General features: G+C 39.0%; 5 protein-coding genes across 17 annotated transcripts; 4 read left to right on the top strand and 1 right to left on the bottom strand.

Moving 5' to 3' along the window:
* The first annotated feature begins 14,361 nt into the window (after window positions 1–14,361).
* LOC143850608 (Tetratricopeptide repeat (TPR)-like superfamily protein) lies at window positions 14,362–46,655 on the top strand. 2 transcript variants are annotated; one of them, XM_077359840.1, is made up of 22 exons: window positions 14,362–14,439; window positions 14,549–14,626; window positions 14,703–14,906; window positions 15,591–15,713; window positions 15,942–16,025; window positions 16,141–16,191; window positions 16,460–16,552; window positions 17,400–17,540; window positions 17,646–17,726; window positions 20,123–20,370; window positions 21,406–21,577; window positions 22,260–22,375; window positions 22,496–22,553; window positions 24,673–24,738; window positions 25,925–26,137; window positions 26,353–26,404; window positions 26,727–27,100; window positions 27,223–27,317; window positions 32,286–32,528; window positions 33,027–33,670; window positions 45,960–46,163; window positions 46,249–46,655. In XM_077359840.1, the coding sequence occupies exons 1-22, from the start codon at window positions 14,428–14,430 to the stop codon at window positions 46,428–46,430; spliced, it is 3,534 nt and encodes a 1,177-aa protein (XP_077215955.1). In that variant the 5' UTR covers window positions 14,362–14,427; the 3' UTR covers window positions 46,431–46,655. The 2 variants fall into 2 exon arrangements, with proteins under 2 accessions (XP_077215955.1, XP_077215961.1); XM_077359846.1 differs by lacking the exons at window positions 14,362–14,439; window positions 14,549–14,626; window positions 14,703–14,906 and having other exon boundaries at window positions 15,665–15,713; window positions 15,935–16,025.
* A 2,019-nt stretch (window positions 46,656–48,674) lies between these two features.
* LOC143861127 (F-box/LRR-repeat protein At3g26922-like) lies at window positions 48,675–51,824 on the top strand. The gene is made up of 4 exons (XM_077372054.1): window positions 48,675–48,842; window positions 50,020–50,920; window positions 51,019–51,168; window positions 51,272–51,824. Exons 1-4 carry the CDS (start codon window positions 48,781–48,783, stop codon window positions 51,560–51,562), a joined length of 1,404 nt encoding a protein of 467 aa, XP_077228169.1. The 5' UTR covers window positions 48,675–48,780; the 3' UTR covers window positions 51,563–51,824.
* Window positions 51,825–57,869: 6,045 nt separating this feature from the next.
* LOC143850592 (F-box/FBD/LRR-repeat protein At1g13570-like) lies at window positions 57,870–60,216 on the top strand. Of its 4 annotated transcripts, XM_077359828.1 has the most exons (5): window positions 57,870–58,192; window positions 58,533–59,034; window positions 59,158–59,427; window positions 59,526–59,675; window positions 59,769–60,216. In XM_077359828.1, the coding sequence occupies exons 1-5, from the start codon at window positions 58,155–58,157 to the stop codon at window positions 60,057–60,059; spliced, it is 1,251 nt and encodes a 416-aa protein (XP_077215943.1). In that variant the 5' UTR covers window positions 57,870–58,154; the 3' UTR covers window positions 60,060–60,216. The 4 variants fall into 4 exon arrangements, with proteins under 4 accessions (XP_077215943.1, XP_077215952.1, XP_077215939.1 ...); XM_077359837.1 differs by having other exon boundaries at window positions 58,533–59,427; window positions 59,526–59,596; XM_077359824.1 differs by having other exon boundaries at window positions 58,533–59,427.
* A 7,694-nt stretch (window positions 60,217–67,910) lies between these two features.
* Window positions 67,911–70,601, top strand: LOC143861114 (uncharacterized). 4 transcript variants are annotated; one of them, XM_077372034.1, is made up of 5 exons: window positions 67,911–68,096; window positions 69,328–69,711; window positions 69,810–69,880; window positions 70,053–70,139; window positions 70,226–70,601. In XM_077372034.1, exons 1-4 carry the CDS (start codon window positions 68,010–68,012, stop codon window positions 70,120–70,122), a joined length of 612 nt encoding a protein of 203 aa, XP_077228149.1. In that variant the 5' UTR covers window positions 67,911–68,009; the 3' UTR covers window positions 70,123–70,139; window positions 70,226–70,601. The 4 variants fall into 4 exon arrangements, 2 of the variants coding, with proteins under 2 accessions (XP_077228149.1, XP_077228140.1); XM_077372025.1 differs by having other exon boundaries at window positions 67,913–68,096; window positions 69,810–69,959; window positions 70,053–70,601; XR_013239895.1 differs by having other exon boundaries at window positions 67,917–68,096; window positions 68,812–69,711; window positions 69,810–69,959; window positions 70,053–70,601.
* Window positions 70,602–75,896: 5,295 nt separating this feature from the next.
* LOC143850573 (cell division cycle protein 27 homolog B-like) lies at window positions 75,897–107,241 on the bottom strand. Of its 6 annotated transcripts, XR_013236009.1 has the most exons (18): window positions 106,971–107,238; window positions 103,464–103,536; window positions 103,202–103,311; window positions 102,923–102,969; window positions 98,552–98,649; window positions 96,328–96,632; window positions 95,474–95,620; window positions 94,612–94,650; window positions 94,087–94,318; window positions 87,887–88,101; window positions 87,736–87,801; window positions 86,746–86,865; window positions 85,531–85,607; window positions 79,283–79,402; window positions 78,903–79,122; window positions 78,446–78,727; window positions 76,290–76,526; window positions 75,897–76,207 (listed from the first exon to the last, which is right to left on the bottom strand). XR_013236009.1 is itself a non-coding variant. In XM_077359810.1 (17 exons), the coding sequence occupies exons 1-17, from the start codon at window positions 107,073–107,075 to the stop codon at window positions 76,458–76,460; spliced, it is 2,307 nt and encodes a 768-aa protein (XP_077215925.1). In that variant the 5' UTR covers window positions 107,076–107,241; the 3' UTR covers window positions 75,897–76,457. The 6 variants fall into 6 exon arrangements, 5 of the variants coding, with proteins under 5 accessions (XP_077215925.1, XP_077215921.1, XP_077215934.1 ...); XM_077359810.1 differs by having other exon boundaries at window positions 75,897–76,526; window positions 85,549–85,607; window positions 106,971–107,241; XM_077359806.1 differs by having other exon boundaries at window positions 75,897–76,526.
* Between the last annotated feature and the right edge of the window lie 9,270 nt (window positions 107,242–116,511).

The raw sequence follows: 116,511 nt of genomic DNA, 5'->3' as shown, positions 1-116,511 counted from the left end.
AGCACTCCCGTATCAATATTTGTCCTCCACACAGCTACTCCTACACCAGAGTGCTCACCTCTCTTATGAAATAATACTTTTCATGAATGGGCGATGAATTTTCACACACACACCCCACGCTCCCCCCCCCCCCCCCCCTCTCTTGCAGTACGCATTCACACTTTTAACATGATTTGATGTCAAAAAGCTTAAAATTGCCCACTGTTCCCCTTACAAGGGGGGCAAATGTGTACTGCAGAGCGGGTGAAAATATCATCTCCCTTCATGAATACATGACAAATGCATTATGTCCTCCGTTTGTTTTTTTTTTTTTTTTTTTTTTTTTTTTTTCCAGAATCAGTAAGCTGGGGTTGGGCAAGACCCCCACAATGCATTATGTCCTTGCTTGCTAGCGAGGCTGCATCTTGCCTGGCGTGGTTTGTTTACCAACAGGACTTGTCACAGTAAAACTTTAATAAAATAGTTTCCCGAGTAAAACTTTCACGTAACCTTTTTCACCAAGTTCTTCTTTTCCGTTGATCCATTGCACACACAGTAAAATGATATGTAAACCTCGAACTTGTCTAAGTCATCTATTTTAAGGCATTTCGCGGATGGCCTGTTCAGCAGATTTTGTCTTCATTCACGAGGTGGCTGCTCTCACATGCAACAGGCCATCCGCGAAATGCCTTATGCAATGGACGCTAGCAAATCCCTTAAATTAGTGGGCTAGGATCATCTTTTCAGCAGATTTTGTCTTCATTCACGAGGTGGCTGCTCTGACATGCAACAGGCCATCCGTGAAATGCCTTCTGCAATGGACGCTAGCAAATCCCTTAAATCAGTGGGCTAGGATCATCTTTTCGAGAAGTTTTTGGGCCACAGCCTATCAACAGTGGGGACCACTTAATAAATCATCTAGATCACACTTATGGGTGAGCCCCGTGATACTTTGACTATTTGTTATCTTCTATTGTATTCCTCAAAATAGTAAAGCAAAGAACTGGAATAGATTTGATTTTTGCTTCAAAATTAGTTGTGATTGTATTAGAAATAATACTGAGTTTAAGTCATATGAATGGTGCAATTGTGTTGTGCCCATGCTATATCTTGATAACATAAACTGTTTGTGGGTTAAGCTACTTGGTGAAGGGCAGATAGGATATGTCATTTCCAAGTTCCAAGATTTACCAGCCAAGGAGACATGGGCCGTGTTTCTAGCATTAACACACTCACCAACACAGTCCTGGGGCAGAAAAAGAATAAACTTCAAGGTCCATATCCTTCAACATAAGTCATTACCAAATTTCTACTCAAATCAATGAGCCCTAGTCTCTTCCCTTCAGGTCATTAATCGCTAACTGTTGTCTATCTGAGTTTGTCAATACTACTAACATTGAAGCACATGGTCATTCCATTCATATGTATAAACAGGGATCTAACAAGATAAAGAAAGACAAGTAAAAGCCATTACCCTCGATATCTAACCCTAACCCCCATTACCAAAAAAGAAGAAAGATGGTATGCAAATAAACCCTACTGGATAAAGGAATGTTCATTACTCCAAAATCCAAATACCACAACTTACATTTAAGGCACTGATATGAAGATACAAGTAATAAAAAAGAAATGAAAAGACCCACTTTCAGAAATCAAACAAAAAGCCCATTGTCATTTTAATATAGATCTCATCATTTCAAAAAACAAAAACACCCAGTTTCAGAAATCAAACCAAAAGCCCATTGTTATTTTCTTATTATTATTTCATGAGAATGAAAGTAATTGAAAGGGAGATTGTGCTCCTTGATGTAAGCCCAGATGTGCTTGAGGGTTGAGGGTTTGGGTTTGAGGGATCTCGGAGACATCAGAAAGTTCTTGCATTGAGGAAGAGATGAACTCGGGCTTGGTGATTCCAAGAGGCTCTCGCTTTCCAGTCGTGGCCGGCTTTGAAACGGTGGAGGTTGCTGTCAAAGTCAGCAAGTTGGCAGGAGCCCACGAAAATGGAGCAACAATCCAAAGCAATAGCCATGGCAGAGGCTTCAAATCAAAACGGAATCACATTCACATGTATTTCTGTTCAGCTTTTCTTATTTCTTTAGAGAGAGAGGGCGTTGTAGCCAGAGAGATGGAAGAGGGAGAGGAGATGAGGAGAGGGAAGAGACGAGAGATGGGGAGCAGGATGAGTTGCGACCTAATCGACTTTTTGTGAATTAAGACCAGCCCAAAAAGTCGGAATTATGTTTACAGCCCTTCCCCATAAAACATTAGGTGTTTTGAAATACTTTTACAAAGGAAGCTCTGTTTTACGTCGATCGGAACAGACCCAAAAATCCGATGGAGCATAAAAGATTGTTTTACGAATCCTTTACATTAGATTGGAATGGATCCTTAAAGAATTTTTTATCACTTTATTTGAGAGCACGTATTCCATATTTTTCCGATCCCAACAGCAAATGTGATTGCTATGCTGCAGTGTATGTATTCAGTCTCAGAGTATGTCTAGATGTCGATTTTCTGTCTTTCAAATCTTCTGCAAAAGTCATCATCTAAATATATTACAAGGCAACTATTACATTGAAACATAACTTCAATCAACTTGTTCCTTGAATGTATGAAAACCCTACTTAGCTATCAATAAGTTGTCAATATATAGTGATATGATGGTAAATTTGCTCTCAAATGTTGTAGAGGTGTACATAATGGCTTGTGCACATTGTGTGCCCATTGTTAGAAATGTCTACACTTGGTTTGCTCTCATTAACACATGGATATTCTCTATATTTGATTTCTTAAATATTTCTATTTTTCTCAGCTTAACATCTCTATATAAGGTAGTATCTCTATTTTATGCATATTATACAAGAAACATATAATCTCGAGGCTTAAGATCATTGACGGAATTTCGACGTTATTTATTAATGCATGTTGTCGCAGAATTTATCCCTTCTAAATGTCGATGAACTTCAATATGTTACTTTTATACAATAAAATGTCCTTTTTTCCAATATTACTAAATTTGTCTGCTATAAATTATTGAAAATACACCATTTGGATGTTTTACACATTGATGCGGATCCAATAGTACTAGTAGTTTTCGGATCTAAGATTGATAGAATGAAAAAACATTATCTTATTTGGAGAGCTCCCACTATTCCAAGGTATGATATGATGATCCAAATCCAATTCCCACAGATGTAGTTATTGTACAACTAATTTTTTTATGAAGGGGCCACACCATCTAAAATAAATGATCAAGATCATATCACGATTTGAATGTTAGATGATATAGATGAAGAGCTCCACTATTGCAGCATAATCTTGATCTGATTTTCATGTTTTTGGATGATACGTAGCTCAATCCTGACAATGAGTCCGATTTGATCTGAACAAAACAACCAAGATCATATGAGGAACAAGTGGTTTACTAAACCTATAAAAAAAAGTTTTTCGAGGAAAGAATTTTTAGGAGAAATTTCATTGGTGCCAAACATTCCCTGATTGATTGGAGGTTCCAATAGAACTACCGAAAATAAGAGCATGATTTTGATGCAGCAAGGGTCAGTGATGTTAAGAGGCACGGCGGTTCACCATCAATCTCTAAACACCCGTAGACGAATTTTCTCCCCATGGATGTGATGCGCAGGCTTAACATCCAAGTCCGGATCTTAGCAAACAATAGCCAAAGAAAGATCTCTCGATTGTGGGCGGCAGCAAAAAAATGATCGAAATGGTAAAATCAATGGCTTGCTGGGAGGGAGCCTTCAGGAATGCAGACACATGTGGAGAATGAATGTCATCAGCTTACGCTGTAAAATGTTGGGTTAAATCCCACACGGAGCACAAATTGATGAACAGCTCTTCAAATTGGATCTCTGATCTTGTTTCCTCAATGGTGTAAGAAAATAAAATTGATTCTACCATTTTTTTCATTTCTTCTTAAATAATCACAATTTTATGAAACCATGTGCTATGGCTCGAATCACTAGGAAGATATGGTATGAGGCGCAAAACAAAGGAATTTGGTAAAATAGCCCTGTGACTTCAAGAGAATGGGTGCCTCTTGAGAAATTGAACCCAAACTAAGTTCTAACCATGTACTACGATATTTGAGAATCAAAGTCTATAACTCTCAACCCATGAAGTGTTGTAGCTAACACATTAAGTATCCTGTCTGGGGAGTACATTCACAAGGCTCGTCTTATCGTTATGTTATCTTGGATTCTCAAGATTTCTCGCTCCATCTCCACGAGGCCAGATAACCCATCGTGTTTCAACTGTGCTATCGAAGGCTCTAGGGAAGTCGGAAAAGGAAAGCACTCATCTTTACGTGTTATGTGTTTCGAAATACTATAGAATCAACCGAATAGAACAAATTCAGCCGATAAATTTTTTATTTTTATTTTTTTTTTAAAAAAAAATTGACAATATATTAAATAAAGGGTGGGACAAGTTGTCCCTTCCAAAATACAAAGAAGGACTGAGTCCGATTACATAATAGATAAAAGTCTATGAAGGCCTTCAGCAGCCTCTAACAAACAATGCAAATCACATCGATGTATGGATCATTATCTCCTCCTTAAACACACCCGCTTTAGCCAAAACATCCGCCTCTTCATTAGCAGATCTCCTTCTATGTTCAATTTTTGGTTGAAGAATTCTCATTAAGTCTAAGACCTCCACTATTATGTGTTGTAGATGCCAGGGTCCAGATGAAGTTTCTGAGGTCCATCCCACCGCATTTGTTGAGTCTCCTTCCACTATCATCTGCCTCAAATTCTTTTCAGAGGCCCATAAAAATATAATAATTTTATCTATAACTATTTTGTATTGTCTTAGGGGCACGGTGGAGCGATAAGGTGGTAGATAGCAAATCCCCAGCTTAAATCAGGGCGTTAGTAGATCAACAAAAGACACAGGATCCCTTATCCCGCTGATATCAATTTTTGTTCCAACTACTCCCCATTTTTTATTTTATTTTTAAAAGTTCAAGAATGAATATATACAAAATAGAGAGATTCCACCTGCCCAAGTAAAGGACTATTACAAATAATGAAGAAACTAATTGATTTAGTTACGAAGTAACGTGTGATATTTGAGAATCATCGACAATAGTTCGATGTAGATCCATGATAATCCTTTGTCATTTTTTTTTAGAAGGAATAATCCTTTGTTATTGTCAAAGTATAAAAGATTAAATAACGCCTTCTCCAACAGCTTAAGCTTTTGGAGTAATTCGTTGTAACACATGGTGTCATAGCAAAGGTCCTGGTTTCAAAACTCCCTGATATTAAAGTCTACATGTAAAGCCAACCCAAAAAGTGGGGCCACATGTGCGACGGGTGGGCCAACCCTAAAAAAGAAGGGCCACATATGAGGGGGAGTGTTAAAGTATAAAAGATTAAAATTAAATAATGCCTTCTCCAACAGCTTAAGCTTTTGGAGTAATTGGTCGTATCACAGTTATACAGCCCTAAGGCTATTTATAACTGGCCTATATAAAATTCCAAGATGATGCACTAGCAGTGCAACAAAGATGCAATCATTGATTCTCCAGAGATGTCATCCATTAGAATAGAGGAAATCGGTAAAAAGGTTCCTCATTGATCATATAAATTTACCTACGATTTGGAGGAACAAGAGGAAAATGAAAAAGAATCGAATGACGATATTGGGATTTGTTAAAAAAAAAACCTGAATGTATGGTAATTCATAATGATCTACATTGAATATAAGGAGCAGATCATGCTAAAGATTCAAAAGCAGTTTTATCCTTCTTCTTTTTTATAATTCTTCATTTCTTTCTACATAAAAATCCAGGACATTGAGGGAAATTTATTTGATTCTATGTTTGTTCAGTCCGTTTGAAGAAAGGAAGGATATCAAAGAATCAGAGGATCTGAAAGAATCGATCTTCCTTTTAGTTCCTGAAACTTTGTTACAATTCATTTTGGATAACGACTGGAAACAGATTTCTCCAATAGATGGAATGTACCTCTTTGATTTTATCCGAATGGTTCTTTTATTCTTTTATTTCCAGCCCTGGCAGCTACAGTACCTCATCCAAGAGGAATAACAATATTTCTTTTAATTGTATGAATATTTCTATTTCTAAAAAGTTCTTTCGTTGAATGTCACTAAAAAAAATTCTAATTGCTTGATATTCCACCAATGAGTGACCCTAGCTTTATTTAACTTGCCATATATCACTGAGAATTGTCACTGCCAATGCAAAGTACCATGGGGGTGGAAGTGACAAAAATTGTTACTAATTCCATTTAATTAGCGCCATTGGCTGAGATTTGAACAGTGGGCAATGCACATCAGACCCTACCTAGGCATCCCAGAAGGCAGCGACGAAGTCTAGAGAAGAGATGAATACCATGGTGTTACATGCCTAATTGGCCATAGCACAAATAAACAAAATAAAATACATAAAAGAGGAGAGAGGTTGATTCAAGGCAACCAGACCTCCTCCAAGTTCAATTCGAAAGGAACCGAGACTCTCCGAAAACATAAGTTTATAATTCGGTTGCTAAATTCTCTACCTTTTCATTAAGATACAACTCCTTCAATACAAACACACGTGTCACATCACCAACCCATTTTTTATTATTTTTTTTATTTTTTTTGGAATGATATCATCAACCCATCTACCCATGTATATGACAGATAATAAATAACTAACACACACAAATCTAAATGCATAATCCTACAATAACTACTCTATAACTACATCATATAGACCATAACATGTACGTATCACATGACCAAGAGAGGCACTTTCGGAATAACATAAGAAAAAGACACATCACACACTATTAACAAGTCATGCTGTTCAACTAAATCATCTTCATCACCATCAATTCTCTGATTTTCTCTACTAAAAGATCAATATTGTCAAGATTCAAATTTTCTTCGTCGTTGCCCACCTCATCAATCATATGCTGATTTCGTTCAAGCTTTCTATAAATTGGCGTTGTCCTGCAATCAATTTGGAAACAAGTGCTTTGATCTTGCAAAAATTGTCACGTGAAGAATCAAAAATCTCCCAAGATGCAACCATGACGCAAGATCAACCGCTCTAATACTACTTTTTACGTGCATAATTGGCCGTAACACAAATAAACAAAGAAAAAAAGATAGAAAAATAAAAGGAGAGAGTTCAATTCGAAGCAAACAGACCTCCTAAAGGTTTAATTTGAGAGGAACCATAACTCTCCAGAATTGGATACTAAATTCTCTACCTTTTTGTTAAGATACAACTCCTTAAATACAAACACACAATGGTTTGCCACATCACCAACCCATTTACATGACACATTATATGTAACTAACATCCACAAATAAAAAAAATGCATAATCGTACAATAACTACTTTGTAACCATGGTTTTAAATTTCGAGACCGAAACCGAAATTTTCCGAAATTCAATTTTTCGCCATTTTTGGATTTCGGTAACTTAGGTCCGAAATTTAGATTTAATGACATTATTTATTAAAAAAAAAAAAGTGTTACGAAATTTCGGCCGAAATTTCGAAATTTTTGTCCGGAATTTGGAACCAATTACCAAATTTCGGACCGAAATTTCGGTTTTTGGTGGGTCCGAAACGGTTACCGAAACCGAAATTTGTAACTACATCATACACACCATAACATGTACATATCACAGAGCGAAAAGAGGCACTTTCGTAATAACATTAAAAAAAAACGACACATCACACACTATTAACATGTCATAACAGCGCAACCACAAACCAAAGTCAATAATCCATAGAAAATTTACAACAGAAACCCTAACAAGTAAAACAACGGACCTTCATAGAATCAACGGCTGAGATCTCTCAGTCTTCATAGATCCGGCACTCGTCCGTCTCTGGATTTTCCTGGCAGAAAGACTCCAAGGGATCTTCTTTCTCCATCTTCTTTCTCAGATCGGCTTTCGCCTGGCTTATCTCTTCCACCTCATCCCAAGCTACCTTACATTCGTCCGATTCTTTGTTACCTTCGCACACTTCCTTTGCTTCTAGAACCTTCTTTTCGATCATTTCGGAGAGATGTTTTTCTCTCTTTTGCGTTCCTTTGAATTTCACCACCGCCATGGCTTTGCACGGGAAAATTACCTTTCTTTTGATGTTGATTTGGTGAGAAAGGGAAAAGTTGCCGGAAAAAAGAGCAGATCTGTGAGAAAAAGAGGATGAAAGTGTGGGATCTAGAGATCTAGGGAGGTTTAAGGGCATGAAAGAGGCCATGAAAGATGATATAGATCGAGGGATTGAAGAAATGAAAGATCGGAGAAATAGAAAGAAACCTGGCTGAGTTGATCTGATGACAGGGGAAATAAGGGGCGTGGAAATATCAATTAAAGAACAGACCATGGAATTGATACCGCCATACCCTTGCTTTTGTAGGTTTGGTTGCCTTTAGGTATCGGTGCAACTTGGGTCGGGTAAACGACCCGAAAATAGCATGGGTCGGGTTTAGAGAAAAAATACCTGAAACCCGACCCGACTTATGTAGGTGTACTATGACACTTTATGACACTTTTAATTATCTCTTGAATAACATAGCAAATTATTTTTTAATATAATGATATGATTGTTTTCATTGAGGTGATCATGTTTGTCATGTGGAAATATAGTTTTCTTCTTAAATTTATACACTTAATTACATAAATTTAGAGATTTTTGGTGTGAAGATTTTTTTTTTTTCCTACAACTGGTCAACGTGAAAGAACCTGACCCGACCCGAGAATTGTCATGGGTAGGGCCGGGTTTGGAAGTAGTGGGTTTTCCGGGGAAAAAACCCGACCCGAGATATTCCTCGAGTAGGATACGGTTCTTCAAAACCCCACCCGCCCGACCCGAGTTGACGCTGACTTTTTGGATATATCTCTTCTCCTGTTTACTTAAATACCCCTGATGGGATGTTATTATATCAAGCAAAGTTTGATTGTGGGCCCGCTTCGATGGACAATCTTCACATCGCACCATGAGGAGGATGCTGACTTGGCTAATAGCATTTTTTTTGGTGAGTAAGTTAGGGTTAGGCGGACCCCTACCAGATTCATTAAAAATCTGGTAGGGGAAATAGCTAATGGGTCTTGCTAGGGAATTTAGCGGAAAGCCAGTTCGCGGACAGTGTTGCAAGAGAGAACAGCCACATGAGATAAGTTGTGAGACAAAATCTGCTATGAAAGTGAACCTACGTGGCTGTTTTCTCCGGAAATAGTGAGCCGCGAAATTGCCTAGCAAATCCTGGGTCTTCCATAGAAAGTAAGACCGAATAGTATGAATTTTTGGAAAAAAAAAATCACACCATAGGATGATCCAAACTGTATATTTAGCAGACCACAAGGTACATTGATTGTGTCCAAAAAATCATTTTAATAGGATGATCCCAACCCTCCAGAGATATCCATAATATGTGGTTCTTCTATAGATCGGAGGGCTAGGACCATCCTATGGAAATGATGGTGCCCAGTCTAGCTTGGTAGAACCTGTGATCTTGCGCTCACAATGAAAGTGTTAGTGGGCCCGGAGGTGTGACTCCGAGCAACCACTTTGACACTCAAGTCAGAAATGGGCAACACAGACAAAAAGGACGAAGGGAAGGGGATGAGAGCCAGAACAGATTACCAGCGAGAGTGTATCAATTCTTGTCCTTCTTTGAGTGTGTGGATGCCCTTTTATTTTTAGGGGAAGCCCATGGCGCCCATCACGCCCTTAACACCGCCATCATGTCGCAAATTGGGCGGGGGTTACAATCGTGGGGGCGTGATCTTAGGGGTGACCAAACAGAGATAGAGGAATGGCGACCGTGACGGGAGCCCTCGTTCCCTCTTTCCAATGTGGGGGCGGGATTCTTATAACGGTCAACCGGATCTCTCGCTTGCATTTTTTTTTTAATTTTACACCCAACATATTGCCCCCCACTTTCTTGAGCTATTTTATGGGTCGAGGAAGTAGTTCGGTCGAGGAGGCCAGATGGGGAAATGAATCATCGTTGGGCGGGAAATCGGAGATTTAAATGGAGGGTAGTGGGAACGTCGTGTCGTTTGGGGACTCGAAACGACGGCTTCTGACACTGATGACAGTGATGGAAAGCGGGCTCATTATGAGGCGTTACATCCGTGGCATTGCCCCATCATAACACGTGTCAGAAAGGCAGCGGGCGGGTCTTTAATTATGACATTTATCCAGCCCAGCTTTCCCGCCTCCAGTCTTCCTACAAAAAGGGGCTAGGGGTTTGTTTTCTTCCCCACCACTTCATCTTCAACCTTTGGTTTTCTTCTTCTTTCCGAGTCTCTGCTTCCCCATTCACTATATCGCAAGAATTAGGTCCTCACAACCAGCCAACGACGATTATTCCCGTCGTGGAAGTCAATTCTTTATCCAAAGGGGATGACAATCGTAGGGAGCATGCCGAAGAACCCGTGGCTAGGAGGACGAGAGGATCGAGCAAAGGAAAGGAAGTGGTGAGGGAGAGATCCGTTTCTCCGGTGGCGATGTCTCCAGTGACCATAAGTGAAGAGGAAGGGCAAAGATCAAGGAAGGAGAAGAAGAGGAAGATCCTGGGTCCGAAGAAGGTCCGAAGCCTAGCCAATGGTCATGGGAGCTTGATTTGGGCATCTCCTTGCCCAAGATCATGAGTTATGCGGGGAACTATAAGCGTTCCCTGAAGCATATCCAGGAGAGGGGTCACGAGGTGGCCAAGCAATTTCTTCAACTGGGGGCGGAGGCTTACCATCTTCAGGAGAGGGTTGGAATGCAGGAGAAAGAGAATGAGGCCCTGAAGGCCCGTCTTCATGGACTGATAGTGCTCGGAGGGTCGGTGAAGTGGAGCGGCTGATGGAAGGAGATCCCTCTGAGGACCTGATGGAAGAAGATCTTTTTATGAGGATCCGGTGGAAGAAGACACTGCTAATGATCTTCGTCTTTCTCTGAAGTTCCATGATCCAGAGAGGGTGAGTTGGTTTTTGAGTTCGGTACTGACCGATTCTACGATCATGAACGAGTATTGCTTAGGTTTTTTCCATTTTTTTGTAACCGGCCTTGAAGACCTTCGATGTTGACATGTTAGCCTTGTTAATGAAAAAATCCTTTTTCCTCCTTTCCGAATATGTGTTATTCGGTAACAAATTTTCCAATTTGGTTTGCTTCGAGGGTCAGTCAGTATTTTGGGTCGGTTGGCATTTGGAGCGTTGGTGTGGGTTAGTGCGATGTTTGGAGTTTTATAAAACTAACACCGTGAAGGGACGCGCCACCTTGGTATTTACACAAATGACGGTTTGGCGCTCAGGTGATGATGGTTTTGCCACACACTAATGACCTCTTTTACTGTGTGAGAGTAAAGGGGCGCCACGTGGCGGGCCCTATCAAAGGGGTGCGCCGGTCGCGTGTGTCCTTTGGTTTCCCATCCAAACGGCTATAAAAGCCCCTTTCCTCTCTCATTCTTCACATTTTTCTCTTTTTCCTTCTCTTCCTTTTTACTCCAGCAATTCCCTTACGCTTTGACCATTTTTCCGGCGTTAGGTTTGCGATTCCCGTGGAGTTCTTTCACATTTCGGAGGGTTTTTCTTTTTCCTGCGGTTTTTCTTACTTTCCGTTGGGATTTTTCCCTTTTCAGGCAATTCCTTCCTCTTTCCGGAGTCTGGTTCGTCTTCTCCGACGAATTCTCTCTTCTTTTCCAGTGCGTCTCTCTTCCCTATTTGCTCTTCATTTCATTTCCCCTTTTGGGTGAAAGATTTTTCAGCTTGCAGATCCATATTCTCCAAATTCTGGGAAATGATATCTACATATGTTAGTAGGGTGCAACTCAGGCGGGCTCAACCCGAACCCGACGGGTTCAGCCAAAAAAAAAGTCGGATCGGGTTGAGTTCAGGTCGGGTTCGGGTCGGGTTCGGGTTGAGGGCTTGGGCAACCCGACCCGAGTGAACTCGACATTTTTAATAAATTTTTTTATTTTTTAAGCTTAAAATCTCGGGTTGGGTCGGGTTCAGGTTGGTAAAAAGGGTCCCTCGGGTCAGGTCGGGTTGAACCTCATCGGGTTGGAACTCAGGTCGGGTGGGGTTCGGGTTAGCCTCAACCCGACCCGAGTCTCACCCCTATCTGTTAGCGTGTGCTAAAAGGCTCCATCAAGCCTAAATAAAAAAACATTCGCTGACAATCTCCATACCTCGGACGACCCGAGTAAGGGAGGGTTGACCATACACCCAAGGGACACCTTGAGGTAAGAGTCGTCGACCCTCTCCGTACCTTGGGACAACTGAGTCAAGGGGAACGCCCATATACTGACCTCTTACGACCTGTAGAGGCTACATTTATCTCCATGGAGCTAAAATCGCGCACATAGGATGAGCTCAGGCCGAACCTTTTAAGGTTGAAGAGCCAAAACACATTTCATGAGAGGAATCCTCGAATCGTGCATCGCCCTAACCAATCAAGCAAGGAATGGGCCATACGAGGTCACCAAAGTTCTCCGACTAGGACCCTATCAACTTGAGACTCAATGGAACCTCAATTCCCAACACATGGAGAATATGAGAAAAATTTATCAAGTAAGATGTCCATTTTAGTTCATTATATTTTTGTCCTTGTTTTTGTTTTGTTTGATGCAATATTTTTCTCCAAGTTGCGTGTATCTCCAATATTTCTCCGAGTATCTTCAAGGGCAGATCGACCATACACCCCAAGAGGTTAAAGGTCACCGACCCTAGTTAACTTCTTAAGGTTAACGCCAGCCGGACAAGCTCTTAAGCCGACCGAGTAGGGTGAGGCACTTGTCCGATATTTGCTCTTGAGCAAGACGGACACGATGTCCTGATCTTCGGATCAACCAGATGATAAGTGAGTACGACCGGGCTTGATCCCTCGGATACCACCACTAAACATCCCTGGATAATAAGTCCTGATCCTCTTCAGGGCAGCCGAGTCAGCCAACTCCGAGCTGATCACTCGAGATGATGACAACTAACGCGCAGGAGAAGAAAGGAAATGCCTAGAAATCGTAGCCTTTTGAAAGGTATGGTAGAGTGCGTTCTCTCTCCATAAAGTGCCAAGTGAGGAAGCTTTATTCTGGCCTTTTAAGGCCATGAATCACAGAGCTTAGCCTCACCTATGGACTCTCCAAATAAGCTCCACTCTTTTCAATCCCTAAATAGGCCGAGGAAGAGAGTTTAAAGATCGCTAAGAGACGAAGCAAGACTCCACCCTCCTGAGGATGAAGCTCGAAAGCTCAAATTTGTTTTCGCATTCTTCAGAAGACATCCACCCTTCTTACTCTTAAGTAAGTCAAGGAAATAGTATATTCAAGAATTCACTAAGCTAAGAAGCTTGGACTTAACCTCTTAAGGTAAATGTCTCGAAGCACGGCTACATCTCCAAGATTCACCGAACGAGTTTCACCCTACCTATGTTTAAGCAAGCAAAGTAAAGAGGTTCGGAAGTAAGTAGTAGAACCTCATATTCAAACTTCACACAAAGGATCTCCGTTGAGCTTCTTAAAGCTCGGACAATGCCAAATAACGACAACGATTCCTCCAAATGTTGAAGCTCGCCCAAGTAACTCTGGAATCTCCAAGAAGCTCGAACACACCAAGGACGGGCTCCACACTTCCGAACTCCTTATTGCCAAACTTCAGTAAGCTTGACCAAGCATCTAAAAGCCGCCTCATTAAAGGTCGGTACCGAAAGATCTTAAAAGATCTCCAAAGCATAGAGCTACTTCCTAGACCCAAAGTTGGCTTAAGGAAATGAGGGGCAATTTGTTGGGGGTAAAATCGGCACCTCCCATTGATGGGCGACACGTGGCACCACCCCATGATAGGAAACCAAACTTGTCTCTTATGAAAAGAGGGCAAGAAAGATTCTCCACCTCTTCGAATTAGTAACATCTCCAAATAAGAAGTCCTATATGGCAACCTTCGTAAAAGCACGGATAAATTTGGAAATCACACGCTCTATAAGGAGACTTAAAATGTCTCCAAGATAAATATTGAAGTCTACCAAAAGGTAAGCTTCCTATACTACCGAGGACTCTAAAATTATAAAAGGGACCCTCACGCTCAAAGGTACGATCGTCTTCCTCTACCCCATAAATGCTCAATCTCTCTTTCTCCACAAATTAGTCTTTTGCTTGGATATTGTCCATGCCGATTTCTGACTTGAGCGTCAGAGGGTGCCCCTGAGTCCCCACTCTGGGCGTTTCTAACATTGTTTTCCATGAGCGTAGGCACCCATATATAAGCCTTACAATAATTTTTGAAAAAGGGTTTGCTAACGAAGGCCCTTAATTACTGTAAGAGGTAATTTTACACCTGCTTTGATTTTCAATAAGGGCTTACACCATATAAAAACTTATTAAAAAATCCCAATTCCAAATTATATATTCGTTTCCTGTATTTCCTTTTCCCTCCATTTCTCGCACTTTCTGCGCTGGTTTCCCTCTCGAGATGGAAAACACAGTCTCTTCGATCAAAAACCCTATTGATTTTAGATATTTGATCATCCTTTTATTGTATAATCATCTAACTTTCTTAATTTCTAACTCGTTCTCTTCTTTCTTCTTTTCAGGAGGAAGATCCCTGCTTAAGTCAATTGCAAGAAACCCTAGATTCCGATCCAAAAAACCCTTCCCACCATTACAATTTGGTAAGCTCTCAAATCCTTAAATCCTCTAGTTCCTAATTTTTTTCGCACGAAATTTCATCGGTCTCCCTTTTTTCAGGGGATTTTCCTGTGGGAAAAGGGGGAAGAATTCAAGGAAAGAGCTGTTGAACATTTCGTCATTTCCGCAAAGCTAAACCCTAGCAATGGCGCTGCGTTCCGATTCTTAGGGCATTATTATAGCCGAGTATCTATTGACATACAGAGAGCTTCAAAGTGTTATCAGAGAGCTGTGACTCTAAATCCCGATGATTCAGAAGCAGGGGTTAGTGCATTATAGGGTTGGATATTCAATTTCTAACTTTCAGGGTTTCATTTATGCGAATTTTGAGACTTTGCTATCTGGTAGGGTTTTGCTTGTGAGGGTTTGGTGGCAAAATTCTACTTTCTAGGGTTTCATTTCATATATTTGCGAGGATTTCTATATTTATGGCTTTGTTTAGGGTTTCATATTAAATTTCTAATTTTCAGGGTTTCATTTATGCGAATTTTGTGAGTTTTCTATCTTGTAGGGTTTCATTGTGAAGGTTTGGTGGCAAATTCTACTTTCTAGGGTTTCATTTAGTATATTTACGAGCATTTCTATATGTGATTTGCTAGCGTCCATCGCAGAAGGTATTTAGCAGATGGTCTGTTGCATCTGACAGTAGCCACAGGGGCTCACTTTTCAGCAGATTTTGTCTTCATTCATGAGGTGGCTGCTGTCAGATGCAACAGACCATCCGCGAAATGACTTCTGCGATGGATGCTAGCAAATACCTTTCTATATTTATGGCTTCATTTGTGATCTTTCTATCTTGTAGGGTTTCATTGTGAAGGTTTGGTGGTAAATTCTACTTTCTAGGGTTTCATTTAGCATATTTGCGAGTGTTTCTATATTTATGGCTTCATTTGTGATCATCACAATAAACTTGGATTTTTTTTCTTTCTTATGATTTTGAAAATTTAGGAAGGGCTATGTGATTTGCTGGATGGGGAAGGAAAGGAGAGTTTGGAGGTTAATGTTTGCCGCGAAGCTTCTGAGAAGTCGCCAAGGGCTTTTTGGGCATTTCGGAGACTAGGCTACATGCAGGTATATCATACTCCTTTTCTTTTCACTTTCATTTTGCATGTTTTCTTAATCTTATTTTATTCTGTCGTGAATTGTATTGCGGTGCATTCTTTAAAAATGTGATTTTGTTCTTTCAATTTGATTTTGTTTCCTCTGTTAGACAGATGGACGCTATGGCTTTTCGATTTTAAGAGGAAACTATGGGCATTTTGCATTGGCATCACTATGCTTTTTACTTTAAGATTTCAGGTACACCAGAGGAAATGGCCAGAAGCAATTCAGAGCCTTCAGCATGCTATTCGAGGCTATCCAACATGTGCAGATTTGTGGGAAGTAAGTTGTTTTGGACCCATCCATTTTATACTATACATATCCACCAATGTACAGTGTATCCTTATCCAATTTATACTATACATGTCCACCAATGTCCATTGATTGCTAATTTCAGGCTCTAGGCCTTGTATACCAGCGGTTGGGCATGTTGACTGCTGCTATAAAGGTAATGCTTTCAGTAATACTTTTGTCATATATTCTGATTACTGGGCAAGGATTATTGCTAAGGCTTAAAAACTTGATTGATTATTAGAAGCTCTTTTAACTCGATTCGAGTAAACTAAAACTCAAGTTAAATCACATTAATTTAGTTCTTGAAAGTGAGCTATATTCTTGAAAGGTAGCCATAAAGGTAGAGCATTTTCTTTCAGTACCTTTATGATACATGTAATTAACTAGGAGAATACTAATTCTAACTAAGATTTCTGCAACAGTCATTCGGACGAGCCATTGAGCTGGAGGACTCAAGAGTCTTTGCATTGGTGGAGAGTGGGAACATTCTGTTGATGCTAGGTTCTTGTAGAAAAGTAAGATACTTTCCCTGATCGTGTTTGTCCCAAGATGTATTCACCTGATTCTTCCAAACAGACAAATTATTTGTTTAATATTGTTCTATATTTTGATGCTCCGCTGATTCTGCTGTGATGCTTTATCCCATTGTCAGCATTTTCTACATTGTGAGTTGCCTGCTTTTAAATTTACCGCAACTTCTGAGTTCTACCTTTCTCAAGAAAAGCTTTTATGCGGAGAATACAAGAATACAACATTGCATTTGTATATGAAATTGTATTTCCCATTATACAAACCATCATAACCCTATTATTTTATAGAGTAGTTATTAAAGTATCTAAGCATACAAATTTTTTTTTTGAATGGTAGTATGTAAGCATAGAATTGAATCTATGAATTCTATCAGATCCCATCATGATACAGTATGCATGTCAGATTATGCACAATACCTCTACCTCTGCCACATAGATTCAGAGTAACAAACTTGATATGTAAGCACTATCAATATTTTTGTTTTTTCATTAAACTTTGCATACTGGGTAGCACAGAGTCATGTATGTTATATTTTCTTGTTATAGTTGTAGTTCCTGCAGAGAAGATTGTGTACTCATATATCACATACTTCCATGACTTCTGTTAGTGGTTTATTGTGGGTATGCATATGTTTATAGTTATGTCCGCATGTGCTCATATGTATGGGTCTGGCACATGTGCATACATTTGTGTGTGTATGTTAACATCGAAGTGCACATATATGAATGTGCTCGTGCACACAGCCGCATGTGCTTGTATGGTCTTGCCTACGCATATTTTGATCCTTCCAGCAAGAGAGTTATTTTGTTCTCAGTTATCATCTGGTTTTAGGGAGTGGAGCAGTTTCGGCATGCTTTGGAGATAGCACCTGATAATGTATCTGCACACTATGGGCTTGCTTTTGGGCTGCTGGGGTTGTCTAAGGATTGTGTGAATTCTGGTGCATTTGGTTGGGGGGCTTCTCTATTGGAGGTTAGTCCACATGGATTCTTGCTGAAAATATAACTTTTTCCTTAATGAGTTTGACACCAAACAATATGCATTTCAAGAATGAAATATTCTCTCCTGAGATTGTAGGAAGCATCTGATATTGCAAAAGCTTGTACCTTCTTAGCTGGAAATGTTTCTGCTTCATGGAAATTACACGGGGACATTCAGGTATATACATATTTTTTGAATGAATTCATGTATATTTTCTTAGGTGTGTGTCTCCTAGCTTTTCAGTCCACCTTTGTTTCTGTTGAAGGTTGTTTAATACTTTATCTGTCACCATGCTTGATGCAGTACTCTGATAACTGCTGTCTTTGGTTTTGCACATTATGATAACTACTGTTTCACGGTGCAATTTGCATTTGGGACCCCCCTTCCCCCTTTTTTTCATGATTATATTTTCTACGAGATCCATTTATTTTTAGTTCATCAATGCTTGGATAAGAAGAACCTCCATTTGAATTTGCTATGTTTAGCAGCATTTTAGTTGGGAATTTAATTCTTTTCATATTCTTCCTACTATTTTTCATAATAACTGTTCGGAAAGTTGCCTTATTTCCCACCCACCGTGGATGCTTGGGTAGGAAGGCAAAATCCAACATAGGAAAGTTATCCAACATAGGAAAGTTTGCTCTTTAGATTTTGGTTTTGGAGGACCTAGGTAATATAATACTCCTTCAACGACAAGAAGAGTTGGTGGGAGGCTTGGAGTGGCAAGAAGAGTTGGGGGAGGCTTGGAGTGTGTCGGCTGCTTCAAGATGAAAGAGAGAAATAGGGAGAAAAAGAGAGAAGGAGAAAGAAGAGGCTTTTCTTCTTGTGGTTTTTCTTAGGTATTCTCTTGTGGGTTTGCTCTTGGGTTTGCTCTCGGTGTATGGTCTTGATTGAGAAGCAAGGAAAGGGTTGCGGGTTTGTGGCTTTGGGTTTAATCCATTGTAATCCTTTTATATTGTTTTCTCATAGTGGGAAATCTTGTTTCTCGCCAGTGGATGTAGGCTTGGCCGAACCACGTAAAATCTCGGTGCCCATCTTGTGGCCTGTTACTTGTTTTACTTTTCTGTTAATTTGTTCACAATCGGATCGGATTTGCCCGGTGGATTTTTTCAACGATAACTTGTACATATTTGAAGTTCATTATCACAATTTCAAGCTATCATTCTCTTTTAGAAGAGAACTTTCTAAGTATATGTCTAATATGTTCCTCTCTCATTCTGGAATGTAAAGATGCACTAATAGATCTTGGTTTTGTGCATATTTTGCCTGTAGGTTTGGGAAAAAAAAGGATGCCTTTGGGTTATTTTCTTGCATTTTGCTTGCTGTCTGAAACATTTATCAATGTAAACCTTGAAACTTATCTTGCATTATCAGTAAGAATTTGAGGACTGTTATATGGACATCCCTCTCAACGAAAGACTAGAAAGATGCCTCATCACTGGGGCCGTTCAACTGGGCTTACCCACCAGTGACCAAATCAACCAACGTCATTTGGGTGGGCCTTTCTATATGGTACCAATGAGTTAGTGTCATTTCTTAGCGGGACAAGTCTTCTGCTCTTTCCATCACATTCTTCTATAACTTACCCAGCACATCTCGAGACTGGATCCTAAAGCCCTGCTCTCGTTGAGCTTATGTAAGATATAAGTGGTGCCTACTGAATTCATGGCCGATACATGCAGTGCTAGTAACTTTTAGTCATTAAGTCTTGGTGCAATTCATATTGGAAAACATGCTTATCATTTATTATTTTTTGAGTTCAGACTTGTGGGCAATTAGCCATCATTAAGAACAAGAACAGGTTCCCTCTTAAACATGTAAAAAATTATACAGACTGTCGTCTATTCAGGAAGATTGTCCTGTTGTCAAAATTTTTTGTTGAACTTATTGAAAACAAAAGTTGATGTGGTTTAAGCTGGGGATTGTTTCCAGTTCGTATAGTTGATCCATGAAATGTGATTACTCCTCTGAGTTGAGGATGGAAACTGGTGCAACTTGCCTTTGCTAGGTGTCTTTATTAACCTTAAGGCAATGGCTGGGATTTGGTGTTCCATTACTATGGATATTGTTTCTGATATTTATAGCTTTTATTGTTTCTTTCAGAAATAGAAAAAATTGCTTATTTGGCATTTGTAAGCAAATGCAATGAAAAACGATAAGTTTTTATCTTTCCCAAGAATATAGCTAGTTTATGTAACATTTTTTTGTTTTCACAGTACATATTAGGATGATGTTTCTGTTCAGATACCTCATTTAGTTTTAGAAAGATGTGTTTTCCATGCTCTCCTGAAGTCCTTCGGAGGTAATAGTTTCTGCTGCTTGAACTTACAAGCAAGGTTTTAAATTTCGGTTTCAGTTTGGCCGGAAACTGAAATTTCGACCGAAATTCAGGAAAAAAAGGCATTACATTATTATGCCGATATTTCTGCCAAAATGAAATTTCGAGGATATTTCCGAAATTTCTGGTTCTTGTGATTTCAGTGTCTGCGTCTCTTACAAGCCATACATTAAGCACTTATCATGACATTTTTGAAACACTAGTTTGAATTAAGATGTGTTCCCCACTATTTCAGATTGCATATTCGAAATGCCTCCCATGGGCAGATGAAGGGCAGAGCTTAGAAGTTGATGAGGATTCTTTCAGAACTTCTGTCGTTTCTTGGAAAAGGAAGTGTCTTTTGGCTGCAGTTAGTGCGAATCGTTCGTACCAGAGAGCATTGCACTTGACCCCTTGGCAACCCAATATCTACACCGACATTGCAATCTCTCTAGACCTAATATGTTCTCTAGAGAAGAAAAATTCAGCTGATCTAGACACTTGGTAAGATCTACTTGGTGTACATTGTCATCAATTCATCTTATTCTTATCATGGTTTTAAATTTCGACCGAAATCCGAAATTTCAGTCTGAAATTTTGGGTTTCGGTCAAGACCGAAACCGAAATTGGGTAAACCCGAAACTAGGGCTGCAACAGGGTCGGGTTGGGTCGGGTTTTTCAGAACCCTAGCCCAACCCTGGATCCCATTATCTCGGCCCTGACCCTGAGTCAGGGCCGGAAAACCTCAACCCATTACCCGCCCTACAGGGTATTGGGCCCTGGCCCGCCCTGATTGGCCCTGATTGGGCAGGGCCGGGCCGGGTCGGCCCTAATTGACCCTAGTGCAAACACCTGTTAAGAGTGCCAAAAATAAAGTAACCACTTATCATATGGAACAAAATGATCAGTAAACAGAGAAAGGGAACAAAATAAGACAATATGAATTCAACAACATGACGGGCAACAGAGACAATTAATAATAATAATCTAAAGAAACATCAATCCAAGATAATAGAAAACATTAGCAAAAGAAACATGCACAGATGGTTCAATTCTATAATAGAAAACTCAGGGTCGGGCTGGGTCAGGGTACCCGAGGCATTAACCCAAAACCCGCCCGACCTGAGTCAGGGTCTAAAAAAATGAACCCTGACCCGCCTTCAGGGTTAGAAAATCCAGCCCTGACCCTGTTCGGGCTCAGGGCGGGTCAGGGCTGACAGTTCCAAACTTGCACCCCTACCCGAAACGTTACAAAATTTCAACCAAAATTTCAAAATTTCTTTTTCACAAAAATTTTGGTACGAAATTTGAGGAATACCACCTAAAAATCTGGATTTTATTCATTATTTAATATTTTCTCGAAATTTCGGCCGAAATTTTGTATGGGATAAAATATCACTTTTTTTTTATTTCGTTAGATTTCGTCCGAAATTTCGGTTTTGGTGAGGACTGAAACACATTCCAAAACCGAAATTTGAAACCATGATTCTTGTAATCTTATCTGCATAGTACAGTTTTATTGACTATATTATTCATCAGGCAGCTACCTGAGAAGATGTCTCTGGGTGCTTTGATGCTTGAGGGTGATAATTATGAGTTCTGGCTAGTTTTGGGCTGTTTGTCCGATCATAATTCATTGAAACAACATGCTCTTATCAGAGGATTGCAATTGGATGTATCACTTGCTGTAGCATGGGCATACCTTGGGAAGGTATTGTTCTGATAGCTTCTCCCATTTCCTGTTTTTCAGATGTCTGAGCATAGTTAGCAAAAACGGCGTTTTTTTAAATGCTGTTTAAAACTCTTTTTAATGGTTTGCCGTTTAAAACTTTTACAATAAAAAAACTCCATTTTTTAGGAAAACGTTTTAAACACATTTGCATTTTAAACATATTAAACACGTTTTTTGGCCAATTTTCCAACTTTGCCCCTACTATATTTTGTAAATTACAAAATTTTAAATGCATTTTTTTTGTGTTTCTGTTTTTTTGACGTTGAACCAAAACCGTATTAAACTTCTGATAGCTTCTCCCATTTCCTGTTTTTCAGATGTCTGGGCATAGTTAGCAAAAACGGCGTTTTTTAAAATGCTGTTTAAAACTCTTTTTAATGGTTTGCCATTTAAAACTTTTACAATAAAAAAAAAACTCCATTTTTTAGGAAAACGTTTTAAACACATTTGCATTTTAAACGCATTAAACACGTTTTTTTGGCCAATTTTCCAACTTTGCCCCTACTATATTTTGTGAATTACAAAATTTTAAATGCATTTTTTTTGTGTTTCCGTTTTTTTTTACGTTGAACCAAAACCGTATTAAACTCGAATTTTTGCCGTCCCATTTTATTGCCGAATCACGTTTTGCTAACTATGTGTCTGAGTGATCCTTTCGCAGCTTTACAGGAAAGAGGGTGACAAACTATTAGCTAGGCAAGCATTTGATCATGCTAGAAGCATAGATCCTTCACTTGCATTACCATGGGCAGGCATGTCTGTTGATATTCATGCTGGGTAAATACTTGTTGCCATGGTTGTAGATAAAGTATTTCAATTCCTTAAGGTTTACGTTGTTTGTTTGTCTTTTATTACTTTTTATCTATTTTTATGTTAATTCTATTTCCAAATTCTCAGAGGTTGCTCGCCAGATGAGGCTTATGAGAGCTGTCTAAGGGCTGTGCAGATTCTGCCTGTAAGGTTTCCTATACTTTTTTAGTCATTTCAAATTTTGAACAAAGATCTATCATTTTCTGATCGAATTTGAACATATGTCTATCATTCTGTGATGGAATTTTGTATGCTGCACACATATATGGGTAAATGTCCTCTATTTAGGAAAATATCCCACATATTTATTCAAGGAGACAGTAATCCCATTAGTTGGCTTATTCGCAGAGTCAGGAATCACGCATTATCTATTTTTAAACGACAACCAGGGGAGAAGTATTCATTCAAAAAAAGAAAAAAGAAAAAAACAGGGGAGAAGTATGTACGTAATTGGGATTGCAGTTTTAAGCAAATTTTGATATATTCGATAAGAGAAAGAAACCATTCAAAATAATCGATAAGAGAGAAATTAGGGAATTTTTCTGGGGAGAGTTTATTTGTAAATTCTGTTTGTGGGGTTTTCTTAGAGAAAAACCTCCCAACTTTCTAAGATCTTTCGTGGATCGAGAGCTGAAGATAAAGTGAAATAGCCAGTTTCGAGTGCTTCCATTGGGGGTGAAGGGAGAACGGGGGAAAGACAAGCTTTTGAGTGCAGGTATCCCGCACATGGGTGAAGGGAGAGGGTCCGAAGGAGGCGCATTGAATAATCATAATTGCACTTGAGGGGGTTGTCCCAATATGAAAAAGGGGGTGAATATATGGCTTCCCTTAATCTATTTTGACTGCAAAATGACCAAACATGGTCTCCATTAAATTAGGTTCTACAGCACAAACGGCTGATTGACTTGATGAAAGGCCGACCGACTAGGTTTTGACGATTGGCATGGAACATAGTTGATCCGATGTGATGCACAAAGCCTGATTCTTCGGTGTGCTCTTTCCCTAATTTTTAGCAATCTTCCAATTGTTTTTTGCATGTTATTTAGAAGAAATTCACATCTTATGCTAAAACTAATAAATTAACATCATCATTAAACCTAATAAATTATCATTATCGATCATCATGATGAAAGTTACAAATGAAAGTAGAGACCAACCTTTGGTCAGGCGAGGTTGATGCCCAACACCGTCCAATGACTCCAACTATTTAACGGAAAAATGAATCCTGTACGAGAATGTAGACATTAGGTTTTACATAATCAACTGTTGGGTCTCATACCACATCCTAGGGGGTAACTTTTCACTTAAGGTTGGTCATCCAACTTGGTGGCAGACTGGGAGCCTACATGAATCCATAATAATAGCAATGGAAGATACGACAAAGAAAGGCTAGTAATGATCTGTTTGAGTGGAAGATGAATGTTGTAACGTGAAAAATATGGCCGAAAGGTGAGATTTTTTATTTTTATTTTTTTTAATGGAGGAAGCTGGACTTTTGCAAGGAAATATGTAGGACATGAAGTTTTCGAGAGGCGACATGAAGTTTTCGAGAGGCAAGGAAGAAAGTATATTTCTAGGGTTTCAAATTGATGGAATAGAGGTTTAGAAATTTTGAAGGGGGGTGAGGAGATTGATGAGAGTAGGAGGAATATTGGTCGAAAGGTTGGATTTTAGAACTAAGGGTTTCGAAACATTGGATTGGAATTACTCAAGGGGTTAAGTTTTGATAGATTGAAAGAAAATGATAGAGAACTAGTGTGTTTTGAAAATTGGGAAAAGTAAATAGGTGAAACCAAGGTTCCAAAATGGGAGAGGAGGAAATAGAAAGAGCAAGGGTTTCGAGATGTGGTAGATGTACCTCTATTGGATCGAACGGTGATGCCCATTGGTTCTCGATCACCTGAGCATGCCATGTTAAACCCGCATCAATCTTATGTAGATCAAGGGAGAGGAGAAGAGGAGAGACATATAATGTTGTGGAACTTGGTTGTATTGAGAATTTGAGATGTTAGGCAAATAACTAATTACCTAAATACCATTAAGGACACATACACTATAACTTTATGTAAATCTATGTGTTTTTTCTACAACAGTTGACACTAGGTAGTTGACTATACATGAACTTTCTGTTTATCTGTAACTTTCATCTTGTAGAATTAGTTTTCCCTTCAATTTATGTTGAAGAAAATTGTATGAGTTGGCTATGTAGTCTGAGTTTGCTGCTAAATCTATTCTATTGTACTTATTATTCTGGTTGCCAACAGGTCGCAGAATTCCAAATTGGTCTTGGAAAGCTTTCTGTTTCTTCAGCTCACCTCCAATCTCCACAGGTATGATCATTTGCTGCTTCATTGTGTGAGATGAGACAATGTATCAATTTAAAATATCTCTCCATATTTTAATGAAACAATGGTTGATTTAGCAAGAGGGCGGGCCTTGGGCCAAGGCCCTTGGCGCAACATTAAGGTCACTCCATTGTGACCTGGTGGTCACGGGTTCGAGTTACCTCTCTGCAAAGCAGAGGTAAGGCTGCATACATCTAGCCCTCCCCAGACCCCGCTACGGCGGGAGCCTCGTGCACTAGGCCGCCCTTTTTAATGGTTGATTTAGCAAGGAGCTTGCTCTTGTAGTGTGTTTCTGAAGTATCAACCTGTCAAAGTTGAATGGTGGCTGTTGATGTATTCCTATTTTGTTTTGAGTCTTTAGAAATGGCATTGTTATTCTTTAATTCTATATGTTGCTTTAATTAATTAATAATAGTTTCATATTTCAATTTATCCTACAAGAAAGATCTAGAATAGGAATGCAGTTTTAGAACCTCTAGGAGTTAAGGAATCAGAAGCTCGAGGGAGGGAGGGTCTCCCCTATATAATGTAAGGCCTATTGGTTTGGAAAAAAACAAAATGGATTTTGAGCTTGTTTGCAGCCCTAATGGACAGAATTTTTCTTCCATGAGTTTCTTAGTGTGATTTGCTTGGAAAGCCCTTATGGTGTGAGGCCTCAAGGATATCTGAGGTGTTATGCCAACAGGTAAGTTGGTGTGACTCCAACTATATCTATCTATTGCTTGTATCTCTTCTCCAATTCTTATTTTTCTTATTCCATCTTCTTAACCACCAAACTCTAAATTTTCTTTTCATAGGCTTGAAGTAAACTTAAAACCCTAAGATTAGATTCTACAAGCCCTAGTTTTGTGATTTTAAATTTGATTCTTTTCCCAATCAAATTTAGGATTTAATCTAGGCTATCCAAAGATGAAACATAGGTTTTGAAACTTTGATATTTCTGAGGAAAAGTTCTACCTCGTCAGGGAAGAGGATTCAGCTTCCTATGTTTATTCCTAACTATTATATAGCTTGTTGAAAAATGTAGTTCTTTGTTCCTAACTATAAAATAGCATATTGAAAGATGTAATTCAACACCTCAATTGATTAATTCAGCAAAATGAACCGCTTTATACTAGTGTACGTGACTAGATGAATAAAAATAAGACATGGTAGGTAATTTCTGTTACAGGTATTTGGAGCGTTATGTCAGGCTGTTCAACGTGCGCCTCAATATCCCGAGTCACATAATTTAAATGGCCTGGTATGCGAGGCACAATCAAATTATGAGTCTGCAATTGCTGCTTATAAGCGGGCACGTTGCGCCATCAGCATTTTTGCAAGGACAGCACCAAAATCCTATATCACTGATGTAACAGTCAATCTAGCCAGATCACTTTGTCAGGTAAATACCTTAAACTAATCAATTTTGTTAAAAAAGGTCTAGGCCACATTCCTCGGATTATCGGTTTTGTGTAATTTATGATCAAATACCAATGGAGGCACATTTTAACTCATATTTCATGTTGCCATAGGCAATGAGGAGCTTCTAATCCTTTTGTATTTATTGCTTTTCTTTTAACAATCTATATTCAACTAAAGGATTGTGTTGGAGTGCAGGCAGGGCACTCACTTGATGCTGTGCGCGAGTGTGAAGATTTGAATAAGGAAGGTGTGGCCTATGGGCCTATAGTTTCACTCATTTTTTCTTTTGCAAATATCTAAGTCTCTAAAAGAAATGCAAGGGTGTGAAAATGAACAATTATGAATATTGTTGGCAGTAATCTTTTAGGAAGCATCCACAAGAGAAAAAGTTATTAGTCACATGATATAGGCATAATTTTAACATTATCCTCAAGTCGTTAGGTTCTATGGGATGGACTTTTCAGTCTGCTTGTAACATAAGTTTATCTTAGTTGTAAAACAAATCGCTTAATTTCTTACTAGTTTGTAGTTCATATGCTAACCAGAACTATATATTGTCTATTTTCTAGGTTTGCTTGATAGCAAGGGCCTTCAAATATATGCTGTTGCATTATGGCAACTTGGCAAGAATGACTTGGCCCTCTCTGTGGTAAGAAATATAGCTGCAAATATTGCAACTATGAACCAGGGATCTGCGGCTGCATCTCTAGGATTGGTTTGCAAATTGCTGTACTGCATTTCAGGTCAGGAGTCTGCGGCAACAACCATTCTTAAAATGCCTAAGGAATTAATGCAAAGGCCAAAAGTTAGTTCTCTTGTCTTTGTGGTTAGTTCCTTAGACCAGAGTAATCGGCTTCAGTCATTTCTTCCAGGAGACTTTCACATTCAAAGATCTCATGATGAGATAACTAGATTGCACTCTTTAATTGCCATTGTTAAACAGGTAGGTTAGTCATTAATTTGAAGTTGAATACCCTTGACTTACCCATCCACAGGTATCCGTGGGTGCTTGCTGCCTTATTAAATGTGAGTATAAGATGGCATACTTTTGCTTCCATTTTGCAGATACAGCATGGATCAAAGCAAAGTCTGGGAATTGATAGTGGTGTTGTTTACCTGAGAAAAGTTCTTCATATGTATCCTGACAGTATTTTAATAAGGTAATTTCAGTTCTAACAGGAACTGATTAATGATGCCCTTCTTTATAGTGACTATTGACTGCCAAAAACCCAAATTGACCTCCTCTTGGGATATTAGGTTTTCTTGCTCATAAAGTATGAATGCAATCTTGCAATTATTCAATTTCAAGCTAGAATTAAAGCTTTATGCGTAGATATAAATATGTCATCATTGATTTTTTTTAATTAGATGAATTGATTTTTTTTTTTTAAAATAGATGAATTGATTGATTTTCGCTTATTTATTTATAGGGTTTATATTGAGGGCTAAATCTTGCTATTTCATTTTCCTTGCAATTACGCTCTACTCAATTATAAGTCCATCTTATTTAATTTAAATTATAATTCAATAGAACACAAATAATGTAACGACCCGATTTCCATGACCGGATCGCTACAAGCAAACACCTGCCAAAATACCCATATATATATATGCATTTTTTTTTTTTGGTTTACAACCATGTATGAAAATTTAATAGCCATCGATCTTATTCCATTTCCAAAGTGTCTCCTTACAATAACTTTAACTTAAAATCAATTTATTCCATTAAGTAAAGTCTCGAACTAGTCAATCTAAAATAAAATCAAGGGTTTGACGAAGGGTATCGTCTTCCTTAATTATTTGCTCCCATCATCCTACGCTCCTAGACATCCTCGTGCGCAAATGCACCCTCATTAGAATTCTCTAGTCCTGGGGAGAAAATAAGGTCAGCAGAATGATAGAAACTGAACCAGTATAAGAATTCAATTTAAAACAACACATCAAGATCCATATTATAGATAAGACAATTGAAATTTTTCAAAATAATGGTTTACCAAAATCTTCTGCAACTGAATAGAAAAATCATTTAAGATGATCAAATGTACTAATAACTGAAAGAGAATAGTTCAATAATCATTAGGAACAATTATAAATCTAAAACATTCTTATCATAACAATTTCATTTATACCCAGGGCACTCCAGCTCCCACTAGCTTGTTGCCCTTGCCAACACGGTCGATTCCGCGGGGACTTATTACGATAGATCATACCGCCTAGGGACTCTTGGTCTCCGTAGGATTCCAACATCAACTAGGAGTTGCGCGGTTCTCCCAAGTTGTATACCTTTTATTACGGGGATAACTCAAGGTTTCACATCACCCTTTCCCATTTCCTCTTTGGATATTTCTTATATTTCCAAACTGCTTCATGTGTTTGACAAATACAATTAAACGGATAAATCTTTATTAGAAATCAGATTCCATTTCCAATATATAATACAAGAGACAAAATTTCATTTATCATAGAATAGTTTCGAAAACATAAAGATTTAGATACTTCACCATTCTTGTTGTATAATTTGAAAGCCATACGAGCAAAGTTTAGCTATCATCTGCCTTAATCTTATAATCGCAGTAGGACGAGATGGCTCCTGTAGGCAAATCAATAAGTGAAATAGGTCAACTTATTTTGGTCTAGGTCCTTTTTAATCATTTTCATATTTTCTTTATCGGGAGGAGCCCCTGGCTTTGGGGTCAGCAGGGTACCTGCAACGATACAACTGCTGCCCTGTCTAAGGTACAAATACCACACAGGCAGCACTATAGCTGTCCAGGTTTAGGTATTAAAAACAGCAAGTATATATCACGCAGGCAGCACTATAGCTGTCCTGGTTTTGGTATTAAAACAGCAAGAGATTTAAATATCACACAGGCAGCACTTGTCCTGGTTTTAGGTATTAAAAACAGCAAGTATATATCACGCAGGCAGCACTATAGCTGTCCTGGTTTTGGTATTAAAACAGCAAGAGATTTAAATATCACACAGGCAGCACTTGTCCTGGTTTTAGGTATTAAAAACAGCAAGTATATATCACGCAGGCAGTACTATAGCTGTCCTGGTTTTGGTATTAAAACAGCAAGAGATTTAAATATCACACAGGCAGCACTTGTCCTGGTTTTAGGTATTAAAAACAGCAAGTATATATCACGCAGGCAGCACTATAGCTGTCCTGGTTTTGGTATTAAAACAGCAAGAGATTTAAATATAAATATGTACACTATACTTACTTGTGATGCTACAAAGCTTGAAGATGACTAGGGTTTTTCCCTTCCCCCTTTTCTCTTCTCCCTTCTTCCTCCTTTTTTTTTTTGTTTTAAAGTGACCCTCTCTCTCTATTCCCACGTTTTTGTGCAAGAATGGGAGGAGTGCATCACTCTTCTTATACTATTTTACTTTCCTTAATTTAAGATTGGAAATTATGGTGAGTGGCGAGAGGCTATGGTAAGTTGCCATCAATCAATTCCTTTGATTTCCCATGACTACCATATAGGTAATATATAAAAGAGAGGGAAAAGAGTTATGGTAGTTGCTCACAATCAAATCCCTTGATTTGGGATTTGATTGCTCATATTCCCAAAAATTTCTAGATTTTATCCTTTAAGAAATCTCCTAAAATTTTGAGATTTGAATTTTACATAAGAGAGTCAATCATACCAAAAGAAGGAGTTCAAGATTCCTTTTCAAGTGGAAATCAAATCTCTAAAAAGAAAAGGAAACTTTCCCCTCCCCAACATTCTTAACTTATCTTTCATATACTCATTGATACTTACCTTAATATTATATATATATATATATATATATATATATATATATATTTAGTAGTTTTGATAATGCTATTTCTAATTAAAGTATAGTATACTATAATGGATTTTTGAAAGGATTTGTAGGTGGACCCACACATATATATGCACGTTTTTCCATACAAGGAAAAACGTGGGTTTCTTCCCTCCACTTTAAAATTCAAAAATTTTCCACCTTTTAAGTGCTATTTTCCACGGAAATTATTTTCTTCTTTTAATTAGAGAATTTAGATCTAACCTTCACTAGCCATAGATTCTAAGATCTACGGATCTAGGCAAATCGAAGGGAAAAGAGTGATTAAATTTTACGATCAAGGGTTGATCAACGATGGATCGTTGATCCCCACCCTTGAAATTTAGATCCATCGATCCAAAGCCTAAATCTTAGGGTTATTAAAGAAAAGTTAATCACAGTCATTACAAATAAGTATTAAACATCTCAAAAGAAATACCTCAAATGATGCATATAAGGTCGTTGCCTTGCATTAATCGATTTTTCTTCTCCGTCTCCATCTTCTTCTTCTCATTTTTGTGATTCGTCAGATCTCCCACCATCATGAGCATTGTTATTTCACTCATCATGTCAGGGGCCTCAGTCAAGCATCCATAATTGTCTCAAAAAGCCAACAAGGTAATCCTTTCTTCTTCAATCATAAACTCGCCTTCTAAAAGGGAGAGGAAAGAAAACCTAACCCGTAATCCCTATCTCTTAGGCTTTATAGAAAGGACTACTATCAGCACTATGATATTTGGACAATGACAACACTCTATTTTACTCCTTTTTTAACTGTCTGTCAAAGGCTACAGAATGAAGAGAGTATTCTCATTATCAAAATGACAAAATGAAAAAAAAAATATTACAGTTGGAAATGTTTATCAAATAGGTGACTGTCTGTAATACGTAAATGAAAAGAAATATTACAGATGGAAATGTTTATCGAATAGGTGATTGTCTGTGATACATATAACCAAATATCTATCAATCCTTTTTTATTAATTATAACTGTCTATTTATGTAGCACTACTGTATTTTGATAAGGCACCATATTGTTCCAAACATAGCGACAACGCATGTCAATAGGTGTTCGGTGTTTTTAAACCATTATGGATAGTTTTCTTACTTATGTGATGGTTTCTGTGTGTATGCTTGCAGTTATTCTAGCATTTCCTGAAGTTTCATCTTAAATTTTGATTATTTCCGTAGCTTTTCCATATGTTTCCACGTTTTTACTGCATTTCCAACCGAAACTGAAATGTTTCTGTTTCCATGATGACCGAAACACGTAAGGAAACCGACACTTGAATTCATAATAAATTAAAAAAAATAAAATCTGACCTGTAATGGGGGCTGCGGGTCCCTCTTGTTTTTTTGAAATGCAGATGCCTCCAACACGATGTGTGCCAAAGCGTGGGTGTGAGCTGTAAGCTTCAGCCACCCCTTATCCAGAGAGGTGTATGTCTCGAAGGCATTATTCCTTTGGGCATATGCCTCAAGGCATGGACTTATACCTCATGCTGAGGTGTGCCTCTAGGTGTATGCACTAGTATCAAAAATTCTGTCGTGATAAACAATTGCTAAATTGTGCACACATAATCTGTGTTTATTTCATGCAATGACTAGTTGTTAGATTGCAGACATATCTTAGTTAAAACGGCTGGCATTTGATTTCTCACACTAATGGATCGCAATCATCCCGACTACCCTGACAAAGCCAGTTAGATCTGACTGCTCTGTCCAGCTATCTTGGATCTTTCATGTTGATGGAAGAGTGTCTTTGTAAGCTTCCAAGCTATCTGTTTTAACTTCAAATGATACCTATCCTTGCCTCTTGTGACAATCTACAGTAGATGGATAATCAACAAGGAGTCAACTCAGGCGAGTCAATGATTGACTTGAGGAGTTTTTAAACAGTGCCCGGCACATCTATTCACTTTTCAAATTCGCCTCCCCACATATTTAGAGAAGTGCATAGTTTTTTATATTTGCTGCAAGGGCCTTTTGCTGAGATCTTCTTTTTGAAGATTGGTTGACCAGCAAATTCCTGCATATATGCAACTGATTATCACTGTCATCATCACCCTTTCATAGTTTCATTGATTATCCAATCCATTTCCTTGCCTTTCATTGTGCATTTCCTAACATGTTAATTGTTTCTTCCATTTTGTCTTTAAAGCTACTACATATCTTTGAATGGAACCACGTGAGTTTGATAATTTAGTTGAGGCTGTCATTAGACTTATTACAGGTTGCATGGCTATTTACTTTTATTTTACTTAGTTGCTATGACATCTTTTTCTTACATTTCTGCTTGGAATCACTTCTGGCAGGAACCAACTTAGTTATAATTTGTTATCTACTAAAGAATGGAAAGCTTCTCATGTTGCAACTAGATGCACCATCATGGACCCTCCTGGACATCCAGTTGTTAAAGGTTCAAAATCAGCATATGAGATCCTTGGCTCTGCAGCAGTTTCATGCTATTCTAGCTGCACCACAAAACTGAAGTTTTCATTCCCGACCTGTCAAGACCCGTGTACTCATGGATCAGCAGCAATACAGCATTTGCAAAGGTATCTTTTTATTTTATGTTAGTAAATTTATTGGGTTTCAATAGTTTAGAAATTGGGGAAGCTGCCATCAACACCCATGGATGACTTTTAACCTCTGTAAAATACTAAAATGGCATAGTAACGATCTGCCTTTCGGCATTTTTTGAACATAGAAGAGTTAAGTAATTTTCATAAAATGGCATAGTAACTAGGGATAGTTTTTCTTTTTTCCATTAAAAAAAACTATCCCCAGAATCAAATCTGACAGATGGTATAAATATTATAAGTCCATATATATTACCAAGAGGGAAAATGCTTTATCAATTTCATAAAATAAACAAAACATCACTGTTGTGCCTAAAACAATTTCATTCATCTACAAATTATGAGTATCACAGTACTGGCACAAGTCTTTGAAGCAATAAGATGGATATTAGCCATTTTGGGGTGCTGTGTATTAATTATAACCACCGCACTTTAGTATTTAAGTTGAAATTCTTGTTTCTATCCTATGAACAGATGGTTGCATCAAGAACCGTGGAATCATAAGGCACAGTACTTGCTTGTACTTACTGTTCTACAAAAGGCTCGGGAAGAGAAGTTTCCTCGACATCTTTGTGTTACACTCAAGCGATTGCTAGTCACTGCTCTCTCCAATGAAGTCTATTCAAAGAAAGATCGGCCTCATCAATACCAAATGTTTCAACTTCTACTTTGTGCCTCTGAGATCAGTTTGCAATGTGGAGACTATTCTGGATGCATCACTCAGGCTACAAATGCATCACTGCTTCCATTCCCTAATGTTGATGCCTTTTTTGCACACTTCCAGTTATGTCGTGCATATGCAGCACAAGGGGATTTGTTAGGCCTGAAAGATGAGTATATGAAATGCTTGCAGCTCAAGACAGATTATCCAATTGGTTGGGTATCTCTCAAGTTTATAGAATCTAGACACAAACTACATATAGATTTGAATCCCTTAGATTTGAACTTTGAGGCATGTTTGAATGAGAGAGGGGGTTCATGGAATCTGTGGATGGCAATATTTCATTTAGTACGTGCTCAGAACTTTTTATGGGATCAGGACTTCCTTCATGCAGAACAGGCTCTAGCACAGTGTTGCTCAATGGGGGATGCTGATAGTTGCCTTTTTCTAACTCATGGTATCTATGTTCTTTCACTCACAGTACTTTTTCATTTATTTAGTTTCTAAAGATTGCAATATTTGATGTTCTGCTAGAAACTTTTTTGTTTTACTTGGATTGGAATGTGGTTTTATGGTATGATATTTTGGTTTCTGTTTTTTTCCACTGCAAACCAGCTCCTAGTGCACCTTCATCTAGAAGTTCAATATTCATGGACTTCAACAGAGAATTATAAAGTTGTTGTGGGAGTTATATTTTTTAGATCAAAGCTACAACCTTGGTTGGAATATAGTTATCTGTCTTATATCTAGTTACATCCATGGTTTTAAATTTCGGTTTCGGCTAAAATTTCGGACTTATCCGAAACCGAAATCCCGAAATTTCGGGCGAAATTTGGTATTGCCGCACAAAATCTCGTTTTTTTAGGACGAAATTTCGATCGAAATTCTTTAACGGAATAAAAAGGTATTATTTTATTCGAAATTTCGACGAAATTACCGAAATTTAGGTACCATTTCGTTTCGTTCCTCACCAAAATAAAAAATGTACCGTGGTTACATCAGAGTAAATTGTTGCTTAGAATGTAAGTCTCAAATAAAAAATGCAATTGCATTTTATATAATTTGGAGCTCCTTGTCAAGATCGTGGAAATCATAGTTGTCAAACTCTTGCGACTCGTACTAGTCAATTCCCGAGTTGAGTCGAGTTAAGTTGTTGGGCTTTCGAAGCGAGTTGTATTGGTGACTCGCATAGTTGTCAAACTCTTACGAGTCGTACGAGTCAACTCCTTGCCTCAAGCTGCTGGGCTTTTGAGGCGAGTCGCATGGGTCACTCGCCTCTGTTGAAGACTCGTCCAGCTCGTGTAGTGACTCGAACGAGTTGCTGGGAGTCAACTCAAAAAAATAAGATTCTTATGAGTCGAGTCGTTGGGCCTAGGCTTTCTTGTTTTGTTTTGTTTTGTTTTTTTTGGTAGGTAAGCTGGAATCGAATTCCCGACCTCAAGATCAAAGACCAAAGCCTTTACCATTGAGCAAGAGGCTTGACCCCTGGGTTTTCTTGTTTTGATGGTTGAAAAGTTGGAACTTAGAACTTAATTATTTTTGTACATGCAAGTTGCAAGCATATAGCTTTTTCTATTTTTGGCTTGGTGCTTTATCTATGTGCTATTTGGTTATATTTTTTACATTCTTCATATTTTGATATATAATTATATATTTTTTCAATTAAATTTCTGCTCTTGTCAAAAACTCTTACGAGTCACGAGTTGAGTTGATTCATGAGTCATGAAATTAAGAATTTGAATCACGAGTCGAGTCATGGGTTGACAACTATGGTGGAAACTTGAATGTAGAGCCAATGATTGGAATTGATGTGTATCCGTGACAGCCAAGATAAAGAAAAAGAATAGATAATCAAGATCAAGAAGGAGATTAATATCAAGAAAATGATCAAGACCTTGCCTTTCTCGACTCCGGCATATCAATCAAACAGGCCAGCGAGGCCGTCCGGAGCCATTTGGAAGGACGACCGCGATTTGAGCACCGAACCTTCCCCCACTGATATCCCCTTCTTCTCGATCTCAATTTCAATTTCAAAATGAATTATGACATTCCCATGCCTGAAACTTATCTTTTTTTTAAGTGTAGAAAGCATCTCCATGCTATAATTGGCAACAATACTCACTTATCTTAAACATAGTTGTGTTATTTAATCATTTATACTTGATTTTCATTTACCCATAGCATCGATCATGGTTTTTCTCCGGTGAGATGGGTTTTTCTCACGTGAGATTCTTCCAGCCGTCTAGTTTTTTCTGCTCCTGGAATCTGGTCTGTCTTCCGAGCTAGTCGATCCAGACGAGAACTCTCTTCTGCGACGATAGCTCCTTGGGAAGGAATCTGTGTCTGCATAATCTTCATCTGAGGTGTTCTCTGCATCTTCTTCTTCGTCTTTGAAATAGTCCTCGTATTCATCTCTCTCTTTTGCTGATTCTGTGTCTTCTTCCTCTTCGAAAAAGTCTGGTTCCTCCTCGTCTCTGCTGTTGCTTTCTATCTCAGAGGAGATATCGGTCTCGGCCCAGTAAATTTCTGGCTCTTCCTCTTCTGATTCTGTATCATCTTCAGGTGAGATTAAGGCTTCGGAATCTCCGAACCCATCGGTGTCGGTGAAATCCAGATTGTCTCTCCCTCTTCACATTTTGATATGCTGGATCAAAGGGTCTGGAATCCCCCCAAATTCGTCAGTGGGGCTAATGTAATCCCCCTGGGATTAGTGACAGCGGCGGATAATGGGCTTGCAGTAGGTGATTATCCTAAAAGGAAGGATGTTTGGGTAAAAGCTAAAGGTAAAAGGGCGAAGAGGGTTGATAGGGTTGCGATTAGAAGAAGGATTGAGGGGTTAGGGGATTGGCGTTGCTGTAGATGTGGCTTCAGAAATTTCAAAAAAAGGATGGAATGCTGGAGATGTAAAAAGGTTTGGTCTGGAAGGGATTTTAACTTTCCAGTTCAGCAAGAGATGGTGGGTGTTAATCCTGTTATTTCAAAAGGTGATAGGGTAGTTGAGAGCAATCTTAGAAGGGTTACTCCGTTGATTTCAGAGGGTGTCGCTTATAACGTTGAAATAATCCCATTACAATCAATTTGTAATGCTGATTTGGGTATTTGGGGAAAAATTAAAAAACCAGGATGGTCTGGAGATCTTCAAGCTATGGAGATGTGGCTCTCAAGACGGCTTGTTTCAAAGGGTGAGGTAGTAGTGTATAAAATATCTAAGCTGGAAATCTTAATTATTCTGGAAGTTGGGGTGGATAGAGCTCAAACAATGGAGGCGTGGAATAGAGCTACCAATTCTCCGTTTTCTGATCTGTGTCTGTGGAGGGAAAAGTTTGGGGAAGAAGACAATTGCCAGTGGTGGAATATTGAAGGGGTGCCTCCTGAGGCATGGTGTGAAGTTAATTTTAGAAGGATTGGAGAAAGGGTTGGCAAAGTAGTGGAGTTGGGGCCTTCTTGTAAAGCTGGGGATGGTTACTCAGATGCAATGGTTCTGATCTCCTCTGCAGGAGTTTTAGGCCAGGAACTCTCCGTGCAGGTGTCTCTAAATGGCTCCTCGAGATGGGTGAGGTTGTTTAAAGAGTTGAAGGAAAGGGTCCTTACAGATGCTGTGAAATCTATAGTTGTTGAAAGTGCAAGGTCAAGAAGAATGGAGGCTTCAAGTAGCTTTCAAGAAGAAGAAGAGCTGGGGTCAGAAAATGGTTTTCTGGAGGTGGAGAATAGTGCTGCCGGGAGATTGGATGAACCAGCGGTCGGCGGAATATCCGAGGATGCACAGGTTAGTAGAGAAGGATATCCAGCTATTTTGGCGCAGGATAGAACTACGGATTCTGGCGGTGATTTTGAAATTCGAAATGATGGGTCGCCTGCACATTTCAGATGGAGGAGTATTATTGGGTGTAGTCCTGTGGAAAGGGCGGCAGAAGACTCTTCGCAAATTTTTAATATTTATCTTGAAGATTTAAATGTCGGTGGGTCCAGCTGTCCTCTGCAGGAAATCTTTTCTCCAGATGGCAATATCCTGGCGTTGAATTTTGTGGACCCCAGTAAGTGACAATAGCCCGTGGATTTTGGATACCCAGGCTAATTTAGAAGCCCATGGGTCGGCGAAAAGCCCAGCGGCTTTCTCGCTTAACTTTAATTCTGGGTCAACTTTGAGTATCCTCAATAATTCAAGTAAGGACTGGAAGATAAACAGTTCTCTCTCTCCTAAAATTAAGCGGCAATCATCTTAGCTGATCTTGAAAAACTGCAGCGGGGAGGGTTCTTTCCGAAAGGAATTTTTTTGGCAAATAGCCTCTCGTCTGGATTTTGCATCCGAAGATGAGTTTGCAGAAAATAGTAATCGGGACGTGCACTTTTTTGCTGAGCAGGAGGGCTATAATTTGCGATCACAAGCTGAAGATATGATATTAGTCGAAGGGGACTCTAGTTGGAAGAAGTATAATCAGGCAATTTTTTCTCTTCATCGGGAAGATTTGGGGTTTCTGTGTAACTCTTGTATTAAGATCAGTCTGGAAGAATTTGACGAGGGTATGCACTTTTCTAATTTCCTTGCTGGCAAGCTGACCTATCCTCTGGAGCTTTCTGGATGTCTTGTAGGTCAGTGCCCTGAACTTAAAGTTAGTAGTAATGGCGGAAAAGAACTGGTTTCATCCAAAAAGGCTATTATCCGTGCATCCGACTTGGGGGTTCGGTCACTAGAGGGCGCTAGTCTGGATCGTCAGGAAATCGCCGATGGTGGAATCTCTTTGAAGACTAGGCAATCAAAAAGGGGTGGTGGAATTGAATCTGCAATCAATCACACCTTAGATCTGAGTAGAAAGTTAGGGGATGTATTTGCAGGAAATGAGGATGAGTTCAGATCCCAGATAAAAGTGGTTGAGATGAGAGAACTGGAGTCCCGGAGCATGGCAAATAGGTCGGAAGATTTGTATAAAAAGACAGAGGGAACTAAAAAGATTAAAATCAAGTATAAATTATATTGGGGGAGCGTTTGAGGAAGAATCTCTATCAGATCAGAAGGGAAGGAAATCTGGGGGGAGAAAGGGGAGGTGCACCATAAAGGGTAGTCCCTTTATGAAGATCATCTCTTGGAATTCAAATGGGTCGGGATCTCAAGGGAAGAAGACTCAATTAAAGGAAATTCTAAAAATTCAAAACTTGATTTATTTTGCATTCAGGAAACATAGTTGGAGGAAATCTCTAGAAAAACAATGAGGAGCTGCAGGGTGAAGGCGGACTGGGATTTTAATTTTATTCCATCGGTGGGGGCTTCAGGAGGTATCGTAGTAGCTTGGGACGCAGTGTGCTGGAAAAACACTGAAGTTTGGAAAGGAAAGTTCTCTATTTCAGTGGCGTTTACGAAGGTAGAGGATGCATCAGTATGGTTATTTTCCGGGGTATATGGCCCGTCTCGAAGGGAAGATAAATTGGCTTTTTGGGCAGAATTGGGTAGTATGAGAAGTTTGTGTCCCTACCCATGGTGTATTGGGGGTGACTTTAACGAAATCAAATCCGTAGGGGAAAGGCTGGGATGTAACAGATCTAATCAACATATGAGAGCCTTTACCAATTTCATCGCAGACTTTGAACTCATTGATTTCCCGATGTCTGGAGCGTATTTTACATGGTCTAGGGGTGAGAGTCGAAGCAGGTTGGACCGTTTTCTAATATCAGCAGAGTGGCAGGCCATGGTTCCGGATGTATCCCAAAAAGCTTTAGTCCATTCTGTTTCCGATCATTGCCCCATTCTGCTCGACCCAAGGCTGGAATCTTGGGGTCCTCCTCCTTTTAGATTTGAAATTGCATGGTTGGATTTTCCTCAAATGGAGGAAAAACTGGGTGAATGGTGGTCATCTAGTCTGGGCAGGCGGATGTAGTTATTGGTAAGAAGTTAAGATTTGTCAAGAAAAATTTAAAATCTTGGGTGGGAGAAAAGAAAAAACAGATGTCTGCTAAAAAACTTGTTTTGGAGAATAGAATGGTGGAGTTGAAAGCCCTAGAAGAGCGTCGGTTAGGTGGGGAAGAGGATCGGGAAGAGTTGGGTAAAATCAATCAAGAACACTAGGCGATTCTTCTGCATGAAGAGATATCGTGGTGGCAAAAGTCTAGAGTCAAATGGTTAAAGGAAGGGGATAAGAATTCAGCCTATTTTCATGCAATGGCTAGCTCCAGAAGGCGAAGGAACAGAGTTGAAGTTATCACTGAAAATGGTATTACGATTTCGAGCAAGGAAGAGATTTCTTCGGCCTTTGTTGATTTCTTCTCTTCTCTCTATACCTCTGAGAATTTGTCTCGTCCACTTCCGGAGGATGTGGAGTTTAGTAGCCTGTCTTTGGAGGAGAGCTCCAATTTGGAAAAGCCTTTTGAAGAGGATGAAATTAAAAACGCTATTTTCTCTATGGATAGGGACAAGGCTCCTGGGCCAGGTGGATTTTGCCTCGTGTTCTTCCAGTCCTGTTGGTCCTATGTTAGAGCTGACATTCTCAGATTCTTTAAGGAATTTCATGAAGGCTGTCAGCTGGATAAAGGAACGGGAGCTACTTTCATTGCCTTAGTTCCCAAAGTGGAGGGAGCTTCAAAAGTATCGGAGTTTAGGCCCATTAGCCTGGTGGGCTGTTTGTACAAAATTCTATCAAAAGTCCTGGCTGACCGTATAAAAGTTGTCCTGCCAAAGGTGGTTTCGGATAGTCAAAGTGCATTTGTTAGGAATAGGCAAATTCTGGATTGCTCCCTCATTGCTAATGAATCAATTGACTACTATTTGAGAAAAGGTGAAAAGAGAGTGGTCTGCAAGTTGGATATGGAGAAGACATATGATCGAGTTGGATGGGATTTCCTGGATTATCTTCTTGGGAGAATGGGGTTTGGATGTGTTTGGAGGGGCTGGATTCGAAGATGTGTGTCCTCGGCATGGTTTTCTATTTTGGTAAATGGATCCTCAAAAGGTTTTTTCAAATCCTCAAGAAGCTTAAGACAAGGAGATCCTTTATCTCCTTTCCTTTTTGTCATTGTTGCGGAAACTCTAAGTAAACTGATTCAAAAAGGGAGTGAGAAGAATTTAATTGAAGGTTTCTCAGTGGAGAAGAATAGAGTGGAAGTATCTATTTTGCAGTTTGCAGATGATACCCTCCTACTTTGTGTTCCGGAATCTTTGAAACTACTAAATCTAAAGGCGATTCTGAGATGCTATGAATTAATAACAGGGCAGAGATCAAAATTTTCTAAATCAAGAATGTTTGCGATAAATGTTCCTTCAGCAGAGATGGGGATCTATGCTAAGATTTTGGGTTGCAAGTTAGATATCTTTCCCTCCTCTTATTTTGGACTTCCCTTGGGAGTGGGTAGGCCTTCTAAATCCCTTTGGGATCCTATTGTTGAAAGAGTAGAAAAGAGACTGGATACTTGGAAGAGAAATTTAGTGTCAAAAGGAGGGAGATTAACTTTGATAAACTCGGTCCTTGCTAACATTCCGGTGTATTTTCTTTCAGTATTCAAGTGCCCTGTAAGTGTAATTCTAAGAATTGAAAGAATTCAGCGCCGGTTCCTTTGGGGAGGAGCTAATCACAAGGGTGATATTCCTTTGATTAAATGGGAAAAGGTGTGCCTTCCTCGAAACTATGGCGGGTTGGGAATCAGGAGAATAAAAAGATTTAATCATGCTCTCTTAAGCAAATGGCTTTGGAGATTTGGAGAGGAGGAATCAGCTTTGTGGGTGAGGGTAATAGGGAGTAAATATGGCTGTCTCTCTGGAAATTGGGAATCAGCGATATTCTTAAAATGAATCAGGAATTCAAAAGAGGTTGCCATTTTAAGGTTTATTCGGGTCATCGGATTAGGTTTTGGCTTGATTCTTGGTGTTCAAAGGATCCATTGGGCCTAATGTTCCCAGATTTACTCCTTGTGTCATCAGTGAAGGAAGTCTTGGTTTGTGACTGTTTTGAAAGAGTAAATCAGAAGGTGGTGTGGTGTCCTCAATTTAGAAGAAACTTCTTCGAAAGAGAACTGACATCTTTGTCCCAATTATTTGATCTAATTGAAAATGCTATATTAAGAGGTCAGGATCGGATAGAAGGATTTGGAAGTGGAGCTCATCTGGAATTTTTTCTGTAAAATCCTTTTATGATCAGGATCCCTCAGAGAATGTGGAATCTTTATCGGCAAGAGTTTGGTCTTTTCATTGCCCTCCGCGAGCCTGTTTCTTTGCTTGGTCTGTTTGCAATGGCCGTATCCAAACTATTGAATTTCTGAGAAAGAGAGGCATGTGGTTAGTTGATCACTGTTCATTTTGTATGGAGGATGGGGAATCCATAGACCATTTATTTATACACTGTATGTAAGAGAAATTTGGGGGTTGCTATTGGGAAGATTTGGCCTCCATTGGGTTTTCCCGAAATCTACTCTTCAACAAATTGAGTGTTGGGACTTTGTTCCATGGAAGAAGAAGGGAAAGATGCTTCGGAGAATATCTCTGTTGGCTCTGTGGTGGTCTATTTGGAAAGAAAGAAACAATAGAGTTTTCGAAGGAAAATCCAAGTCATCCCATGGGCATTATATGTGTATTGTAGCAGTAACCATCCAGTGGGCAAGGAGCTCCCCTCAATTCATATCTGTGTCAGCCTATGATCTGTGGGAAGGGTGGCAGATTATTTGTAATGAGGCATCAATGAGAAGGAAAGTCACTCCAAAATGGGTCCCGCCTCCAATTGGTTTTCTAAAATTAAACTTTGATGGTGCTTGTTTTGGAAATCCAGGCGCGGCGGGGATTGGAGGTTTTCTTAGGAATGAGAAAGGAGAGGTGTCTTGGGCGTTCTCGGGTCCTAATGGTATTAGTGATTCAAATGAGGCGGAAGTTAGAGCAGCTTATTCGGGTATCCTGCACCTAGATGAAGTTATTTGAATACGGTGATAGTGGAAGGAGATTCTTCTAATGTAATTCATTGGCTGTCTGGTATTGCCCTCCCTCCTTGGAGATTTCTTAGTCTTATTGAGGAGATCGCTGATTTTGTATCAGATTCTTCTGTATCTTATGTGCATGTCAGGAGATCGGCAAATGGTGAAGCTGACTCTCTAGCCAAAGCTGGCGTTACCAGATCTAGTTTGGAGTGGTTTGATCATCTCCCTCCATAATTGTATTTGATTTTCTCCTTTTTCTGCTCTGTATCTTTTGAACCATCTCGGTTCTTTTAATGAAATCACTATTTCAATTTTTTTTTTAATTATTAAAATCATGAAGGAAATCAAGATCAAGAATGAACGGAGATAGGGGTAGAAAGAGAAGCGGTTTATGAACCCAACCGGGGTGAACAATTTATGAACCCATCCGAGGGGGATGGCAAGGTTGTAAGAAGGGAGAGGAATAGGTAAGGAACAAGGGGAGCAAGTAGAGATATGAAATGGGAAAGGGGAGAAAGAGATGAATGGGGGATGGGAGAAGAGAAAGGCGGACTAGAAGAAAAAGAGAGGAGAAAAGTGAGAGAGAAGGGAAAGAAAGAAAGAGGATTTTAGGGACAGAAAAGAAAACGAAAGAGGAGTTTAGGGATAGAAAATTGACTTGTTATGAAGCATCACAGAAAAGGCGTCACATCCACAAAAGTGAAAAAAATATCAAATCTTTATTCATTCTATCATTGCATACCATAAAAGAAAAGTGCCCTGAGGCTACGCGTGTGTGTATAAGGAGAACTTGAAATTTCTAAAACCCTAAACAAAAATCTAACACTTCTAGACTAAAATATCATCTAATAAATTAAAGACTTCTTAAAAATTTTGTAATACATGTCGGGCCTATTTATAGCACTCATAATTAGAAGAATGCAAGTGATTTTGATGGGAAAAAGACTATTACCCCCTACAACTTAAAACATCATAAATAACTCTCTGAAGCCTAAATAAAACTCTTCTAACATTAATGATGGGCCTTGTCTTCTTAACTTCTTAATTCTCCGTGGCATCTTGAATGATCTGCCATCATGCTCTCCCCCCCTGAGAAGATTCAACCCCGTCGATTATAATGATTGGTTTGACAGGTAGGAGTTTGTCCGCTCAGATCCTTGTACAATCCGTAAATGGTTGGCTCTTTCAACGGATTAACTAGTACCAACGCACAAGATGCTTTGGGGAATTGTGTTGTTGGTTTGAAGTAATGTGATCTTAAAAATTCGGCAGGGGTCCAAACGCTATGATTGGTGGGTTTTTTGTCGTGATCTGAAGCTCCTGCTGACTATGCAGAACCATTCGTTTCTTCCATGCATCCTTGAGTAAGTAATAAAAATTCAGTAGGGGTTCAAACATTATGTCCTTGTGCATGGTTTGGAAGGAGCGAAACGCTAGGATTTCAAATTTTCTAGTATGAGTCTCTAGAATCTTCAATAGCATATCTTCTTCCATAATTCATTGGGCTACAATTCGTGATTTCAGAGGCATCTCCTAGTCATCGATTCACTTATCCTAGGACATCGTTAGGGAAGACGTTCCTCGTGTTGAGAGACCTACTAGATGGTCTCCTTACCCTAGATTCATGATGCTAAACTTAAATAGTTCTAGCTTAGGAAGCCCTGGCTACTGTTATCAGGGGGCTTCTTTGAGGAGCGGACATAGAGGATAGATGGGACTTTTTTGGTCATATTGGGGTAGCTGATTCCAACAAGGCATGGGTTCTTTCGCTTCTGCGTGATATTCATTTAGTGGACTCATCTCTCCTTCAGAACTTGGTTTTGGAGGTTGATTCTCTCAATGCCATATGTTGGGTTCATGATAGGAAAGGATTCCCTTCACACTTAGCTAACGAAATGGAGATGTTGACTCTATTGCAGGTCGGAAAGCCTCATTTCGGCATGTTTACCATTTGGCCAATAGTGTGGGGACTCTCTTGACCGTAGCGTGGTTGGGAGGAATGAGTTAAGAGGATTTCGATCATTTTCCCCCTTGAGGGATTGTACCTAACTGGTTACTGAGCTTACAAGTATTTTTTCCCCCTCTCTATGTTAATGATGACGGGCCATTCCTGATTCTTCTGTTAATCGCTATCAATGGTTCATCTTTAGAAAATGCTAGTGATATCTTGTCTCTTTTAAAAGGACTTAAAAGAAGTCTTGAGTAGCTTATGTGGAAAGCATACATCAACTTCTATAAACTTCTAGACATACCTAAATTTAGAAAGTAGGTTACTTTTAAAACCTGGCTACGACTTTGGTAAAATTGTAAGTAAGTAAAAGTGTTAATGGTGAGGAGGATGGCAGTTTGTTTATCTTAGTTTATCATATAAATTTCTCTCTTATATATTATTCGTATTCTCTTTTGGTAAACTATTTTGCTTGTGAGAGTTTATTAGATTTCTTCTGCTTAACTGAAAAGTTTATGAAGAAAACAATTTTCAGGAACTTGGTGATTGACTTTGAACTTGGCCAGGTTGAGTCAGCTTGGTTCAAGCTTCAACTTTGTTAAAAGGTGGCAAATTCTTCATTGATTTGGTTATGTCATACGTGGAAGCCCAATGATTTATTTCCAACATGTTTTGGAACATTAGATTGAAGTAGGTGGTTGGGTCAGATTTAAATTGAAATGGCAACATTTCTCTGTCAGCTATATGGTTATAAATGGTTTTTCAGTTTTGTTATTTTCAGTTGCGTGAGTTTTTCTGCCCATCACTTCTGCTTATGTACCTTCAGGTCTTAAAACTAGATTATTTTGTAATTTTTTTGCGCCTCTGCTTCCCATTTTTTCAGTTAGCATCTAAAATTGGTTAGGACCAATTACCAATGAGGGACAAACATTAGGCAGAATTATCAACTGGACCCAGGCTTTTCAGAAATTACCAAAGGGGGACAAAATCTGTCTTGTCAGTAAAAGCTGGACGAAAATACCCTTTGGCATATAAAACACGTTTTGACTTTAGAAGGGGGTTTTCAAGTCTCTACGATTGGGGTTATTAGGTATCAAAATGGGGTTACCAATTTCAGAATGGGCTTATCAAGTCCCTGAAAATTGGCCGAGAATTTTGGAGTTTTGGAAGAGGGTTTTCAAGTCTTTAGGAATGGGGTTATCTAGTATAAAAAATAGGGTTACTAATTTCCGAATGGGGTGATCAAGTTCTTGAAAATTGGCCAAGGATACTAGAGTTTTGGAAGGGGGTTTTCAAGTCTCTGGGATTGGAGTTATCTAGTATAAAAATGGGGTTATCAATTTCTAAATGGGCTTATCAAGTCCTTGAAAATTGGCCGAGGGTATTGGAGTTTTGGAATGGGGTTTTCAAATCTCTAGGATTGGGGTTATCAAGTATCAAAATGGGGTTACCAATTTTCGAATGGGCATATCAAGTCCCTGAAAATTGGCAGAGGGCACTAGAGTTTTGGAAAGGGGTTTTCAAGGGACTTGACAAGCCCATTCTGAAATTGGTAACCCCATTTTGATACCTAATAACCCCAATCGTAGAGACTTGAAAACCCCCTTCCAAAGTCAAAACGTGTTTTATATACCGAAGGGTATTTTCGTCCAGCTTTTACTGACAAGACAGATTTTGTCCCCCATTGGTAATTTCTGAAAAGCCTGGGTCCAGTTGATAATTCTGCCTAATGTTTGTCCCTCATTGGTAATTGGTCCAATTGGTTATAATGCATAGAAATCTTCTGAAGCATACAAAGTGACTTGGAATTGTGAAATTCCGAAAGTGCTGAGTGTCTGCCTAGGTAGAAGATATTCAAACTATATTCTGTACTAACTGTTTTATTCTGTTTATCTGGGGTTTCTTCCAACAGGTGCCATCTGTATGGAGCTTGCTAGACGGCAGGCAGGTTCTCAGTTCTTATCACTTGCAGTAAACAGCCTTACAAAAGCACAGGAGGCCTCTTTTAACCGTTTACCTATTGTCTCGGCACTGCTTGCTCAAGCTGAGGCAAGCCTAGGTGCTAGAACAAAGTGGGAGACGAACCTTCGTCTCGAATGGTTTTCTTGGCCCGCAGGTTTTAAGCCTTTTCCCAAACACGTGCTTACTTTAAAAGGTTTCTCTGTTCATCATTTTGCCTCACTTGTTTCTATTTCATACAGAGTTGAGGCCCGCCGAACTGTATTTTCAAATGCATTTGCTAGCAAGACAGTCGAAGGTCGGCACCAACAAGTTTTCTGGTGTAGAGTTATCTCAAAGCCCAGAGAGATGGATTCTTCGGGCAATTCATTCTAACCCATCTTGTACGAGGTATTGGAAGGTTTTGCAAAAGGTGAAGCAGTGAAAATGGCTAGTTTGCGGATTTGAAACCCTAACAATTATTACTCTAATTATTTGGGCTAATTTAAACTTACGTATCGATTTGAAACTCAACAATTATGGCTGATTAGATGTAAAATCTAGTTGCAAGTCTGTTTATCAATTTGAAACTTAAAACATTTATGGACGATTATTTGTAAAATTGGCTAGGTTTTATCATTAAAAAAAAAATTGGCTAGGTTGCATCTGTTGAACAGACTGTAATAAAATATAAAACTAAGTAACTGTCTAAATACACGACCACAAATCGGAGGGTTAGGATCGTCCAATAGCAAAACCTACAGATGAATGGTTTGGATCATTAGATCAAATGGGGTCACTTGTACTTCTAACCGCTCAGATTTTTCTGTGGCGAGATTAAGAGGGCTGTTTGGAACCTATAATTCTATAAACAAGCGTAACTTCATATTTTCCTTTTCCTTTTCCTTCTACCAGCTCCAAAGCCCGACCCAACCAAAGCAAACAAGACGGGATCCGTCACTGAAATGAAATTCGGACTCTCTCTCTCTCTGTAAAACTAAAATCAGCCAAAGAAGGTCTTCTTCTTTGGCCGGCAGATCCAGGGACAGAGTTTTTGGCCTCAAAGCAACAAACCGGTAACGAAATAGAATCTACACAAGGAAAAACACTCAATCTACACAAGCAAAAGCAGTTGCCATTCGTTGGTTATTAGGGGCATCCCGAAAACTTCCTGTAGACCCAGGTGGATTGGTTCAGCGGGAGACTACCGAGATGGAAATCCAATTTTAGTTCCTCTGCGTCTCCGCCAAGACAATTTCGAAGGAGTGAGGCATGAGACTACAATATAATTATATTTCATAATCAAGACTTACGAAATTCGTCTACATCATGCTTATTGTAAACTTTGCATAGCCATTTCGAATTCAACTAAAACAAATTTTTTTATTTCTACTAAAACAATGAAATAAAATGAACTCCGAAAATTTCTCTAAAATGTTTCTCTACTTCGGACGTCCAACTCAATCTCTAAAATTTGGCCAACTTAAAATATACCAAAAAAAAACTAATAAAGAGAATAAAACTAATTTATGACTCTTGAAGTATGATGATCAACGTGGGCCGCTGATTTGGTCATTGTTGTGATCTCCTTGTCCTTTGATAATCGGCCTTTGGAAGGCATTCCTCTGCATTAATTTCAGCCGGATCGATGATCTGAATCGTTGGATTGTTAATCGGAGGGTCTTGATGATCTGAATCGTTGGATTGTTGATCCGAGGGTCTCGAATAGACCGATCGAAGGTCTTGACACTATGGGTCGTTGATCTACCTAATATTTTGTGATGTAACTGCATCTCCTTTCTCTTTCTCTGACAAAGTTTTTCTGTTTGCTTTTTTTTAAGGAGGAAGACTGGGGGTAAAAGAAGTCTTCTACTTTGCTTTATTTGAAAAGAGAGTCTTCTAGTTTGACAATTTGGAAATAGAATCGTTATTTTGCAAATCAGGTCATGCCATCAAATTCCAATGGTAGATTGTTTTTACACATTCAAAAAGACCAAAATGTCCTTATACATGAAAAGACAAAGATTACCTCGTAAAAAGACCAAAATAACCTTGATTGCCGGTGATAAGTTTTGAATCAACGGTGTGGGAATTTCATTTCAATATATGAGCATTCTCATGCATGGGTCTAAGAAAATGGGCTCACCCCATCAAAACATGATGTGTAAAAATGTGGCCCCACCACATACATGGGCTCGGCCGCTCGGGTCGAGATAGTGGAACTTACCCCATCAAAACATGAGGCAAAATAGTGGGTCCCACCGGTTTGAATTGTGCTGGAGAGATTCACCCTATCAAAACATATCATTGAGCATCAGGGAGGAGACATGGGCTCTGGTCGAGATGGTGGGACTTTCCGGGCAAAACATGAGGCAAAAATGGTGGGCCCCACCGATGCACGGGTTTGAATTGAGTTGGAGAGACTCACCCTATCAAAACATATCATTGGGCATCATGGTCCAAAAAAATAAAAAATAAATAAATAAAGCAGAGGGCATCTAACATCTTTTATAAATCTTCCCTTACCCCCGAACACATGTTACACTTACACACTCACACCTTCTCTTTAACGCGGTCACCCTCAAACACACGCACCCTAGTCTTCAAACGCGGTCTCGTATCGTTTACTACTACCCTTTGCCTCCTATTACATTTCCGGTTCTTTGTTTTATAAAAGGCCAAGACACACACACACACAGCAGTAAAACTGAGGTAGTGCTTGTAGTGCCTCTATCTCTCTCTCTCTCTCTCTGCTTCTTTGCCCCATCAAGAAAAAGAGAAATATAAGATTAGAGATGGTGAAGGGATTGGAGATGGATTCTTCATCACCACCACCTCATAACGATTCAATCGCTGGGTATGTTTCTTCTTCCATTTCTTTTAAAAAAACCAGTTAGAGGAGGGTGTGCCATTATCAGAACAAGTCTGGGCAAATATCATTTCAATTTTGAAGTTTGATGAACTTCCTGTTGTTTTGAAATCAGCAATTAAATTGATAGTTAGTGTATTTGGATGAACACCCCCCACTGTTCATAGCAGTATGTATGCTGATTGCTCTCTGTGATATTAATTTCATCTTCTTTTCTTGATTTTTTGTTCATTTTAAATGGAAAAAATTCTTCTACCTCTTGGGTTTGGCCACATCACAACCTGTTTAACAAAATAAATTGACTATGAACAACATATTTGAGTTGTTCATCTAGATAATATGTTTCATGATTTTATTGAGACTGATTCTTAGCCAACAATTCATCTTAGTTTCTGGAATAATCTACTAGAAGAATTTTGTTTCCCAGAGCTTGGAAGTCGAAACCACTGAAATGGATGCATTGTCTTTGGTTTATTAGCAGCAACAGATTGTAGAACTAAGATATACTGGCACCTGTGATGAGTCCTGCATTTTAATAAAATGCTTTCTACTGCATCATTTTATACCTTTATGAAAAAAAAAAGGTAATTATATTGGAACGATTAGCAAAAAGGATTGATATGCTATTTTTTAAATAGGTATAGAAAAGCTTTTTATGGAAATACTAGACTATGTTTATTGAAGCTTAATATAAAGCTTCATAGATTTTTGGTAAAAGCTCACATAGATTTTTATGTGAGAAAGTTCGAATGTAGCAGTGAGAAAGTTTAATTCAGTTTTTGGGTTGCGGCACACATTATCTATCATGGGATTAGGTGGTCTTCAGAGCAAATGGGGCAGTCCTCCCTATTGCTCCATGCCTTGCCTCGGACTGTTTCTTTATTAATTGAGCTTTTTGTTGAATAATTGTTTGGTTTAAATGTGTAATACATATCAGAAATGCTGATTTAATTGAGGGGTTTTCCTGATCTTTTGGCTTATTTTTATTTGAAAAAAAAATCTGCCAATCAGCAGTGAAGAATGGGTTAGTTTTCATTTATGTTGTTCTTTACACAATTGAATTATTTTAGGAAATTATGGTTTTTGGTAAAATATTTCTATGGTACAGAGTCCATTCTACTAGTTTTATCTGAAAGTGATTTGTGTTGTTGGGGGGTTTTTGTAGCTGGATTTTTAGATTGATTTCAGAACAGTGGATGAGCACTAAAAGCAAACTTAGTAGAAAGATTTTGCAACCAAGAAAGGGGAAAAAGGAAGAGCCAATCAGTAATCTTTCAGATGATATTCTTAGTTTGATTCTCTCTCGAATTCCATTAAGAGAAGCAGTGAGAACCTCTGTTCTATCCAAGAGATGGAGATATCTTTGGTGTTCCATCCCTTACCTGCAATTAGACATGAACCTTATAATCAACCCTCCTACTTTGTCCTGGATTTATAAGGATCAGATGAGAAAATGGGCGTACGCTGTGCAGAACATCCTGGATTCCTGCCGAGATCCCATCCTTGGTTGTAGTATTTGTATCCCAATCCGGAAGGAATTCACAGATAATTTGGATGAATTTGTCCTCTTCCTTTGCAGAAACGGCATCCAAGATCTCTATCTCTGGAATTCGTGCGGTTTCTATCAATTCCCTACTGATGCCTACTTCTGCCAATCTCTAAAGAAGCTGACATTAATCAGGTGTAACGTAGTTCTTCCTCCTGTTTTTGAAGGCATAAGTTGCCTCACGACCCTCGCAGTCACTGATGTTTCTATAACTAATGACGATTTGGAACGCCTCATTTCTTCTTGCCAGTTGCTGGAGAGCCTGTGCTTTTTTGATGATATTTTAGAGGAAAAGAAGTTTAGAAAAGTCAGGGTTAGCGCACTCAATCTCCTATCATTGGAGATCCATTCTTCGATGCCAACACGTGTTTCTTTGAAGACTGCTCCCCGCCTGGAAGAGGTTTTCTATAAACCATTTCGCTATTATAGTTGCAATGAAGCTAAGAGGCTTGTTGAGCTACTGATGAATTTGGGTCATGTTGTGAGTCTCAAGTTAAAGTTATTTGAATCCACCGCCAAGGTTTGCTCTGTAACTTTTGTCCGAGAATGTCACTTTGACTATTGAAACTGCATCATTAGTTTCTTAATTCATGCTGTATATCCCTTGCTTTTCTGAAGTCTTTGAACAGGATGAAACTGCCGAAAAGTTTGTCTGGTCTCAATCTGAAGAAGCTAACTCTAGATGTGAAGTATGACGTTGAACGTTTCTTGTCTTGCTTGCTTAGGAGCTGCTCCAATTTGCAAGAACTCAATATCATTATAACTAAGGTCCCAATGATCACAAATCCCTTTTTTTTTTTTTTTTATAGTTTTTACATATAATTGCAGATTAATTTGCAGACCCTTATTATTATTAGTTATTTACTTTCAGGGTTTCTTTGAGGAGAAAGGGTTCGTTCATGAAACGTATTGGGAGAGACATGAACCTTTTGAGTGTTTGATGTATCACCTAACAACGGTTCGGATCAATATGAGTTATCTAAACAACTGTTGTGGAATTGGATTTATGGAATTTTTACTAAAGAATGCATATGTTCTTAAGAGAATGAGTATTATTTACTACAAGGGTCTAAAGGAACAAATGGAGGCTGAGATAAGTAAGCTCTCTCTCTTGCAAAGGGCTTCTCAACATGCTGTCTTGGAATTCAAGACCTATGGTTAGAGAGAGAGAGAGAGAGCTCTGAGCTCTGAGGAGCTCTGATTCCTTGGAATGACAATCCATTGAACGTTCTGGTTCAATATGCCTCTCTGAAGTGCTTGACTTTGAATTTTGTTTTTGCCTCCACAAAGAGCTTGAATTTGAATTTTGGTTTGTTGCGTATCTTTTAATAACTTCCTTTGTTCATGTAGACTGTTAACAACTCTTTGAATGCCATGAAGCTTTGCACCATTACAGTTCATGATATGCATTTACCCATTTTGAATCGATCTTCTAATACAAAAGGGTTATGTTGAGTACCATAACTGATGGAACCTATGATACTCAGAAGCCATTTGTCTCTTCCAATAAGGAAAAAGAAGGGACGCATATAGCATAAACATGATTTTAGCTTATGATAATGTTGATGACTTCTTTCCATGGAATATTGAGCTTATCAAGTGGCGAGAGACGGGTGGGGGTTGTGTGTGAGAATGGGTGTGCGTGGGTGGGTGGGTGGCTGTGTGTGCGTGCGTGTGTGTGTGTGTTTTTGTTTTTTTTTTTTTTTTTGGGGGGGGGGGGGGGGGGGGGGGCTGGACTTGAGAATACAAGTAGTGGCTAAAACAAAATAAGTCATATTCTGAATGGAGTTTTTTTCCCCCTTGTTGTCAGTCTGTTTCTACTCTCTTCTCACTCAGTTCCCCTCAAGTCTCTCCCTCTCCCGGCTTCACTCACCCTCGGGTATGCTAATATTCCATGGAAATTTTTTTAGTATTGGAAACATTATGAGGACCCAACAAAGCACCCCACTTCCTCTCTTTATGGATCTCAACCCCCACACAAGCAATCTTATCCAAAACTTGGATAAGTTGTTCTTGGGATTGGGTATCGTGCTTGGAAATTTTTAAGTGAATAAACTTTTGAGATTGGCTACCTGGCTAGTATATTATGCCTTACTCATTGGGGTTGTTCTCAGTGTCAATGAATGATAGCAAGCCTATCCGTAGATAAAATAAAACCATGCTTGTTATCTCCATGGAAAATAGCCCCAATTGGCCGACAAATTAAGACAAAAAATACCCCAATTCATCAACCAATGGAAACATGCATTCTAAAACGTAAGACTTTTTTTTTCGATTGTTTTGTTGGCCTTCAAATTGCTCTCCAACTTAATATTATGAACCTTCAAATCAAAGGAAACTCAAAGAATTTGATCATAATCCTCAACAACAATGCTTCGACAACATCGAAAACACATAAGATTTATTAGGATTGTTCTTTGACACTTTCCCGCTTATACCAATGATCAACTACTCAAACTTACCCAGAGTATGACGTAGGGCGAAGAGGCAGAAGTGATTGGAAAATTTTCAGTTCTGATCTAGATTCGGAAATATGAGATCAGATCTGAAATTTGTGACATATGTGCATAAAATTTTATGAAAAGAAGACTGATATGCAAGAAATTCATGGACTGGAGTATCCAAATTAGGGAGCAGGAAATTTATTCTCTCAACAAACTTCAAATGGATTACGAAATCTATGAGCAAAAACGCAATCGTATAAGCTGAAAATCCATAGATCTAAAGAGTAGAAATGGAGGAAAGAAAGATGTTTCAGAGAAAAAAAAGGATAGAATTTTCAAGATAGTGAAACCTTCCTCCCCTAAGTGATTGAGGAAAAAAAAGAGCTTGTCCTCAAGCTCGGACCTTCCTTAACAAAAGGGAGTAGGGAGTTTTTCCTCCGTTCTTCATCTTTTCAAAATAGTGAAACCTTCCTCCCCTATGTGATTGAATCTGCAAATGTTGAAGGTTGAAACCAACTCTAATTGTAGATGGACACCTTTTCTATGCTATATGAAATCTTCCAAACTCTACATAACCCAACAATTTGTAGCCACATGATTTTCTCAAACTCACATTTTCTGTTAAAGCTCAGTAGGAGCTGAATTTAATTTCTGTAGCTCAGGTGCTTCTGGTTGCTGACACTGTAAAAAAACTCATTTCATATTGGCCAAATAACATTCTACACTGGTTTCTGCACAGTGCATAATAAGTATTCTGATCGCAACTTTTGAGCCAATATCATCAGAACTGAGCGTAACATTGTCTCCAGCACACCTTCAGAAACTTGGCCATTTTCATCATCCATGGAAGTAGGAACCTTCAGAACCTCTCTCATATGAGTGTTGGACAGTGCTTGAGAATTTGTTGAAGGAGACCTGTCAATTGAAATCGCCCTGCTGCCCAACATTTGCTCCAAAACACATTATATTGGATTCAAGTTGAAAAGGAATTTTCAGACACAAAAGACATCAGAGGAAAAGGGGTCAATAGGGCCACTCCTCTTAGCTTGAGTATTACTGTCAGTGTTTACAAACGCGGATGTGATGCGGAACGTGGCCAAGAAAAATCCTTGTTGACTCAGCGCGGACGCGGCCAAGAGCGTGGTTGACGCGGTCATAACTCGGGAGAGTCAGAGGAGTTTATTGACTCTATAGGGCAAAACACGGAATGCGGATGTGCTGCAAAGCAGAACGCGGCCAAGGCAAAAAGGAGTCAACTCGGGCGAGTTCCTTGTCGAGTCAAGGAGTTTTTAAACACTGATTACTGTAATAGGGTGATCTGGCCAATACAGGGGAAGCTGTGATTGGTAATGAGCATCCCATGGTGGGAATTTGGGGTCAGAGCTTACAGAATTAGTTCACTTAAAATACTTTGGAGAGTATGGACATTTGACAAGCCTTCAAAACCGAGGGATTCATACAATAGTTTAGCCTTCAAATCATTTGTTTCTCTTTCTTTTTTAAAGAATTTCTGTCTACAAGAATAGGGGTCATCATCCATACAAGTGGCCGGCACCTTGAGAGAAGAAGTCCGATCTGTCTCTAAATTCCAGACCAGCTGTCCTCTAAACACATTCTTGTTAATTTCGTAGGGTGTGGAGGCTCATATTTCAATTGGTTAATACCAGATATAATTGAGTTGGATTTCTCCTTGAAAGTGGTCCGAAGCCAAGCTCTCCTGATCTCAACTACAAGAGCGAAAACATCAGCCCCCACTACTTTATGTCCATCCACATGTTAAGATCCTATTGAATGTTTGATAATGGTCTGTTGCTGCAAAACAGCTATGGTTAATGGTTTGATGAATCTTGGGAAGACAGAGCAACAAGGTTCTAAAAAAACAAAGTTGGGACGGAGCTCTTCCTTCTCTTCTTTTGTATCAAATTCTAATGATGGTGACCATTTAGGAGCTACAAGCAAACCCTTCCATCACACATCAAGATCTTGTCTACTAATGGGGAAGTTTCACTGTGGCTAGAATTTGCTTAGCACACAGTCCCAATAGTACACTAGATGCTGGGTTTTGATGAGGATAAAACCACCAACTTCTCTCCATTCTTTGGTAATAGAATGAAGTCAAGTGGGCTATGGTTCTGCTAGTGGATAAGGGAAGGGAACAGGCTCACATATAGTGGCTTAGACACACCCATTGTAACTGAATATTCGGATTTAACTTCCCCACTTGTAGAGTAATTCAGCACAGTATGTGGCAGTTCTGACTTCCCTCAACAACTGAACCTTCTTTCTACTTGATTCCTACGAGAGATGCCTCTGTTAAGGGAATCAGTGAGATTATGAACCATCTTCAAAACTTTCAGTTCTTTGTTGATGTATTAGAATTCCGCTAGGAGAACTCTGATATTCGACTCTGATATTGATGAGGTTACAAGCTTCCCATGACAGCCTCCATATAATTTCTCACAAGTCTTTTAAAATTTTGGGCAAAACTTCCTTTTCCCAAGGAGATCAATCGCTATATGGTAAAGATCAGAATTTCCCTCAACCTTTACACATGCTCTCGGTCCCCTCGACGAACATAAACAAAATTAGCATGTCTAGATAGTCAACATGCAGAATTCTGTTCATCCACAAACAACAAGCAAGCTCAAAGGTCATTGCTATTCATGAAGTCTTCCAATGCCACACAAAATGCTACTCTATTAGTAAAAAAATGTAACTCAAGTAAATCAATGGCTACATGAAAACACCCTCAAATCTGTTGGATGCCACAGGGAGTAATGAATACTTCAAGAAGAATTAGATTTAAGAAATACCATGTTGAATCCTTAGTTTAGGATCCAATTCCAACTCATCAGTGGAAAGGAATCTCTTTGTCAATTCAATTTAAATGGGAATCATTTGACGGTTCAGATCTTAATTGAACCAAAAGCACATTCTTGAAGTTGCTAAAATGAGAAAGATCGAAGCTGTAGCCTCCAATTGGTACCAAAATTGTTGCAGGTAGGAGATGGGGCACTCACCATTGGTTGTCACGATCTGAAACGAACACGGCCATAGGTTTTTAGGGTTCGAAGGAGAAAAGTGATGAACTGTGTGGTGTTATTTATTTTTTGAATTCCGTCGCACTTCTTGTTTAAGGAGAAGTTTAGTGTATGTACTGGAAGTTTGACTCATTCAATCATAGCTTGTCAATGGAATGGACTGGAAAGCTTGATAAGTTGTTGGTTATGCATTTGTCCTCAATGGGATGCTGATATGATATTATCAGCAACTAACAGATGGAGTTTTCTTTTGTTGGCTTACGATTTTGATTCCCAAACATATCAATTCAAAATATTGGGCCTAAAAAGATGAATTTTGTACTGTATTCCGAAATGGAGCTTTGGTTTCCGGATTTTTTTTTCTAAATTTTCTTTGTAAGTATGTCCTCATTCTTTAATGCATCCAACATTGGGAATAACAGCTGACACAATGAGGCTTTGCATTATTTCAGTCTATGACATTGTTATTTGTCTTGAAAATGACCTCCATTCAGAGTTAAGATTGACTTATGCGTCTTATTACTTAATTTGAACTGATGGGATAGATTCCAATCAATAGGGAGCTGTTATACGAAGGATTATGGTAGCAATGATATTGTTAGGAATATACAGAACATGATACACTTTGAGAATTGATTTGAAGTCTAAAACTGATCATTATTCTAATATACATACACTACTGTCACGCATTGCTTTGGCATGCATCAAAATCTAACCTCATTGGAGGATCCTAACCCTCCATTTTGCATTTGTTGAACGGACTGTAATAAAATATAAAACAAAGTAACTGTCTAAATGAACTACCACAAATCGGATGGTTAGGATCGTCCAATAGCAAAACCTAACAGATGAATGGTTTGGATCATTAGATCAAATGGGATTACTTGTACTTCTATCCGCTCATATTTTTTCTATGCGGTGCGATTAAGAGGGCTGTTTGGAACCTATAAACAAGAGTGACTTCATATTTTCCTTTTACCAGCTCCGAAGCCCGACCCAATCAAAACTATGAAATAAAATGAACTCCGAAAATTTCTCTACAAGTTCTCTAAAATGTTTCTCTACTTTGGGCGTCCAAGTCAATCTCTAAAATTTGGCCTACATAAAAAGAGAAAGTCTAAACTGATGGGGGCCTTGCAAAAGAAAGGTGAAAGGGCTCCCCCATTGGGTGCACATCACCATCACGTTTGACTTTTCAGCCATTATTAATGCATGATGGTGATGTGCAGCCAATAGAAGAGCCCTTTCTCCTCTTTTTTGCAAGGGCTCCCTTCAGTCTAGAATTCCTCACTTAAAAATACCAAAAATAACTAATAAAGAGAATAAAACTAATTATGTGGGCTGCTGATTTGGTCAGCGTTGTGATCTCTGTCTTTTGATAATCGGCCTTCGGAAGGCATTCCTCTGCAATGATCTCAGCCGGATCGATGATCTGAATCGTTGGATTGTTAATCCGAGGGTCTCGATGATCTGAATCGTTGGATTGTTGATCCAGGGGTCTCGAATAGACCGATCGAAGCTTGACACTATTGGCCGTCGATCTACCTAATATGTTGTGATGCAACTGCATCTCCTCTCTCTCTCTCTCTCTCTCTCTCTCTCTCTCAGACCAAGTTCTTCTGTTTACTTTTCTAAGAACTGGGGGGTAAAAGAAGTCTTCTACTTTGCTTTATTTGAAAAAATAGTTTTCTAGTTTGACAATTTGGAAATAGAATGGTCCTTACACATGATAAGGCAAAAACTACAACGTAAAAAGACCAAAATACCCATGATAGCCAGTGACAAGTTTTGAATCAATTGTGTGGGAATATCATTGCTCACCCCCATCAAAACATGATGTGTAAAAGTGTGGCCCCACCATATACATGGCTCCGGTCGAGATAGTGGAACTTACCCATCAAAACTTGAGGCAACATAGTGGGTCCCACCCGATGCATTGGTATGAATTGAGTTGGAGAGACTCATCTATCATGGGTCAAAAAAATAAAAAAAATAAAGCAGACGACTTCTTTTACACCAAGCACACGCGGTCTCGTATCGTTTACCCTTTGCTGATTTATTTATAAATTCTGTGAATTTAACACGTTAAAAAGGACATGAAGAGAAAGAGAAATAGAAGATTGAGGAAAAGGGTTTCCTCTGGTTCTTTGTTTTGTTTCTTTTTACAATTGTATTTTTGTTTAGAACAGTTTTAGCTCATCTATTTACGAAACTGTTAATTTTTTGGGTCTCCCTCTCTCTATCTGCTTAACTCTGCTGCTCCAGATTAATGGGCCGTCGAGGTTCTAATGCCGGATTCGGCAAAGGGTAAGTCTTTTTCATTTCCTTTTTCTTCTTCTTCTTCCATTTTATTTTTCTTGTTTGGAACTTGTTTTCGTTGGATTTTTGTTTTCCTGGGTTGTTTTTTAATGAGAACTAGAAATGCTGATTTAATTGAGGGGTTTTCCTTATCTTTTGGCTTATTTTTATTTGAAAAAATAATAATCTGCCAATCAGCGGTGAAAATGGGTTAGTTTTCATTTCTGTTGTTCTTTATACAATTGAATTATTTTAGGAAATTATGGTTTTTGGTAAAATATTTCTATGGTGCAGAGTCCATTCTACTAGTTTTTTTCTGAAAGTGATTTGGGTTGTTGGGTTTTTGTAGCTGGATTTTGAGGACTAAAAGCAAACTTAGTAGAAAGATTTTGCAACCAAGAAAGGGGAAAAAGGAAGAGCCAATCAGTAATCTTTCAGATGATATTCTTAGTTTGATTCTCTCTCGAATTCCATTAAGAGAAGCAGTGAGAACCTCTGTTCTATCCAAGAGATGGAGATGTCTTTGGTGTTCCATCCCTTACCTGCAATTGGACATGAGCCTTATAATCAACCCTCCTGCTTTGTCCCGGAATTATGAGGATCGGATGAGAAAATGGCTGTACGTTGTGCATCACATCCTGGATTCTTGTCGGGATCCCATCCTCGGTTGTAGTATTTCTATCTCAATCTGGAAGGAATTCACTGATAATTTGGATGAATTTGTCCTCTTCCTTTGCAAAAATGGCATCCAAGATCTCTATCTCTGCAATCCGTCGTCCTATTTCTATCAATTCCCTACTGATGCCTACTTCTGCCAATCTCTAAAGAAGCTGACGTTAATCAGGTGCAAGGTAGTTCTTCCTCGTGTTTTTCTTCCTCTTGTTTTTGAAGGCATAAGTTGCCTCACGACCCTCACAATCATTGATGTTTCTATAACTGATGGCGATTTGGAGCGCCTCATTTCTTCTTCCCAGTTGCTGGAGAGCTTGTGCTTTTATGATGATTTTTTATCAGGAGAGAAGTTGAGAAATGTCAGGATTAGCGCGCCCAATCTCCTATCATTGGAGATCCATTCTTCGATGTCAACACGTGTTTCTTTGAAGACTGCTCCCCGCCTGGAAGATTTTTTCTATAAACCATATCACTATTATAATTGCTATGAAGCTGGGATGCTTGCTGACCTACTGATGAATTTGGGCCATGTTGAGAGTCTCAAGTTACAGTTATTTGAATCCGCTGCCAAGGTTTGCTCTGTAACTTTTGTTCTAGAGTTTCACTTTTACTATTGAAACTGAATCATTAGTTTCTTTATTCATGTTGTATATCCCTTGCTTTTCTGAAGTCTTTGAACATAATGCAACTGCCGAAAAGTTTGCCTGCCCTCAAGCTGAAGAAGCTAACTCTAGATGTGAAGTACGACATTGAACTTTTCTTGTCTTCCTTGCTTAGGATCTGCCCCAATTTGCAAGAACTCAATATCGTTATAACTAAGGTCCCAATGATCACAAATGCCTTTTTTTAAGTTTCTAAATATAATTGCAGATTAATTCGCAGACCCTTATTCTTATCAGTTATTTACTTTCAGGGTGTCTTTGAGGAGAAAGGATTCGTTCATGAAACGTTTTGGGAGAGACATGGACCTTTTGAGTGTTTGATGCATCACCTAACAACGGTTCGGATCAATATGAGTTATCTAAACAACTGTTGTGGGATTGGATTTATGGAATTTTTACTAAAGAATGCATATGTTCTTAAGAGAATGTGTATTATTTACTACAAGAGTCTAAAGAAACAAATGAAGGCTGAGATAAGTAAGCTGTCTCTCTTGCAAAGGGCTTCTCAACATGCTGTCTTGGAATTCAAGACCTATGGTTAGAGAGAGAGAGAGAGAGAGAGAGAGAGAGAGAGAGAGAGAGAGAGAGAGAGTCCTGATTCCTTGGAATGACAATCCATTGAACGTTCTGGTTCAATATGCCTCTCTGAAGTGCTTGATTGAATTTTGTTTTTGCCTCTATAAAGAGCTTGAATTTGAATTTTGGTTTGTTGCGTATCTTTTAATAACTTACTTTGTTCATGTAGACTGTTAACAACTCTTTGAATGCCATGAAGCTTTTCACCATTACAGATCATGATATGCATTTACCCATTTTGAATCGATGTTCTAATACAAATGGGCTATGTTGAGTAGCATAACTGATGGAACCTATGATACTCAGAAGCCATTTGTCTCTTCCACTAAGGAAAAAGAAGGGACACATATAGCATAAACATGATTTTAGCTTATGATAATGTTGAGGAAAAAAATTAATATTCCATGGAAAAAAATTAAGTATTGGAAACATTATGAAGACCCAACAACGAAACTAGCACCCCACTGCCTCTCTTTATGGATCTCAACCCCCACACAGGCAATCTTATCCAATCCTTGGATAAATTGTTCTTGGGATCGGGTATCATGCTTGGAAAATTTTACGTGAATAAACTTTTGAGATTTGCTACCTGGCTTGTGTATTATGCCTAGTCATTGGGGTTGTTCTCAGTGTGAATAAATGATAGCAAGCCTACCCGTGGATATAATAAAACCATGCTTGTTATCTTCATGGAGAATAGCCCCAATTGGTCGACAAATTAAGACAAAAACACCCCAATTCATCAAACAATGGAAACATGCATTCTAAAACCCAAAGACTTTTTTTTTCTATTGTTTTGTTGGCCTTCAAATTGCTCTCCAACTTATTATTATGAAGCTTAAAATTAAAGGAAACTCAAAATATGTGATCATAATCCTCAGCAACAATGCTTCGACAACATTGAAAACACATACGATTTATTAGGATTGTTCTTTGACGCTTTCTCACTTATACCAATGATCATCTACTCTTACTTATCCAGAGTATGACGTAGGGCGCAGAGGCGGAAGTGATTGGAAAAATTTCAGTTCTGATCTAGATTTGAAAATATGAGTTCAGATCTGAAATTTACAAAATATGTGCACGGAATTTCATGAAAAGAAGGCTGATATGCAAGAAATTCATGGACTGGAATATCTTAAAGAGGGATCAGAAAATTTTGCCTCTCAACAAACTTCAAATGAATTATGAAATCTATGAGCAAAAACACAATCGTATAAGCTGAAAATCCATAGATCTAAAGAATAGAAATGAAGAAAAGAAAGATTTTTCTGAGAAAAAAGAGAATAGAATATCCAAGATGGAAAAAGAAAATTACATACTCCATGTGATCTTGCACTCGACGACATTTAGTCACAATGAAAGTGCATGATCTTGCACTCTACAAGATGAACCGATGATCTCAAGAGGAGATGTAGATCACTCCATGATGGCGCTAGTCTCTAACGGATGAAACCTCCTCTTCCCTTCAAACACCTCCAAGATCTCTCGAAAAGTCTCCAAAAATTTTATTTGCAAAACTAACTAAAACTATACTCCAACCCCTATTGTAGAAATTTCATCCCCTTTAAGTGAGTGACAACACATCGTTATGATGATGTGGCCCTCCACTTGAGCACACTCAGTTACACTTTTCACTTGACACAATTGCATCACTTCCAAGCCTTCTTGCTTTTTGTCCATGTCTGATCAAATTTTGGCCATTGATCCACAAACGCATCACACCATAGCTCGGCCTAATCTACATCATAACACCCCCCCCCTAGGGCTGGCAATTTCACCCGAAAAAGCGGGGATCCGCCCCGCCCCGCCCCGTTTGGGGAGGGGATTCCCCGATTTGAAAGGGGAAGGGGAATATAAAAATTCCCCGGTGCGGGGAGGGGAAGGGGAAGGGGATGGAGTTGTCCCCGCCCCGCCCCGCCCCGCTAATCAATGCCATTTTTTTGTAAATTTTTAAGTGTTTTTTTAAGGAAAACTACTAGAAACTCTGTGGATCGGCTACAAGATTCCCCCAAAGATAAACTTAGCTTGTCTTTTCCTTTTAATTAGCTTCTGAGAGCATTTTGGGAACTATAATAACCTTTTCACAGATGTTGAAATAATAAAGACAAGCTGAGAGCCTGAGATGCTGAGTGTATGCAATTATCAAAAAATCGTAGTGTCAACAGAATTTTAGGGTTGGATTGCAGGTTTTAATTTTCAACAAGAAAAATTTAGCTACTAGAAATTTGTTTCATGTCAGCACTAGACTGAATTGCAGTTAAAGAAATAAGTCATTTGTTGATTTTGTTCTCTTCTCCATTGTCATTTCTCATGCTCATCTGGGGGTTAACATGCTATACAGAATGAACTAATGAACATTATTTTGCGTGTGTGAGCGCCCACTTATGGACTTTTAAAGTTCATTGTGACTACTGAAATAGTTACTTTTTGCACATTGGCTGCCTGTTAATGAAGGTAATCCTGGTGCTCATTTCCTATTTATCATTCTATAATTTATGCAGAAAATTGCTGAAAGATGAGGTCCTGTTGTTATTTATGTTTGTTGTCTCATCCATGCATTTCTGATTTTGTCCATCTGTTTGTTGATCACATGAATAGAATCATAGCATTCATCACAATATTGTCTGTAATGGACGTAGAAGAAAGAAGCTCTGTTTGCTGGTTTGGTTGGGTTCCAAAGAGGGGGCGGGGCGGGGATTTTGTCCCCGAAGGATGCGGGGAGGGGAAGGGGAAGGGGATTAGATATTCCCCGCGGGGAGGGGAGGGGGATTCCCCACCATCCCCGCAGAGGGGAAGGGGAAGGGGAGGGGGAAAATTCCCCGCAGAGGGGAAGGGGAAGGGGACCCCAACATCCGGCCCCGACCCGCCCCGTTGCCACCCCTACCCCCCCCCCCCCCCCCCCCCCCCCCAAACACACACACCCATCCACCCTCACCCCCACCCCTCCAAACTAAAAAGAGCTTGTCCTCAAGCTCAGACCTTCCTTAAGAAAAGGGAGTAGGGAGTTTTTCCTCCGTTCTTCATCTTTTCAAAACAGTGAAACCTCCCTCCCCTATGTGATTGAATCTCCAAATGCTGAAGGTTGAACCCAACTCTAATTGTAGATGGAGACCTTTTCTATGCCACATGAAATCTTACAAACTCTACATGTACCCAACAATTTTCAGCCACATGATTTTCTCAAACATATATTTTCTGTTCAAGCTCAGTAGGAGCTGAATTTAAATTCTGTTCTCTCAGGTGCTTCTGGTTGCTGACACTGTAAAAAAACTCATTTCATATTGGCCAAATAACATTCTACACTGGCTTCTGCACAGTGCATAAGTATTCTGATCACAACTTTTGAGCCAATATCATCAGAACTGAGTGTAAAATTGTCTCCAGCACACCTGCAGAAACTTGGCCGTTTGCATCATCCATGGAAGTAGGAACCTTTAGAACCTCTCTCATATGAGTGTTGGATAGTGCTTGAGAATTTTTGGAAGGAGACCTGTCAATTGAAATCACCCTGCTGCCAAACATTTGCTCCAAAACATAAATGTCTCGACCTCTTCATCTTCAGAGCCCTGTCAACATACAGTTGGGACAAAAGATTATATGCACTGTGCAAGTATTATATTGGATTCAAGTTGAAAAGGAATTTTCAGACACAACAGAGGAAAGGTAGTAAACAGGGCCAATCCTCTTGGCTCGACTGGCCAATACAGGGGAAGCTGTGATTGGTAATGAGCAACCCATGGTGGGAATTTGGTGTCAGAGCTAACATAATTAATTCACTTAAAACACTTTGGAGAGTATGGACATTTGACAAGATTTCAAAACCAAGGGATTCCTACAATAGTTTAGCCTTCAAATGATTTGTTTCTCTTTCTTTTTTGAAGAATTTCTGCCTACAATAATAATAAGGGTCATCAACCATACAAGAGGCCGGCACCTTGAGAGAAGAAGTCTGATCTGTCTCTAAATTTCAGACCAGCTGTCCTCTAAACACATTCCTAGAGTTCAGAGGCTCATATTTCAATTGTTTAATACCATGAGTTGGATTTCTTCTTGAAAGTGGTCCGAAGCCAAGCTCTCCTGATCTCAACTACAAGAAGGAAAACATCAGTCCCCACTACTTTATGTCCATCCACATGTTAAGATCCTATTGAATGTTTGATAATGGTCTGTTGCTGCAAAACAGCTATGGTTAATGGTTTACTGAATCTTGGAAAGACAGAGCAACAAAGTTCTACAAAAACAAAGTTGGGACAGAGCTCTTCCTTCTCTTCTTCCATATCAAATTCTAATGATGGTGACCATTTAGCAGCTACAAGCAAACCCTTCCATCACACATCAAGATCTTGTCTACTAATGGGGAAGTTTCACTATGGCTAGAATTTGATTTGATGGGATTGCAATACCACTCAGCCCCAATAGTACACTAGATACTGGGTCTGCTGGGTTTTGATGAGGCTCAAACCACCAACTTCTCTCCACTCTTTGGTAATAGAATGAAGTCAAGTGGGCTATGCCTCTGCTACTGTAGAAGGGAAGGGCAGAGGCTCACATATAGTGGGTTAGACACATCCATTGTAATTGAAATTTCGGATTTAACTTCCCCAGTTATAGAGTAATTCAGCACAGTATGTGGCAGTTTTGACTCCCCTCAACAACTGAACCTTCTTTCTACTTGACTGTCTAGGAGAGATGCCTCTGTTCTTGGAATCTGTGAGATTATGAACCATCTTCATAACTTTCAGTTCTTTGTTGCTGAATTGGAATTCAGCAGGAGAACTCTGATATTCTACTCTGATATCGATGGGGTTACCAGCTTCCCAGGAGGCCAGGACAGCCTCCATATAATTTCTCACAAGACTTAAAATTTTGGGCAAAACTTCCTTTTCCCAAGATCAGTCGCTAAATTGTGAAGAGCAGAATTTCCCTCAACCTTTACACGTGCTCTCGGTCCCCTTGAAGAATAAAAAACAAAATTAGCATGTCCAGATAGTCAACATACAGAATTCTGTTCATCCACAGACAGCAACTCTATTAGTAAAAACTGTTACTTAAGTAAATCGATGGCTACGTGAAAAGACCCTCAAATTTCTAGACTGCCACAGGGAGTAATGAATACTTCAAGAATAATTAGATTAAAGAAATACCATGTTGAATCCTTAGTTTAGGATCCAATCCCAACTCATCAATGGAAAGGACTCTCTGTCAGTTCGATTTAAATGGGAATCATTTGACGGTTTAGATCTCAATTGAACCAAAAGCACATTCTTGAAGTTGTTAAAATGAGAAAGACCCAAGCTGTAGCCTCCAATTGGTACCAAAATTGAAGCAGTTTGGAGACGGGCCCCTCACCATCGGTTGTCACGATCTGAAACAAACCGGGCCTTAAGTTTTTAGGGTTCGAAGGAGAATAGTGATGAACTGTGTGGTCTTATTTATTTTTTGAATTCCGTCGCACTTCTTGCTTAAGGAGAAGTTTAGTGTATGTACTGGAAGTTTGACTCATTCAATCATAGCTTGTCAATGGAATGGACTGGAAAGCTTGATAAGTTGTTGGTTATGCATTTGTCCTCAAAGGGATGCTGATAATCTGATATGATATTATCAGCAACTAACAGATGGAGTTTTCTTTCGTTGGCTTACGATTTTGATTCCCAAACATATCAATTCAAAATATTGGGCCTAAGAAGAAGAATTCTGTACTGTATTCCAAAATGTATGCTATGAACACAAATGGAGCTTTGGTTTTCAGATTTTTTTTTTCGAAATTTTCTTTGTAAGTATGTCCTCATTCTTTAATGCATCTAAAATTGGGAATAACAGCTGACACAATGAGGCTTTGCATTATTTCAGTCTATAACATTGTTATCTGTCTTGTAGATGACCTCCATTCAGAGCTAAACTTATGCGTCTTATACTTAATTTGAAATGATGGGATAGATTCCAATCAAGATTGAGCTGTTACACGAAGGATTATGGTGGCAATGATATTGTTAGGAATAAGCCGAACATGATGCACTTTGAGAATTGATTTGAAGTGTAAAACTGATCATTATTCTATTATCCATACACTACTGTCACGCATTGCTTTGGCATGCATCAAAATCTAACCTCATTGGAGGATCCTAACCCTCCATTATGCATTTGTTGAACAGACTGTAATAAAATATAAAACAAAGTAACTGTCTAAATACACGACCACAAATCGAAGAGTTAGGATCGTCCAATAGCAAAACCCAACAGATGAATGGTTTGGATCATTAGATCAAATGGGATCACTTGTACTTCTAACCGCTCATATTTTTTCTATGCGGCGCGATTAAGAGGGCTGTTTGGAACCTATAAACAAGCGTGACTTCATATTTTCCTTTTCCTTTTACCAGCTCCGAAGCCCAACCCAACCGAAGCAACAAGGCGGGATCCGTCACTGATTTGAAATTCGGACTCTCTCTCTCTCTCTCTCTCTAAAACTAAAATCAGCCAAAGAAGATCTTTGGCCGGCAGATCCAAAGACGGAGTTTTTGGCCTCAAAGCAACAAACCGGTAACGAAATAGAATCTACACAAGGGAAAGCACTTGCCATTCGTTGGTTATTAGGGGCATCCCGAAATCTTCCTGTAGAACCCAGGTGGATTGGTTCAGTGGGAGACTACCAAGATAGAAATCCAATTTTAGATCCTCTGCTGGCTTGCACTTTTCTCCGCCAGAGAATTTCGAAGGATTGAGGGATGAGACTACAATATAATTTTATTTCATAACCAAGGCTTACGAAATTCGTCTACATCATGCTTATTGTAGACTTTGCATATCCATTTCGAATTCAACTAAAACCAATTTTCTTATTTCTACTAAAACTATGAAATACAATGAACTCCGAAATTTTCTAAACAAGTTCTCTAAAATGTTTCTCTACTTTGGACGTCCAACTCAATCTCTAAAATTTGGCCAACTTAAAAAATATAAAAAATAACTAATAAAGAGAATAAAACTAATTTATGACTCTTGAAGTATGATGATCAACGTGGGCCGCTGATTTGGTCAGCGTTGTGAACTCCTTGTCCTTAGATAATCGGCCTTCGGAAGGCATTCCTCTGCATTAATTTCGGCCGGATCGATGATCTGAATCGTTGGATTGTTAATCGGAGGGTCTTGATGATCTGAATAGTTGGATTGTTGATCAGAGGGTCTCGAATAGACCGATCAAAGGTCTTGACACTATTGGTCGTCGATCTACCTAATATGTTGTGATGTAACTGCATCTCCTCTCTCTCTCTCTGACCAAGTTTTTCTGTTTGCTATTTTTAAGGAGGAAGAGTGAGGGTAAAAGAAGTCTTCTACTTTGCTTTATTTGAAAAGATAGTCTTCTAGTTTGACAATTTGGAAATAGAATCATACATTTGAGTAAATTTTGCAAATCAGGTCATGCCATCAATTTGCTACCAAAATACTGATGGGCAGATTGTGAAGACCATAATGTCCTTATGCATGATAAGGCAAAAACTACCATGTAAAAAGACCAAAATACCCATGATAGCCAGTGATAAAGTTTTGAATCAATGGTGTGGGAATATCATTTCTATGTTTTGGCATTCTTATGCATGGGTATAAGAAAATGGGCTCACCCCATCAAAACATGATGTGTAAAAATGTGGGCCCCACCATATACATAGGCTCGGGTCGAGTCGTCGAGATAGTGGAACTTACCCATCAAAACATGAGGCAACATAGTGGGTCCCAACCCGATGCATTGGTTTGAATTGAGTTGGAGAGACTCACCTATCATGGGTCAAAAATTTAAAAATAAAGCAGACGACTTCTTTTACACCAAACACATGCACACTTTCTCTTCAACGCAGTCTCGTATCGTTTACCCTTTGCTGATTTATTTATAAATTCTGTGAATTTAACACGTTAAAATGGACATCAAGAGAAAGAGAAATAGAAGATTGGGGAAAAGGGATTGGAGATGGATACTTCATCACCAGCTCATGGCTCTTCAATCAGTGAGTATGTTTATTCTTCCATTTCTTCTTTTTAGTTTGGGTTTTCTGTGTATTTGGATGAACACCCCCACTATTGATAGCAGTATGCATGATGATTGCTCTCTCTGATATTAATTTCATCTTCTTTTCTTGATTTTTTGTTCATTTTAAATGGAAAAAATTCTTCTACCTCTTGGGTTTGGCGACATGACAACTTGTTTAACAAAATAAATTGACTATGAACAACATATTTGAGTTGTTCATGTAGAGGTAATGTTTCATGATTTTATTGAGACTGATTCTTAGCCAACAATTCATCTTAGTTTATGGAATAATACATGATCATGGCAACTTTTTCTTTTTCCTTTCAAGACCCGAACCAGCTACTTGAAGAATTTTGTTTCCCACAGCTTGGAAGTCAAAACCATTGAAATGGAGGCATTGCCTTTGGAACTTGTTTTCGTTGGATTTTTGTTTTCCTGGGTTGTTTTTAAATGAGAACTAGAAATGCTGATTTAATTGAGGGGTTTTCCTTATCTTTTGGCTTATTTTTATTTGAAAAACAACCTGCCAATCAGCAGCGAAGAATGGGTTAGTTTTCATTTCTGTTGTTCTTTATACAATTGAATTATTTTAGGAAATTATGGTTTTTGGTAAAATATTTCTATCGTACAGACTACAGAGTCCATTCTACTAGTTTTATCTGAAAGTGATTTGGGTTGTTGGGTTTTTGTAGCTGGATTTTGAGATTGATTTCAGAACAGTGGATGAGCACTAAAAGCGAACTTAGTAGAAAGATTTTGCAACCAAAAAAGGGGAAAAAGGAAGAGCCAATCAGTAATCTTTCAGATGATATTCTTAGTTTGATTCTCTCTCGAATTCCATTAAGAGAAACAGTGAGAACCTCTGTTCTATCCAAGAGATGGAGATATCTTTGGTGTTCCATCCCTTACTTGCAATTAGACATGAACCTTATAATCAACCCTCCTACTTTGTCTTGGAATTATGAGGATCAGATGAGAAAATGGGTGTACGTTGTGCATCACATCTTGGATTCCCGCCGAGATCCCATCCTCGGTTGTGGTATTTGTATCTCAATCCGGAAGGAATTCACAGATAATTGGGATGAATTTGTCCTCTTCCTTTGCAAAAACGGCATCCAAGATCTCTATCTCTACAATCTGTGCTATTTCTATCAATTCCCTACTGATGCCTATTTCTACCAATCTCTAAAGAAGCTGACATTAATCAGGTGCAAGGTAGTTCTTCCTCCTGTTTTGAAGGCATAAGTTGTCTCACGACCCTCACAATCATTGATGTTTCTATAACTGAAGACGATTTGGAGCGCCTCATTTCTTCTTGCCAGTTGCTGGAGAGCTTGTCCTTTTATGATGAATTTTTAGCCGAAAAGAAGTTGAGAAATGTCAGCATTAGCATGCTCAATCTCCTATCATTGGAGATCCATTCTTCGATGCCAACACATGTTTCTTTGAAGACTGCTCCCCACCTGGAAGATGTTTTCTATAAACCATATCACTATTATAATTGCAATGAAGCTGAGATGCTTATTGACCTACTGATGAATTTGGGTCAGGTTGAGAATCTCAAGTTACAGTTATTTGAATCCACCGCCAAGGTTTGCTCTGTAACTTTTGTCCAAGAGTTTCACTTTCACTATTGAAACTGCATCGTTAGTTTCTTTATTCATGTTGTATATCCCTTGCTTTTCTGAAGTCTTTGAACAGAATAAAACTGCCGAACAGTTTGCCTACCCTCAAGCTGAAGAAGCTAACTCTAGATGTGAAGTACGACGTTGAACTTTTCTTGTCTTGCTTGCTTAGGATCTGCCCCAATTTGCAAGAACTCAATATCGTTATAACTAAGGTCCCAATGATTACAAATACCTTTTTTTAAGTTTCTACATATAATTGCAGATTAATTTGCAGACCCTTATTCTTATCAGTTATTTACTTTCAGGGTGTCTTTGAGGAGAAAGGGTTTGTTCATGAAACGTATTGGGAGAGACGTGGACCTTTTGAGTGTTTGATGTATCACCTAACAACGGTTCGGATCAATATGAATTATCTAAACAACTGTTGTGGGATTGGATTTATGGAATTTTTACTAAAGAATGCATATGTTCTTAAGAGAATGAGTATTATTTACTCCAAGCAGAACAAATGGAGGCTGAGATAAGTGAGTTGTCTCTCTTACAAAGGGCTTCTCAACATGCTGCATTGGAATTTGAGACCTATGATGAGAGAGAGAGAGAGAGAGAGAGAGAGAGAGAGAGAGAGAGAGAGAGAGAGAGAGAGCTCTGATTCCTTGGAATGACAATCCATTGAAAGTTCTGGTTCAATATGCCTCTCTGAAGTGCTTGACTTTGAATTTTGTTTTTGCCTCTATAAAGAGCTTGAATTTGAATTTTGGTTTGTTGCGTATCTTTTAATAACTCCTTTGTTCATGTAGACTGTTAACAACTCTTTGAATGCCATGAAGCTTTGCACCATTACAGATCATGATATACATTTACCCATTTTGAATCGATCTTCTAATACAAATGGATTTTGTTGAGTAGCATAACTGATGGAACCTATGATACTCAGAAGCACAATGCATTTTGCTATTATTAAATCCGAGATGAACCTCTCAGATTGTATGGTGTCTTGAATCCATTAATTAGTCGATAGATCATTTAATAACTTTTTTCTTTCCTTTTTAATAACAATTTTCTTTCCTTTTTTTTTTTTTTTTTTTTTTTGAAAGATGACATATTTCATTGATACTATGAGAGTTACATTGGGGACCAGGAGTCCCACCCTGTATTACATAGAATCAACCAAAAAGGTCCACACCACGAAGGAACAACGAAAATAACAGAATTCAGGAACCTTTTTCCGTTCCCCAAAAAATGCCTCGACTAGCGGAAGACCATGGTCTCTCAAGCTATGGAGATGCTAAAACTTTTCTCAGCCCATCTAGAATCGGGAATTGCTTAGAACAGAGACCGATCCCTGCGATCTTTCCTACCACTCATTCAAGCAAACCTACAGGACTGAAACCAGCTTCATAGATTCCACCACTTCGGAACTAAATTCTCGACTTCCTTCAACCATCTCCTTCCCAACCTGCCTCTGATAAGTAAAAGAAGCACAAGAATCATGTCTAAGCAAAGTTCCACCAGAAGTAAAGTACTCTGCTCCACAACTACAGAATTCAACTAAAGTAAATCCTTTGGAAATCAATACGCCCTCCCTGATACAGTACAACTCAACAACCTCTCAAGGTAGGGTCTTTTAGTCTCGTAGTCCAGCTTCCATTCCAACCTCCTTAACTCTTTCTATTTTTTCCTCTGTGAGCCTGGCTTGCATTGCAAGGACCATTTCTCTAGTCTTTCCTAGGTCCTCTTGGTAAGAAATCTCAAAAACATCTCCAATTGCTAAGAAGTCATTAAAACTCTCCAACTCTGGGTGCCCAGGTTCCTCTGGAGTCGACAAAATCAATATGCCCTTTCCTTTATCATTTCTACTGAACTCGCTAGACTTCATTGTTCGCTGACCATCTTCCACGTCTGCATTACTTCGCCCCAGACCCAAGCCATTACCCGGGTTCTCGCGCCCATTTTCCAGACTTAATATTGCCAATTGTTTCTCTTCCTCCCACAAACGCCTTCGGGTCCGTCTTTCCTTTTCTAAAATCTTGTTCAAAATGAGCAGATTACGAAGAGGCGTATGAAGTTCTTCCTCACTGTTCATGGTGGTCTGGGAAGGAGACAATCCTGAGCTTCGACTGACTTCTGCTCTTTCTTTCATCCACTGCTTCTTCAGAGAGAGTAACACCTCACCAAGTGTAGGCGATTCCTTCCTCACAAGCTTTTCATTATAGTTAAGGCTTTTTAAGAGGTCGAGGTCTCCATCCACCAAGGTAATTTCACCCTTGAATGCACAAAATTTATCCTCAGATCGATCTTTATCAGACATACTTGAGGTAGGAGAGTTTTGCAGAATTCGTAGGTAATTGTGATTTTCAGACCCAAGCTTATTCTTTCTGACTTCCTTTTTTCGATACATACACTCAATCCTCCTGTTAAGTACTGATAGGCCACCACGGGTGGTTAAGATGCGAGTGTCCTGCCCAAGACCTCTTCTTGATTTACCTTTACCCGTACATGTGCGCTTTTCATCGACGATCTTGCATGCCTTAAGGAACTGATTTTTTAATTTTAAAGCCTTCAACTCCTTCGTCGATTTTAACCTAAAAGAATCCACAACATCTTTTCTAACCGCCTTTCCTTCTGTGCCACGTGGAGCTGCCATTAATGTTTTTGATGCAATCCTTACATTAGGCCAACTCTCAGCCCCCTCAGCATAGCCTCCCTACTTTCTGACGAGACATGTACAACTCAGAGGGGACAGGCTGGTAGGTGGGCAATTCAAAATTTGAACTGGGGTCCACCACCGGCTCCGATCCAAACCCAGTGGCCACTGCCACCTTTTCCGGTGGACAAACCGCCATTGGTGAGCCTCTATCGATGGGAATCTGATCGGATCCCTAAAAAAGGGGCAAATTGTCTTTACTACTGGATTCTTTCACCACCGACATTGCCAGAGAATTTATACTATCCTCAGACACCACCTTAACTCCCACCGAATAAATGGTGGAATCTACCCTTAAATTAATGAATGGAGGGATGGATTTCCACAAAGGGGAAATAACCAGCGCAGAGGCAAAGGCCAAACAATGAGCGTGATTCCCAAATAGCTGGGTCTCAAGGACCTGGCCCAAATGTAGACCAATGATCTCCACCGTGGTAGAAGACCATGCATGAAGTGGAATATCGTAAAATCGCACCCGAATAGTTCTAGCCCCCGTATTATATGCCGGGAGCCAGGGTTGAAGGGAAGAAAGACATCTCCCGAAGGCCTCACCTCCTCGTCGGAGAATAGAGGTAGCCTGGACCTCAGAGTCAAGCCAAAATAGGAGGTCCACTGTGCTAATAGCAAAAGGTTTCTGCAGCTCCAGGAGACCCCAAAAATTTCTGGCCCAATCCCAGACATCTTCTAAGAGCCAGGTGCCAGATTTCAAACTCCCAATAAGACAGCTCTTAAAATTTCTTTTTCTTTCTTCCACTACAGAAGCTGGGACGTCCAAACATCGAACCTCGTCAAGAGTGGCAATTTGGACCCTTTTGGGTCTCCACACTAAGTTCGGATTCTCCCTATTTCTTGGTTCCAAGCATTTTTGCATTTGATGTGAGAGCCAAAATTTTTATAGTTACATTTTAAGCACAACCAGTCATTGCCACTCGAGAATGGCCTACGATTAGACTCCATTGCTGTGCGGCCAGGTGCCTTCCTAGCCCCAAACTCCAACCTCCTTCCCCTGGTGTCCCAGTCTTCCAAACTTCCCAAAGAACCTGCATGTGATCTAGGTGGGGGCCATTGGGGCCTAGCCAAATTAGCTTCTTGCCCAAACGAAAACAGGGATCTTCGGCAGCATGGGTTAAAAATCCCAAGGGATTCAAACACTTCTATAGCAGAGTAGCCTCCATCCAGGCATGACAGAAAAGGCTCTGATAGCCGCTCGACGTTAAGACCACACACACAGAAAAATCCCGACGGTTGCTGAAACTCGGAGACTCCCGGAGGGATATTCCGGCGGCTTCTGAATACGTCCCTGATAGTCATGACTTAATTTTCTTTCCTTTTTTAGTTAATAACTTTATAGTTTTACATAGATGTAACATGTTACCAGTAAACAAGTATTGGTATCTGACTTCAACTGAAAAAAAAGAGGAGGAAATGAGAAATCTATTTATGTTCTTTCGATGGTGGTGAGGTTGTATTCAAGTGTAGTGGATAGATGAGAATGGTGTAGTGTGTCCTTAAAATGATGGAACAATTCAACACAGGAATGTAATTAGGGATCTTATGCTTCCAAATTTAAAGTGATGGATCAAATGTGAAACACATTGAGTTCATTCAAATCCAGAATTTATGTGCATTCAAAGCTCTTATACTCGTTTGAAAGATAGCCAAGTCCTCTGTGTATGGATCTGCAATAAACGTCTAATACCAAAGTTCTGAACTTGTGCCACAACTTTTGTCAAACAATTGACATGCAATAGTATGTCAACTAGATAAGTCATCTCAAAGATAGATCAATGCCCAATGCAAGTGAACTGTTTATAGCCTTCAACCGAGTTTCAATAACAGAGCTGAACCATGTCTTTGAAATGCAATCCAAAATTCCATGATTTACAGAATGTTTGCCAATATGGTGTAAAGCTTTAAAACATGCAAAAATCCCCCCAATTCATGATAAGGTAATGGTGGGCTGATCTTTTTCCAAGCAGTATCAGCCGCCCAATCCAAGAATAGCAATAAGTTTAGTAGATAGAGAACTTCTGTCTTGATAAGGATCCTGCATTTTAGGTTATCAGAGGTTATGAGAGATGTTCTGAATTGGAGTTTGCAGACAACCAGCAAAGCCCATGCAGATACAGATGCTTCTGACTTTTGCTCTTAACAAATTGATAGTGGAAAAGGATGAAGATGCTCATGAATTCCGAGTTCTGAACTATGTCTATAAGAGTCCTCAGTTGAGACTTTGAACACACAACATTCACTTGAATTCTCCACTAGTTTATAACTCTTAGGCAGGTATTGATACATGAGTTTTTATATGATGGCCGACCGGGTAATTTACAAGGGCTAGGTGGCAAACCTTGCTATTTTGACGGTCGGGCATCATATAAATTCTCTACATACATATACACAGCCAAACAATAGGAATAAAAATTTAACTCAGATTCCTGCAAGGAAATCCAATTTCATTCATGCACAGGTGCCTCGATTTGGATGCAATCTGTCAAGGCTTTAATCCTCATTTGAGCACCAACATTATGGGCAAATTGGCTACTTCAGAACTGAACTAAACTTATTAGAGGTCTAATGATGGAGGAATAGTCAAGGAAACTGTCAATAAGTAGGAAACTCAGTTCCAACAGAACTACTCCTTGTTGCCATTAAGAGGGTAAAAGTGTACTGAACCCTAAATCTACTGCATTGAAGGGAGGAATCCTCCCTATAGAACTAAGGCCCCGTTTCGATCTGGATTCTTAGAATTGATTAAGTCCAAAAAATGATTATTGGACTCGAAATTACACCCCGTTTGTTTTTTGTTTTAAGAATTGATTTTGAGCAAAACTCATATCTGGACTCACAAATTTTGAGTCCAATAATCAGTTTTAGACCCAATCAATTCTCAAAATCCAACACAATTAGGGTTAATGCATTTTGAGTTCAACAATCAGTTTTGGACAAAAAATCAATTTTCAAAATCTTAAAAAAAAACAAAAAAACATGGCCTAAGCTCCCATTCCAATCGTATTCAGTGATGTACAAATCTCTTGCACCTACCTTACTGCCTTAACTACTGCATCTGTGTATCGCACGCCTACAGGTTGAAGTTCTTTCTTAATTAACTTAGGCTTCATTTGTTTTGGAATTTGAGAACCGATTGCAAGTCCAAAACTGATTATTTGCCACAAAATTATCCAATAATCAGTTATGGGCTCGCAATTGGTTCTCAAAATCCAAAACAAACAGCAGTGATACTCTCTAAGAAATGCTAAAAATTTTATAACTAAAAGATATCAGTCATGTTCATGTCTCCTCCCACCTGCAGTGTACACGAAGGTCTATTTGAACATACAAAACCCTGTAATTAAAGGACATGTTTCAGCCAATTCCTGCATAAGGCATCAGTACTTTCACCATAAAACTTTCGAAAATGGTTATAAAGTACGACATAAATGAAGATTAGGGAAAATGGATGATAACTTCATATCAATGTGTTAGATACAGTCAATGAACTCGCCCACACTGGGAACAAGGTACACCACGCCTTCCATATAAAGCTCTTTGTGGGAAAGTCTCTAATATCTCGTATACTTGCTATGCTACATCTATGGTTAGAATTTTTCACTTTGATAAGGTCCCAATTGCTGTTGTGGTCAACAAACCACACGGCCAATTCATTCATCGAAAAATTTGGTACTGATGAAAAATGAAGTTACAATGAAGTTCCGATGATCATACAAGCCTTCTTGGCTTGGTGCACCCTTGTTCCTACATACATGTGAAGCAGCTTTAAGTTCTAAAAGCTAATTTTCTCTTGGTATTTTTTGTACTACAAAACTGGGAAGATTACCGTTACAAGTATAGCGTCGCTGAGGAGCCTCATAAGAACAGTAGATCGATCGTTAGTGGAGCCTGTTATGATGTGAACTGGTTGATGCCAAAAGAACCATGATCTCCTTCAAATCAAGGGATTTGTCTAAGATCCTTTACATTGTTACCGCCATTAAAGCAAATAAATCTACAAGCTGTCCTCTGCTTCATCTGACACCTCTGTTTCCTCTGGTACATTCAACTTTTCGATTGTGGACTGCCAAAAATACAAAACATTACATGAGCCAATTATATAGAAATTTCAAATTCCCTTGCTGTTTGCCATATTCATAGAATTCCTGACACTACATAAGATACACAACACTCTTGGTCTTCTATCACACAACTGGCTGCAGATGAATGTTTTTACCACTAATTTCTAGGTAATTTTCATTATATTTTAGGCATTTAATCAGTGCCGTTATTTTTATAATTTTTTTAATGCAGCTGTTATATTTTATATCTCACCCTTTCTCTACGTTTTGTAAGATGCCTCAATATATAACAAGGGCACAAACCGAGGGTCTCGCTTCACCAATCTAAAATGTCAATACGGACAGCATTTCCTGGGATGTTTGGATTCGTAAAACAATAGGGTGATTAAACCACAGTATTAGGCATCCTATAATCATGTCGGACGTATATGTGTGGTCTTAAAAACGTAACATCGAGGCGAGCGCGTGCGCGCCAGGCGGGGGGGGGACGCTTGACAGCATGTTATTATAATAAGTAAACAAGAGACCTTGAGATCATATCAAGGACCAAGTAGGGCATGTCAAAAACTGTCATAACTCGTATAAGACCGATCTGACGATCCGTAACTCAACACACTTCAATCATTTTCCTTTTTTTCCTTCAGAAAGTTACACACTCAAGCATTCAATGTCTGAAATGGTAAACCTAGGAAACCCAACATGTTGACGCATTTGTAAAGTTATATGATCCAATAATTAATAATAAATTTGATTGACGAAGGCCAAGCTATGTCTGCAGATACCATCCAAAACAAATAGAAAGAGACCTGGGTCAATAGTTGGCAACAAAATTGATACTTACGTGCCCCCACCCCACTCGGCTGCAGTCAAACAGATGATGGAGTGGCAAAATCTACCAAGTAGAAGAGAGTGGAAGTCCAACTAACATAGTGTTGCTCAAGAGACGGTGTGTACAGTTATATGATAATGATGGAAGAGATATTATTATATAATTATTAGTTGATAAAAGCATAAATATAGAAAAAAGCATCTAGGACAAATAGGAATACACTAAAACCATATAAACAATACTCAACTCAACTCAACAAAGCCTTTGTCCCAAACTAGTTGGGGTCGGCTAAATGAATCCTTTAGAAAAATTTCATGAAGAAGGTGAAAGGCATCTACCCAGCTCTAATCCTGGCTCTAGTTGGATTCTTCTACGTGGATCATTTTTTTCCATTTTATCCTATCCAAGGTGATGTTCTCTATTATGTTACTAGCTATCAAGTCTTTCCTCACTGTTTCTACCCAAGTTGTTTTCGGTCTGCCCCTACCTCTCTTTTTACTCCATCAATTTGGCACGAGTCGCCTCTTCTCACCGGAGCATCCAAAGGCCTACGTTGGATATGTCCAAGCGGTGCTCTCTCATCTTAGGTAGAAAAAATATGGAGAAAAATATTTCAAAACCTTCATTTACCATTTCTCTTCCCTTTTTTGCTTACTCTTTTATAGCAAACGTATAGTTTTAACCTGTATCGTTTTTTCCTTTTTCCACTATGTGAATATTAAAATTATAGCTATAAGCATTTGCATTTATCTAGACATTTATCTACAATGTTATTATATGCTCCATTTCAAAAAACAATGTTATTATATGCTGTATGGGCATGTCATAGGTCATCCTGTATGACACCTTGTGCTCCATGCCTGACAATGAAGAATGAACTAGCACAAATCATACAGTGCGTAGTCAGCCACATTGATGAAGCTCAACTGTTTTTTTATGGCATAGGGTATCCTCACCCCATTTTAGGGCGGGACTAAATGCACGCAATCACCCGTAAACCACGTGCATCGGGTAATGACAAGGTGAGTTGGTACGTAATCATAATACAAAACATCAAGGAAAAGGAAAAGGACAAGGTGAGTTGGTGCTTACCTTAATAGTAGCAACGTCGGCTGCAGATGGTTTCAAATCCAAAGCATGTCCAAAATGAAACATTGCTTTCCCGTGCATGCCAAGCCTCTTATAAATCTTTCCCATCAATGCCCACACACTGCTTTCACGAGGAGCATTCTCTTTCAGCTGCTCTAAATCGTTCAAAGCCTCATCAAATCTTTCAAGACTTAATAGTATGTTTGCCTTCTGATACATGGGTAGTGGATTCTTCTTATCTGCTAGAATAGCCTTCTCGATCATCTCAAGTGCCCCCTCATTTCTCTGCCAGATAAAGAAACACGAATTCTCGTGAAGAAATTCAAAAGCAAAAGAAAATCTTGACATCATTAATTTTGGATTCGAACAATTGTCCTTGGTTTGCTTGCACAATGTGTGCAAGAATCAGCTATTTAGTGAAAAATAGGATTTCATAGAAACTGTTCTGTAAGGACCAAACCTTTAAAGCATGTAAAGCCATTCCTAGATAACACATGAGAACAGAAGAGCGTGGATTGATTTGGAAAGCCTTTCGGAAATGATGCTCTGCAAATTCATACTTCTCTTGGCGAAGGTATACCATCCCAAGGCCATACCAGGAGTTATAATGCCTAGCATCTATACGAAGGGCACTTTGGTAGCGCTTTATTCCATTTTCAAAATCCTCCAAGGCCACATACCTGTTGATGAAAGCAACCAAATACGGTAAGGATATAAACCCACAAGTAACAGCTGCACGAAACAGCTGAAATAGCGGGGAGTTATAACTTATGGCATCCTAGTATAAACTAAATATTATTTTCAAGTAAGAAATGGTAAAGAACTAATGGGTTTCCATACTCATGGCCACAGAGCGTGTGAGCATAAGCAAATCTTGAATCTAGATGAACAGCACGGTGGAAATTTTTCAGAGCAGTCTCATGATCTTTCTGCAAGCCGTAGCAGTTTCCTATAGCACACCTGCATGCCCATTCCATTAGTAGGAAATACTTTGTGACAAACTTAGACGTAGAAGATACACAGATACTATATGATGTGTTAAGATAGTGTTTCAAAAGGCAGTTGGATTGCTGGAAGCATGTTGACAGTGAAACTTTCTAACAAAATGTACTCGATCTGGATACAAGCTTCACCAAAATTTTGCACAACAAAAAATAATGAAACATGCCTCCTTAGAATCCTCAACTCCAATAGGACCAGAGAAAGCTCATTTGGTCGAACCTATCTTGGCTAAGTCACTTGGGTAACTGGGTTAGGCTAAAGATTAGCAAGTTTCTATGTGGCTACTACTTTGGCTAAGGATTGGCCTTCTAACTCCAAAAATTGTTGAGGTGGAGTGCGCAAATCAAATTGACTCATTAGTAAAATGAGTTGACTTGCCAACAACTAGATAGTTTTGTTAAAGTAAACCCAACAAAAGACTAAAGCCCTGTTTGTTTTGGATTTTGAGAACTGATTGTGAGTCAAAACCTAATTATTGGACTCGAATTTATGTTTGGATCCCTAGCAGCAAACATTAATGCCCAAAATAAATGGTTTAACCATAGCTCTGCCAGGTAAACTCCAACCGAGTCAAAACTGTGGCACCATACCCAAAACAATTTTCTCTTTCGACCAACACAAAAAAAGCACTAACCCAAGAACACTAGCGTGACTTGCTTAGCTAAACTAATGGACATAACGATCACATCTACCATCTGGCTATGCAGGCACAAAGGCACTTAATGCATTTCGTTTATCAAAAGTGGCAGGCAGTAGGAGTGAGCAGCAACAAAAATGACAGAGTAGGCAATTTATGATTTGAGGCATTAAAAAATAGTAACGCTCCAAAGTGCACCCTATGTAGAACATATATGAAACTATATGCATGAATAGCTTGCGTAAAGATCCATAAATCAAAATGTGGAGTTTAGCACACCGCATTAACTTAAGAGATGGTATAAACTTGCAGGTGAACTTTTATTTTCCGATCGGGTTGGTTTTCTTCAAGGTCGTTCTTGCAGCAACTGAGATGGATAGGTGAAAACCTACAACATTACATATTTTACTCTATTAATAACTTTAGTTTTGCTAGTTAACAAATATACGAGCGATTTTATATGATTATATTTTCTATTATTTTATACCATTTCATGTTAACCACTCATAAAATATTAGAGAGTCTGCTATACGTATCTTGTGCCTTATCTCATGGTATCCGACACACAAACGTATTCGCGTCTAAGATTTTAGAAAATGCCATTTGTATCTCCATTCATGTGCCTGTGTATATCAGTATATGCATTCATATCTGGCTATCATATACAAAAAGTGCACAAGAAAGATTGAGCCTGGGCCCCGAAGTACTGCGAAAGAGAAGATGAGCATTTGCCCCAGTGGGTTGTACTCAAGAGTGTACTGTCGATATCAGGGGTTCGAATTTCATAACTCGGGTATATATTTTATGTGCATGCGTAAGATTTTAGACATACATACATACATGTCTGTCTGCGTATCTATGTATTGGGGTGATGTATCTGAGGGAGACCTCAGCTAAGCTATATGAGCTAGCCACTACAAATAGCACATCAAGCCATGTTGTTTGAGTCATCCAACCCCTTCATTCCATAAAAGCTAACATAAATACTGTGCTCCTAACAAATCATCTCCATAGGTTCATCCTAACCATTCGAACTAGCACAAAATGGACCCATTTTATAGCCGTCCATTTTAAACCTCCACAAATCAAGGCTTAGCATGATCCTATGGAGATGACTTCTTACGAACACCTTATCTATGTAAGCTCCTATAGAATCAATATCTAACATAACCCAAACAACATAGGCACCTACCCTATTTATACTCCCTAGCACAGATAAGTTATCTGAGGTCTCCCTCGGATACATTTATCTTTTTTTTTTTTTACCAACACCTTACATTTTATTGATGAATGAAAAAACAAAATACATGGGGGGACATAGCACCTTACCTCAAACCCTACAAACAGAAAAAAACCTACAAAATTTGAATGCTAGGATTCTAGGAATACCAAACAAATCACACCTCATAGCACCCCTAGCCAATTTAGGGAGGTCTCTCCACTGATAGAACATGCTATTACCTTTATTGTCACAAGCAAAATTTGCCAGGGAGTTGGCTACCTGGTTAGCCTCTCTATATTGATGAGATATCCTTGGCTTAATATTTAGAAGAAGATCTTGAAGTTCCTGCCTGTAATATATAATAGACCATGGTGGATCCCTCATGGTATTGATCACATCTATTAGCACTTTACTATCTGATTCAAGCCAAACCTTAGAAACTCCCAGGGCCTTGCAATACCTAAGTCCGTCAAGAATACTTCTCGCTTCCGCTTGTAGGCTAGTGCTGACATCATAATAATGTGTAAAGGCAAAGATCGTCTTACCCATATAATTTCTAATAACTCCGGTACCACTAGAAATTCCGGGATTCCCTTTAGATGCACCATTAGTATTTAGCTTTAGCTCTCCTCGCGCCGCTTTAACCCACACCACTTTCAATATCTTGGGAAAATTGACCTTTTTAGGAATAATGCCTATAGCACTTAACGCCCAACATTCCCAATGAGAACACTCTAGGGACGGCGTGAAGGATTTAGATAACAACTTACACCATATCGATATATCATTAATGATTACATCAATAGGCTTGGCAATTCCCTCCATACGTCGTTTACATCGCTCCCTCCAAATCTCCCAAGTTATTAGGGATGGGATGACTTTCAAGGTAAAACCATAATCTGAATTTCTTTTCCTCTTTGATATTTCAAACCATTGCAAAATCCTGGCACATATAGACTGGTTGCGTATAACGGGAACTTACAGAATGTTGGCAAAATCCAAATCACTCTCAACAAAAGCATGATCCAACTCTTCTTCCTTAGGCACAGCGCAACATGTGCACATAGATGGGGAGGGAATGAACATGTCCTTGAGTCTGCTATCCACGGGAACAGCTCTCACAAAAAATTTCCATATAAAGCAGCTGATTTTAAGACGAAGATCCTCCCAAATATAATTTGCCCATCTTTTCTTTGGAAACTTGCTCCTCACCATATTCCATGCAGAGCTAATATTAAATTGACCTGAGTTATTAAGGACCCAAACTAATTTATCCTGTTTATTGGATAAATTCAAAGAAGAAGCTTTGATGTTGTCAATCACACCTTGAGGAATGTAACTCTCCACTCTCGCTAAGTTCCATACTCCAGCCTCATCAATCACATCTTTAACACACAAATTCAAGTCAATATTTGCCCTACGAGTTACATAATCAACAAGAGGCTGATTGCCAAACCATACATCAGTCCAAAAAGAAACAGTCCCTTCTCCAATGATCCATCTGCTACTATTTGTCCATTCTTCCTTCAATAAGAGCATATCTTTCCATTGCTTCGAATCTCCAAATTTTCTTTCCGTCAAATAAAAGCTTTTACCCTTCAAGTATCTAGACTTCATAAATTCACACCATAAGTTTGACTTTAGGTGCAGATTATGTATGCTTTTAACACTGGAGGCATTGCAAACTTCCTTCAAGGACTTTATACCAATGCCCCGTTCCTCCTTGGGTTTACATAAACTATACCTCGAATACATTTATCTACTCCACAGATCTGCCCATTTTCCCCTCCACAAATGGAAGGGTTAGGATGAGCCTATGGACCTGATTTTTTGTAGACACCCTATCCATGTAAGGGCCTTTCAAATGAATGCTTTAGATCACTCCAAAAATGTGGGCCCACATGAGTTTCTGAGCTCGAGCTTAGCTAAGCTATCTGAGCTTGAGCTCAGAAACACTTTACTATATATATATTGGGAAATGGTTTCTGAGCTCGAGCTCAAATAGCTTATTTGAGCTAGAGCTCAGAAATAAGGTAGGTGCCTATGTTGTTTTGGTTATGTTCGATATTGAATTTATAGGACCTAACATAGATAGGGTGTCCCTAAGAAACCATCTCCATAGGATTATGCTAAGCGTTGATTTGTGGAGGTTGAAAATGGACGGCTAGAAATTGGGTCCATTTTTTGCCTCTACAGATCAAATGGTTAGGATAATCGTATGGAGATGGTTTGTTAAGAACACTCTACTTATGTCAGGATCAATGGAATTAATGGGTTGGATGAGTCAAACAACATGGGAGATGCCCTATTTAAAAACTCTAGCTCAAATAAGCTATTTGAGCTCGAGCTCAGAAACCACGCCCCCTAGCTCGAGCTTAGAAAAAGTTTCTTGCGCTCGAGTGCTGGAAACAGGGGTGGGGCCACTTTGGGGGGGGGAGTGAACCTAAGCATTCATTTGACAGGCCCCATCATGGATGGGGGGGTGTACAAAAAATCAGCTCCACTGGACCATCTTAGGGTGTCCATCTGTGGGGGAGAAAATGGACAGATATTGTTTGTCCACAAATCTGCCCAATTTTCACCCCACAAATGGACACCCTATGGTGATCCAATGGAGTTGATTTTTGGTGGACACCCTATCCATGAAAGGGCCCATCAAATGAATGCTTTGGACCCCCCCCCCCCCCACACACACACACAAATGTGGCCCACCCATGTTTCTGCACTCGAGAGCAGATAAGCTTATCTGCGCTCAAGCGCAGAAACCCTTCTCTCTCTCTCTCTCACTTTATTTATATATATATATATATATATATATATATATATATATATATAAAGTGAGAGAGAGAGAGAGAGAGAGATTTGCTAGGCAATTTCCCAAAAAGCCATTTCACTGCTGACTTTTGCATGACAGAACAGCCACCTCAGATTAATTAAATGAATAAGACAAAATCTGGTAAAAAGTGAGCCTGTGTGGTTGTTTTCTACTGAAAAAATCAGCTGCGAAATAGCTTTCCGCGAAATTGTCTAGCAAATCCCATGTGTGTAACTATGCATGTATGTATGAGAAACTGCATTAACACTGAAAATTTGGCATGGCATGTTGGTCATATGTGTAGACATAATCATAGCAAACTAGAGGAGAAATGCAATGGTCTTCCCTGATTTGCTTTGATTATGTTCACACAGGACAAACTGACATGGTTCCATGCCAAATGTTCAGTGTTACTGCAATTTCCAATACAATTAATTTTGATGACTCTATCACTCTAGTATTGGGAACCCCGGTCCGTCTGGGATAGGCGGCATTACTAGAAATCATCTTTGCGCAACCAAATTGGTCTATTCATGTCCTATTGGCGGTACGGATCTAACGAAGCTGAGGCATTGTGCTTCGACATGGCACCAAACTTTAGACAGAATCAGAGGTGGAACCTTTGATTATGGAGGAAGATTCAAAAAAAAAAAATGATTGGTTGGATACAAGCCAAGGAAGCCTAACCGTGGAGATTTACAAATGCCACTAAGGAATCCGGACAAAGTTCATGGATCTGAGGTTTCGTTTTAACATATTAGCTCTGATTTAGCCGACACTTTGAATTTATTGTTGATCCGCGTGTCCTGCCGTGTCCGACACGACACGCGTGTCCACACTCCTTTGGACACTTTTAAGTGAGTTAATGTGGGTGTGTGGTCACTTATTTGTGCAATAATCAATAATTTTATGTGTATGTGCATATCACCATTTCTAGATTTTTAAATGTTGTAATGTCAGACATCTCATATCCGTGTCGAAACTCGACACATGAATCCATATAGATAAATTATGATTATATATACTTTCTATTTTAGCCGTGTCCCCGTTTCTAAATTTTGGGGGTTTGCCGTGTCCAACACTCCGTGTCCGTGTCCACAAATCATAGCATCTTAGGCAATCTGCCAACAATGTCACAGATGAGTCAGCTCGAGCATGGTGTCTAGGGATGCAATGCCTACTTCTGATTCTTATCCTATGGATGCAGTCATTTGAGTTGGTGCTCAGATTCCTTTTTTCATTGTCTTTTCCTTTGTAGCCATCTCGGCCCTTTGTTTCTCTCTCCTCCCTTCATAAAGTTCAATGAAATAAAAGGCATGATTAACCTATGAAATACACACACACACACACACACACAATATATATATATATATATATATATATATATATATATATAAGTTTTAAGGACATACCAAGCTTGAGGTGATAACCTGTCAATTGAGGATAGCTCTTGAGCTAGGTAGCTTAACTTCATCTCTTCCTTCAAATGCTGCAAAAAGAATCTCTTTTAATGAAACAAGAAGTAGAAGAAGCAGAAAATGTTCTTCCAAATTTTGACATAATAGATGCATTTTAAAGAAAACATATGAAGCTAATGAAGATCATCACCAAATGAAATGGAAATAGTTCAGAGGTTCAGCACGCGCACTAAACAACACTAGGGGCATATATTGCCATGGGCCTGGAAGTAGGACTCTCTTTGTAAGCCTTTGACCAATGAATCTATGTCTTTAGCACCTTTGAAAATAAGGTACCAGCTTGTTGGAACTTAAGATGGGAGAAGTGGGTTCAATAGGCAAGAGTTGCTTATTAGTAATTCTTACCCTATCGCAAAGGGTGGGCTGTAAATATAGATTAGATGGCACAGTGGTATTATCAGCTAGATCATTTGCTTTCTTGGTTTCTTTCTTCGTTCTAAAAAATTCTTATATTCAACTCAACTCAATGAAGCCTTTGTCCCAAACTAGTTGGGGTCGGCTACTGAATCCTTTAGAAAATTTTCATGAAGAAGGTGAAAGAATCTACCCAGCTCAAATTGACTAAGTCTAATCCTGACACTAGTTGGGTTCGTTTACATGGATCATTTTCTTCCATTCAATCCTATCTAAGGTCATGTTCTCTGTTATGTTCCTAGCCCTCAAGACTTTCCTCACTGTGTTTCTACCCAAGTTATTTTCGGACTACCCCTGCCTCTTTTTACTCCATCAACTTGGCACAAGTCACTTCTTCTCACTGGAGCATCCAAAGGCCTAAGTTGGATATGCCCAAACCATCTTAAGCGGTGCTCTCTCATCTTCTTCTCAATTGGTGCCACCCCCACCTTTTTACGGATGTCTTCATTTTTAATTCAATCTAACCTTGTGTGGCCGCACATCCAAGCCGCACATCCATCTAAGCATTCGCATCTCCGCTACACTCATCTTATGCACATGCTGTTCTTGGTGGCCCAACATTCTGAGCCGTAAAGCATGGCTGGCCTCACAGCTGTCAAAAAAATTCTTATATTCAATTGTTCAAAAAAAAAAGTAAGCAGCTTCTGCTAAGAAAGAGAGTTACCAGAATGAAGAGATCGGCATGGTAATAACCAATATAATACAAAATATACATAAGAGTGGAAAGATACTTACATAAAGAACAGTGGAGTAGATATCCATCCCCTCTAAAGAGTATGGTGATGCACGGCGAGCCAAACTAAAGGCACGATCCGCCTCAAAATAATCTACCAGCTCAAAATATGCTTTTCCTACCTACATAGGGTATTTGCAAATGTTGCAGTGCCATAATGGAAAAAGTACACGTGAAATGCTAATTTAAGTACTTAACAACAGAACCATATGAAGAACAGATGAAAGGCATGGTATAACAAAACTGTCCCCAGAGAAATCGCAAGATAATATCAAATCTAACAAGAAAAATAAAAAGAATCTTGAGCTGTTTATAAAAAAAAATAGATGGAGTCAAGAACCTTACATTGAGAGCTATATGCACCAAATTCTTGAAGACCTACGGAGTTCTTTTTTTCTTTGAATGGCAAGACCTACAGATTTCTAGTGTTTGTTTTTTAGTGAAAATGAAACTAACCAATATAAATACAAAAATCCTCATTCAAACCTACCAAAAAAAATCCTCACCCAAAGAAATATATTAACTCAACAAACTTACATTTTCAGCCGAGCAATTTAACTTTTAAACTGATTAATAAATGTCAAATCTATAATTAAAATGGCACTACAGGCTTTCCTTATCTGAGTTTATAAAGGTTGGGACAACAATTTTAGTTTTATGTTTATACAATCCCCATACGAGTCTAAAAAGTAAAATATCCTCTTCATAGCTTTCCTTTAAGTAAAACAATAGATTCTTCTTTACACAACCAATATCCTACATTTTCATGCATACCATAAATTATATATGTTGAATGATGCACAATTCATGGGAACGTTACAAGCATACCAATTATCTTGCACAAATGAGTTAATCTTTATCTTCCGACTAATATTGAATGCTATCATGTTAAAAACTTGAACAACTGTGACCATTCAAAAAAAACTTGAACAAGGATCTAAATCTTCGAAATAGGTGAAAACGTGGCCGTCGGTTCACAGAAAGATAATCACCTGTGAAAGCACCCATCCTGTATTATACTGCTGGTGTGAAAGCTTAAGATAGACTTCCAACGCTTCCTGCTCGATTTTAAACAATATTTGAACATTAAAGGCATCAAACGAGAAAAACTAGTGACTATTTTCAACAACCATAATCGTATACCTGGCATCTATATAAACATGAAAGCCTGTAGCCTTCTCCGAGTATCCGCAAGAGGTTCAATAGCTCTAAGACACCAGCAGGTACTCTTGAAACATGTGGCAAACTGTTTGTTCTCTCCCGTTCAAGTAATCTATCATCACCTGATCCCGATACAGTAGACGAAGATGTTGTTGTATTATCTGACCGAGCATCATCAAAAGCCTCAAGAAGTCGCCCTACAATAAGACCAACAGAAATAAGCTCCTTCAACAATCTTCCACTGATTCATCAAGTAGCAGTTCGAAAAAAGATAATCGAGTAACCTATTTCTAGCAATAGAATGAGATTTGATATAGTTCTGATCATGAGGACTGGGAATTATGTTAACCTACCTACTTAAGGAAGCAAATAGCACGTAAATTTTTTACTAAACCAGGCCCAGGTGAAGCAAGAACGCATCAATGCTACCTGGGATTTCAACATTCCGAACATACATCCAACTAAACAAGCTCTAACCAGAAGGAACGCACTAGTGCATACAAGTTCAAAACAAATTGAAACCAGGAATGTAGACACCCCCAGCTTGGCTCGTAAGGTTATGGGTGAATTCTCTTGCGGAAGCATTCTAGTGACTTGCCAGGGACCGTTGGATAGTGTATACATGAACAACTTAGCAAATATGGGTTGTACAAGTTGCACATTCTTATTAATGGCCAAAAGAGCCACACACACCTACATAATTGATAAGAATATATGAAATATTCATGGACAAAGACTTTAGATATTATCTCCAACTTAATTAAGGATGTCCAGGTTGGCCGGAGACAAAAAACCACGGAAAATGAAGCTGTATAATTCCTTTAAACAATTTGCCACATTATCATGAGCTCTTCACCAACCCAGATCGGTGATGTGATAGTTGAAGCAGTGTAAATTGGCATGGATTAATGAACTTCCATTAGTTTAGAAGTTTCATGCTCACAGGAAGTTACAGCCAACCTCACCCGCAAATTTGCCTGTTAATATTCTCAAAAAACCCCTCGGCTCCATCTGATCTCCCAGAAGCAGAAGCTAAAGTAGTTACAGACTATAATGTCGAATATGCGTGGTTCTTGACAATGGTGAGCCGTGGTCAGAAGATGAAATCACCTAAAGTCCTGGCCCCACTTCTGGGACAGAATTTGTCTTTGGGTCTTGTCTCTGTACAAACCTATATACAGGTGGGCCTAGCAATGGAGAGGTTCAAACCCACGAATTTTGGCGTGACGGACCACAACTAAGCGATTTCTGGTCATCTCTCTCTCTCTCTCTCTCTCTCTCTCTCTCTCTCAATGAGAGCTCATAAAAAATCAGGATTTAGAATTGACTTTAAAATCAATTGCTAAAGACTGAAACAGCGGGCTCCAAGCTAGCACCACTCATGATGCAAAAAACCAACCTATACAAGGGGCTTTGCCAACCTACTAATGGGTTAGATATGACTTTTTCTTTTTTTTAGTCAAGAGCAGCATTCTCCCTTTTATCAATCTTGAATTGAATAAGACCATCAAGGACCCATTTCAGAAAAAGGATATGTGGACGGAAGAAGATCCACGTCCCATATTCCTAAGCAAGAATTTGACCAACGAGGAAGTGGTAAAGGGAAGATCATAGTTTTAAAACTTCCCCACGTCATCATGGACTCCCCCGAGTTGACTCCCTTATACCTTGATTGTATTCCGCATTTTTGCCTACAGAGTCGATAAAAACTCTTTTTGACTCTCCTGAATTATGTTTTTGTCCGTCAACCAAGTACTTGACTGCGTCGTGCCGAGTCGACTAGGATTTTCTTCGGCCGCGTTTTGACCTGCATCCGCATTTTTTATATATAAAAGATGAAATATTTTATTGATACTATAATAATTACAAAGGGGACCAGAGGTTCCACTTAACATTACATAGTATCGGGAGGACTGACCAGGGCATACCCTGAGTCAAACCAGTGTAGCTTTACACCTAAAAAAAATAGGAACTTTCCCCTACCATTTCAAGCCAAAGGCCTTCCAGTACAGTTAATTCACCTACATCCCTCATTTTCCTTCACCTGAAACCAGCAAAATTTAGGGATCCAAAGACCTTATTACCGAAGGAATCCCAATTCCTTTAGGGGCCTTTCTAACTCCCTCCTCGAGCCGGCTCCCAGCCTATTGTCTAACCCAAAGACTATCAAACGATGATCACAACAGAAGCAACCTCCTAGATATAGCAACTAAGAGGAGCATTTACCCAGTTCATCAAGAAGACTTTGTAGAAAGGAAATCGGTAAAGTCACCATTTCCAGATTCCTGCCAAAAACCCCAGGGGTTTCTTCGAGCTTCGATCTCATCCTCAATATAGTAAGTAGCCATCTCCTTCGAGAAATCCCATGTTCTCTTCCGATTTCTGCTATTCTCTAGAAATCCGTTAATGGAGGCCAATCTTTCATCATAGGACATCCTTCTTATCTTGTGAAGGATATTTTCCAGCACCATGAGTTCCATGAATAGTTTTCACTTGCGTCCCCCATGGCATGACGATAATTCCTGCTGCCCGGGACCTTGATCGTCCATCTTTATTTACCAAAGTATGATGGATACACTTAAATCATTTCAAAATCCAGTCAATTAATAAGATAAGATACCACTGCCTTATGAGTAGGCCTGAAAGAGTCCCTGAAGATGTCCCATCCCAAAAGCCTAGTGCAGAAACAATTAAAGTTTACTTTAACCGAGCCGTCCCATCTTAGAGTTTTTCGCACCTTCCCAAGAGAGACCTCCACGCGTACTGCCTTCATTTTGAAGATACTAAGAAGAAAGAACACTAAACAACCCAGTGACTAAACTCCAACCCGTTTAGAGTGGACCCCAGGCTAGAATAGCGACCAAAACTGAAAGCACCCCCCAAACCAAGCAACCCATAGTTGATATAATCCATCTTCACCTCAGGATTCTCCTCTACAAGATAGCCAGAGAGGACCAAACCTGCCAAACTTGAGATTTTTTTGGACTTTCAACAGACTACTGTTTAGCCTTCTAGCTCCAGCCTTTAATACAAAGGATTTCCCAAACAAACTCTCATAAGGAGACTTACCTGGAAACTTGACCCCATGAGAGGGTTGAAGCCAGGAGCACGAGGTTTTCTGACTCTAGAGTGAAGACGAAATGAATTGTCATTTATAGGTGCAGTCAACAAAGCAATATTTTGTCTAGGGGATTTAGATTTAAAGTTCTTGGGGCCCACCAACAATTCAAAAGCGTCTGCACATCTATCTTTAGGTCCCGTCACATCTTTGACAGAACTGATTAATGGCAAACTCTTGGATGACCCGCCTAGAATGATTAAATTTGAAATTTGAATCCCAAAAGGGATCCAATGGCTCTCCGGGTGTAGAGTACTGACCCGCCGAAAGGCATTCCGCCGGCGAAGAAAATTTTTCTTTCGCAAGATCAACCCCAATAGTATAGGATCGGTCTAGAATTCTGAGAGTAACACCAAAGATGGGGAAGATCCAACGAGGGGCTAGAATTTTAGCCGAGACATAACTCATACAATTCCGGTGATTCCCTTCCATCTTGGTTTCTACTACCTTGCCAAAGAGACCTCCCCCCCTAGTGCCTCCACCGTAGAGACAGCCCATGCATGCAGGGGAATGCCATGGAAGTGAACCCAGAGAGCTTCCACTCCTTGAATAAAATCCCCTGTCCAAGGGGAGAGGGAGAGCAAATGATTGTCCAAGGCCACAAAGCCTTTAGCGAGGACTTGTAAGGCTTGAGATTCTAATTTAAAGATAAAAAGGACTTCATTCTGCGCAAACACGGAAGAGCAATGTAATGATGGGATTTCCCAGAATTCCTGAGCCCATTTCCAGAGCTCCTGCAGAGTCATCCACATTTTGAAACACTGGGGAAGATATTAGGGGAAGCAAGGAGGGGAGATTCCGCCGCAGAAAGCAGAATGAGGTGAGACCTTCACGTTCGGTTCTTCTCATGCCTCCTTGGTCGAGATCTAACGCAGCAGTGCTATCCCTACCTATTCTTCCCCGCCTGCTCAGGTTTGGGTACCAAGGTTTCAAATTTCAGTTTCGGAATGTGTTTTGTCCCTCACCGAAACCGGAATTTCAGCCGAAATTTTGAAATTTCGGATGAAATCTAACGGAATCAAATCAAAATAATATTTTATATAGTAAAAATTTCGACAAAATTCCCGAAATTTTGGGAAAATATTAATTAAAGCTGAAAATCCAGATTTTTTGGAGATTTTCCTGAAATTTCGGTAGGGAATCAAAATTTAGACCGAAATTTTGTATTGTTTCGAGGATACCCAATTTTGATTTTTGGGGTTGACCGAAACCCGAAATTTAAAACCTTTTTGGGTACTGGGTGAGGATTCTTCCGTGGGTTCCTACTTCTAGTCGGCGAATAAAAGGAGTTGCAAATGTCACTCTGGCCTATCACCAGAAGAATCTAAATGGAGATGTGTCCTAGTGTGTGAGCGTACTTGTGTGTTAAAGGGGTAATTTATTTGGGCTGCTAAGTAGTAAGTAGAAGTAGAAGCCATAGGTGAAGGTTTTCACGCCTTGCTGCTAAGTAAGGTGCAAGCTAGCTACTTGCTTGCTAAAGGTGCTTGCCCGCGGCTATTTGTGGATCTGGAGTTCTGCCCTATAGTTGATTGTGCTACTTTAAATCCTCAGTAGTGGGTATTAGGTGAGAGGGCGGCTATCTCATAGTTGTTATTGTGATTTCTAGATACCTTTTCCATGCTTTAAGAAGCCATCTACGCACCTGATAAGTACCAATATGCAATGGGGGAATTGGTCCCATTTTTGTGAGCGAATGCATAGATACTTGTACATCATTCATCATCAAAAAAAGATACTTGTACATCATTCGAGCGATTTATTTGTCAGAACTTTCCTTTATTCAATCTGTCTTCCTCTACGAACCTTCCAATCTATGGATAAAATACGAGAAACAACAGAAGACAATAAAGCCACCAAAGATGCCTAAAGCATTTCACTTTGATCAATCGATGGTCAGTTAAGGCGAGTGAAACGGTTGCTCGCTAAAGAAAACCAAAGTTCCAATCCAATCAAGGAAAGAGATAGATCACATCTTGGCCAAATGCCAATCCTCCATTTTTTAAAGAAAAAGAGAATTTAGTTTCGAGAACGGTATTTTCTCATTTCTTTCTTGTAGTAAGAAGACACTAAGACCATGGTTTTAAATTTCGACCGAAATTTCGGATTTCCATGGGGACCGAAATCGAAATTCGCCGAAATTTCAAACGGCTGAAATTTCGGTCCGAAATTTCGTTTTAATGGCATTTTTTATTAAAAAAAATTGTTACAAAATTTCGGAATTTTGGTCCGAGATTTCGAAATTTCGAAGCTTAATACCAAATTTCGGTGGGGTCCGAAATAGGTACCGAAACCGAAATTTTAAACCTTGACTAAGACGCACCCACTACACCTAGCATGGTCCTTCCCCCATAGAAGAGCCACATATCCAAGGTTGACCAAATCATCATTGTTTGATCAAGGTGTGGCCAGAGCCTCAATGGGGTCAGTTTTCAGTATGTCCAAGTTCCGTAGAGATTTGTAGTCCCTCAGAATGAAACTCCCTTAGGAGGTGGAAGACAAGACAGACAAATTCGCATAAGGAAAATAGATAAATAAAGATAAATGGTTTGAAAAAAGAAAAAAAAGAAAGGAAAAAGGAATACTTTTAAATATGACCTGATCCTACCTATATGTCTAATGGAATCAATTTGATTCCTACTTGATGCATTTTAGACTCTCAAATTAAAATCAAGCTACAAAAGAGTAGCTCCATCCATCACTTATATTCAATTTAAAATTTAAAAACAGCATGATGAAGGGTAATGTTTGTCAAATACGAGTATCAAGTTCAGCAGGAAACAGATACTAGCTACTCTTCCTACCAAAGAGACGAAGAGCTGTTACCCAGAGTGCAAGTCACAGAATAGGCATTTGTTGAAGTGAGGACCAGAACTGGAGAAAGGAATATAAAGACAGACGAAATATGAGGATGTTATAAGCCAGCATCATGAATTAATGTCATTACATAATTATCTGATAGAAGTAATGCAATCATTCTTTTCAAGCTTACATAATAGCTTTAATATGGTTCAGATTTCAGAAATTCTCAAATATTTAATGGCTAATGAAAGAAAAAGAGGATCACCTTCATCTAAATTTTCAGTAAACCAGGATAGTCCCTTACGAACTGTCGTGGAACGAGATGTAGCTGAGCTCATTTTGGAAGATGAAGAAAACCCCCTGAGAAATTTAGCAGAAGTATGAATAGCTCCATTCCCCCCTACTTGCGAGACATTTGAATTGGCATTTGCTGTTGCTTCTCCAGCAAGCCTTGTACTTCTTCGAGGTCCTGAATCTGAAAATAACTTCCCAGAGACCTGTAATAGAGGATTCTGGTGAAAACATTTCATGAAAACAGGAAGACCAATGGATTAAAGATGAACAATATTGTCTGGATATACTGATATACATAGCATAAGCACCATATTTACGACACAATTATCAAAAATATGTTCACAAACAATGTTACTTTTTCAAGCTAGGGATGATGATGCAGATAATGAAAAGGTGTCACAAGGAATACTACAGTGGGCCCACATGACTGGAGAAGCTAAAAGTGATCAAATAGATGAGACTATCCACAAAGCGCAAAAGAGACATGAGCATGCACCTGAGAGTGAGCAGCACGGGCAGAAGATGAACGAAGGCTCTGCACTCAAGTCAAACCAACAGATAATAAGATGGGGACGTAGCCAAACTACTTAATTGAAGACTCATTGAAAGTAAAGGCAAACAGATTAAGGGTGTTTGACAATTGTGTCTAGAAAACAAGGAGAATATAGAAAATGCAGGAAGCAGAATGCCAGAAAAGAAGGCCATTCAGTTGGAAACGGAAGGCAAATGAAAAGTTCAAACAAATTGGAAGGATCTTATAAGAATGAAGAGATGAAAGCATCAATTGTAAAGATCAGAAAGTAATGCATGTACTCAGAAAGCTTCAAGACCATAACTGAATTTGCATAGGTCTGAAAGAATTACAGAAAAATATGCATGCCAAATTTTCTAATTACAGATAAAAGGAAAACATTAAAAGGAAATAAAGGTGTTGGAAATGGTAAAAGCATGTAAAACCTAGCAACCATGCTCTCAAGGATAAATTCTAAGACATCCAAGCTACAGCATGCAAAAACACGACCAGCCACCACCTGGAAAAAAAACACCTGGCTTCCAAAGACCAGTGTTGGCTTCTTAATGCTTTAAAGAGGCAAGCACCAGAGGAGATTTCATTACTGAGTTCATGGTATGCAAAGATGCATGAGGTTCTTCCTTGCCAATGAAATGTACTTACCATGCACACAAACTCCCCTATGTTGTATTGTTCTAATTGATGTGACAGAAACATACATGCCATAATTTCAAGCTTAAAGAAATGAAATATAATGATTATTTGTTTTTGTTTAAATCTTTTAAATGTTCTTGAAAAGTCACATTAATAAAAAATAAGAAACTGTGAGAAGATACCAATAGACAACCTTTCGTAGCTTCCCATCATCCATGAACTTTCTCCTAGGGGCTTGAATAGCAGCATTGATGGTTGACCTGGGAGAACCCTCACCACCTAGAGCCCTCGGGTTAGGCTGCTGATTTCTACATAGAGGTGGTGGAGCAGCACCTGATAACTGCAAAGGTAATGAAATCAGGGATCTAAACACCATGAGGAGATATTTTCAATTACTGCATCATTACACTGAGAAAATGGCATTTAAAACACAAGTGAACGCCTAAGAAGCATAATATCTTCTCATTGATGATATCAGAATCTTCATGAAAATTTTCTAAAGGATTCATTAGCCGACCCCAACTAGTTTGGGACAAAGGCTCAGTTGAGTTGAGTTGTTGAGTTGACGATAATCAGAATGTTGTTAGAACTTAGAAGGCATCCAAATAATAATTTCCAAGGAGGGAATATATACAAGTAAGGTCATACAATAGACACCAGAATGAAGCTATCTTGGCAGGGCAAATAAAAAAAATGCTTTGGCCAATTTATGCTCAGGGGAAAGCTTGACCCAATTCCTTGTGCGTGGCATCAACACTCCATTTGGATATCTTCTCAATTGGAACATCTCCTATATAGAGAATATACATTCCAGTTGACCGAACCTAATACAAAAGTGAAACAATTTTGAGTTGAGCTGGAAACCCAGAAGGTCACTTCCTATGCACAAGTTTTACAACTAGGAATTGATGATGGTGAAGTACCAAATTTATATTTCAGTACAGCAAAAGATGGTCAGGAAAACAGTAAGTCAAGTCAGAGTAAACAATGCTAATATTTCAAGAAACAATAGAGAAGTGGTTGTAGGAGAGCCCTAAATGAATCTACCTGTATTAACACTGGTGATGGAGTGTTATATAGAGACACATTGGAAGGACCACAATTTACTTGCTGAGAAGCATTCCTTGCAACTGCTCCAAGCGGATGACCATGGATTTCTTTAAGGTTGTTCCCATGCGAGTGTTTCGATTGCCTTGGACTCGAATCATCTGAGGCAAGGGTCCTATTAGATTGTACCATACAATCCTCACTGCCAGTCTGAAAGCTTTGGGAAGTAGCTTCAGAATACAAATGTTGTTGGATGCGAATAGCTGCTGCTTCACCAAAGGTTCCATTTGCTTCTTCTGCGGCACCTGAAATATAAAGAGGTATGCCATAAAATAAATAGGTAAATTTGATAATGCCATTTAGTGCTCCCTTCAAATAAAGAGAGCACTAAATGGCATTATCAAACAAAAAGTGGATCCTCCCAGTTGAAATGTAGGACAAAATCTAATTAGTTAACAGTTAGGATGACTCATTGACAGTATCACTGTCACAGATAATGCATTCCATGCTAATAGTTGCATTTCAAAGCCTAGAAGACAAATGTATGCATTTTCAGGGAAATAAAAAAGAATCTATGTTTTTTACATTAACAATTACTGCTGCATTTAGAAATTCTAGTAGTTAGTTGATGCTTAATAACATATATGCTTTAGTAATTATCAAAGAATGGTTAATACAGCATCATATGAGGCGAAAATCCATGAGAATTCGTTCCTAAAGACTATGGAGGGTAGACAATACTCATAACAGCGCATATAAAACCGTATTTTGTTAGAAAATCCATAAAATCGCCTTGGAAAGCCTGACTCGTTATCTAGAATGTCATACTCCTCAGGGACGGGGAACAAACTTTATCTTTTCCACTTTTCAGTTTCGATGGGAAAGATGGTCCTAGTGGCATGAATCGGGAACCTGGAATTAATAATACACGGGCCGAACCCCCCTATCCATTCAAGTCCGAATGAATCAAATCTATCCTACAATACAATCCCCCTCCCATTGCCTGTCCCACTAAAATAAAGGAATCCCCTCTGAAAATGGCTACGAAGAACAAGTTAAGCAGATGACCCCATATGTGCACAGCGTTAGCCTGAGTAGCATTAACAGAGTCAATAAAGAGATAATAAAATCTGACTGGTTCCATCATGAAAAATCCTTCCAACCATAATTGAACTTAGATACCATTGTATTACAACCAATGTGTAGTTGGAGGCCATTGGGAGAAAATGGGCACACAAGGAGAAAGACGGAGAACATCCTAGTGGTCCCAATCCGTGAAGGATAATGCAAGGCACATTTGCTGCTTCACAATATTACTCAAGATAGTCACCTTTCTGCGAAATTGGGATCCTTATATGATGGATATGCATATTTCAGAGGAAAAATATCAGCTGGCAAAAGAACAAGTGGGGACCACTTGCTCAATGATCCAAACCGTTTATCTTTCTAGGCCTTGCTCAATGATCCAAACCGTTTATTATCCTACCATCCAATTTATGGCCACTAAATGGACTCCATCTATAGCAAGGCCTAGAAAATAAACGGTTTGGATCAATGAGCAAGTGGCCCCCACTTGTACCTTTGCCCGGTTGCATTCATCATATATGAACCTCAAAATTGATGTGGGAAACACTATTAATGAAATGATAGTGTGGTGACTGGTGAGTATGAAACAGCTCCAGAATTGGTGGTAACCCAAAGGAAGGTGGTGGCAAAACAAACAGCTCATTTTAAAGGCTTAACTGTGAGAATATGCCGATGATCACCTACGGACATACATAAAAGAATGGAAACTTTCTCATCGAAACTCCATCTGACTTCAATGGGAAAAATGATATTACAACAAAGAAAATTGCCAATATTTAGACACTCAAACTCAATTAAAGAATCACCATAATTCAAGCTGAGTCGCTTCAGTAGAGTTGGTGAGTCAACTTCACAGTCACCTATGGAATAAGTTGGCCAAGAGTGAATTGGTTCTTAGTCCTTACACAAGACATGTTCAACAGATAGGCCACACCCAATCCACTCTCGAGAGTCCAGAACAGGTGAAGCAGTTTTAAACTATGGCACAACAGCTATGAGAATTTTCATCAGTAAACAAGTTCTAATCCTCTTAAAATTTCACGACATGGTAGTAGAAAATGCAGTCATCTACATGGGCATCAGTCTCGGGGCTCTCGGCAGATAAAGAAATTGAACATAAGACACATTTTGTACTGACCTAGAATACACAGCTCCTCATACGCAGCCCATAGAAAGGGATCTATTGACAAAGCCTGCATAAAGTGATCAACCGCACTTTTCCTTCTATCAGTGTACCTAAGATGGCCAAAATAATACCAATAGATGATGTGCTGAAAATTTTAAAATGTAGCTGAAACACATACAACTGCACATAAAGATATATATAAATGCATTGAATAGTTCAAGCATTTCACATTCATTTGTGACAATGCAATCAACTTACGAAGGGAGTTAATAAGAGCAAAGACCACCAACATAATATTAACTTATTTAATTCATAAAATATATGCAACTCTTTAATCAAATAAAATCAGCTCAGAACTTAGTACAATACAAATACTGAGATTAAACAAAATATTTAACCATAAACGATGCCTCTGAAGCAAAGAAGAATTGAGGAAGACAATAGTGGATCTTGAATAGGAGGAAATTCTTATCAATATGCTGCAACCAGGCACTCTACTGGTTCTGGATCAGATTTAAAATAATATGCTGGTTCTTGGAAGCATCAAAAACCTTTTTTTTATGAGATGGTTTAGCAGACTAGAGGGAGATTGTTTGACATTGTTCATAAAACAACCAAGCAAACTAGCATATATCATACAGGTGTGGGTACAAGTCTCAAAGACCCAGACAGGCATATGGTGAGTCACACTTTTATTGTTTTTTATTAGTATTATTTTATTTTATTTTGAATGGTAGTTCGTCACACTTTTATTAACTTCTGAAAAACAGATTTTGGGTCTAATGATATAGTTAAAACTATTTTTAGAAGTTAATGTTTTTACGTAATAGGAGTGTAGGTGTATACAGATGTAAACCTACACTTATCATATAAGAGATTTCCGTTAAAAGTAACAGAACTAAAACTATGTGGTCTAGTGCACGAGGCTCTCCCGCGATTGCGGGGTCTGGGGAGGGCTAGATGTACGCAGCCTTACCCATGCTTTGCAGAGAGGCTGTTTCCGTGACTCAAACCCGTGACCAGAACTAAAACCCTGTGGTAAATGTAAATTTATATTATACATAATTACGGGAAAATAAACTGAGAAAAGAAATCCAGAAGTGTCACGTTCAAATTCATGGAGTGATGGAAACCAACAAGTGTCAACAATCAACATGGTATTCGACCTGTTTGGAAGAATAGGAGCATCATATAAGCCAGCTAACAAATGGTCATAACTCTGCAATAAGAAATTTGTCAGGTGATGCTCCATAATGATTTGAAGTGGATCTATGGGATCACTGTCAAGTTCCTTGGGATCCATCTATTTATTTATTCTTCGATCAACAATCAAAAAAGGTCTGTGGGGTTAGTGTTAGGTTCCTTGGTATCTATCTTTTTATTTATTCTTTAATCATCAATCAAAAAATAACACTGAAGCTTAAGTTAACCCCGTGCTGTTGAGGAAGGACCTACAACAAAGTTTAAGTTCACCTCGTGCTATTGAGGAAGGCCCTGCAACAAATGATACCTGACCAGTGGATAGGTTGTACTAATCCCACACGGTAGGTTTGGAACTTTTGGCATCAAATTAACTATATCTTTAGTTGTCCTCATGCCTTGAAAAAGCTAATGATATTTGGTAAATATTTCAAAAATGATGGCTATGACTATGGATTTAAGTTTTGGCTGACACGTGTCGGATTCGGCCAACATGTGTCGTTTCGGCGAGGACAGAAGCAAAACTGGACTGTAGTAGAGATGTAACAAGATGTTGGCCGACTCCGGTCAACTCGACCTAGAACATCTCTTTCCCCTTTTTTTGCCCCAATACCATTTTCACTCAAAAACTTGCAAAAAGCGAGGGGTTTGTCCTTGATCTACACAAATCCAACTTCTATTAGTCTCGCATCAAATGCGGCACTTCACTTGGATTGATAATTTTTGGAGTAGAGGGATTGATAATTTTTGGAGTAGAGGGCCATTTTTTGAAGAAAAGGTAAATCTGAATTGTTCTTTAATAATTGTTTTTTTATTTGTCAAATGCATGCATCATGCATCAACAAAAACAATGCATTTGCACATAGATATGTTGGCAGATTTGAATGATTCAGCTACTTTAATGTTTAGGAGTCTGAAAATTGGGAAAACCCCCACTTTTTGAAAAAAATAAAATGATTCATGCACCATTCAAAATCTTTTGTATGTAGAATGCTTATGCCCGATCTATAGCTTGACAGAGTCAGATAGTTTTATTAATGTAAAGGAAAAAGAAAAATTACAAATTAATATCAGCGGGCAACAACTGCCCGTAATACAAGGATTTTCTCCTTACACCTGATTTTGTTAACTTATCGGCAGTCTCATTTGCACTTCCAGGTACAAGACAAGACCCACATCCACCTTCACTGATTGAACAATCTCACTAATATAGTGATCAAGTATCCGTGGCCCGATTTCAGTACCACTCACCCACGAGACTACATTGGATGAATCCACTTCGATTTGTAGCTTTTCCACTTAAAACTATCTTGAAAAGTCTAATACATGTTCGAAGCGCTCTTACCTCCACCACTATCGAGTCTGTTTGACCAATAGGACCTGAGTATAATATTATAATCCTGCCATTGGAGTCTCTAAAGACCAAAGCCTGTTGATTAATCTAACTAAAAGAAAGTATCTTCTTCTTGAGTCCTCTTCCGTATATTATCCCCTTGCAGTTTCTAAACAACACCTCATGCCATGAGAATAACCACCAAATTCTTTTCTACAAAGTGTCCAACTGATACCCGATAATTTAATCTTGAAGAGCACTGATTTTAATGAACTTTGCTTTTTTGAAAGGAGTATTCATATCTTTCTTTCTAGTCTTCTAGATTCCTTGCCCTACAGCTGAGTGGGTCATTTTCCAAATGATTTCTCCAAACTACCCAAATGTTTGCAGTGCCAATTTTCCAATGCCATCCTCTCTGATCTTGGTTGCATCCATGACAGGTCAAACCAGTCTATAAATAATCTAGTTCCAAATTTCTACTGTGCTTTTGCAATGCAATAGCAGATGATTGCCCGATTCTTCCTCTTCTTTATATATGATGCACCTATTCGCTAAGTAAAACTTTCTCCTCTTAATGATGTCCAAAGTATTGATTCTATTCTTCATGGCAGTCCATGTAAATGCTTGGACCATGATCAGAACTGGGGCATACCAAGCTTTCCTCATGGAAAAGATTCTTCATCATGCGGTACGCATTTATATCATTGTACTATTTCACTACCTTGAGTTGTATTGAGTGAATAAGCAAGAAACCTTGACTTTATAGAATTAAAGAATAGAGTGGCTTTTTTCATACATTTGTGTTTATTTGAAACTAATATTTATGTGGTTGCACAAAAATTTGAGTTAAGAATAAATCTGACTGTTCCAAACATACGCAACACACGCCACCATGTGTTTGACCTTCTTAAACCATTATGGGTAGTTGTCTTGCTTCTGTGATGGTTTTTAAGTTTGTATTTGTGCTAATTATAGCATCTGCTAAGGTGGTGTTCGGTAACCATTATCGTGCTCATTCACGAAAATGGGATAATGAGAATCTTTTAATCTTCTAAACCGGATCAGTGTCGCTATGGAAAATATCATTATTCCGCATCTTTTACGCACAAAAAATCAGAAAGACGAGAAACAGTCTGTTAAAGTATAAAAGATAAATAACGCCTTTCCCCAACAGCTTTAGGTTTTGGAGAAGTTGGTAAGTTAACATGGTATCAAAGCCAAAGGTCTCAAGTTCAAAAACCTCCCGGATAGCAAAAATCCACATGCGATGGTCAGCCCAAAGTGGGACCACATGTGCCACGTGTTTGCCAAGTGGGCCACACGTGCAGGGGAGTGTTAAAGTATAAAAGATAAATAACGCCTTTCTCCAACAGCTTAAGTTTCTGGAGAAGTTGGTAAGTTAACACGGTTGAAATGGACCCTATTGTTGAACATCTATTTTAGATATTTATGGGATTTCTCATCAACCGCAAGGAAGAATTCGGGCAGAGAATGGTTGCTGAACACGACCTAAAGTTTCATCCTAAATCTTTATCCTTTGCATGAACATCCATAATTTTTACTAGATTTCCATACGATTCCATAAACTTCCATGAAGTATTTTTACTTCTACGGAGACCAAATTTGGAATCGAAACCGAGGTTTGATTCCATGGCTAGGAGGCGCTGACTACTAGCCAATCTTCAGCCAAGACACTTTTTAAAATTTTAGAAGCAGAGGCAGATAAAGTGTTGATGGTGCCCAAATGACAAAGAGGTACCACATATTCTAAACTCGCTGCATATCAATCTTTCAAGTAAAATATGCAATATGTATTGAGTCTCCACAAGTTAAAATTAGGATATAAGAACCTATAAATAAGCCCAAGAAGGTAATGGCCAGCTGCACCATTTGGAACCTGCACACAAACAAATAAATAAACATAAGAAGCATGCTATCATAGAATCAAAAATCAAAGAAAAAAAAATTAAACTTTAAGTCGGCAATGAATCAAATCTCATGGCATGCCCCACTCCTAGAAAAACAAAGCATGCACTCCTAAGGAATGGGTCTGAGTGTGTGTGTGTGTGTGTGTGTGTGTGTGTGTGTGTGTGTGTGTAGAGAGAGAGAGGGGGGGGAGATGGGGGTACCTCTACATTAGGCTCATTGACAGGGCATAATGCTGCTTCAGCTTCACGAAGAAGATCCATCTGAAAGCATGATATTGCAAACAAGTAGCGGGATTGAGCCATTTGTGTTCCTTCATATTTTAACACCAAATGAGAATGAGATGTTATATGAGCATCACTTTGGAAAAAACAAATGGTATTGGAAATGAGGTAATTGAAAAACTATGATAAAAATCATCCAATGAAGTCTATCAAAATATGGGGAAAACTGTGAAATGGATACCTTTCAAAATATGGTATGCACAGTAAGCTTGATTATTGTGCAAGTAACAGCTAGCCAATAGTTGCAAATTCAACTGCATTTGGGAGAAATTATTAGATGAGTTAAGAAACACTATAAGAGGAAAGAAATGCAGCCTACAGATATTGAGGCAAAGGAAATAGAGACTTGGAATGTCAATAATTATAGAGAACAGAAACGGGGACATATTCTACACTGGAGATGGAAATATCAGGGCAATAGAGATTAACAATAAAAGTATAGTTTATGTTTCTTATCATTGACGAGCATCTTCTTGTGGGTCTGAGAATTTTCTGTTTTATTCTAATGAAGCAGAAGCAAAGGCGCTTCGGATAGGTCCAAGAATATTTTTTTCCCTAAGTTTGACAGGCATCTCATTGTGGGTGGAGATTCTCTGAACGGCATTTGGTTGGGGGATGGAAACAGCAGGAGACCTTGGCAACTGGGCTTAATTATTGACGAGATTGTCAATCTCTCTCGAGATACGAGATATACATTCCAGCATGTCTTTAGGAAGGCTTTAATCCACAAGACTTAACGATTTAATCAACAAGAATACCTTGAAATTGTTTGAATAGCTTGAAGTATCATATCACCAGATCCATGACACAAACTCAAGGGCAAATGTCTGAGTCAAGGAAAGGATGTCAAGCTCATCCGTACTTTTCATATTTCACCTTCTTAGTCCTTAATGTGAATGCATAATACTATATATATAGTACGATATGGTAGATTCACGGAAAGCCATTTCGCGGCTAGCTTTTGCAGGAGAGAACAGCCACATCATGTGAATTGAATGAATAAGACAAAATATACTAAAATGTAAGCCTGCCCGGCTGTTCTCTCGTGCAAAAAAAGCTCAATAAAGATTTCTAAGTGTCCATAAATTTTCACTGCAAGCAAATAAGCAAGGTCAATTGGGTACTTAAGGTGCTCCACATTTTGTACATTGTTCTATACGAAACTTTTTTGCATTCTACCAGACATAGGACCATATACCAGTGTTTAAAAACGCGGTTTCGACGCGGAATGCGGCCGAAGAAAATCCTTGTCGACTCGACGCGGACGCGGTTAAGAACGCGGTTGACGCGGCCAAGCCAGATGAGTAGTATTTTTTTATAAAAATAAATGAAAAAATTCGAAAAAACTTAAAAGCTATGATTTTATCTAGGGGGATTCCCATAGATATGATTTTATCTAGGGGTTTCTAGTAGTTATCCCTTAAATTAATCCCACAAAACATTTCAGTTGCCGCCTATGCATACCGCCCAAATTTTTTTGACTTTTGAACATCAAAATCCATCACCATTTATAATTTAGGTGGCTGGCAGCTGGCAGTGTGATATAAATGGCATTTACAATTTCAAAGCAATTTGGAAAAGAGACTTTCTTTTTCTTAACAATAGAAGTGTTGTATTATATGCGCCCAGTTTTTTTACTTGGGACAGCCACCTTGTTGCATTTCTTTTACTTAAAGTGGGCTGTCCCAAGTAAGAAGAAGGACCGAAAGTGTCATTTAATATGCTACACCCAGTTTTGTTTCTTGAGACAGCCACCTTCGATTATTTATATCAGTTCTTTTACATAGATGGGATTGTCCCAAGTAAGAAAAGAGCCGGATGTATCATATCCCAATTTATATTTAATAAATATCATAAAAGCTTTATGCCTAGGGCTTCGTTTGACTTACCTTAGCAGATAAGGAAACTAGGGGGAAAAAACCTTTCTTCTTCCTCTTGGCAAAGAAACCTACTAACCAGAAGAAATTTGTTTTCTTCCGCTGAAATGGTTTTGGAACTAGGGAAAAGGGTTTTGCAAAGAAACTAAGGGCGATTGGGAGTGGATGAAAATGGAGGCATTGAACATCGATTTATAGGTAAAAATGGGATATTTTTTGTTGAATAAATCAAGCACAGATCTTTTTTTTTTTTGTCTTCTTTTTCATGTTTTAGATTCGAAAATATGTTTTGGCCTTTTGGGAAGATGAATCGGTCGGAGTCACGGATTGCGAAGATTCGCATGCTAGTCCATCCCATCCGAGAGAAAAGTGATATTCATGTTTGACTCGGCCCGGACTCGCCGAATCTGCGACTCCAAAATGCGGTCTTCACGAAACCGAGTCGACTCGGCCGAGTTCCGTGCCGAGTCAACGAGTTTTTAAACACTGCCATATACATTCACAAGTATAACATTGAAGCAGTACTTGATAAGTTCTCTCTCACTTTTGGATGATCCACGATAAGTTCTCTCTCACTCTTGGATGATCCTGGAGATTTCAATACTTGAAGAAAATTCCTTGCAGCCACTAAAAGTTATCAATACCGGCATTTCAGGCCGACAATACTTCTTCAAGACCTAAGTCCCAAGCAGCTCTCGTAAGTATTTTAAACAGTCATAGAAACCCCCCCAATTTCTATATTTTTGGAACGTTTGGCTACCAAGAATTTTTTTTTCATGATAAACTAGTGTCTCCAGGTGATGAGAGAGGGGTGGGGCTGGTGAGGGGGCAAAAAATCAGGAAACTAGTGTCTTTAAGTGTTGAGAAGTGGCTTAAAATCAGGAAACGAAAAACTCAAGTAAAAATAGGATCGACTATTTCCTGATTTTTAGCCACTTCTCACCCTCATCTCAATTGAACCCACTCGAATCTCTCTCCCTATCCCCCCCGCCCCACCCCTCGCTCACCACTTGGAGACACTAATTTATCATGAAAAAAAAAAAATCCTGGCTGCCAGACATGGCCTAAAAGTGGGGCTGGTCCAGGGAGTCGGCAACGATTTACATTTTGGTGCTGGTGTACTACAGCAGTTCTATCATTAATTCAATTGTGATCACGTAGTGTCTATTAGAATAACCTTCCTTTGCAACCTAGGGCATAATTCTTGCAGGGGAGTACCAATGTATACCCTACATGCATATAGATGAATACACCTTATTTTGAAGTGGTAATGAACTCCACCGAGCACGTTTCATCCGTTTCTTCAAATTATTGGGGTTGGCATCCTATCTAGCCCATTTGTAGTACTTATCAGATTTCTCTAGAGAAGGGGAAAAAAAAGAATATAAGATAAAACTCGAAACAGCTCGAAGTTCAAAGACGTAATCAAGTCCAGCAAATCTGATAGCAGTGGTTACACTTACCATCCCAAATCCAATCCTAGTGATACCATTTGTGTTAATTTCGCATTAAAAATGCGCTAGTTATTAGCTAAGTGAGTGAATCGTGCAATTTCTCTCAATCAAGCTCAAAAGAAAACTGGAGACGAGATTCTAATGGCGTCAATCAAATCATCAGCACTGTGCATACGTTAAAGCCCTAATATCATTCCACGAATAAAAAGCAAAAAAAGGAAATTCAGGCAGATCATTCATTCAAGAACTCATCATATCACCAAAACCTAATTATTTCAAACAGTGATTACAAATTCAAAATTTATAAGACGATTGTTCGGGATAGAGAACGTAAAAGGGAAAAAAAAAATAAGATACCTCTGAGGGGAACTCTGCGCAGAGGCGTTCGCAGAGAAAAATGGCGTTTCGGTGCATGAAGAGACGGAGGCTGCTCTGAACGCATCCGATCAGTAGCGTTTCCATGGCGATCTTTTCCCTCTCCACTGAAAAAATGAGATAAAAATGGAGGAGGAGGAGGCGAGAGAGAAGAACTTCGAACCAGTTAGATGGTTGTTTTTGAGGGAATAAGGGTTTTAAGTTCGAAAACAGAGCGCAAGTGGGACTCGGCGGGCCCACTGCCTCATAGTGGCCCCACATTTGATTGATCTGAACCGTCCACTTGAGGTGTGTTTTATGGCCCCAAAAAAATACACCCTAATCATCTGATCCTAACACATAATCGGACTTTCAGACGTGGTTCATAAGTACTAGTGGGGCCTACCACATGGAGTTATTGTTCCCGTGTCATCAAAGGATAGTGAAAACTAGTACTTTGGTTTTTGAATTTTAAATCACTTATAATGGTAGGTACAAATGTATGATGGGCGGCCATGAAAACACGTGAAGTCTAAAAAAGTAGGTACGGGCCACTTTTTTTTATGATCCAAACCGTTCATCTGTTTGTGCACAGCGTAAATAGGTTGTGCCCAAAAATCATTTCCATAGGATGATCCTAACCCTCCGAGCTGTAGAAATTTTCAAAAATGATTTTTAGAAATCTCCATATTCAGATCAGTTCAGATCGGAGGGTTAGGATCATCTTATCGAAATGATTTTTGGGACACACCATATTTACGTTATGCCCAAACAGATGAACGGTTTGGATCATCAAAAAAAGTGGGCCGTACCTACTTTTTTTTAGAGTTCAAGTGTTTTCACTGCCACCCATCATATAATTTCTCCAAATGTACAATGCACATGGTAGGGGAGAGTGAGAGAAATGAATTCCGAGTGGAATTATGTTATGTAATGTTTGATGAGGAATGCTAGAGTGAAGGGCAACATTGTAAAAATCTGCTATGAGGGTGATTCATTTGAATGATTTTTTATTTTTATTTTTTATTTTGTTATTTTGTTATTTTAGATGTTATGTCCTCATAAAAACCCTCATGTTTAACTTCTAAGTAAGAAAATGAAGAAGTTATTTTTGTACTATAGAAAAAAGAGGATTTGCTAGGGACCATCGCAGAAAGCATTTCGGAGATGGGTCTGTTGCATGTGGGAGCAGCCACACAAGCTCACTTTTCAGCAAATTTTGTCTTATTCAGTTAATTCATCTGTCGTGCTGCTCTCACATGCAACAGCCCAGCTGAAAAATGACTTCTAGGATGGTCCCTGGCAAATCCCTAGAAAAAGATATTCAAATTTAAGATAGACCGATGGACTCTTTGTGTAGTGCCGGGGTCCCATCTGATTAAATAAATTTTGACTGTGTCCCTCATGAGACACTCGAGTGGACCCACAACATCTATCTCTATCCCACTCATTTAATGTCTTATTTACAAATAAGATTAAATTAAGAGAAAATGACCAAAAAAAAGGTCTTTATTATGATAATGACGTGTCCAGAGGGGAGATTTGAAAATGACTAATATAGAGTGATAGTGACTTGTTTGGGTGTTTTAAGACCAAAGTACCCCTCAGTTGAATTTATTTTTTTACTTTGGTAATGAGTAAAAAGATATTTTCACAAAGATATTTTCACCTCTCTCTCTCTCTCTCTCTCTCTCTCTCTCTCTCTCTCTCTCGCAATCACCGGCCTCTCTCTCCGGCCTTTCTCTCTCTCTCCGGCACTCTCCGTCGACGGCACGGCACCCTCTCTCTCGACCTCTCGACGGCCCTCTCTCTCGACCTCTTGACGGCCCTCTCTCTCGACGGTACCCTCTCTCTCTCCGGCCCTCTTCGTCGACGGCACGGCACCTTCTCTCTCGACCTCTCGACGGCCCTCTCTCTCGACGGTACCCTCTCTCTCTCCGGCCCTCTTCGTCGACGGCACGGCACCCTCTCTCTCGACCTCTCGACGGCCCTCTCTCTCGACCTCTCGACGGCCCTCTCTCTCGACGGCCCTCTTCGTCGACGGCACGGCACCCTCTCTCTCGACCTCTCGACGGCCCTCTCTCTCAACGGCACCCTGTCGCTCTCCCTCTCTCATAGGTTGGTACTCTCTCCCTCTCAGTTGTTTTTTCGGATTTTAGGGTTTTGAAAAATTAGGGAAACCAAAAATTAGGATTTTAGGGAAACCAAATTTTTAGGATTTTAGGGAAACCAAAAATTAGGGGTTTTGAAAACAAAAATCAGTTTGAAAATCAGTTTTCTCAAAACTCCAAATTTTTAACCCCTAATTTTTTAGTAAATCTATGGTTTAAAGTCCTAAAGGTTGGTTTAAACCCCTAAGTTTTTACTAAATGTATGGTTTAAAGCCCTAAAGGTTGGTTTAAACCCCTAATGTGTTACTAAATCTATAGTTTAAAGCCCTAAAGGTTGGTTTAAACCCCTAATGTTTTAATAAATCTATGGTTGAAAGCCCTAAAGGTTGGTTTAAACCCATAATGTTTTACTAAATCTATGGTTTAAAGCCCTAAAGGTTGGTTTAAACCCCTAATTTTGTACTAAATCTTTGGTTTAAACCCCTAAATGTTCGTTTAAACACCTAATGTTTTACTAAATTTATGGTTTAAAGCCTTAAAGGTTGGTTTAAATCCCTAATTTTTTACTAAATCTATGGTTTAAAGCCCTAAAGGTTGGTTTAAACCCCTAATTTTGTACTAAATCTATGGTTTAAAGCCCTAAAGGTTGGTTTAAACCCCTAATGTGTTACTAAATCTATGGTTTAAAGCCCTAAATGTTGGTTTAAACCCCTAATGTGTTACTAAATCTATGGTTTAAAGTCCTAAAGGTTGGTTTAAACCCCTAAGTTTTTACTAAATGTATGGTTTAAAGCCCTAAAGGTTGGTTTAAACCCCTAATTATTTACTAAATCTTTGGTTTAAAGGCCTAAAGGTTGGTTTAAACCCCTAAGTTTTTACTAAATGTATGGTTTAAAGCCCTAAAGGTTGATTTAAACCCCTAATGTGTTACTAAATCTATGGTTTAAAGCCCTAAAGGTTGGTTTAAACCCCTAATATTTTACTAAATCTATGGTTTAAAGCCCTAAAGGTTGGTTTAAACCCATAATATTTTACTAAATCTATGGTTTAAAGCCCTAAAGGTTGGTTTAAACCCATAATGTTTTACTAAATGTATGGTTTCAAGCCCTAAAGGTTGGTTTAAACCCCTAATTTTGTACTAAATCTTTGGTTTAAACCCCTAAATGTTCGTTTAAACCCCTAATGTTTTACTAAATTTATGGTTTAAAGCCTTAAAGGTTGGTTTAAATCCCTAATTTTTTACTAAATCTATGGTTTAAAGCCCTAAAGGTTGGTTTAAACCCCTAATTTTGTACTAAATGTATGGTTTAAAGCCCTAAAGGTTGGTTTAAACCCCTAATGTGTTACTAAATCTATGGTTTAAAGCCCTAAATGTTGGTTTAAACCCCTAATGTGTTACTAAATCTATGGTTTAAAGTCCTAAAGGTTGGTTTAAACTCCTAAGTTTTTACTAAATGTATGGTTTAAAGCCCTAAAGGTTGGTTTAAATCCCCTAATTATTTACTAAATCTTTGGTTTAAAGGCCTAAAGGTTGGTTTAAACCCCTAAGTTTTTACTAAATGTATGATTTAAAGCCCTAAAGGTTGGTTTAAACCCCTAATGTGTTACTAAATCTATGGTTTAAAGCCCTAAAAGTTGGTTTAAACCCCTAATGTGTTACTAAATCTATGGTTTAAAGCCCTAAAGGTTGGTTTAAACCCCTAATGTTTTACTAAATCTATGGTTTAAAGCCCTAAAGGTTGGTTTAAACCCGTAATGTTTTACTAAATCTATGGTTTAAAGCCCTAAAGGTTGGTTTAAACCCATAATGTTTTACTAAATCTATGGTTTAAAGCCCTAAAGGTTGGTTTAAACCCCTAATTTTGTACTAAATCTTTGGTTTAAACCCCTAAATGTTCGTTTAAACCCCTAATGTTTTACTAAATTTATGGTTTAAAGCCTTAAAGGTTGGTTTAAACCCCTAATTTTTTACTAAATCTATGGTTTAAAGCCCTAAAGGTTGGTTTAAACCCCTAATTTTGTACTAAATGTATGGTTTAAAGCCCTAAACGTTGGTTTAAACCCCTAATGTGTTACTAAATCTATGGTTTAAAGCCTTAAATGTTGGTTTAAACCCCTAATGTGTTACTAAATCTATGGTTTAAAGTCCTAAAGGTTGGTTTAAACCCCTAAGTTTTTACTAAATGTATGGTTTAAAGCCCTAAAGGTTGGTTTAAACCCCTAATTATTTACTAAATCTTTGGTTTAAAGGCCTAAAGGTTGGTTTAAACCCCTAAGTTTTTACTAAATGTATGGTTTAAAGCCCTAAAGGTTGGTTTAAACCCCTAATGTGTTACTAAATCTATGGTTTAAAGCCCTAAAGGTTGGTTTAAACCCCTAATGTTTTACTAAATCTATGGTTTAAAGCCCTAAAGGTTGGTTTAAACCCCTAATGTTTTACTAAATCTATGGTTTAAAGCCCTAAAGGTTGGTTTAAACCCATAATGTTTTACTAAATCTATGGTTTAAAGCCCTAAAGGTTGGTTTAAACCCCTAATTTTGTACTAAATCTTTGATTTAAACCCCTAAATGTTCGTTTAAACCCCTAATGCTTTACTAAATTTATGGTTTAAAGCCTTAAAGGTTGGTTTAAACCCCTAATTTTTTACTAAATCTATGGTTTAAAGCCCTAAAGGTTGGTTTAAACCCATAATGTTTTACTAAATCTATGGTTTAAAGCCCTAAAGATTGGTTTAAACCCCTTAATATTTAAGAAATCAGTTGGTTTAAAGCAGTTGTTAACTTTTTTTTCACCACATTCTGTTTCAACATGTCGAAATCTGATTTAGTGGATTTGATTCCATCTTTTCCCCCTAGTGATCATCTCATCAAACCATGGTAATGCCTCCGTTATTCTTTTAAGCCTTGTATTTTTAAAAATGTTGTATATATCTAATAATGGTTTGTTTTGCAGGCGTCTTATGCTACGTCGAGATGCTGCCCCTCTAAGTTTGACGAATTCTTCAGGTCCCTTGACTTGAGGAAAGCACATACCGATATGCTAGAGCGCGGCCCATTTGGGGCCTTGCTTAATTTGGAAGGTCTGAAATTGCACAAGGCAATTTTGACCGTCCTCGTGCGATGTTGGATACCCAAGTCAAGGGCATTTCAAATAGGTGGCATATTACTCCCCTTTGAGGTAAGGGATTTAGCATTGGCATTGGGCCTAAGCTTGGTAGGAGATAGAATACGAATAGACTGGGATTCGACAGAGGAGGTCGAAGGTTGGAGGTTTTCCGGTGCTTGGGCGAGATTTAGTGAGATTGCAGATGTTATAAGGGCGGAGTCGAGATCGGATGAGATTGCATCCGTCCACGCAACAGTGAGACATTTGTTGCTACTTCTGTGCTGCTATGTGCTTTTTGCCCGAGCTGACCCTGTGGATCACATGACAAAATCATGCCTCTTCCCTTACTTAGGAGCAGAGACCGTGGGAAGAATTGCTTGGGCATACCCTGTGTACGACTTCCTGGTAGACTCATTGGATTCATATTCGAAAAACGGGAAGACAGGATATATCACCGGATGCGCTATTGTGCTACAGGTGAAGAGTACATATATTATATACATGATTACTCTTTTGTAAGTTTGGTTTTTTCTTCTCTAAAGGCTGACTGTCTGTCTTCATTCCAGGTGTGGCTCTTTGAGCATACTACCTTGTGGGCACCTTCAGCACCAGATGCACATCCACGCCTATTAAAGTGGATCACAGGGATCGATACACGGCGGACTGACCATGCAGCCTTTATCAGACAGATCCGTGATGGGAGGCTAAAGAAGACCCAGGTAAGACCTAGAGCGTCTGTACTCCCCTAGTACTCACTTCTTGTAACCGAGATTAACTATTTGATTTCAGGTTGTGAGGTGCCTACTACCTCTTCCTCGAGAAGAGGGCCTGCTATCTTTCACGGCAGATGAGGCTGATATTGTGATGGGAGAGGTAACGAAAATGACTCTCTTTCTTGCATAGGGTCGTTATATTCAAGTTATCTAAATTTTCTGTATTGTTGATACATTTTCTCTATTGTTGATACATTTATAAGAAAGAAGCTTCTACGACCGCCCCAACAGTTGAGGAATGCCTCCAAGACATTCGGATTTTAGAGAAAGAAACGATAGCGTCTCTGAGTGATATGTTACGTAAGGTACTGAATTTTAAGTCTATATTCAATTACTATATAGTACATTCTCTGAGTGATATGTTAATAATTTTTCATTTCCACTTTTCAGAGGAGCATACATTTTAAGGGGAGGACAGGGAGAAAAAGAGATGTTGATAGGGAAGTGAAGGAAGACCATGTGTCTATAAGCAAGGCTGATTTTGATTTGTTAGTGGAGAGGGTTAGAGACCTTGAAAGGAGGTCAGTACGACATGAAAATGAAATAGCCGAGCTTAAGAGGATCATTGCCTCGGGTGGAATGGAGGCCGAATCACAGGATGAAGGAAAGGGGGAGATGATGGAAGGGGATGACGGAGGGGTGGCCGAATCGCAGGATGAAGGAAAGGGGGAGATGATGGGACGGGATGACGGAGGGGTGGTAGTCATCCCCAGCCACGATTCGTTGGAGGAGGAAATAAAACGGAATGTCATTTCCATCCCTGACAGTCCACTGAAACCTGTGGCAAAAGTGATTTGGAGTATTGAGAGAGGAGTGAGGCTGCGTTTGAGGAAACGTAAACCCTCTAAACATACTACTTCGCCGTATACGGCTTTCGGGACTAAGAAGGTCAATGATAAAGCATTGCTGGTGGCAGACCCGCAATGCCATCGGTTGCTCCCAAAGCTTCTTGCGCTTCCCCCAAGGTAAATTGGATTGAAGCCCTTTTCCAAAACTATCCTTTGTAAATCCTAAACTATCTAGCCTTTGTAAATCCTAAACTATCAGGTGTTTTGCAGCGAACGAGTTATACAGGTCAACGACGACTTCCTGTGTGCCGAGGACTTGGTTATCCTTAACAACCCCAATGAGTGGTTAAGTTCTCCGGTAAATAATTTGGTTATTTATGCTAAAGCTGAATTCTTTCACCATCGATATTTGTCTCAAATCTCTATATGTTATTTTACGTAGATTATGAATGTATACGCCGAATATCTAAACGTTCGGGACGAAAATAAAAGAAAGCCTGGAGAAAGAGCCTGTGTGGCCATTACTACCTTCCTCTATGTAGGAATAGATAGTTTTTCATTCCCAATCACAAGTTCTTTTTTAGAGGTCGTTGTTCACAAGGTTTGAATTTGTTTTCGTCACTCCATTAACTTCTCTTGTATTATGTTTTTAGGATTGTCTAACTCGCAAAGACTACACTGGCGGAGATAGTCTTATGAAGTATGTGAAACGATTAAACGACTACCCGCCGGATACCCTAAAAAGAGTCTTATTCCCGCTGTATGTCCCTAACCATTGGATTCTCCTGGTCCTCGATATGGTGGATGAGAAGTTCTACATCTTCAACTCCTTGCGAGAGCAGATCTACTATAGAGATGTTCTACCATTGGTGAGTTCGGGTCCCACTTTCCTTGGTTATATTTCAATGTATATAAAATCCTTAGCTTGTATGGATTGTTTTATAGATACGATACCTTGAACGGCTATACATAAGTATGTGGGACTTCGATGTAAGCAAGTTTAGAGTGGTGGAAGTCGAGAAGAGGCCCTTACAACTCAACAGGTAATAAAGTTCACTTAAAATCAGTTTGGAAGTTTAAATTTATTGTGGAAGAGCGTGGTCGATGATGTGTTGTTGTTTTGCAGCAATGATTGCCGGCTGTTTGTGCTTAAGGAGATGGACTGCCTCGCACGTGACGTTCCGCCTGAGTTCAGTCAGGCAGATATAGCGCTGATGAGACGACAATTGTTTGAGGATTTCTTAGAAGGCCGGTGTGGCACGGTTCTGAACTTGTAGGAGTTCATGAACAGGCAGGCTTGGCGAGGTTGAATTCCATTTGAAATATAGGCTTGTAAGAAAAAATATCCTTGTAATGTTTATGTGGGTAAAGGCTCGGAAGAATTCGAAATCGTTTTTGATATCAACATTGTATTTGGTTTGTCTTTTTCTACCAACCAGCAGAAAATGCTGTTGTAAATAAGATAGGCTTTACACGGATATGTAAGTGGTACACATTCCAACACGAAAACATCTCATCTCTGTTGTTCTATATGTGGATCTTATCAAATACATGGATGATGGTTTTTACTCTATAAATATGTTTTAGATTTTGAGATCCAATGTAAGCCGAAAGTTGATTACTTCAGTCGGTAATAAATTTGTGACCAATAATCAGTTTTGATCCCAGAATTCCGTGGCAAAAAATCAGATGACAAATTGTGGGCAATAATCAGTGAGAAATTTGTGAAAACATTAAGCAAGGAAAAAAAAATTCGTGGGAACCTTACTGCGGAATTCCGAAAAATGCTTCGGAATTCCGAAATCAGAATTCTGCGTTATCTTTCGGAATTCCGCATTACCCATATCCCAAACGTCTACATTTGAGTTTCGTACTGCGGAATTCCGCTACTTTTCTCGGAATTCCGCAGTAACCGAAATGACAAAAAAAATGTCTCGGAATTCCGAATGTCTTTTTCGGAATTCCGAGATTCGGCCCAGGCGCGCATAAAGAGTGGACCGACTCGTTTTTCTCATTTTTTGTTTCTCCCTTTTTCTCCTCCATCTCAAAAACCTCCTTTGTTTTTTATTTTTTTTCCCCTAAATCCACCATCCATACTCCCTCCATCATCGATCATCTTCTTCCTTACGAAACCCTACATTCCTCTCCTAAACCCTACCCACACCATTTTTCTTGAAACCCTTTCCTCTTTCTCTCATTTTTCCATCGTTTAGGTGTCCCTTCCTCTTCTTTTCCCCAATCTCTCCTCTCCATCCTACATGCAACCCGTTTTTCTTCCTTCTCCCCCCTTCTTTCGTCATATTCTTCCATTTAGGGCTTCAAATCCCTCTTTTTCTCTCTTTTCTTTCCTTCTCTTCAAACCCTAATTTTCCAACCATGCCTAGAACGAAAAATCCTAACTTTGGCCGTTCCTCCGGCGGCCGAGACGATGAAGGACCATCAAGAAAGAGAGCCAAGGCTAAAGCTCCGCTTCGGGAAACTGAGTTTATTTCCGATTCATACTTCTCCTCCGCCCAAGCCAAGAAGACATGGCCAAAACTGGCTAATCGGGGCATCCTCACCGGCCGATTCATTGAGCCCGACGTTCTCCACCATTTCGACCTTCAAGCGCGATTTGATGCCGTTGGGTGGACCCAATTTCTTCATCTCAACGAGCTTGTCTACCCTCGGTTAGTTCGTCTTTTCTATACCAATCTCACTATCACTCCCTCTTACTTCGGAATTGAATCTCGTGTCAAGAACACCCCCATCAAACTCAATATTCAT

Source organism: Tasmannia lanceolata, unplaced genomic scaffold (genome assembly GCF_043159265.1).
Source record: "Tasmannia lanceolata isolate RefF3 unplaced genomic scaffold, GAP_Taslan_0.1 ptg000003l, whole genome shotgun sequence".
Lineage (NCBI taxonomy): Eukaryota > Viridiplantae > Streptophyta > Magnoliopsida > Canellales > Winteraceae > Tasmannia > Tasmannia lanceolata.
The sequence above is the reverse complement of the archived record's forward strand: the minus strand, read 5'-3'. Positions and strand labels throughout refer to the sequence as shown.

What these genes read in the sequence shown, in the direction of transcription:
- LOC143850608 (XM_077359840.1), top strand. An exon ending in GGGCTGTGCAGATTCTGCCT is followed by an intron (nt 22,554 to 24,672) that starts GTAAGGTTTCCT and finishes GGTTGCCAACAG; the next exon opens with GTCGCAGAATTCCAAATTGG. An exon ending in TTGCCTTTTTCTAACTCATG is followed by an intron (nt 33,671 to 45,959) that starts GTATCTATGTTC and finishes TTCTTCCAACAG; the next exon opens with GTGCCATCTGTATGGAGCTT.
- LOC143861114 (XM_077372025.1), top strand. Translation starts at nt 68,010, where the DNA reads ATGGACATCAAGAGAAAGAGAAATAGAAGATTGGGGAAAAGGGATTGG. An exon ending in TATTTGAATCCACCGCCAAG is followed by an intron (nt 69,712 to 69,809) that starts GTTTGCTCTGTA and finishes GCTTTTCTGAAG; the next exon opens with TCTTTGAACAGAATAAAACT. An exon ending in TCAATATCGTTATAACTAAG is followed by an intron (nt 69,960 to 70,052) that starts GTCCCAATGATT and finishes ATTTACTTTCAG; the next exon opens with GGTGTCTTTGAGGAGAAAGG.
- LOC143850592 (XM_077359824.1), top strand. Translation starts at nt 58,155, where the DNA reads ATGGGCCGTCGAGGTTCTAATGCCGGATTCGGCAAAGG. An exon ending in TATTTGAATCCGCTGCCAAG is followed by an intron (nt 59,428 to 59,525) that starts GTTTGCTCTGTA and finishes GCTTTTCTGAAG; the next exon opens with TCTTTGAACATAATGCAACT. An exon ending in TCAATATCGTTATAACTAAG is followed by an intron (nt 59,676 to 59,768) that starts GTCCCAATGATC and finishes ATTTACTTTCAG; the next exon opens with GGTGTCTTTGAGGAGAAAGG.
- LOC143850573 (XM_077359806.1), bottom strand. Translation starts at nt 107,075, where the DNA reads ATGGAAACGCTACTGATCGGATGCGTTCAGAGCAGCCTCCGTCTCTTC. An exon ending in CACACGCTCTGTGGCCATGA is followed by an intron (nt 79,123 to 79,282) that starts GTATGGAAACCC and finishes TTTCATCAACAG; the next exon opens with GTATGTGGCCTTGGAGGATT. An exon ending in TGGCTTTACATGCTTTAAAG is followed by an intron (nt 78,728 to 78,902) that starts GTTTGGTCCTTA and finishes TTTATCTGGCAG; the next exon opens with AGAAATGAGGGGGCACTTGA.
- LOC143861127 (XM_077372054.1), top strand. Translation starts at nt 48,781, where the DNA reads ATGGTGAAGGGATTGGAGATGGATTCTTCATCACCACCACCTCATAAC. An exon ending in CATAACGATTCAATCGCTGG is followed by an intron (nt 48,843 to 50,019) that starts GTATGTTTCTTC and finishes GGGTTTTTGTAG; the next exon opens with CTGGATTTTTAGATTGATTT. An exon ending in TCAATATCATTATAACTAAG is followed by an intron (nt 51,169 to 51,271) that starts GTCCCAATGATC and finishes ATTTACTTTCAG; the next exon opens with GGTTTCTTTGAGGAGAAAGG.